At 38.7% G+C, this 144,179-nt stretch overlaps 6 protein-coding genes across 6 annotated transcripts; 2 read left to right on the forward strand and 4 right to left on the reverse strand.

Moving 5' to 3' along the window:
• Positions 1–7,997: 7,997 nt before the first annotated feature.
• On the forward strand, positions 7,998–47,261 carry arhgap44a (Rho GTPase activating protein 44a). The gene is given in 23 exon segments (XM_028454675.1): positions 7,998–8,300; positions 22,921–22,960; positions 24,901–25,020; positions 25,101–25,177; positions 26,492–26,603; positions 26,785–26,861; positions 27,451–27,565; positions 28,537–28,605; positions 28,707–28,788; positions 28,970–29,097; positions 29,186–29,297; positions 30,817–30,898; positions 31,054–31,134; positions 31,725–31,838; positions 31,916–32,007; positions 34,161–34,344; positions 36,603–36,620; positions 36,724–36,912; positions 38,462–38,545; positions 38,547–38,966; positions 43,208–43,353; positions 43,464–43,865; positions 46,095–47,261. Coding segments are annotated over 23 exon segments (2,952 nt in total). The 5' UTR covers positions 7,998–8,247; the 3' UTR covers positions 46,250–47,261.
• A 5,318-nt stretch (positions 47,262–52,579) lies between these two features.
• Positions 52,580–53,558, reverse strand: LOC114468707 (RING finger protein 222). Its single transcript, XM_028455746.1, has one exon. It carries the CDS (start codon positions 53,441–53,443, stop codon positions 52,829–52,831), a length of 615 nt encoding a protein of 204 aa, XP_028311547.1. The 5' UTR covers positions 53,444–53,558; the 3' UTR covers positions 52,580–52,828.
• Positions 53,559–54,664: 1,106 nt separating this feature from the next.
• On the forward strand, positions 54,665–63,723 carry ndel1b (nudE neurodevelopment protein 1-like 1b). Its single transcript, XM_028454868.1, has 9 exons — positions 54,665–54,815; positions 57,392–57,488; positions 59,661–59,814; positions 60,994–61,142; positions 61,233–61,369; positions 61,475–61,642; positions 61,723–61,814; positions 63,118–63,263; positions 63,349–63,723. Exons 2-9 carry the CDS (start codon positions 57,403–57,405, stop codon positions 63,437–63,439), a joined length of 1,023 nt encoding a protein of 340 aa, XP_028310669.1. The 5' UTR covers positions 54,665–54,815; positions 57,392–57,402; the 3' UTR covers positions 63,440–63,723.
• Positions 63,724–64,990: 1,267 nt separating this feature from the next.
• On the reverse strand, positions 64,991–73,758 carry LOC114468154 (acyl-CoA synthetase family member 2, mitochondrial-like). Its single transcript, XM_028454867.1, has 16 exons — positions 73,600–73,758; positions 72,140–72,335; positions 71,038–71,166; positions 68,681–68,734; positions 68,469–68,587; positions 68,178–68,340; positions 67,347–67,442; positions 67,124–67,275; positions 66,954–67,045; positions 66,806–66,882; positions 66,607–66,714; positions 66,368–66,519; positions 66,148–66,289; positions 65,319–65,429; positions 65,168–65,236; positions 64,991–65,086 (listed from the first exon to the last, which is right to left on the reverse strand). The coding sequence occupies exons 1-16, from the start codon at positions 73,728–73,730 to the stop codon at positions 65,036–65,038; spliced, it is 1,842 nt and encodes a 613-aa protein (XP_028310668.1). The 5' UTR covers positions 73,731–73,758; the 3' UTR covers positions 64,991–65,035.
• Positions 73,759–74,439: 681 nt separating this feature from the next.
• Positions 74,440–81,793, reverse strand: LOC114468323 (acyl-CoA synthetase family member 2, mitochondrial-like). Its single transcript, XM_028455153.1, has 16 exons — positions 81,579–81,793; positions 81,067–81,262; positions 80,818–80,946; positions 80,649–80,702; positions 80,363–80,481; positions 80,114–80,276; positions 79,165–79,260; positions 78,937–79,088; positions 76,166–76,254; positions 76,005–76,081; positions 75,795–75,902; positions 75,546–75,697; positions 75,326–75,467; positions 74,882–74,992; positions 74,732–74,800; positions 74,440–74,639 (listed from the first exon to the last, which is right to left on the reverse strand). Exons 1-16 carry the CDS (start codon positions 81,692–81,694, stop codon positions 74,589–74,591), a joined length of 1,824 nt encoding a protein of 607 aa, XP_028310954.1. The 5' UTR covers positions 81,695–81,793; the 3' UTR covers positions 74,440–74,588.
• A 15,573-nt stretch (positions 81,794–97,366) lies between these two features.
• Positions 97,367–105,644, reverse strand: metrnla (meteorin like, glial cell differentiation regulator a). The gene is made up of 4 exons (XM_028456083.1): positions 105,312–105,644; positions 102,285–102,673; positions 98,253–98,312; positions 97,367–98,166 (listed from the first exon to the last, which is right to left on the reverse strand). Exons 1-4 carry the CDS (start codon positions 105,407–105,409, stop codon positions 97,853–97,855), a joined length of 861 nt encoding a protein of 286 aa, XP_028311884.1. The 5' UTR covers positions 105,410–105,644; the 3' UTR covers positions 97,367–97,852.
• Positions 105,645–144,179: the final 38,535 nt, after the last annotated feature.

The raw sequence follows: 144,179 nt of genomic DNA on the forward strand, positions 1-144,179 counted from the left end.
AAGTTGTTATATTGTGATTTTATTTGGTGTCAATGTCATTTATCATTAATGCCCTCTGTTAGAAATAACAATTCGGTATTTTTGATATTTTTTAATACCTATAGGGAGCCATTGCAAAAGAGTAAAAGAGCCACATGAGGCTCCGGAGTCGCAGGTTGCAGACCCCTGCCTTAGTGTGTGATCAAAATAACCCTTGTATACTATATAGTCTTTTAATCTTGGAACTATTGACTGTGTTCACTTTTGTAAAAACCTTATTCAAACAGCTCAAGGTCAATACAAACATGAAGTTGTCCAGCACTTCAACTTACATCCCATTCCGTTGGTTGATCAGTATTCAGTAAAGACTCTCTTATTATCCTGAATATAAATCTCTCCATCTACAGTGACTTCTCCGTTCATGTAGACTTGGCGTATCATCAGGTAGTTTGCCTTTCGTCAAAAATCCTGATCTATCTGAACCCAATCTGTATCTCACATCCACGAAATGCCATGACTGCCTCAAGACCTTGACTTTCAAGAGCTCTTCTTATATGATTTTTTTACGAGTGTGTGTGGGTGTTAGAGTGATCTGCATCTGCCAGGACAGAAAACTACAAGCAAATTTCTGAAGTCTCTACATTAATCACCCTGTGTAAACTCTGCTTTGGTTCACATCTATTTATCTAGTATATCTAATACGTTATCTGCACTGTGATTGGCTTAGCTTTAGAAGATGTCTGGCTCGTGTAGTTTGCACTGATTCCTTTTTAAAATGACCACCTACTTCTGCCAACAGTTTAAAACTTCTTTTTGTTATTAATATTTTTGTGGTTTGTAAAAGTGAAATCTGATTTTTCACATCTTTCTTCATAGATCTCAGGTACGGTTATGAACAGGTGGACGGTTGCACTTTAGAGAAGATCTGTCTGATGTGCTGTGAACACCAACACCTTGATTGCTGACATGATCACACGTGTTGTCTCTTCCATGGCAACACCTCAGAGTAGAGATCAGTACAGGGTGATGAGGTTCAGCGCTTGTATGGAAAACCCGGTGTGTATTTATTATGCATCTTTAACATCTTTGATATCAAGGATGTCAAAAACCAACTCTAGTTCACCCGTGAGCTGCAAGTTAATATGCTTACTCGTCACTCATGAATAAAGGTTAGCTAGTTAACCAGTGCATACAATTGCATGTTACTAGTAAATACTCACTAGTTAACTAGTTGAAGCCATTTTTGCTATGTTTACTATTGAACTTGGAAAAAGTAAGATGCCTACTAGTTAACTTGCAGTAGCACTAGACTAGTTGGGTCTATAAAAATGATTGTGAAAGTGTCATAAGTACAAGAAGACCTAATGTAAATGAAAGTAGAGGGATTCGAACCAAATCCAGCTCCTTGATTGGTTGGAATACTTTCAAAAACCAATGGCAAGCCTGAATTTACTTTCCCCGCCCCCTTATTGGCATATGATGCTTACTAATGGACACTTTTTGCTTCACTAGTGAAGTCTACCCGTGCGCTAGTAAACCAAAATGAGTAAATCAGAATCAGAATCAACTATAATGGCCATGTAATGTATGTTATACACACGAGGAATTTCACTTGGTGACCAGTGCTCTCTCTGACAATGTAAACATTAAATAATAACAATCAACTAGAAAAATATAAACAGTAGTTGAAGAGTAATATGTGCAAAACTAGATAAAATAATAAATAATAATAATAATAATGATAATAATGATAATAATGATAATGATAGGATAATAGTGCAGTGATGAGTAGTGCAGGTGAACATTTAAATTCAATAGTATGCGTTTATTTACATGAACATTCAAGTGACAGTTTGTTCCAGGGTTGTTACATGTTTAGTTCCAGGGTTATTTCACAAAAACAGGTCTGACACTCTTTGACTGTTTAGTGTTGATCAGAGTGACAGCCTGGGGGAAGAAACTGTTTTTTATGGCAGGTTGTTTTTGCTGTACGTCTGCCAGAGGGGAGGAGTTTGAACAGATTGTGTCTAGGGTGTGAGGGGTCAGCAGTGATGTTACCTGTCCATGTCCTGACCCTGGATAGGTATAAGTCTTGGATGGGGGGCAGATCGACACTGATGATCTTTTCTGCAGTCCTGATTAACCGTTGTAGTCTGTGTCTGTCTAGTTTGGTTGCAGATCCAAACCAGACAGTGATGAAGGTGCACAGAACAGACTGAATGATGGAGGTGTGTAGAACATGATCAGTGGCTCCTGGGGCAGTTGAAGCAGGAAGTACATCCTCTGCTGTGCCTTTTTCTGATTGTGTCTATGTGGGGGGTCCACTTTAGATCCTGTGAGATTGTGGATCCCAGGAACCTGAAGGAGTTCACAGTATAGCCACTGTGCTGTTCAGAACGGTGTGTGTGTGGGGGGGGGATTTCTCCTGAAATCCACTGTCATATCCAGTTTTGAGTGGGTTCAGCTCCAGATGGTTCTGACTGCACCAATGTACTTTAAAATTAAGCACTAGTAGAGCTTAATGAAGGTTGACATGTCTGATATCAAATGTATGCTCAAACTGCTTTCTATACACATACATTTTAGTCGCTAGTGAGCGAGTAAACGAGTAGAGCAAATTTAACTCGTCAACTAGTGACATGGTGTGACGACCATACACGTTGCCTAGTAAAACTGTATCGCATGACTAGTTAACTACTGACACAAAATATTTTCCACTAGATAGTATGTGAGCAAAAATACTTAGGCTGTTAGTAAACAAGTTCATTTTTCTAGATAAAACTAGTTCACCACAGAGACACAAACGCCTAAAGCAGTGGACACGGTGGTTCTCACTGGTTGACATTGCATTCACAATAGACCCTAACGTTCTGTTGCTTGTTAACATGTACACACGAAGATGCACTTTCACGATAACACACTGCATTTCCTGAGCAAACATGTTCACTTGTGAATTAGTGCAAATGAATCAGGCAGGGTGAGAATAATATTGTGGGTTTGCACGCTTCGTTTTGGACTAGAGAGCCAATAAGAAGCAGTTAGACAGCATGCTCCTCCCACTAGTTAACTAGTATCCATTTGAAGCCCCACTATTTCACTAGTGCTACTTCAAATGGGTTTACTAGTGAACTCGTAGATATCTTAATCAATGTGGTTTTCAGATCAATCAGTAAGACTAACCATACATTATACACATAAATTATGTAATATATCATAATGGAAAGTCAGTTTATAATAAAACAATTTTATATAATGTATGTCGGTGACACACAAAATGCTCTAATTTATTTGCAAGCAATTGTCTATTTAAGGTGAGGAACTCTACTTGCTTTCTCACAGCACAAATGTGTAAGGGAAATGCAAGAAACATGGCCATTTTTAATTAAAAATATGTCAAAACTGTTTAGATTATGTGTAGATAAATATAGTACACAAATTTCAATATTAGATTTGTTTTCATGTATCAATTTACATGTAATATTATTAATAATGCTATTATTGTTTTAGCGCTAAAGTGCTTAAAAACATCTTTCATCTACTTTTTGGTTGAAGAATGAGATTCTTTCATCAGACTTTGTTTATGTCCAACATTCTATCAGTGTGTTGTCCCTGTGCTTCCTGAGTAGCAGACCTGCATTTAGACTCAAAGGTGTTTGTGAAAACTTTTAAACAGCCCTCATAGTTTAGACCTGTAATACCTTCCCCTTCAGATGGCATAGTTTACATTAGCCCAGTAGTTCATTATGGTCCCAGTCTAGAAAACCCTTTAAAGCAGAGATGGCTTCTATCAGAGCGGTGCCATAAAAATGTGATTGTCTGATCCGAGGGCCATATTATCAATATTTATGTTAACATAAAGGTTTTGTCATTGTAGTCCTTTTGTGTTGGTTTTCTTGATGTTTTTTGAGTTCATTTAGTCCATTTTTTGTTGCCTTTTTGTGTGTTTTTTAGTCATTATGTGTTTTTGCTATATTCATTGTGCTATTGTTGTCTTTTTGTGTGTCCTTGAAGTCCTTTTGTACATGTTGTGGTTGTTTAGTGTGTCTTTGTTTTCATTTTGTCTACTTTTGTTGACATTTTGTGCATTTTGCCGTCGTTTTCTGTGTTTCTGGAGTTTTGTGTGTTATGTTGGGCTTCATATAACTTCCAACTTCATGAATTACAATTTCGTTTTCGGGGGCCACACACAATTAGACCAAGGGCCGCCAGTTGCCTATACGTCAAAACATCCTTCAAAGTCTGGCCCTGGTGCTGGTTTACCTGAAAGGCTGGGAGGAGGAGAACTACACAAACAACACTGAAAGTTGTTAACCTAAAGAAATCCTAATGAATCTCTATTAAATACATTTTTCTAGACTGAAAGGTGGATTTCCTTTTGTTTTTGTGTCACATTCCGTTTGAATATTATTATGTCAGGATTGCAGGTTTTTTCTCACACCTACACTGACTTATCTGTGTAATATGATCCAACTTGTTTGAAGATTAAAAACCAGCATGGAGAATGTCTCAATCTGACCAGTGTGCAATCAGTTCATGGGATGGCTTTTAACCTGACCCTTCCTCACATCCCACCCATGTTTTGTTCAATAATAACATAAATCAGCCTTCCATTTTTGTGACAAGTACCAACCTCCATGCGCGTGCAAAGGTCTCTGAGATCTGTGTTAATGCCTATGCTATGAAGGAACCCTGTGGTCATCAGGCTGCTGTCAGAGCAGAGCCGTCGTATCAGTAGCAGCGCTGGGTCAGCGGGTGAGAGGTTGTGACCTGAAGGAAGGTCTCGTAAGGAGAGCTGTGACCCAATTAGGAGCATCTCTGTCATCCCTATCCGTGAAAGAAACAGCAGGAGCCTGCGTGACGAATGTGTTTTATTCAGAGTTTTAAAAGAGTACTGATATATCCTAGTCAAGTAGAAGTACTGTTTGTTGGTTGAAATTGTACACAAGTACAAGTACAAGTAAGTCATACATAAAATACTCAAGTACAAGTAAAAAGTAGCTCAATTAAATAGTACTCAAAGTAAAAGTAACTTAGTCCTTTCACCCCCATGTTTATTTTTGGTAATAAATCTTGTCACGGTTTTCTTGCATACAGTAAACATCTCATGTATTTACTTAAAAAGGAGGAGACAAGATCAATTGGAACTTAATTTATTTTCCACAAAGGCATAAAAAAAGGTATAAAATAAAAGCTCTGTCAAAATGTACAATTCTTTTTAAAATAAAATAACACCAATAAATTGAATTCAAAATAAATTAAATTCCCAGGCTGCAAGTATAGCTCAATTTATGAACACTAAAACTATTTTATTTTTATTTTTTTATAGTTTTGGCGCCGTGTATTACGTTTAATTTGGTTGGTTGGCTACGTTGTGATACATTTGATTGTTGCCTGGTCTTTGTTTTTGTTTTGTTTTTTGTAGTTTCATAATGTTTGTTGATCATTTTAAAGCAAAAAATAATAATTTACTGAGTAGAAATGTAACAAATTACTTTACTTCTTTTAAATCGTGCTTAAGTACAAGTAAAATGACTCATTTTGAAATATACTCAAATGAAATAAAAGTACCGATAAACACAAATCAATTACAGTAACGTGAGTACTTGTAATCCATTACTTTCACGTCTGATTTTATTTTTCCTCTCATGTCCTCATGACTTGTCTGCTTCAAATATATTTTAAAGACATATGTGAGGTGAGATTTATAAATACCTGATTTAACTTTTGCACTGTTTACAGTTCCAGTTATCTTTTAAAAATCCTTCAGAAAAATCAATTGGTAATTTCTTGGATTGTATAAATTCAGGAAGATTGTTGAATCAGAAACTTTCCATACTTCAGGGGGGTCGAGTGGGAGCTAATGAAAACAAATGATCTGACAAGGTCGAAAGGTTGAGATCAAGGCTGAGGAACCCCCCCGCCTCTCTCAATTTTGGACGTCAGAGATTAATGGTATTAGAAAACAGTCATTTCTCTGTATCATTTCCCCCCTGAGGCCTCTGAACCCTTCAGCTACATCCAGCCCACCTGTTAGCCTATCAGGGCCTTTTGACCCACAGGGCGTTAACTCTGACCGGGGATTTGAACCTTCTCTGTCCTCTTCACGCCACAGAATGGGGGATATTGTGTTTTAATGACTCAGCCCAAAAACTTACTTCAAACATTCCTTGACTTTTAGAGATGATTTACCATCATGTGGGTGTATGATATACAAACCCTTTCCCAAAAATTAGAATATCATGAAAAAGTTGTTAGAACGGAACATTTCACCCCAAATCATGACTGACTCTGGACCTCAAGCAGCTTAGGTTCTGTTCCTCACCCGTCTTCTTCCAAACCCTTGGACCTTGATTCCTGAATGAAAAACACACTTTACGTTTATCAGAAAAGAGGACCATGGACCACTGGCCAACAGTCCAGTCCTTCTTTTCCTCTTTTTTTTCTGCAAAAACTGAAAAGTAAATGGTGATTTTATTTTTCCCCAGTATTCTAATTTTTTGAATTCCTGTTTTCTTGGGTTTTTATAGCTGGAATCCCAAATTATGTAAAAATAAACAAATAAATACTTGAAATCATTTAAATTGTGGACCCTGAATCTATAATCTATGAAAGTTTAACTTTTTGAATGGAATTATGGATATTAAACAACTTTTCCATGATATTCTTATTTTTTAGAAAGGGTCTGTATGTCTGTCCACCAAAAACCAATCAAAGTTCTCATTCATTCCACAAACCGTAGTGTTTCTAAATAGGCAACAGGAATATTTGGTTTCCAAGCAAACAGACCAGGTGTTGTATATACAGTAAAGACACAAATAAAAGCCTTCCTTTAAGATTTTAACTGTAATGTAAGAATTGCAAATTATTGTCAAAGTCTTATTGCTGGAAATGTTGAGCTCAAGCTGGAGTGGGTTGGTTATATTTAAGCGTTTTCTCTTTTTGTTTTTCGAGAAAACACTGCTTCCTTCTGGACAACAGGAGCTCTACAGAGACTGAGATGTAACAGTCAATAATACAAATAATAATTAAAAAAAAAAAAAAAAAAAAATTTCTAAAATGTCATATATATGGACTTTCTGGAAACTCTAGAGTTATTTTAATTTTTAAAGACCCTTAGAGGAGTATTAATGATATAGTAGAAGAAGCGTGTTGAAGTTTGTCAACAATGTTTTATATTTCGTCTCCAACACACTTAAACAGTGTAAAATCATGCAGCATCTAATTGCAAGCTTCTTTTAAAATAAATCATGCTTGAGTGGAGTGGCATCTAAAAAAATAAATAAATAGCAGAGGGAAAACGTAGTATATAGTATTGTTATATTAGTGTTCACCTAATTTACTGTTGCAGCAATGCACTGATTACACATTACCACTAGAGGACAGTATTAACCAGGCAGACTCATAGCATTGAGCAAATAGGGCAAGTAATTCTCCTAAGTTCAACAAGCCATCCATCCATCCATCCATCCATCCATCCATCCAATCATCCTTCAATAATATCAGGCTTTCAATTATAAACAAACCTATGAATTATTGACTCCTGAATAGTCCAACCGTGCATATTTCAAAATCCATTATTTATCCATTATTTATATATATATATATATATATATATATATATATATATATATATATACTCAACTGTAAGTGGCCCTAATGTGGCTTTATGTGACATTTTAACGCAGATCGTGACCCCATTTTGATATAAAAATTGTAACACTGTATTACAAATACAGAGTTGGCAGTTTTAATAACAAGTTGTGCTAGTTCAAATATCTTTATACTACATTTAAAAAAATTATTATTATTATTATTATTATTATTATTATTATTATTATTATTTTATATCAATAACTATACATTTCAGGCGACCCCATTTAAACTCCAGGCGGCCTTAAGGTTGAAAAACACTGTTTTAACGCCTCTGCTCTTTACATGTTTTTTTTAATAGAATAGGGCGAACTACATTTCCCACAGTTCATTGCTGCGCAGCCGCTTCTTGTCCTCGTTGTCGCTCCCTGCCTATCGGTGACTCTCCAGCATCCCTCTGTCTGCAATGAGGCTAATAATGATGCACAGCTTTTAAATCCGCACCGTTTAAAAAATAATATGTAATCCCAGGACAGTTTTTGTGGCGTTTGCAATGAAGAAAGAAGAATATGGAAGGCTGGATTCTGTGTTGCGCCTCTGTGGAAGCCTGGCCGATGTGCGTCGAGAAATAATGCGGAATATTCCTCCTCCATAGGTGTTAATGCTGAAGATACAAACATGAAGAAGCAATTCAATCGGATGCGACAGCTCGCCAACCAAACGGTTGGAAGGTGAGGAGGAAAAATCGTGCGCTTTTCATGTCGTGTCTGTGCAAAGGGAAGAGAATGATTCTGTGTCCCCATAGGGCGCGGATCCTTTCCATTATTATATGATGTATGTATGTATGTATGTATGCATGTGTATTAGTGATGGGATAAAGGTGTTTGACTGCTGCATGTGTGGGGCTGTTCCTTTGCTGATCATCCATTGAGATGAACTACCGCAGAGACACAGCCTCCCTCTCATTCACTGTGTGTGCACTAATGCAGGGACATCCACTTTGATGGCTTTGATGTTACAGCTGTGCTTTGATAAGTCAGATGATGTGGTGATGGAATGATCCTCCTGTCTGTAGCTGAAAGTGATGCTGGTGGGTGTGTGTTGAGACGTGAGACCATCCATGAAAGGGGGGGAAGCGCAATGTTTTCATTATTACGCAGTAATGTCAGCTGTGAGGAGGGGAAGTGCCTCACAGGCGTGGATCGACAACCGAGGCTCCCCAAAGGCACTGATCCGCATCTGGCATTTACAGGCACTCAAGATGTGTTTCATTGTTTCACTTTAATTGGTCTGTTTCTCTTCTGAGGAGATGTTTCATCATCTGAGCTGGGTTTCCCATGCATCTCTCAGGTTGCTGTGTAAGGGATCCCCCCTTCTTCTCTCCTGCGTAGTTGCTTTCTCTCTAAATGCGTGCATACTGTCCCACCTTCAGGAATAATGAGTGACCTTTTACTCTTGGCCAAAAGGGTTTATCAGCTTTCCCTCACTGGCTGTGTGAAGGCAGAGCAGCTTGTCAAGCAGCAGAAGGGCCATAAGGTGTTCTCTACTCAGCACCTGGGGATTAGGAGCAGGAGGTTTGGTCATTACCATCAACATAACAAGGCTGGGACTGCATGGGGGGGGGGGGGTCTCAGGCAATCCTTACAGTCAATATTAGTACTACCATCATCCCTGTGCATTATTACAGTGTGACTCAGTGTGTGTGTGGGCAGTAGGGTTGCAGCAAGCCAATGAAGATAGGGCTGCACTTCTTCACAGTTCACGTGCACATGCAGCAGATATTTGAACTTTTTAGACATGAATTCATTCATTAATTAATGTTAGCGTTAGAGATTTAAAACATGCATGCTAATCACCTGCTGACTTCCTCTGTGACTGTGTGTGTCAGTTCAAACTCACGATGTCTAGGTTTATTTTTAACAGCAGCTTTTGATTTGCAACTTAGTTTCAGTCAAAATTTAGAATAGAATAGAAAAAAAGAGGGAGTTTTGTCTTCCCGCTGTCGCTAAACGCTTGTTCATGTGGATCTTGTCGGGTTCCTTCTTTCTTACTATGGACTCTGTATTTTGTTAAGCACTTTGAGATGACCTTGTTGTAATTTGCGCTATATAAATAAAGTTTGAATAGAATAGAATAGAATCAATTTATTGTCACTGCAAAAGTACAACAACATTGCACATGCCCCTCCCTACAACATCCAAGTACACTTCAAAGATTCAAGCCAAACAGACACAATCATCATAAAAACAACATAAGTTATGGTAAATAATGTCAAAGATTGAGTAGTAGTTTCATCTGATAAATGTCATTAAGATTTAGTCAACTAAGACCATCAGAGTATATGCTTTTCTTGAACATTTACATACCATTGATAAACCTAATATTGTTCATTACAGACAGATTTGATGTGATAAATGCGTTAAGTCCACATGATCACATGAGTTCTGATTGGATTTCGTCCCATGTGACGAAATTATAGATTAGTTTGTGTTAGTTAATGAAAATATCAATATGTTTTTTAATGTGGTCATAGTCTAGTTGTCTCAAAAAAAGTAGTCGACAAAAACTATGCTGACAGTTTTTAGTCGACAGAATTACCACTTTTACTGCATCGAAGCGTTTAGTGACTCTTTAGCTTCCTGTCAAACAGAATGGAATGTATTACATATAAGGGTATCCCGACTGATATTGATAGCTGATATCAGTCCGATATCAGTCCAAAAAAATATAAGTATCAGATTATTTTAGCCAACATCTTTGATGTATTGTGTTTTTACTGGATGTAGTGAAAATGTTGTAATAGGACATCCTTAATCACAGGTTTAAAACTAGCCAAAGAATGACAAGTGTGACCCTGAGGTGACCTTGAGGACAGGCAAACATTGCCATTTGTTGAATTAGTTTTATTTATGGCACTTTAAGTAGAACTTTTTTTTAAACAAGTGATCATTCATCCATCCATCCATCCATCTATCTACATATTGTCTATACCCGTATCTTGTTCAGGGTCACTGGGCACTGGAGCCTGCAGCTGACTCAGGGCTTCACAGCACACATTCACACACATTAAGTCCTATGTTGGAAATTCAAAATCTAATTTAATCTAACATCCATGTTTAGGATTTGGAAGGAATGCCAGAGAAAAAAGTCATCCACATTCAGCAACAGCACAGCGGGCTGATGATTTAACAACTATCCCCAACATTCCCACTCTGAAGATTTTATGTTCACATCGATTGGTTATTTTATTTCTTCTTTCTAAGAAAAGATGGTCATCATGTTTCATTATATTTTGAAAGCACTCAGCTGGCTCCACCACACTTGGACCTTTTATCAGTGAGAGGCTGTTTTTTCTCTTTCATCATGAAGGGTGAAGATCTTTCATCCCACGTTGTGTAGGCAAACAGTGCATTACTGCACTGCAATGTGCTCGTTATGGCTTGACGTGCAACGCTTTGTTGCTCCACGAGTCCTTGTGCCGACATGTCTCTGTGCGTTAGTGTGGGATCAGTGGGCGGATAAATATGTAAATGTGCAGATTAAACATCAGCCAATATTCTCCTGTGCTTGGTTTTGCATCACAACTGAGTTAATTGTCTGTGTTCTGGATATATAATGTGACGCTGATAAAAATGGATTTAAACTTCAGCTGTTGTTTTTTTTTTTTTTTTTTTTTCTATTTCCGTCTGCGTTGCCATGTCAACAGAGTGGGAGTCTTGGATTGAATGAGGGAAGAGATAATACCTTCTGAGTTTCAATATCATCCGACCAGCAGCAAAAAGGGGCGTTTTGGTTTGTAAGCGGGTACACCCCCTTCAATGGCAGAAACACCCCCTTCTTATTCACTTCTAAATTGTAACTTAACATCTGGTCTTCATCAGTATTTCAAAATAAGATTCTGTAATAGGGTTAGGGCCATATTTTTCATTACCTTTATGCTGAAGCAGTAGCTAAGCCAGAAGTCAGGTAGCGGAAATTATGTTTTTTCAAACCCTTTCTGATTGGTTGGTGAAAAGGTACTGGAACTGCCACTAAAGCGGTTTTGTAGCCCATTCGAAATGCCAGACCCTCCTTCTGAGTTTGGATATCCATTGTCATTTTTTCATTCGTTTTGACCAGAGTGTCAGTTTGATTGAAATCAGGACCTCATTTGGTTTCACTCTGCCACCGTCCTAAACCCCAAGAGTTCAGGAAGTTGATGATATCTGTGATACACCCATAGATATCATGGATAATGCAACATATTTTCTTATGCCATTAAGTAATACATCCTCTTAATTCGACTGGCGCCCTGTCCAGGGTGTACCCCCGCCAAGCGCCCTATGAGAGCCGGAGATTGGCACCGGCAGACCCCCGCGACCCTGATAAATGGGAATAAGCGGGTATGAAAATGGATGGATGGATCCTCTTATTTCTGAATCCAAGTACTCCCTTTGTCCGACTACAACATTTTGCTTAAAAAACCATTTAAAAACTATAGAGCACTGTGATAACACACATTTTGATTAATCACAATGTATAAATAAGTGGAAAGAAACAGTATTTAATGCAGTGGTTCTCAACCTTTTTTGGATCATGACCCCATTTTTATATCAAGAATTTCTGGTGACCCCAAGGACGTTTTTTTCTAGAATCAGTTTTTAATCATGTTTGAGTTCAAATTTATTTATTTGTTTATTTTTTTCTGCATTTTGGTTGAACCCGATTCACAAAGTGAAAGTATAGAGATTTTTTAAGATTCTGGTGTGTTGTTTTAATTAAAAAATAATTGAATAATAATTGAAAAATATTCAAAATATGATTTTAATTTTTCGTAAATTTCAGGCGACCCCATTTAAACTCCAGGTGACCCCGTATGGGGACCCGACCCCAAGATTGAAAAACACTGATTTAGTGGCTCCTAAATAGATTTATTTCTAAAGTTTGTATGATTTCCATTCATTTCACGCCTGGGGTGGGACCAAGACTGACACTAATTTTCCACTGTCTCCTTCTCTCAAGTACCCCCTGTAGTACCATGTACCCCCATTTGAGAAACACTGTCCTAAACCAATCCAGGAGATCTTGACTGAAATGGTATGTTTTTCTCCACATTTCATTGTGCGATGCTCCTCTCCTCTTTATGGCATATCCAAGCATGCCTGTGAGGACCAGTGTTTCTGCACTGGAAGTGGTTTTCCTCTATGTAAAGGATAATGAAGGTCTTCTTTCAGAGAGGGGGGGGTTGGTCTTCAGCTTCAGGTGTGCTGTGTCAGCATCTCTCCAAGGCCTCTTCTGCTGCTAGCTGCGGTCTGCCAGTGAAAGAGCTATGTCATGTGATCACAAGCTTGACCAATCCTGTCGCTGGGACACAGGAGTATATTCTGAAAGGTGTCCAACCATGCATAGAGAAATATGTTACTGTACAATGGGAGGGACGACTGCCTCTCGTATATATCTTTGAGTGATGATTTTAGTAATGTATGTTGATTTTATTTTTTCAATTTTAGTAAATTATTGTAGAATTGTGTTTTATTCAAAGGAAGAGTGATCTGCATGTTTGAATGTGTTTTAAATTATGTATGTGTATAAGGGCGTCACACACATGAACTGGAATAGCAAAGTGAAAATATTGCACTGGCTCAGGCGTCTCACACCCAGACTCTGACCTATTTCTTTATTCCCATCTCAAAAGTCCTATCTAGGTCTAGGACAGAGAGATAAAAAAAAAAAATGTGAAAGAATTAATTTAGCATCACATGATTTCTTGGCACAAAAAAAGCAACACCATAGTTTATTCTTGCCGTATATCCTCCAGGGTGGTACAAAGGTGTAGTGGTTATACTCAGAGAAGGTCAATGTAGGTGTGGGTAGGGCTGGGCAATATATCGAGTTTCACCATATATCAAGTTTTCTATTTAGGCGATATAGAAAATGACAATATTGCCTATATCTATATTATTTATTGCTTATTTGGTTTTAAAACACTTGTTTTAGGAGCCGCTGGTGTCACTACTTCTCAGAACAGCATGTAAAGCACAGTCAGATGGATTCTAACCCAGATCTTCCCCTAAACAAGCCACACTACAGAACTCACTCACAAGTGGGGAAAAAGCCAAAAGGGGCACATTTTGTGCAACTGTTTGTTAATAAATGTGCCTGTATGACATTTTGCATCAGCAAATTTATCCCAAAATTGTGTTCCTGGTCAGACTTCATTTGATTTAAAATGATTGAGATTTATATCGTGTATCGCCATTTTGAGAAAAAATATCAAGATATGAGTTTTGGTCCTGCCGTAGGGGTAGCATCCTCTGTATGTTTCGCTTGGATTTGTGACTTGTAGAGTTTGAGGCCTAAATCGCACTAGTTGGGGAAGAATCCAGCTCGTCACATCCCGATGCATCACTCACCTGTGCAATGTTCACTAGTAGCACTAAGTGCTCTTTCTGCCTTGTGTCCTCTGGGTTCACTCACCACTCCGCTATGCAATCATTAGAAAATGGCAGCCATTTGTGGTCACAGATGCTTTCGTTCTCGATCTTCCAGCAATGTCTATCCTCTTCTCCACTGAGACAGCTGGCAAATGCATTTGTAATGAGCTGGCCACACACTGATTTGACGGACTGTTAACGGCTCAAACACACGAAGAAAGCATAATGCACCGTGTTCATTTTTATGCACTGGTGTAAAATGCACACCAACATATTTGAATCAGTCTGTTTGCATCACAAAAACGACATCTTTTCCTATATAAATGACTAATATCTGGCCATTAAACTTAGCTAAATTGTACCAAAATTGGTAAATAATGGGAGAAATATCATGGAACTCTATTATATGCTCCCAAAACATTATTTGTGAAACCTTAAATTACCCTAACCCTTTTGCACGAAACACTGCGCTGCCGTGTGATTGGAGTTGAAGGCTAATGCTTCTGCCACGACCACTAGTTCAGCTAACTGCTTTGAATGCAGTCATAATAATCTGAACTGCTTGTTCATCACAACACATTTAAAACACATTTCAGATAAAGCTCTGCATTTATTATCAATAAAGATAAAGATAACTTACTATTAGTCCCACAAAGGGGAAATTTGAGCGGCAGATCAATAAAAGAGCATAATAAAAATGAAAAATGGAATATATATACACATGGGCTTGTACACAGTACAAAGAGAAAGATCACTAGACAAACTGTTACATGTGCGCAAGATTTTGAACAGGATTTTCTGCAAAATTGGAAATAAATGAGTCTATTTGTCACCCTTTCTAGACAATCAATCACCCGCTTCCCAGTGAAAAATAGCATGTAAATGCTTGATATTGTCCCAAAACATGCAAGTGAGGCATTTCATGTTGGGGCCCAAATTCCAATAAAAAGAAAAAGAAGAAAAAAACTGGTCAGATTGCTTTTTCCGTGTCGGATTGATTTTTCTGTTACAGAATGTGATTTCCATTTATTCTGCATGCGTTCCTTGATTACGGAATATGGGATACCCTACAAAGGGCAGATGACAGATGTAGGAGGCAGTCTATTGCATGCCAATGCTGCATCATCTCCTTGCCTCACATGACGATACTTCATCTCTTTACGGTGGAAGAAAAGGACAAGAATAATGTCATTCACAACCCCTGCATGATTCACCACATGCCTGCGTTAACCTTTTTATATTTCCAAGCTGTGATTATGGCTTCGCAGCTCTGTTTAGTGTTAGTGTCAGAACTGCGTTTAGAAATATTGTATTGTGAGTGTTGCATAACTTTGTAACTTAGAAATCGTGAGCAACTGTTGTTATTCTATTCTAATATTCAGCACTTGAACGCAAAGTGCATATTGGTTTCTTTCTGATACTGCAGACGACATGATTGTATGTGATGATGGGTCTTTGTCACGAGAGCATTTTTGTCACATAAAGAAAGAGAATGGAATATCAGACCGAGGAGCTGTCTCATCCTTTCTATGTCACTGATTTCCTCAAAAGACTAATCTCTTGAAGGGCCTTCCACTATCACCTCACAGGCATCACAACATGCATAGAGAAAAAAACAGCCATAGCGTTATAAATAAAGCCTCATCAGGCTGATTTCCTTAATGAGTCTATCGACCTGGTTTCAATCAGAGTAGCTTTGACTGTTCCTGAGACTTGTGAGGGGAGTCGGGACAGATCATTCCGCATGAGGAAAGGATTGCATGGCCTTGAATGAAATGCTAAAAATCTATTCGATCCAAACTAAAAATGAAAATATTTAGAAAAAGTGTGTGTTTCATTGTGTTCAATGCATCTGATTTGATGTTTTGTACCGATTAGACCCATTTAGCCAACGCTGGCCTTTTTAATTTGATCAAACCAACAAAATACTGAGTTTCAAACTGCAGAAACGATGCTAATTTAAACACGAAATTGTCCCGATTAACAATCTGTCTTCAAGCACAGACAAATGAAACACATGACACTAGAAAACCAAGGTGGTGGGACCAGGGGGCCGCTTTTGGCAATGTTCTGGGAAGTTACTACTGGTTTTGTGATCAGTGTTGGTGACACTGTGTCAACATCTTTACAAAAAAAAGAGTGCGATTGTATTTTTCAGGTGTGAAATGTATAATTCACCTGGGATACCCTTGGTTTAATAGATGTTTTATTTGAGTCTGTTTTAAGTTTAATGTAGCGTAGGAAGAGATTTTTTTTTTGCCATTAGTTTGCATTTTACAGTCAATTTCATATTGAAGACGAAACATCAACATCATAATGCAGGACGTTTTAGGAACAACGATGTTTTTTAGGGCTGATAGAGCAACGATAAGGAACATTTTTCTCTTAGAGCAGCAGTCATGGCTTTCAGCCTACTTCTCTCAGATTGTCCCTAGCCAGCTGTGGCTACAGATGTAGCTTGTGGGTGTGGTGTAGTGGTTTCCGTCTTTGCTTTGAGCTTCTGCTTGGGAAAGAAATAAATAATCCAAGCCATGATTACAAAGAAAATAGCTTTTGAATATAAAATAACTACTTTTATTACCATTTGGTACTTTATGAATGACTTCATGGGCCAGTTGTAGGATGTATTGATTATGTTATAACTTCTACTAAAGTGTCACAAACTATTTTGTAAAATACATATAAGTTGTTGGTTACACTGTACTAACATTTATGTTATTGTTCAGTACAAAAGTGGGTGACTCTTTGTCAACATGCCCACTTCAGAACATTCCGGAATGTCAAAAGGGCAAAAACAGGAAGCTCTAATTAACTAATAGCAAATTCTTCCATTGCTTACCTCCTACTGCCCTTAGAGGAAGGTTTTTGAATGTTTTCACATTTTAGGTCAAGGATACCAATAGTGATCCGATGTCAGCACGAATCATACCTACTTTTTTTTCTTCTTCTTCGTCTTCTTTAATATTAAAATAATAATTACTTATTTTGTAGTGTGGAATGTTTGAAAAGACTTGATCGAGTGAGAGAACAATAGTCAGCAACAGTAGGTATGAGAAAAACTGACCCATTTATTATTAACCATTTGGTTACATACATTTTAACCTCCAACATAATATCCACAGTATTCAATAATTGAATAAAATACATAAAAAAATGAATTGGGGGGAAAAATAATAAAAAAAATCGGCGAATCAGGAAATTTTAATCCGATATCCGATATTCGTTTTCAGGCTAATATCCGACCGATATCCAATATCGATATCGGAGCTGGACACCCCTAGTACTTTAAACATATTCCTACTAACATGGAAACAAATAAATGAATAAATGCCGGTGACAATATTTTTTGGTGGAGGTGATGAAAATCATAAATGTTGTCATGGATAACTGGGTTTCCAGCTACCGCCACTCGCCCACTCTGTTTCTCTCTCTCTTTTTCTCCCTCGTGTGTGCATGCTCCTGTGCATGTGTGTGCTCACCCCTCTCGTAGTTATTTTTTCATACTTGACAGAACTGTGACCTAGTTTGCTGGACACCAACAGTAAGTGGGTTTTTCTGTTATAGTAACCTTGTATCACATCATCCCACGTGCTTTGTTCTTCTGGAGGCAACGTTTGGGCCTCTCGGTGCTTCAGTGAAAAACAAAAAGCACTCACTGTGTGCAAATGTATGTATATATGTTTGTGTGGCTCACATGGCATGACTTCAGGCCATGCAATGGCCCGCTGAGGCCCAGGGCTACCATGCTGCTCTGTTACTCTTCTCTGCTGTTGCAGAACCACTTAGCATCCATCGTTGCTCTTTTAACTTCCAATGTCCACCTTTTTTTTTTCTAGCCTTTCTGCTCTTTGCAAACCAACTCAGCAGCTTTTTGAACTCTCTGAAATCTCAAATTCACTAAAGGTCAGCCACAGCCAACTGTTGGCCTGCTACCAAACACAATATGTTCAAGACCACGGATGTTATTTTATTCAAATATTTTTTGATCACGTAGCCATGGATTATTCATGCTTTCATAAGTCATGCATGTTGCTAGAGGGTTGAGGATGCAGCTGTCTAACATAACATAATCTCAATACATTAATATTTGTTAGGTTTATAAGATAAATCAGCAGCTGAACTGGTCAGCTGGGTATTGGTTTTACATTTTTCCTCCAACTTGATGGTATCTCAATAACAAAGGATGGTAAAGGTTTTATGGAAAATATGCTAGATCACACAGCTATCACATGACATAAGCCCAGATGTCATTGGTGTATTTATTTTATTTTGTTCTGAAGCTGCTGGAGACACAAAAAAAAACATTTATCAGACAAAGACAGTGTAGATGTAATGGTTGAAATTGCCGCTTGATAGTTTGTTTTGATCTCTTGTTTTAATTTCGGAAACTTTTAAAATCGGAAAAGTTTTACACATTGCATTGTGGGATGTGGAGTCCCGTAGACAGATACATAGAAGTGTTTTTACTTCCTTCTTACTGTGATTTCTTGTGTTTACCCCCAAAAACACTGCCATAGCTACTTTCTAAATATGTATTCACGGACTGAAAGACATCAATGGTGGATTACATGGAAAAACCCGAATCTAAGATTCAGTGTCAGAAGTACTTAATTTATCCCAGGGGGAAATTACTTAAAGGTCCCATATCATGCTATTTTTCACCCATCTCCATTTGTTCTAAAAACCCCAAAAACATAGTATTTGAGGTTAATTTTCCCAAACTCGCCTGTTTTCCAGAGTTTTAGCCTCTGAAAAGTCACTTTCTGAGCAACTCTAAACAAACAGGCTGATTTGCGGCCTACTTATGCGTATTCATGAGTGGGCGTGTCTATAGACGGGACACTGACTTCCTCCTCCCCGCACGATGACGTAGGGCCAGAGGACGGCCCGCCTTCCTATCACCCACTCCCTAGCTGAGCTCATGTTGCTTTATATTACGAGACAGAGCGTGGGGGCGGGGTGTTCACCGGTACATACATAGACTGTAGAAAAAACACACATAGCACTGCACGAAAGACGCTGACATGCTCACCTTCGTGGGCGTGTCTGTTTACATGTCAATCACGGCTGAGAGCTTCCTGGAGGCGCGGCTTCTCCAGCTCAGTGCCGCGTCAGATTCGTCATCAAAGTGAGAACGTGTCATCAAATTGGAGCGAGGTGTTTGTGCTCACCCTGCAGTAAGAAAGGAGCAAATCACCCTCTAACTAACGATTGAGGGAATCAATGAAAAAAACACTTTGGGCATGTGTATGAAGCCCATATAGCACTTTTATGATGTTTAAAGCACAGAAAAGTTGATTTAGCTTAACATGGGCCCTTTAAGTCAGGTGATTTCATGGGGAATACAGGGATCAAACTACAACAAAAATGTTGTCAAACAAATCACCTCCTTGTCTGGTAAAGAAATACAAGAAATCCCAGTAAGAATGACGGAAAAAAACACTGCTTTGCATTTGTTCATGGAACTCTATGTCCCACAATGCAATGCGCAAAACTTTTCTGAAAATGTCAATAAGACAGTGTTGGAGATGAAAACAAACTTTTTCATCAATTTCAACCTTTTACATCTTTCATTTTGAGCAATTGATCTTCGGTTTATTGAACTATGAGGCCTTAATATGATTTTTCTGATAGAAAAAAAAATGTCTCCAGCTTTAAAGTGGCTTCTTTAAAACAAATCTTTTCATCCTTTTTCTTGCGTAGACACAAGAAAAATGTGTTTTCGCTCATATTACGACAATAATTTTAAAAAGTATCTAATATGTGGTTAAATACTCCTCCATGGTTGTAGGTGGCAGTAGATGGCACCATAGGTCAGCGTTGTTCTAGAAATTGTCTGCTGATGTGCTGTGTGTCTACATGCGTAACTGTAGTTTACAAATGTGTGGAAAAATCATTTCGTCTGATCACTCGTGAAAATGGGCAATAATTTCATGACTGTCTATTATTTATTTTATTGTTAGTTTTGTCTTTGTATGTATTTTTGCATGTTTTTACTAAATCATCATCATCACATCCTGGTGAAGGCATGCCTTGCTTTGTGGCAGATGGTTGGCTCAAAACTGGCAGCGTCTTTCTCCTCCCTTATGAGCACAAAGCCCACATGGCTGCCAATTCACCCACGTGTTTACTTTCATCCTAGGACTCAATCTGCACAGTGTTTGTTGAGAGGAATATCTCTCCACACCTCCAAAGACTGCCTCAGGCACTCTTTACATCAGATTGTGTACAATAGCCTACAGTTACTAGTTTACCAAGAGTAATCCAGATTAGCTGCTGTTTTATCTGTTCGTAGGCCAATTTTATATGATCCAACTTTCTGCTGCTTTGCCTTTGATGAGATACTTTTGTTTCTTTGATAATTTGCTTGTACTGAGCATATATGATTCCTGATCAGTCCAAATGTTAACTGTCTGAAATGTAAAAATGCAGCGAAGTAATAACATTGTTGACAGATATTTGATGCAATAGAGCTGCTGCAATGCTTGAGGTTATGTGTAACTGTGTATTTAATTTTAGAGCTCTTTAGGGCCCTGTTAATGGTCATTTATTTATTATAAGGGGTAAAGCTGCAGCTATCAAGTTTTAACTAGAAAGTTGTTAAACGCACCACAGTGTTTTACAGACGTTTTTAAACATTACTTGGCTTGTGCAACTTGTGCAAAATCCTAACACTTGCATAAACCATTTTGGTTTTCTTTCTATCAGCAATGTGCTATCGCCCATAATTCAGACAATTCAGCCCAGAAATCCCTGGAATGGCTCTAACTCTCTCCGTCTCTGACTCTAAGGCGTGCATGCACATGTTTCCTGTATTTTTCTTCCTTGTTTTTTTTTTTTCCAAAAGGCTGGCTGTGATTAGATCCAAGGGTATGATTTGACCCAGTTCCCATGACTCCATCCTCTCTCATGTTGGCTCCGTGACCAGGGATGTTGGAAGATGACATCATTAAATCTTGATTTTCTGTAGTTAGTGACAAGGCATGCACATTAATGACTACGCCGCTGTAAAGTATCATACTTTATGAGAACCGTTTCACTTAAGATGGTTATTTTGTGTCTTAGCTAGCTAGTTAGCAAGTTAGCTAGCTAAACACAACCCTGTCTTCCTGTCTGTTTATTTTGGAAGTCGGGCTCACAGCGGTAGTAAATAAACGGGCGCCTTCTTGAAATGGGGAAAACAGCAACTCAGGAGTGATTCATATCCCGGTATGGCATACAACCATCAAAAAACACTACCAGAAGAGGCCAGGGGACGATAAAAGTTATCAGTGCTAGGGATATCTGTGTCCATACAGTCCCAGCCAACACTTGGATGAACAATCCAAAAAATATTGGCCCAATTTCACTTACCCAGATCTTTACAATTACCTGCGCTAAAATCCTCACACGCTATTAATCACAGTGGGCTACGACGGATATAAATACAACATATTGCCATCTAGAATGACAACAAAATCCACCGAGATGCCCCCAAAAATCCTCAGTCCTCATTTCAGATCTTAACTGTTCACTTACGGGTTATAAAATGTAGAGAACACGCGTAGAATGGGAAGTTTTTTGAGAATAGCTTGTACCCTTTTCCACCCTACCAGACTTCAGCATTTTCAACCGTCCTATGAAGGAAAGCCAGCGTTTTATTCATTTTTTTTCTTTTGGAATGATGTAAAAAATGTTATTTTTTACATTGGTCAAACAGCCAAACACACAACAGCTCTTCGGTATGGTGAAATCTTTTCTGTTACAACGGGAGTCAGATAATATTGTTAAATACACACAAATGGATTTGATATGATTACTGCATATCAAATGATCTGTCTTACATTCACAAACAAAATTAGCTTACTTCTTATTGGATCACTTACCAGCTTGTAACGCCTTTCACTCAACAAAAGGAGTTCTGAATGGATTTTGTCACATGTGAACATTATAGCTTTTTGTATGTATTTTTTTTTTTTTTTAAATTAGACAGTCTCGTTATTCTCACTTAAAAAGATGTAGTCAACAAAAGACAAAATTAACACTTTTTTTTAATGGGAAGAAAAAACAAAAAAAAATTAAGCTGAAAGTGATTTATTATGTTTATGTATACTGGCGCCCTGTCCAGGGTGTACCTCCACCCAGCGCCCAATAAGAGCCGGAAATTGGCACCGGCAGACCCCCGCAACCCTGATAAATGGGAATTAGCAGGTTTGAAGATGGATGGATGGATGGATGGATGGATGGATGGATGGATGTTTATGTATGGCTCTAAAAGCAATCTGAACATCCCAAACTACATCTGTGTTTTCTCATCCAGTGGTTTGTCCTTTTCAATGCCTGCGGCTCATTCACCACTTCGGATGAGTAACTTCATCTGCTTCATTGGCAGTGCAGCTCTGTCCCTTCCTTAAGTCTTTGGCCAAGTCCCCATCTGCTGGATTCACTGTAGGATGTGATGCTATGAAGTGGATCTGGCACACTTGATGCAGTGTCTTTAATGTGGTTGTCATGTATTGTCCAAAACTCTGAATCAGACGGACAGCTTCACAAACACGGCCTTTTTCATTTACGCCCATGCATACTTTTTAAAGGGACAAATCTGTGGACGTGTGAACACAACATAGAAGAACAGATAAAACAGAAACATCATCATTCAAAGCAAAGAAGTTTGTCTGAAGTTTTGTAATATTTATTCACATATTTATTTTTTTATGATATTTTTTGTGATGTTCTATGATTTTTGTACAGTATTAACGCATTTCCTTTTGAATAGGAGTACCAATCTTTTTGTTTGTATGAAGACACTCATGGTTGTGCTCACCTAAACAATTCCATTTGCATTGACATCATTTTTTATTTACATATTTTACTTATTTATGTAATTATAAAATGAATGCTGTTTAGTAATAACACTAAAAAAATACTTATAATTGTTTTTTTCGATTGATTTTTACAGAGCAGAAAAAACAGAGGTGTTGAGCGAAGACCTTCTACAGGTGAGAAACTTTTCTGTTTGTATATTTATATATATTTAAAAAAACTAAAGTTTAGATGCCTGTCAATTGGACAGTCGTGTGTTTATTTCTGTTTGAAGAACAGGATTCTCAATTGTCCTCAAAGTAATGAATGTTATTTTATTGTTTTAAATAATATTGTATACAATAATCTTTGTGTATTTGCCCCCGTCCATGAATAAAAACCATTAGCTTGATGGTTAAATTGAGTGTAGGGATTTCTTTCACCAATTTCACCTGGTAATCCAGAGACTTTGTCAATGCTTTGCCTGCTTGCTTCTCCAATCTTAAATAAAAGAGAACTAAACCCCTAAACCACTTTATTCTGCTGAAGACAAATGTATGTGCGTGTGAAGTAGTGCTGTTGATTCATCCTGGTCCAACTCTCAATAATTTAGTGAAAGTATTTCAATTTGGCATATTTTGTTGTAAAATGAGTTACTGCCCTCTATGGGTTGAAACCCGGCTATTACAGTTGATTTTTGTTATTCGCTGAGAACAAGATCATGTGACGTTTTGGGTAGTGTTGTCAAGAGATTAAAAAAAATTATTATGCTCTGTAATTAATTAATCTCATCAATCTATTTTGTAATCGCACCTAAAAATTGCTGAGAAACGCCCCCAACTTGAAATATTTTCATTGAAATCACATTATTGTGGCAGATTTAAAAATTGGTATATAACAAAAGTGTCTTTATAAAGTCATTTATTGTTTTTAATAGACTTGAACAGATATAGGCGTACCATTTACATTCCACTGTATTTGAGACCAGTGCTACCTGTCATATTGATGTGTGCTTTAGTCAATCTCCAAATAATAGAAAATACAAATGAAATAAAACATGATGACTTATTCATTTTGGCTCTAGTCTGAACCCTGTTATCTTGTCGAGTTTTGGCAACACAGCATGCTCGTAGCATGTAGCAATTAGCACTGTTCGAGTGTCTGCACTAGCCGTGCATGCTAGCTGCTACATGTTTAGCATTGAGGTGGTAGCAGATGCTGCAAAGCTCCAGTGTTTGGCAAACTCTTTGCACACAACTGGGCTTGTGTTTTCCATCCAGTGTTTTTATAAGTCAAAATTAACGCAAACAAAGTTGAGAAGCTCTGTAGTCTCAGTGTAGTCTGCCATCTTGTATTGTAGCCTGTGCATCAGTATTATGAGTATACCAGGAACTAATGAAATGTGAAAGCTTCCGTGCTGTTTGGAGCGCTAAAAAAAAAAATCAAACTTAACGGAGTTAATATTTTTTAGCTCGTTACTGTTTTTCTGTAATTAATTAACGCGTTAAAGTGACAGCCCCAGTTTTGGGACCATCTTGCGTCACAAACAAGCACTCTTAGCCCCGCCCCTTTTATAAAAACTAGCACCTGTGGGCTCTATAGTCTGTGGTGAGTAGGTTGGAATGAGAGGAGAGTGAATAGAGAGTAATGAGTAGCTCGTTAGCATAGCATAGCATAGCATAGCATAGCATAGCATAGCTTGTTCATTGGAGATTTTATTGTTTAGACTGGGTGTGTCTTAACTGCTCCAGAAGCCACGCCCATAATCAAGGCACTTTTGGAAATTCACTCCTAGTGGCAGATCAGGAGAAAGCAGTGGTTTAGTTACTATTTAAAGACACCACTGTCCCATGTTGAGCTATATTCAGTAAAATGATCAAAAACAAGCAGACTTTATCTCCAACTGACAAATGGTGTCAACAACATAAAAACACAATAAGGAGCATTTAATTTATAGTTTAGTTCAGGGGGCTGACATTCACTGATATTCACTCCCACATGCTCCACTCACTCCAAGGGGGACTCTACCAGTGACCTTATAGGAAGACTTGTGCCATTAGGATTCAAACCTCAAACCTTTATGCTGTAGGGCCCAGCGTTGCCCAATGATTTATGTCTAATGCACGTCTGTGTTCAGGTGGAGAAGCGGCTGGATCTGGTGAAGCAGGTGACACACAGCACCCACAAAAAGCTGACCGCCTGCCTACAGGGTCACCAGGGAGCCGATGTGGAAAAGAGATCGGTCAAGGCCCCTTCTGTGAGTCACCTCGATTAGAGACAAGTGTGAAGAATGAATGTATCTACTGGTGCTTTCATAATATTGCTTCTCTCTGTTAGAAAAAACTTCCACTTACAATCCTGGCACAATGCATGGAGGAAGGAGCTGCAGTGTTGGGGGACGACTCTCTACTGGGGTAACAAATGACTAACTAGTGCACACATGCCCACACAGAGTGATAGGGTCATCAGGCTATCAGTCTTCTCTGTCCTCATTTTCACATTTCCCTTATGTTTGATTTATTTGTTTATTTCAGGAAAATGCAAACCAATATAGATTCCCCATTTACATCAAATAAAATCACAGTTCAAATGAAACATTTTCATGATTGGAAAGAAGCAGAAAGAAGAATAAAACTCTTATATTTCTGCCCCTGAACTCAATACATAATTGATGACCCCATTAACCTTCCCTTGTCAGTCCACACAATTTTAGACTATTTTCTAATAACCTAAAAATGACAAATCAAGATTTACAAACACCCCACTGGTTAACTTTCTAAAGCATATTGGACAGATTGTTTTTGCCCTATAAATGAAAGTTCATCCCACTGCTGAAAACCAACACTAATTTAGGAGGACATTTGGAATGTCTGGTTTGTGATTGATTCATTTGAACATAAACAAGCATGTTTGGAGCATGTTCATGGAAAAGATTGGCAAGATTTTGTGTTTTCTGAATAAGGGCGCAGATGGCGTTTGGATGGTTGAGTTAGAAATCATTCTTAAAAAAAATTTCTGTATTAAATGTATCTGGTTAAGCTGTGAGGGATGAGAAGTAGCCCAGACAATATTACAGTAAATCAAATATAGATAAATTAGGCTATAATAGTTTTATAAGACAGGGTTGACTAAGTAAGAAATTATTATAATAATATCATAAGATTTCATTATTTTTTTGCACACATAATCAATATGGTTTTTCCAGAACAAGTTCTCGTTGACTATTACACCAAGAAATTTAGTGATAGAGACTCTATGGATTTCCATGTTATTAATTAATATTTTCTTTTTTTTTTAACTTTGTTTTTTATTTGCAATTCATAACAATACATACAGACAACTTATAAATGTAAGAAAAGCAATAAAGAAGAAAGAAAACAAAACAACAAAAACATAGGAGATACAACATATAACAACAGGTTTACAATTTCAGGGGCATTTCCTGAGTGTATTCTCAAGTCATATAGTTAATTGTTGTTGGCATCGCTTCTATGTAGACGGTCCACTTCTGCCAGTTCTTTTCATGGGTACGTCCTTTAAGCTTTAGTTGGTAAGTCAACTTTTCCATCATATCAATGTCCTGGATGATCTCAAACCAGTGCTCTTTCACTGGCAGTTCTACATTGTACCAGTTTCTGGTTATAGCCCTTTTCTTGCCATCAATAACATTTTAATCAGATATTATATTATATTAGTTAATATTTTCACATGTTTGTGTAACCAAACAGGAAGATGCTGAAGCTATGTGGAGAAACAGAGGAGAAGTTGGCTCAGGAGCTCATCCAGTTTGAGTTCCAGATAGAGCGAGATGTGGTGGAGCCCCTTTATGTGCTGGCTGAGGTGAGCTGGCACAGACACTGGATGTGGAAATAACACTCTGCTAAGTAACGCTGGATACACTCTGGCATTGTTAATGTTTCAAGATACATTACAATCCCCGTTGGTTTGTCGGTTACATTAAAATGTTTTCGAGATCGTTCCGCTGGCTGATATGAACTTTAATTGTGATCGTGTTTTCCAGGTTGACATTCCTAACATCCAGAAACAAAGAAAGCACTTAGCTAAGCTGGTCTTGGACATGGACTCAGCACGGACAAGGTAAAGAAACGGGGGTTCCCGCGGATCCTTTAAAAAGTCTTAAAAGGCAATAAATTCATGAATCAAAAAAGAAGGCCTTAGTTGTCATTAAATGTCTTTAATCAATGTTTAAAAATATAACATTGCGTCATCACGACAGAGAAACAAACTACAAAACAGTGACGTGGTTGCAGGAGAAATTTAAATTTAACAAAAAATTGCCTATCCAGTGAAGATTTTTCTTAATAATTTTCTTTTTTGTGTTTGTGTTGTTGTTTCATAGATTTCTGGCTATATTTGTAGTCATCTTGTGTGTTTTCAGTGATTTTATTAGTGTATTTTCCTGTCATTTTGTGTGTTCACTTTGGGGGTCGCCAGGTGCGCGTCTGCATTAGACACCGGAAAAAATGGACCCTAACCTTATGTAATTGATATGGTGTTTTTTTTTTCCCCAGTTGTGTTTACTGTGAAGTTGGTCTTAAATTTAAATCTTAAAAAGTCTTGAATTTAATTTGGCTGAAGCTGTAGGAACCTTGAAGAAAGTTCAAAATAAAGAGACACAAAGCTTATCTCACCTTTTTTGTTTCCTTTTTCCTTTTTCTTTCTATAGATTTCATCAGTCGTCCAAGTCATCTAGTCATCCAAGCACACTGCAGCCCGGCGCCAAGTCCGAGTCCCTAAGAGAGGAGATGGAGGAGACAGCTACACGGATGGAGATTTGTAGAGTGAGCACTGATCTACCCCAGCCATAAATTCCACCTTACCCACCCAGCCTTTTTCACTTATTTTCATTCATAACCAGAGCCCTTACTGTATGTGTACCAGAACAAGTACAATAAAGCTGCAGTTTGTAGAATCGTGAGACAGTCCACGCTCCCCCCATCCCCTCCTGAACAAAACTTACTGGCCTTCTTGCTAATGCGCACAACTGTGGAGCTCTTAGATACCTTTCTCTTAATAGAGACAAATGACAAATGTAGGGACTTTATCTTGTGTTTTTGGAGAGTTTTCTGATGTTTTAGAGACATTAAGGCACATATCACTCGCTGCTGTGAGGACAGTAAGAGGCTCAGAGCCGCTCCTCACACAAGCAGCCGTACTGCAGTGAGCCCAGCTGATCAGAGCAGACAGACACACATCCAGACTGCAAATGAACTGTGTCTGTTCTCCCCACCTTAGATAATATTTATTCTTATGTTTACAAGCGATTTATTACTTCTGCTATCATTTTCTTGGTAAGTGAGGCAAACTGTGCACGGACTGAAAGTGGATCGCATGCAGTCCGCGGCACATATCAGAGGAACCTCCAATATGAATATGTTTGTGCCTTTATTCTGTTGCTTCTCCACCTCGATCTTCCCTTTTCCGTGTTAGGGACTTATATAACATCTACCATGGGATTTTCACTACTCTCAGATGTGAATGCGCATAGACTTTTGAGCAGCCAATAGTAATGCTTAAAACAACTTGTGGATCGCTCTATTGGTAGTAAGATCTCTGATTGGCTAAAGTCCAGCTCCTGTATTTCTAAAGCTCATTTACAGGGTCAGGTGAAGGAGAATAGATTCACTGTCCACTCAGAACATTTTGGATGACAATATGCTCAAAGATGATTATGTATTTTTGACCAAATTACACCCAAAAAAACTTACATACTGCAGCTTTCATCAAGTAGGTTTTCACATTTTGTTTTCAGGACCAGTTGTCGGCAGATATGTATAACTTTGTGGCCAAAGAAATCGACTATGCAAGCTACTTTCAGACAGTGAGTGAAATGATGTTGTTTGACATCTGCATTCTGGAAAAATTGTGTCCATTATACGATGCAAAAGATCGTAATTACTTTTCGTCCTTCATCAACTGTAGCTGATAGAAACCCAGGCTGAGTACCACAGGAAGTCATTAGAGATTCTCCAAAGTATCCTGCCTCAGATTAAAGCTCACCAAGGTGAGTCATACACTGTGTCAGTATCTTCCCATCTTATACAGAAACCTGGGTATTATATGGAAATTCTTGCTGTTTGAATGTTTTTTTTTTTTTTTAACTCTTGGCTGAGCATCCTCATGTGGATTCTGGCGGCCGTGGTGTGTGGGTTTGTTTGTAGCACTGCTGCTGTTTTGTGTTGCAGAGGCGTGGGTAGAGAAACCGTCATTCGGCAAATCTCTAGAGGAACACCTGAATATTAGCGGGAGAGAAATCGCCTTCCCCATTGAAGCCTGTGTCACCATGTTGTTAGAGTGTGGCATGCAAGAGGAGGTAATAGAAGCACACGCATACAGAACATTATATAGGCAAACTAAATCAATGTCAGATACACATGACGCGTTGACTGTGTTCACTGCAGGGCCTCTTCAGAGTGGCTCCATCTGCCTCCAAACTAAAGAAGCTGAAAGCGTCACTGGACTGTGGAGTTCTGGATGTGCAGGAGTACTCATCGGACCCGCACGCCATCGCAGGTGAACTACACCCACGCAGATGCCTTATTTCCATATCAACAACCCCTACGCACTCATTGTTGGCTGCAAGAAAAACAGAAGCCATGTTAAAGGCTGCAGGCATTTTATAACCCTTACATTTGAGCATATAGTCAATGCTTTGAATGCAGAAGACTTTGAATTAGGGCTGGGCAAAAAATCGATTTAATTGATTAATCGAATTTGTAGATAAAAACTGTTTTTATTTGGCAAATTTGAATTTAAAAAGATTTTTTCCCACCGCTATGCTGAGATGCTGAGGGAAGAGTTTATTATTTTTTCATTTGTAATGTTATACAGTTAGTTATAGAAAATATCGTTATCTGATTTCTTAATCTGAAAATTTAAGCTACTCTGTGCTGTTGCACTTTTGCTTAAACCTGGGTTAAAGCTTGAAATTGTTGAATGACAGCCTCATTTACTTTTTATTTTGGGAATGTTCTATGCATTTATCTCTTGAGGACAATGACAGCAATAAAGTTGCACTTTTGACAATATCTCAGTTTTTAATTGCATTGAAAAAAAAAAATTGAATCGAAACTCAAATTTTTCTTTAAAAAATTTGTTGTTTTTTTTTAAGGCAAAATTGCCTTGCCCTACTTGGAATTGATTTAAAAATATTACCATGATTCCCTATGGTAGAGTAAATTAATTGCACAAAATGACTTAAAGAATCACACAGAATGACAGAAAATTACACAAAATTTACACTATCGGTCAAAAGTTACACACACACTCACTTATACTAGTGCATGAAGAATAAATTATAAATTACAACTTTGATTACTAATAATCCAATCTTTAAGCAAATGAACATTACGTCAAAATTACATAAAAAGTGCACACAAAAGACAACAGAAATAACAAATAAACATAAAAAATGCATAAAACGAACAAAACATACTAACTTACAGAAATATACACATAAAGGACAACAGAAGTACTCAAAATGACTCTAAAAACACAAAATAACTCCCCTCACACAAAACAACAAAATACACAGAATGGCAGAAAAGTATACAAAACAAATACTAAAATATGCAAAACAACAAAAATGACAGAAAAACACAAAAAAACAGCAAAAAGGCACTAAAATAGCAAAAATGCACAAAATCAACAAAACATACACCATCACAGGGCCAAAAAAATGTCTCTAAATCTACAGAAAACAATGACAGAAGAAATTATAGAAAAACAAAAACTCTTTGTTCTTTTTTGTGTTAATGCTCAGATTAGTTATTATTCTAGATGTCTTTGGCATTTAATATATAACTGTCTTCATCTTTTTCATCATCATGTTGCCCTCAATGCTTCTGTCCCGAAGGCTTCTTGTTCTTTTCCACACATGAGCACCAAAGTGTGCGTTATATGAGCTAAATTTGGCAACGCCACTGCCTTCAAGGGCCTGCTGAAGGGGGGACGGGATGTCGAGCACAGCCCTGGCAATGAGAAGCTCTACTTTTTCTCACAACTTTTTACATTCACTCTTTCTCACCTCCAGGAGCTCTGAAATCATACCTCCGTGAACTCCCTGAGCCGTTAATGACCACAGAACTTTATGATGAATGGCTTCAGGCTTCTAAGTAAGTGATAGTTCTGCTAATAAAAGCATTTTTCTGCATGACGCGCTTTGGGAACCGTGGACAAACGGAAACATTTACAGCCAAAATGAAAAATGATAACATTAAGAAGTGTAGCAACAGCAAACTCTAATGATTGTCTTAAAATCATCTCCCAGCATTCAAGACATGGACAAGAGACTTCAAGCTTTAATGGCAGCATGTGAAAAACTCCCGTCGGACAACTTGAATAATTTCAGGTCAGTGAATTAATTGCTCTTTAAAAAAAATGCACACAAAGCTCCACTTATTTGAAATTAGAGAAATGCATCATGGGGTTACTCATTGTGCATCTCCCAGTATTAGATTAGGAGGTCAGGTCTTACTGGCCCTGGCCTGTCTGTGTAGAGATTGCATGTTCTCGATGTTATCCCATTTGATAGGGAGTAAACTGATCATTTGTGCCTTTTTTTTCCAACCTACTAAATAACACTTCTGTTGTTAGACCTTTCCTAATTGCAAATTACAACAAATTATTTTCACGATTTCCTGAGAATTTGTTTAACGAGAAACAAAGAATCCAAAGGGTTTTTCCCAGCCAGATTGAGCTGAAGTGGTTGGACGAAAGGAGGAAGACGGGATAAAGGATTTCTTTGTAATACCATATAATAAATAATTCAGTAATCATTAAACACGCCTGTCTGACTCCACCCTGACATCTGTAAACCACACCCTACTCTGATGAGATGCCATTTGTAGCAAAACACAGGATTTGATCTTCATTTGGCTTCCAATCACTTGTATTTCAAAGTACGAACAAAAGACATTCTTTTTTCCTTCACACCCACAGATATTTGATCAAATTTCTAGCAAAGCTTGGTGAGTATCAAGATGCGAACAAGATGACTCCTGGTAACATGGCAATTGTCCTGGGACCTAACCTGCTGTGGACGCACACTGAACCGTATGTATTTTGTTTTAAAGGATTTCTACTAAATATGCCGAACCCATGTTAATTTGTTGTTGTTGTTTTTTTTCTAGAAATATAACAGAGATGATGACCACGTTGTCCCTTCAGATTGTCAGTATCATTGAGCCCATTATCCAGCATGCTGACTGGTTCTTCCCTGGAGGTGAGCTTTCAATGCTATGTATGTATCACTGTAATTGTAAAAAACAGAAAAAACACCAGGGACTAGGGCTTTTTATAGCATTTTTTTCAATCCAGGGCCCTATAGGCCCTATAGTTTTCTTTTCTGTATCTGTTTGTTGTTCATTTTGTATATTTTCTCTATTTGTGTGTCTTTTTGTATTCCTTTTTTGCTTTTTGTGTTTTGTTTGTCATTTTTTGTGTTCATGGAGTTATTTTGCATATTTCTGTTATTATTATTGTTATATTTTTGTATTTTATCTTTTTGTTTTCAAATGTTGTGTGTATTTGGAGTTATTTTGTGAATTTTTGCTTTTTTGTGTGTTTTTCTGTGTTTTTGTGTTTTAATTTGATGGCCAAATATATATATATATATATATATATATATATGAAAATTGATAACATTATATAGTTTTTTTTTTAAATGCAAAAGAAGAATAGGGCCAAACAAAATTAGACTGAGGGTCTGGTGTGGCTGCTAGTTTCCAATGTCTGCCATAAATGTACTCAGCTTTCATTAGTGATTTCAATAAGGTACTTGAAAATAATTACTAATTACTAAAATAACTATAAAATCAAAAGTAAAAAAAAAAAAAATAATTTTTGATGGTAAAATTATGAAACACTAAGTTTACAGTTTACATTTCAATATGTAGTCCTTGGTTGACTGTCATGTGATATTACAAAACAATTCTGTGTTATATAAAAGTTAATATAATTAAAATAACATATGATATTGTATTCTAAGACCCATTCTTTACCTTGTAGAATTAAAGTTTCAACCATTTTAACAGTGACGTTCCGTGACCACTAGGATTGGGTAGGTATGTTGCAAATAGGGACCACTAATGACAATTTCATATGTCTCTGCTGGCAAGTGTTAATCAAACAAAATCAACATCGTAAAACACCATTAAAGAAACAATTATTTAATATAGCCTCCATACTCTTCCAACAAGTTATATCTCATGACACGACAATGCATCCGTTGTTAGTGTTGGAAACACAGACACACGGAGAAGATGACAACAACAACAACTCAGAACAGCCTCAGTGAGGAGCATCCACAAAGTCAATCCTTCCTTTTGTTCCATTCACTGTGAAAAGTATGAAACATTTTCTGACCTTATCTTTGTCTGGTAGCCCAGGTGTTTGTTTTCCATCTTTTAAAAGCTGCTGTTTGTCCTCAAAAGAAAGTTTCTCTATCGTCTCTAGCGCTGTTATCCTGCCTGTAGTGTTATCCCACCCACTAGCTAGAGAACGTATTAGCTGCTGCAGCCACACTGGATCAATTCACTAATGCACTGTGAACTTACGCATGGTTACATCCAAAGGCAGCATAGAGAGCTGCCTTTTTACATAAATGGTTTTCATCTTGGGGAACTGACTGCGCATGCGCAAACATATAAAAACACGCTATGGAAACACAGGCAGAGCAGCAATGTGCTTTTGGGAGGTGGTGTGGCCTCCTCCTGCCTTACAGTGGAGTAAGACTGTGCAGCCGTACCAGGATATAGCGCTATTTAGTCATTTGGTCTATGAAACGCACAAAATGCTGACACTTTCAAACTTAAAGCTACTGTAGGGTATTGGAAATTGAAAAATAAATAATTTATAAATTATATTATAATCAAAACAAATAATGAAAATATCAATTCACCCTTGGGTGGGCACTGCCTACTTTGCCTACACTGACTGCACATCACTGCATTTTAATGACGAAATGATATAATTTCTGCCCGATGTTAAATAAGGTAACTCCTCACACTAATCTTGTGCTATTTTGATGCGATCTGTGAAAAAGATATGTGGAAACAACATCTGCTCCCTCTCATAATGCTGCTGCCTTCAGCTTTCCTTTGAGCAAAGGATAATCAGAGGAAGAGGCTGAAGATAAGGAACAGCCCCAGTAATCACATATTGCTCAAACTCTTTATAGGAGTAGACGGCAAATCTCTTCCTGCACCTGAAACTATAGCAATTAGCTTTCAATTCCCCTATTTTTCTTTCCTCTGTTGGTAATAAGCTAACAAAATTAGGCAAAAAAGTCTATCATTTATTTCTTTAGCCAAATGTTCTGTTTTTCTGGTCGACTATCCATCCCATTTGCTAATGCATCGTCTCATTCTTCCTCAGAGATTGAGTTCAACTTAACAGGTTGCTATGGCAGCCCAATCCACACCAACCACAACTCCAACTACAGCTCCATGCCCTCACCAGACATGGAGCAGTCGGAACGCAAACAGCAGCACGACCAGAGCCGACGCCCACTCAGCGTCGCCACCGACAACATGATGTTGGAGTTTTACAAAAAAGACGGGTATGATGCAATCATCTGCTGCCCACCTCTCACTCTTCCTCCATCTCTCTCTCGCTCCACCCACGCCTCTTCCCAGGCACTGATAGTGACAAGGACACTACTCGCACATTAAATGCATCTAAACATTCTGAAATCACAGGTTTTTACTCTTCATGTTCTACAATATTGAATATGTCCTGGTAAACATTTCATCTGGCAGTAACTGGTACCCAAAAAAAACTCTGTCTGTCTTCATCACGAACTGATCGTTTTTGAATACTCAATTTGAAGCTGAATTGGCGTTAGTGGCATGTTTCTATGGCAACAGATGGAAAGCTGCTGATTTCCTCTTTTTTCTCAGGAAATCTTTCTTCCCTTACTCCTACACACAGCTCATACCTCACAGTCTGGCCAGCAGTCACCTGGCCTGAGTCATCAGCATAAAAATCATTGCCAATGCCTTCTGCAAAATCCGCCCGTTAGGCGTTGAAAAAGAGCTTCAAAATGATTTGTGTCCAATTTAAAGCGATATGCAACCCATCACATGAACGCAGTGGACAATATGATGTTATTCCTAACAAGACCAGGAACATTACACTGGACGGATTGCAACATTGCACTAATAGGGAAATGGAATGGTTAGCGCAGCATTTGATGCCAATATCAGAATCTTAGTACAGATACTCGCAGCTTAAAATGTGTAACCGATAATGGAACCGATGCCTTTTAACCTCATAAAACCAGTTGGAGTTACCTGAATGGTGCACTTCCCTGAGTAATAACCACATCACATTTTGTCAAACATGTCTACTGCCACAAGCGTGCGTTTAAACTCGCAATGCACTTACAATACCGGATAATTGGTCGATATCCGATATGTTGATATTTTGCAACTTATTCTGGCCGCTAACTAATACCGATGGCAATATTTTTTCCCACACACTTAATTGCAGAGAGTTTCTGCATGGGAATTAACAAACAGAATTATTCTGTAGACTCTTTATCATGTTTTTAATGTTTTTATACAAAAAAAAAGATACTCGCAGCCTATCTTACTTAAAACAGTAACCACCTACTTACCTGCTTAATGTTTGTATTTAAGTGGTAAAACAATTCTACCTTGATATTGTAGAGTTCCTCTCACCTTCACTGAGTTACAAGTATACTCCTGCAGTCTGCTTCCCACACATAAGACGGCGGCGCCTAGTCACGTCTCACCATGGGCGAAAAGGCGTCTAAGTATGTGATGTCTATAGGTTGATCAAGGAAGCAATGTCTGTTATTTTATTGTTTAATTATATCAGCGGAATTGCCAATATCAAATTTTAAAGCCAGTGTCGGATTATGTGCCAATAATATTGTTAGATTAAAGTAGGGCTGAACGGTTTTGGAAAATAATCTAATTGTGATTTTTTTTTCCTCAATATTGCGATTGCGATTATGGGAAATCTCGGACTGCTACGCCGAGACGACCCAGCGGCCCACGAAGCAGCGGGTTTTCCAGCCAGCACTCGCCGCCACTGGAGCAGATGGAGGCGGCGCGACAGACGGCAGAAGCGTGGCTGCCACGGAGGACTATTGGCTAGGCTAAAGGCTAAGCCGTGGAGAACCCTGCACGCCGCACACACACACACGGCTCATCTGCTCATCTGACACACTTTTCTGACTCAAAATCACAATAGCCGCTTAAATAGCCATGTGTTTTACTGTAGTGTGCAGTTTTTTGGCTGAAACCTTAAAAATGCCGGTCACGGGGCCAATAAGGATGTAGCTTGTCGGTTCAAAAACGAAAATTATATCGCGAGAATATTGCAAATGTGATTAGTCGTACTTTCTATTGCTGCTTCTGAATTCCCATATAATAGTCATTTAGTTGATTTGTCTTTGTGATTTGGGTTGAGTATCCCTTTAAATTTGTGCACTGAAGCCTCAAAGCCCCAAAAGTCCGTATAGACCGTAACAGTAAATGGCTCTTATCTATTTAGTGTAATAAGCAGCTTGGAAAGATTCATCTACTCTGTCGTTTCTGTTGTTCTCGCCTAACACTAAACAGGTTTAATTAAGAAAAACAAGCCTTTAATTGGCATTTATGAGATAAGTGCACACTACTTGCACGTTGTGACATCCTCTCACCCCCTAAACATTTGTCCCACTCCTCCCTGCCGATGTTAATCTCATCTCCCTGCCATAAACATAGTGCCTAAGTGATTTTAATAGTCCCCCCTTCATTACTTATGGCCTCATCGCCCTTTTGCCTCTCTTTTGCCCTACTAATGCAGCATTAGGAAGATACAAAGGTACTGTATCTTTCCTTTGTCCTTTCCTCACTTCTCCCTCACACTTCACACCTAACTTTAGTTTGCACAAAGTCTGACCCTAAGCATATGCTCGCACCTTCAGCATGGGCGTCCGGGTTATGGACACCTCCTGGGTGTCTCGGAAGGGTTCGTCCACGCTGACACGCAAGACTCCGTCCACACCTCCAGGCATGCAAGGACCAGGCTCTCCGGCCGACACGCTCCTCTCAGAGCAGCCTGGAGAGCTCACCATATCACCGTCCGCCACTCCTCCACTGGTCGAAAGAGTTTGGTAAGTCAGTTCTTCATCACGTGTTCCTCACGCTCTTGGTCATGGTTTCAGTCATTGCTTTCATCACCACCATCACTGACATTCCAAGCTCTGTATGATCAAATCCTTCAGCCGTGTCAACCATTGGTTTCATTGTCCTGCTGTGCATTGTACTTTTTGATGTCACATTCTGTTGTCGTTAATATTACACACTGAATTCAATTTTGAGTTACACTTGTATTCTTAAGTTTATTTAATTACCTCCCCCAATGAGACGATATTTTCACCAGTGTTTATTTATTTGTTTGTCTTTTAGCAGGATTATCTCAAAAACACTTAATTTTGACAACATTTTAACCAAACCTAACGCCTTGGAAGATTTCATTCAGTTTTGGAGGAGATCTGGATCAATATACTGATTCTGAATCAGTTTAAAAAATTTTAAAAAATCCCTATCTCTTATGATTGGCAAAATTTAATGTAATTGACAGATCTTTATGAAATTTGACTCCGCTGTGTATGTCAGGTTTGTTCCTCAATGAGCACACCAAGTTTCATCCAGGTTGAAACCAGTTTGCGCAGTTCTTTGTGGTTTTTCAGAAAAATGGGGGTACCCACACATTTGGACCTACTGTTTTGTAATAAATGGGGATGGAAATGTCCTACAAACATTTAAAGTGTGATTGATCATGGTACCATGATCAGGATCACTGATCCACATAACTGCCAATATTTGCCAAAGAGGATATTTAGCAACGATTTGGCGAAGGTTAAAGCTCTTATATAGAATTTAAACATATTTATTTATGTTTTTATTTCAATTATAATATTTTATTCCAACCTCTAAACTAAAAATTTCTATAACAGCATTCATTGTACATTCATTTTCCATTTTGCACTAAAATTAGTATCAATTTTAAATTTTTTGCCATTTTTTTTTTTTTACATATTCAACATTCACCTTGTGGTCACTCACTCTGCCTGTTTAGCACTATAAAGAAAATATTACAGCTTGTGGTTCTGGCTGGCTTTTTCTCATCTCCTGTGGCTCTTTCAGCCATTGAAAGGGTTTTGTGTCTGTTTCACACTGCCCTGGGCTGACTGCAGGATCTTTGGTGCAATAAGGATGAGGGGCAGAAACTGCTTTTACAGCTATAGCACGGTGCAGATATTCTGTCGTCAGCACAGCTTGATAGTGTGTTAGGCTGCAAACTTGCACTTTGGCTCCAGAGAAAGTTCCTCAGAGCTCCTTGCAGTGTGCAGACACAAGGTGCTCACAGAGGGAGTCCTATATGCACTCTTTTATTTTTCCTTCTTTTTTTATTTATTTGTGGCTATTTCTCTGTGCTTGTCTTGTCACTGAGCTGACTGTGTGCTAAGCTTGGTGCCCACCGCCCACCCTTACAAAGTGTTTTTCTTCTTTTCCTGTATTTTTTAGTGATGGAATAACTCACACACCAACTAACACCCTGATCATCCAGCTTATTCTATCTCGCTCCAGTGCGTGTCCCTGTTCAGTCAGTCACTAGAGCTGTTTCTTTTGTGCTGTCTATTCTCTTAATATCTACAGCTCAGACAACGTCTCGCCCAATCGGCCGGACACCTCTCATGCCCACCCACCCCCGGGGGAGGACCGCCCACCCCCCCCCTTACCGTTCCTCCTCGTGCCACGCAGCCCCCCAGCACTTCTACCCAAAACCTCCTCCTTGCGCTCGCCCTGTGGCACCAGGTCCTGAGTCCCAGCCCCCCTGCTCACCCCCTCTCCGCTGGTCTGGCTTCACTCCTCCCACCCTGCCCCCTTCCTCCTCCTCCTCTTCCTCCTCCTCTCTTGACATCAATTCAAACCCCAAACCCAACTGTCTTCCCTTCCCCAAGCACAGCCCGCCTGGTGACATGTTGCATGCCCCCCTATCAGATGTTAACGCTTCGCCGCTCTACATCAAAACCCCCTTGGTACTAACCCGCCATGACCATAACTTTGGCAACCCCCCTAGCCTCCATTCGTCTGCGCCCCCACCCCCACCGTGGGCTGCCTGTCCTTGTGCCCGAGAGAGAGGAACCCCCAGGCTGACTAGGTAACTACATCACACCTGTAGCCTCCACGGATGGTTCAGAGAGTGGCAGCTGTGTCTCTCTGCTAGCTCGTTGGCTCATTTCTAATCTTTGCTGTTTGTTGTTTGTCTCCCTCCTCTCAAATTGCTCACATCAGATTCTGTCACATTCAGAGTGTCTGGGAGTGCCTGTAATGGAGGTTGCTTAGCAACAAAAGGTGTCACTGGCTTACATAGAGATGGGTTTGATACTGGTACGATGTTGGATGGTTGATGTTATACAGAATCAAGATTTTCTCGAAGATGTTTCACCTTAAATCTGTAAGGCTTCTTCAGCTCTGAACTGAATATACTGTACATACCCTGGCTGACTTATGTCCTTTACCAAATACACAATGATGACATGACTTTCAAAGTCTTTTCACCTCCATAAATACATAAAATTTCTTGTTTTGGGGCAGTTTTTTGACATTCTAAGCTGGTGTAATACATAATAGCTTCCCACAACCTAGGCATTTTCCAGCTCGACCTAAAGTGCTCAGTTTGTATTGACTGGCAGTTCATTAACGCCTAAATGTTTGGTGTCACTGTGATACATGACGATGGTGTGAATCATTACAGAGAGTTTTTGTCATTGTCAGAGCAAACCTGACTCATGATGCGCCGTCTTCATTACGTAATGTGTAATTTGTTTCAGATGGTTTATTATTTAAAGACAAGACAATCAAATAGGTTTGAGGAAGGTTTTGCATATTAAAAAGCATTGATATTGTTTCATTTTAACATCTTTATTAATTCTATTAATCACATCAGTCAAATTCGGGGAAGGTAAACTAAACTATTGTTGTTTTAAAACTATAATATAATGTAAGTTAATGCCCATTACCCAAAAATGTGCATCACTACATCAGGGTGTATATTCATATATTTAGAAAAATAAATAATGAAAAAGCAGTTGGTATCATACCAATAAAAACTGTTCTGCATTTTAATCTAGGTTAATTTTGTTAACTAATATTTCTATTTCAAAAGGTTCTATGCCTATGTGTTTTTTTACCCTGACGGAAACTAGACTAACAATAAAGGCAGGATGTCAAAAGGTATAATGAGTATATATAAATCTAGACATGAATAGTCAGATTGAGTAACAAAATTAAAAATTAAAACACAACCCAAATGAAACTAAAGGGAGAGATAAAGAAGACACATTAGTTTCTTTTTTAAATGTGACAGCATTTTGAATCTTTATATAATTTACATAATGCTTGAAATTCTCCTTCCATCTCCAACTTTATCGCAGACTTTAGAGATGATTTATAATCTTTAACTTTAATTACACATCTCTTATATGTGAACGTTTTTGACAGATGCAACGTTATAGATGCAATATTTAACAGCTTCTGACAGTTTTAAAGACAAGCCCAAATATTTAGATGCCAGCACGCAGTGTTTCCCCATAAAACCCATCTATTTGTGTTTTTTTTATATCATCATTGAAGTGTTGCATTAAAGTTAAATCAAATTAAAGTATCAAACAGCAACAAGCTTCTGATTGCCTGGCTCATATGCATGTGAGGAAAAGCGATTTAAATGTGCATTCTTGTGCTTTCATGAGATAACCAAAAAACTAAAAACCATCTTTTTTTAATCAAGATGATAAAGAATAGCATAAGTATAATGTTCTATCATTTGTGTGCATGTAAGACTATTGCTGTACTCGTCTTCAACACTTTTTACAGTAAAAAACTGAAAATGTTTTAACCTTAGAGAATTTTTTGGAGAAACATATTTATTTTCCTTGTTTACTGGTACCTAATTGTTGAAGGGTATTGCGTTAACGTCCATGATGGTGCCAAAAGACTGCTGGCTTCTTCTAGGTGATGGTGATGATGGTAATAATTGGGGAAAGATTACTGTCAAATGATTTGTGCATGAACACCCAAACATTCGCAAAATCAGGGATGTCATGATCCACACACATTATTTCAATGTGTTTTATAAAAGATATAGAAGTTATAAAATGTTTTGAAAGTAAATCAACTGTCACAATTAAAGTGCATGTACTGTATAGTATTAAAACCATGCCAAACACACAAACACAAAAAATGTTATACACAATCATTAATTCACAAACAAATTCATTGTGGTTTGCAAAAACTACATCTCACTCAGTAATATGAGTGAGATGTCTCACTATGGGATACACGCCCCTGCGTCATCCCTCAGAAGTCCAATCTCTATACGCCAATCCTGATTGGCTGGTGAAACGTATCCATCCACCACAGGTAGTCCCACCTACTATAAGTAGCATCATTCAAAATAAGCACCTCTTCTCACTTCCCAGCAAGAAGGGTTGTCTGGTGGGCCAAGCCCATAGGGCCAGGTGCTTCAGGTGTGGGTGGAAGACCGTCCCCTCCCCCATGACAGCAGGGCCCTGCACAATGGGAGTTGCCAGGGGCAAGCGCACAGCAGCCGATATATCTCTGCCAGCCAGTGCATCGCTTGCCAAAGCGGAGCCACCAGGATCAAGTTGGGGCCGTGCTTCCGCACCCTGGAGAGGAGGGGGGCCACAGGTCGAGGTCAAGCTGGGAGCCCAAGCTGGAACCAGGCCTCACCGTGGCCTCCACGAAGATCCCCATTTCCTTTTCCGTTGCGGTGGAGGTGCCGTGCGGAGGGAGGTAGGAATCCTGCTCAGACAGACTAGTTTGGCGTGCTAGCCGTCTGCGGAGGCTCTTCACTGTGAACACAGCACAGTGATAGCAAGAACCGGTGGCGTCAAGGGCCTGCCAGGAATTTCCAGCCTGAGTAGACCTGGTGTGTGTCCCTGCTTGAAATCTTGAATATGCTAACAGGAGAAACGGCACTTGGTGACCTTGGTGGGGCGGTAAGGGCAGTGTTGTAAACCGAGCCATCAACTGGCTGGATAGCCGTGGTGGACGTCAAGTGCAATGTTGGACCGAGCCATTAACAGGTGTGTTAGCGGTCGGTGCTCGATGGCCGTGGTGAGGCATCTAATGCAGTGCTGAACCAAGCATGGAGGGCAAGGAAGCGCTGGTCGACCAGGTGTGGGCGAGAGCATCCAGCAGCAGCGTCCGTCGACGGAATCCAAAAAAGGGTCAGTTTGTGGACAGTTAGGCAGCTAGAAGAAGGGAGATATCTCCGTGTGAGAAGAGGTGTTTGAATGGCGTAATATCCTCCTCCCACGCTAATTATAGTAGGTGGGACTACCAGCGGCGAATGGATTTGTTTCACCAGCCAATCAGGATTGGCGTAATGAGATTGGGCTTTTGAGGGATGATGCAGGGGCGTGTATCCCATAGTGAGACATCAAAACGAGTATTATGAAAGAAAACTAAAGCATTTTATTTTTTGCAAATAATAAACCTATCAAACAAATACAGCATGTTTTACACATACAGACAAACATGCCTTCAATTACAAATACAGTATGTACTGTATATTCTTTATGTACAAGCTAAAATATTTAAAGTACAAAACAGGGCATTTATTAGAAAGTTTACTGGCATTTGTGTGTGAATCTGCGGGGCTGAAAATTACTGCCAAAAGTAATGTGACAGTTTTTAAGTACTAAAAAATCCTAATTCTCTACTAAAAAATAGTTAGTACCAAAATGTGACAGTTTTCTTTTTTGTAATTACTGTAGCTGTCTCGTGGCTTTTGGCAGTAGTTTTCAGCCCTGCAGATTTAGACACAAGTGCCAGTAAACCTTCTAATAAATGTTCTGTTTTTTACCTAAAGGACTTTTTTTTGTAATTTAAAACATTTTGTGTGCATGTGTAACATGTATTTCTTTGATAGGTATGTTTCTTATTTGCGAGACATAATGCATTTGTTTGTCAATTTATTTATTTTTTGCAAACCACATTAGTTTTGTGAATCGTGAGTTTCAGTAAAACATGTTTTATGTGTTTGTGAGGTTTTGGCATGATTTTAACTCCATGTGCATGCACAGCATTTGCATTACAGATCTTTTCTCAACTCATGACCCTGTGACATAGTTTTGATCTTTTCCGATTTGTGTCCATAAGAAATTCACAAACACAACTATGATTTGCTAGTGTAAATTCGCTAAAATTGTACAATTTATTTTATTTGTGCACAGATTGTAATCTTTTGACAGTAACCTTACAATATCATTATTTATTGGTCATTGACTTTATTGTCTCTGAGATGATGCTCTCTCTCCTCACAGCCATTCTGTGTGTTCTTCCACTCAAACACTAACATCTGCTTCCTCTTTTCAGCTCACTGAAGAGTAAAGAGCTTTCCCCTGTAATTGGACACAAAGCCATCCAGGTGGCAGGCCCGACCGTGCCCCCCAGCTGCAGCCCTCAGAGCAGCAGCCAGTCTCCCCACTCCACAGAGCACAGTCCACATACCCTGCGCAAAGGTCAATTCCTGCCACAGTTTGAACTCATTTGCTTTGCAGGTGAAACTAGTGATGCATTTGTTTCATGTGTTTTGTAATTTAACACGCACACATATTTTTTGTGCTCCTAGGGTCTAAAAAGTTGGCCCCAGTGCCTCCCAAAGTACCATATGCTCAATCTGCTGGAATGTCTGACCAGTCCACAGGCCAGCCGTCACCCGTCAGTCTTTCCCCCACACCTCCCAGTACCCCTTCTCCTTATGGATTGGCCTGTCCTCCAGGACAGTTACCCCCATCATCCCCCGGGCAGACACCTGTGGGAGCACAACACTCCTTGTCATCACCCCCATCCCTAACTGGAACACTCACCAAGTCCAGACCAGCTCCTAAGCCTCGGCAGAGACCCAGTCTGCCTCCTCCTCAGCCCCCCACAGTGCCCCCGGGGCTCAGTGGGTCTGCCATGGCTGGTATTCCACAGCCTCTGGAGCCAGGCCTCCTGGATGGACTGTCTCCTGGGGAAAGCATGTCTACAGGTAAACATCAGTCAATACCATCAACATCCCCATCACCACCACAGACGGGGCTACCGAGGCCCTCTCTCAGACTGGCTGTGGCTCTGTCCAATGGGGACGGAGGACGAGTGTAGGACTCTTTAGGACATAAAAACAGTGGTCCCTCACATATGAATTAATAAAAGTTGCCTTTTAGACACAGATGCCTGAGAATGATACGTTGTTCAACCAAATCCCTTTGTGCTAATTAAATGACCAATGTATTCATTGCTTGTGTTATGTGATGATGTTTCCAGGTAATGTGGAAACATCAGAAAACATAGCCCGTCCTGCTTGTATTGAAGTTGCCATTAGATTCATCATGTGCTCTCTGTTTATCTATGTTGCTCAGACCCCCACTTGGCAGAGGTAGGTCAGAGGGTTACACAGACCACACCAGTCTCAACCTAGCCAGACATACCCAGCTATTCTACCCATAGTGTGATGTTCTGATGATAAGGTGTTCTGTTAATATATACCACTCATTCTGTCACTTTGTTATATTTATCATTTATCGTTCTCTTGTTCCTCCTGCTACTATTGTGTACTTTGCAGCTGTGTGAGGCCAGGGATTCAGTGTGGGCTAAATGTGAGGGGGACTTTTAGGGTAAGCCAGACCGCCCCCCCTCCCCCTCCCCGCCCCATGCACTCCATCTCACTGCCTGGCCTCGTACTGTGGATGCCTCTGGGGTCTCCTGCAGCCTGATTCACACATTCCTCCCTGCAGCTCTAATTAGGACCCTCTTCTTCCTATTGGTTCTTTGCATTATTGTGTCACAACTGTTGTGTAAGTCAAACAATAATGCACGGCTTAAGGACTTACCAGAGTGCACCACAGTGCGCTCTCATTGCAGACGCCATCGCTTAATAAGGTTCATCCCCAAAGCCCCCTACTGGCAGACATTAGTTATAGCGGGGGCTGCAGGTAACCCCTCCCTCTTTCTTTGGCGGGTTCATTGCTTTTTTTAACCTCTGCTTCCTCTTACTACGCAGTCACACCCCGGCTGTGTTCGAAATTGCATACTAACATAGTACTCATACTAAGTCTGAAGTAAAGTCAGTATGTAGTGCGTTCACATTAGATAGTAAGGGAAGATTGAGTATGCGAGAAATACCCGAATGTACACTATATAGGGACAGTTTTTAAGTATTCACGGTGAGCACACTAGTTATACTTAACTGCCCCATGATGCATTGTGAATGGAACATAAAATAATCCTGGGACCAGCTTCAAGCAAAAAGTCACACATCCCCTTTTCAAAATAAAAGCATATCTTCCTGTCTTTTATTAGTTTTTAACGCTTTTGTAAACGGGGCTCTTGTTTTGAAGCTAACCGGAAGTTTTGCAAGTTTTATGGATCATATGACCAGATGTTGATTTTCTACTTGTTCACTTTCTTGCTTGGCGAATCAATGGAGATATTTAGCCTCAGTGTGCTTCAAGTTTTTGTCGTTGTAGGTTTGAAATGCCTCTAGGTAAACTTGGAAGTATGCTTCACTGGGAACGGCAGTAATCCTATTCCTCCTAACCACACTTAATAGTATATAGTAGACAGTACATAATTCATGAGTTTGTAGTGCATAGTATGGAGTATGCCATTTCGAACACAGCCCCCATCTCATTCCTACACAGGTGTAGTAATCAGTCTCTGCTGCATCCTCTATCTACGCAGCATCTTGAAGACATACTTCAGCAAAAACTAGATCCCCTTCCACATGAGATTTCATTGAAGACCACTTGGTGTTTTTGGTGCCATTTCTTCCACAGAGATCCAATCACATCCTGTTGCCTCTGTGTTGGTTTTCCTGGCCAGTGTTGTAAACATGTAACGTGTCATTGTGCAGTCCCGTTGGTATTGAATTTTATCAGACTAAAACATCCTTGTTGTTTAAAAAAAAAACACAAAGGCAGTGACACACAACACAAGTCATAACTTTTTTTTGTTGGTGTGACTAGCAACACGCTGAAAACATCCCTGTGTAGAATGTGAAGCACATGTGATGTAGTGACTGCTTCAGACAGAGCAAACCACACGTGATATGCCGCCTACCACAAGTTTACACTCAAACGATTAATATTATTTCTGCTCTTTTCCATTCTTACACCTCATCATCATCATATGCCCTTTTCTCCTCCTCCTGTCAACCATCGTGGCTGTTTCCTACACTTTGACTTATCATACTCACCTTCCCCACCATGCTCATAATTAGATATCTTCAATTATGAAATCCCCTCCATCAATGTCAATCTGGACAGCCTCATCGATGAGTTCAGCGGTGCCCCCTGCAGGAGGTCCCTGGCAGTGATGGACTCTCCAGAGGGTGATGCTTTTCCTGAGGAGGAGCCCCAGAGCACCACCCTATGACCCCGAGGCATCATTTACCAGCACCCATACTCTAAAAACTATGGCCACCCAGGCCTGGTGAAAACACACCAACAGGCCTCACCAATTCCCACCTGATATCTGAAGAAAAACCCATCTCTCACAACTGCTCGCTAAAAGGATCATGTGACTATAAACACAGATTTGAAACACCGAAATGCCATAAGGGAGGAACAGTTGCCTTTAGAAGAAAAGACTGGATTATAGATTAGAGTATCATCAAAGAATTTGCTGGCTTTGCTTTGTACACCTTTGTTATTTGCTGCAGTGGTTTGTGGATATGTTTGTATTTTAATTTTATTTTTTGCCTTATTAGAACATGCAATCAAATTGCAATACAATATTCAAAATGTACACATTTTTGGGAACTGAAAAGCAGAGTTTGACGTGGTCATGGTAGGAATCCCATTCTCAGGGTGACCCAGAGACAGAGTCAGGGTGCAGTTCAGCAACAGATAGAGCCCGGATCCAACGCAGTTCTGTTGTTAGTGACCCTCACACGTCACCATATTTTATCACATCTTATTACTACTGTAGGTCTTACATTTAGTTTAGTGAGCTCACGTTACCTCACTACAAACCAGCACAGTATAAGAAGAATGTTAATGTAATACAAGTTTTTATACTTGCATCTGTTATTCAACTCAAAGGAAAGCACCAATATGTGTCTGCATGACAAGCCAGTATGATCGAACTGCTTCGGTTATAGGACCTTAGTACGGCAGTGCTTTATTTAGTGTGAGTGTTCTGTTGTTTTTTTCACCCTGAAAGTTTGGGATCTAAAGCCTCCCCTGTGCTGTTACTCTTGGATGTGGATGGATGACAACACTGCCTTTAGGTTCATGTGATTCTTTCTCCTAACTTTGTTTCAAGTGCTTCAGGTTTCAGTGACCTTTGACTCCAGATGTAAATATTTACATTGTACAGAAATTGTTGTATATAACACCAAGAGAAGTATATGTAAAATGCATATGTTGAATACATGAAGGTAATTATATATATATATATATATATATATATATATAAATATATATATATATAAATATATATATATATATATATATATATATATGTGCTGATATTTATGGTGTAGAAAGTGTAATGATTAAAGATTCAGTGTTATTTTTCTTCCTGCACACAATGAACAGGTTTACTGTGGATTCATGCGTTCTCACTTTAACACCAGGTTATGACGATGCTGCAGAAAAGTGACAATTTTGTTTAAAAAGAAATGAGGTGCCATCTTATTTTGCTTTAAATGCTTGAGCTTGAGTGACTGTGTTGTAATTCCTTAAAAAATAATTATTTTTTAAAGATAATCGGAACCACCTGGCAGTTACTTCTTGATTATGGGTGCAACTTCCTGTAAACCAGTGGTTCCCAAACTGGGGGGCGGGGCGAGAACGGCCTTCTTGAACATTGACAAAAATATAAAAAATAATTATTTGCACTAAAAGATCTTTATTATTACTGTTTTAGTATGCGATTGCACAGTTTATGTTATTTGTATGCGTTTTGAAGAATAGTCAGCATTTTTACCTCTTTCAACAAAGGTTTATTTATTTACTTGTTTTGTTAATTTTTTTGTTGCAAATTTTAAAGGAAGGTGCAAGAGAAAAAGTTTGAGAACCACTGAAGTACACAGGCTAATGTATAACATATAATGCAAGTAATGTATTGGCTTTGTTGGGTTGAACAAACAGAGAAGTCTATCACCATGCACACTACAGTGTCATGTACTGTATATACTAAAAATTTCTGCTTTTGCCGTTACATTATTCAAGCAATGTAAAATAGCTTAGCTTTATTTTTCAAAGAGACAAGAAGAATTACTATGAATTTCATTCTTAACTAGCCACTTGCTATCTGCTTCTTCAATCACACAGGTTATTGCTTCCATAAACATGTCTACAGTAGCGTCCCCAGGAATAATGTGAATAGTGTAGCTCGTGGCACCAAATGGATAAAAAGGAAACTTTGGGAAACATCTAAATTTACTTGTGACAATAAATTAAATAATTTGAATATCATCATGTTACTTCTTTTATTTATAAATATTATGTCTGGGATATATTTAAAGTGCAATTATGTTGTTATTTGAAAACCAATAAGTTATTTGCACCTTTAGTCTATTTAATATCTGAGTTGAAACTAATAAGACAAATTCCTAATCAGTCTTTTTTCACAGGTGATCACCTGTTGTCTGCCTCTGTGTGTTCTCAATAGACTTTGTTGCTGAAGACTTTGGTGATGTTGGTTATTTAGTTGTACTAGTTGTATGACAACAGTAGTTCAAGTGTTCTCAAACTCTGGTGTCATTTTGAGACTATGGTTGTGATTGATGTATGCTGGAGGATTTCTTCTTCTCTGGACTCTTACGGATAAGCAGGCGGGGTTATCTCGGAATGTGACTGACCTCATTTCCAAAAGGAAAATTGTGTTTCATCACATTCAACAGGGCAAGTGTGAGTGAGTGAGTGAGTATGAGTGAGAGTTAACCAGGTCCTGACTTACTTTTGTGCCACATAAGCCCAACTGATAGCACGTATTATTTGGTGGACATTCATTTTTTGGTGCAAATATGCTGCTAACATAGAGAGATCTGCACCATTCCTTAAATAGTCATAATTGCATCACATGTTTAATTTCAGTCATTCAAAAAATAAAAATAAAAAATCTGCTGTATATCACATGGAGCAAATTTATCCACTTGAGTCCAACTTATTTTTCCAAACTCACCTCATCGCGCAGAACATTAACCCAAGGGAAAGGGAATTTGTTTACATTGTCTGTGGACAGGTTTAATTGGTCAAAAAAAAAAAAAATGTACAAGAATAAGAGCAATGCATGCGCTTGGATAGTGTTTTGATATTCCATGTTTTGTGTCAATCACTGTTTTTGGGATGGTAAGAAGGGCAGTGAGTGTATACAATGAATGGATGGATTCTACAGAATGTGGATCACATTTGAGGATCCTCTGTGGCTTTTTGAGCAATATGGTGCAGGAGTGAAGGTTTGTGGACATACTGCCTTCGGCTTTCACTTGTGGACAAACAAAAGCTGACTTGTGGAGCCCACCATGATGACCCCCATACCCACCCTTTCCTCCTCTGCTTATAGCATATCAAGTGGAACACAGTGTGTACTGTGAAGCCTATCTGCAATCCTAATCAGAATGTCAGAAACAAATACAAATATATATATTAAACTCTACATTTTTAATACGATTGGTTCTCGGTGTGGGTTTTTGTTTTGCTTTGTTGGTTATTATTACACTCATTTATTTTCAGAATCAGAATTCCTTTATTAATCCCAGGGGGAGATTGCTTTTGTTACAGCCATAAAAAAAAAAAAAAATCACAAATAAAAGAATAAAATGTTTAACAAAGACGAAATAAAGATTAAACGTTAAATAAGTGTATAATTAAAAGTAAAAGACAGTTAAAAATAAGGATCAGATACACACACATTACAGTAGTAAAAAATAAAGTAAGATAGATAATAATATTAATAATACAATATATAAATATGATACAGATATTTACAAAAATAATACAAATATACAAATATGATTTTGTTACCAAAGGAGGAATAATAAGAAATTGCTACTTAGAAACATACGTGTTTCAGCGTTTCTATCAAAGGGTCACCACAGCATCACCATATTTTACATCAACCCCAATTTTAATTTCCTTTTTCACTACATTTAGAAACTGTCTCTGTGATTTTCCTTATTCTTCTTGTCTGGAAGCTCCTCATGCAGTGTCCTTTGAAGCTCTGTACATGTCCATATCTTCTTGATCTGCCATTATCTCCTCACTTTTCCACCTTAACTGATCCTCCAATGTCTTTGCTTTTTATTTTGTCCATTTTGGTTAAAAGATAAAGCCTTTAGCATCTATTTTGTCTCGTTCGCTCGTTCCTTACCATCTTATTGAATTGACCTTTCAGTTCAATGGGTGACATCTTTCTAAGTTAGAAGGCAATGACAGCAAAAGGCAGAGTTAATGAGTATTGGAAGTTCTAACACTCATCAACCTTGCTTTTTGCTGTCATTTCACCCTGTCTGCAGGCGATACTTCATCTTTTTTGTTCACTTTTCACTCCTCCTACTAGGGAAATATAGACTAGGGAGCAAAGTTTAAATGACCATCATGACAGAAGTTACTTTTACTGATAAACAATTTTTGCTAAAGTAACGTAATACTGCATTTGGGCACATTGGATTTCACATCTATTGTATACACATGAATGCTCATATTGGAGATTACCTAAAAAAAACACTGACAATTATTGGGTTTTTTTGTATATTTTTTTAAAGAATAAAACATTACCTAATCTTATGTTTGATGCATTTGATTTCTTACATTTATTCTAAGTTGCTGTTTTTTAAGCCTCCTGTATACAGCGTTGGGCAGCAAGTGATTAAAAACAGCTGAAAAGACAGGAAATAAAACTAATTACAATGCACCAGAAATGTATGTTAAAAAAAATATTAAATTGCTTGAAAAGGACAAGACAGCTGTGCTTCCTAAAATGATTTCTTACCATTTTTGTGTGTGTTCATCAGACTATAGCAGTGGTTCCCAAACTTTTTTGGATTGTGACCCCATTTTTGTATCACATATTTGTGGCAACCCCCAAAGAATCTTTTCTAGAATTCATTTTTGATCATGTTTTGTTATAAAATATAACAGATAATATATATATATATATATAAATTACTTTCATCTATTCAACATATGCATTTTACATATACTTCCCTTGGTGTTATATACAACAATTTATGTACAATGTAAACAAATACAGAGTAGCCAAGATTTGTGTACAAAGTAACAAGATGTGCCAGCTCAAATATTTTAATACTGTTTTTTTTTTTCTTCTATTTGATCTAGATTTATTTTTGAGAAAGTGAAAGTACTGAATAATAATAATTAAAACAATTTAAAAATATATTTAATCACATTAAACACATCCCAGACGACCCCATTTAAATTTCATATATATTGCCTTTTAAAGATGTCACAGTGGACTTTATTACACAAACTGATAAATGAAGACCCTACTTAGCATATGAGGAAGTCTTGTCAGGTGAGCAGCCTGTTGGACAGGCTCAGCAGGATGACTGAGGGATTGCCAAAAAAAAGGAAACTACGAGTATACGGTTATTGATGGGTCATGGTGCTGTTCTTTATGTTCATGAGTTACTGCGTAAGCACCATTGACACCACACGTCACACATATAGGTGTGTTAAAACTATTGTGTCATTTTTGCAGAAGCATCGGCAGGTAGTTTCATGTTTCCCCAAATGAACGATGGGTTTTTCTAACTTTTTGAAACTGCATTCTGAAAGTTATGTTGGTGTGGGATCATTAGGCCAACTCAGTGTTTTCTCTTTCCAAAGCATACATCTGTCATTGTTGCAGTTTTTACACGTGTCTCTTTTTAGAAAAGGTTACTACTCCCAACGCCACAATATTGTCACGTTGCATTACATGTGTACAAGGTGACATTCCTCAAGAAGTGAGAGAAGAGGAGTGTCCGAGCAAAGAGTTTTACTGTCATACAATGTCTCGTTCCACCACGTTCATTATATATTGGGTTTTGTTTTTGACAAAAAATCAAGAGACTGTTTAAAGTGGCAACAAGTACGAATACTTTACCCTCAACACATGAACGTCCAGAGTTTTAAACCAATGTTAGCAGGCGGTTCACAGACAGGAATGTGGTAAAAACAAAGGGCTTTACTTTTAAAGCATGTCTGTTGCTTGGTGATGCATAACAATCACACAGGTATGCAGTGCACGTAAACTCCCTCAATCTATACCAGTGGTTGTCAAAAAAGGTTTTACCCCAAGTACCCCTTTTCTCTTATATCTGAATCCAAGTACCCCCTTTATCTGACGACAACGGTCTGCTTAGAAAACGATTTAAAAACAACTATACAGCACAATGATGGAATGAACGAGTGATTTTAAAGAATCTCATTTTGTAAATAAGTGGAAAAAAACAGTATTTAATGCAGTGGTTCCCAACTTTTTTTGGATTGTGACCCTATTTTGATATGAAGAATGTCTGGTGACCCCCAAGACATTTTGTTTTTCTCCTAGAATTAGTTTTTGATCATGTTTGAGCTACAATTACAATTTCACAAAGTGAAAGTATAGAAATACAGTTGTTTAAGACTGTGTTGTTCAAAAATATATTTAACTTTTTCTGAAATTTCAGGTGACCCCACATGGGGTCCAGAGCCCAAGGTTGAAAAACACTGATTTAGTGGCTCATGAATACATTTATTTCGAAAGTTTTTATCATTTCCGGTAATCTCACGCCTGGGGTGAGACCAAGACTGACGCTTCATTTGTTAATTTCCCACTCTCTTTCTCCCCTGTAGTGCCATGGCGTACCCCTCGGGGTACACGTACCCCCATTTGGAAAAAGCCTGATCCATACAACCACAGAATAGCCCATATAATAAAATCCAAAACAAAACAAAAACAGATATCAGACAGTGGAAAATCAAAGTTCACATATCCGTGGTTATTTGAGGCTTAAAGTGTCTACGCCAGCAGAATCCAGGGTAAGGTCACAGCTATAAGTGCGATGACAGTGAACAGTGAAAGCAGCACCAGTAAACACTGGGCTGTGGTGCAGATCCTGCGTCGTCTGCGCTGAGGGTGAACCACTGTCATCACCAGACTGAACGAATCCCCCTCAGCCATCGGTCTCCCCTCCGAGCTTATGATGAACACTTGCTGTTCGTTGTGATCGGGGCTGATTAACCTCTGTGGCCGGACGCGCTTGGAGATGCTCCAGCAGCAGGAGGAGGAGGAGGAGGAGGAGGACGGGACCCGGGCCGGGCCGCTCCGTGCGTCCTGCACCCGTCGGTGCGTCACGGGCACCTCCAGAATCTGCCTCTGTTCCACATCTGTGTCCCCTGTCAGCGGCACCAGGGACTCCTTGTATCTTCTGATGAACGTCAGATGTCTGCAGATCGGACAGACCAGGGTGTCTTTAATGTTGCCATCGCTGTTAACGCTCACCAGGGTTTTAACCAAGCAGTCGTGGCAGAATCCGTGTCCGCAGCTCAAAGTTCGCTCCGTGCCACAAAAGCTCTCGTAGCAGACAGGACACTCCTCTGCGTCCTGTGCACTGTCCTCCTCATTCACGTCCATGTATTTGGAGAAGTTTCAGCAAAATGTTTCAAAAACAAGCTCCACGAACGGACTTGTTGTGCAAGTCTCTGACTGTGGCTGAGTGACTGACAGCTGTGGGTGGAGGACTGGGTGAGGCTGGTTAAACTGGGTCTGCAACCACATGGATCTCTCTCTCTCTCTCTCTCTCTCTCCATGTGTTATTCTTTAATCTACACTCGCACTGATTTTTACTTATTTAGTGACAACAACAGGTTAGTATGAAAACTATGAAAGCCCATTCTTGCCAGTAAAAAATAAAAATACTAACCAGGAAAATCTAAATATTTAAAAAAACAATCTAAGATTATTATCAATGTTTAACCTTTCCTGTTTATTTATTTATTTACTTACTTACAACAACAAAAAAATGGAGTCTATAGTAAGAGAGAAAGAACCCAGCAAGATCAACATGAACAACAATATTGACGTGGTAATCAAACTGAGAGCCGAGGAACCTCCGGGGGTCCTTGAGTCGTAGCTTGGAGGTCGTGAATTCTAGTTGTATTTATTCATTATTACTTTTTGAACAAAACTGTTCGTCAAGTTGCATCAATACAAAATACTACACATGGTGACCAATGCAACAAACAATTGTTCAATATACAGGATATGACGCACAGCTGTATCACTGTGAAGTGCCATTTGTTCATTGGTAAGTAATACATTAAACACATTTTATGTTATATACAATTAGGACTCTGTAAGTTCATTTCTACTACAAAGATCTTAAATATTTAAGTGTAAACGTTCAAATAATAGATCATTCCTGTGGCATTTTGGGCTACAAATGGTCTACCTATATTGTATTGGTTCGGCATATTAAATAAATTAATGAATAAATAAAGCTACGATTTGCCATGAGTAAACAACACAGCTATGACGCAATCAGATGTATTCATTTGTTTGTTTATTTATTTATTCATCAGTCAATATGAACAAGTTTATTATTTTTAATTTACGTTTTACCTGCTCACTGCACTGCGTTGTCTACTATTCACACTATTGTGGGATCTTTTTCATTTTTGTCACTTACTGGTGGCACTTAAGCGCCATCTAGCGATATATAATACAACTACAGTGGTGGAAATTTTAAATCTAGGCGTGGCGAAATTGCGTCAACAGTTTCAGCGACTGCCCTGCCCACTTCTGACGTACACTGACGTAAGCACGTAGTCACGTTTCACCAGTTACGTAGCTTCCGGGAGACGCGTTGGCAGTTTCCTAAACACGGGTCTGATTCTGTTCCAGTATCCGCCGAGGCCCGGAGAGGGAAGCGAGTGTGTTCTGTTACAGCGGCTAAACACGACTTACAGGAGGCATAGGACACTCTGAAGCTGTTTCACATGAGCAGGTAGGCTGTTTTATTTAAACACTCGGTTTAACACTGTGCTGTGCTGTTTAGCTCGAGCTCTGTGACGTTTGTGGATGACATCTCAATTTCGGCCACAACTGTGACAAATGCCATTTCAGTGTTAGCTCACATTGAGATTAAGTGACATTCCTTCCACTCGTTTTTTTCCCCCGCTTGTGTGTTTAAAATATTCATATATATGTAAAATAAGCTTTAGTTCGGCGTACAAACCAGCTGCCAAGCTATCTAGTATCATACACCAACAGGCAGCCACAGGGTTGTTTAAATGACAGAAAGGTGAAACCTGACCATTCAACTATAATGTATTGCTGCTGTAATATGGTGAAAGTAATCTAATGACCTGATAATTAATCAGTTCAACAGAAGATACAATTTATACAACACAGCATGAAAAGGTTTTGGTTATTTTGTTTTCATTAATGATCAATGACGATCTTTAAATGAGTTCCCTGTCTGTGTTTGTATGTCTCTAATCTCTCACCTCCTTTTTCTACAACCTGATGTAAACATGACTTTATCAAAAGCAAAAATATTAAACTAATAGCCAATAGGGTTGTGTGTATTGCCTGACATCTGGCGATGCGATTCATATCCCGATAAATTGGTCACGATACGTTAAAATATATCCCGATATTAAAATATAAGGCGATTACATGCGAATTATATATATATATAAGTGTGTGTGTGTGTGTGTGTGTGTGTGTGTGTGTGTGATTTAATCTGTAAATTTGTATAGCTTCATGAGAACATTATGTATGAAAGATATTTTATTGGTGTATTTTACACTCAAAACATTGGCTTTAACATGCCATGTGCCAACAACTTAAAATAAAAAATAACATACAATCTGTCTGTGGCTTTTAAACCAACTTTGACTTTAGTGCAACTTAACTGAGGTATATGCCGAGAACAACAAATAAATGCTTTTTAGATTTAATTGAAAAAACACAAGCTTGTCAACACGCCCAGGTTTTAGCGTCTCCTGCAGTGGAAAAGACTTTCCTGGTTAAATAAATATAAAAAAAATAATAATAAAAATCGATATGAATGCATTTAGAATCGATCCGAGAATCACGCGACGTAATATCGTGATATATCGCCTAATCAATTTGTTTTTTTCAACACCGCTAATAGCCAAGGTTGTCATGTATTTGTTTGTTTTATTGAGCCACAGGTCAGTGATGTGATTGGACACTCTACATCAGACAAATAGATCAATGACTCAAGATAACCCCATTCCAACAGTGGCTGGAATTCCTGGTTGTCTGCTTTTCACCTGATATGTATCCACTGTGAAGCAATGTATTTTGTAACCCACTAGGGCTGTGCCAAATTGTTTAGGAATAGGGTTATGGATAGTTACAGTTAGGGTAATAGAGCTAAAATAAATAAAAAAACTTAGTATTTCTTTTTCCCCTCAACATTTCAATCAGATTTTTCAATGTTTGAAGAATTCTATATTCAACAACATTCTTAATATTGTATTAAACCATTTTCTTGAACCACATAGGCATTAATATAAAGTAGCCAAATTACATCTAGAACCTTTATTATTAATACAGGCATTAACCACATTCTAGAGTGGTTTAATGTGTAATGTCCATTCTCGAGCAGTGGACTGACACGTGAGGGTCCTTTACATTTGAATGATGTCATTTTAGAGGAATGTATAAAAGGAAGAACCTTAAATTGTCCCCCTGAGTCTAGACCGCTCTCTTGAAAACAAGCATATCCTCCTGATCCCACCCACCCCAAGCATAATCCAGTATCTATAGACAAACATTTGTTATTGTCAAAATTGCTATTAATGTTTTTCCCACTTATTTGGACAGAAAATGCCTTAAACTGTCACAAAACTAAATCTTTAGTGACTGCCAGTCCTGTCTTCAGGAAATCCTTATAAGCCCTGTAAATTTACAAATGTGTCTGGCAACACAGCAGCAGTCACAGCTGGATTGCTAACATGCACAGCCAAACGTCCACAGAGTCTCTTTCTACATGTGGAAATTCACTGTAACTAACCACCATGTCCTTTACTATAGGAGAAGTGAAATTTGAGAATGAGTTTGTGTTAAAGTTGAACACTTTTTAATGATGTAACAAGAAGAGCAGCTTTGAGCCTTTAATAACTCTTGTAATCTGTGGTAATTAAACGTAATGTGTGCTAATAGTTGCATTAGGTTATAGGCTGAGCTGTGAAAAGGTAAAGTGTTATTGACGTAATGAGAGAGAGACTTTTACTTTCCTCATAACGTTCAGCTTAGTCACAGTCAGAATGACGCTTTTACTTTGTTGGTCAATCGCGACATTGAAAAATAGAATGACGAAAGCAATGATTAGGTGTCTTGGCTGTGTTGATTATTATTATTTTTTTTTTATGGAGACTGTTTTTTATTTATCTTGAAAAGAATGAGCACAATGTTAAATCTTGATTCTGTGATAAGAAGGGAATGTACTGGGCCTGATTGCTGAAAAACAAGTGTTACGTGATCAGTTTTTGAGTGACCACCTGCTTTATTTCTCTTATTTTTTTAATTGAAACGTGTGTTTCCCAGGTTGCCCTGACATGGATACAGAGATGATTCCAAAGTTTTCGTCAAAAGATGAGGAGGTTGATTACTGGAAGTCACAAGCCCTGAAATATAAGAAAAGGTAAGCAATAGTATTTCAGACTGTGGGCTTGATGGATTGTTCATAGACATTTTCTTTCTTATGTGAAAATGATGTTGTCTTCAAATCATTAAACAGCCCGTGTTGGTTCAGAGCATAGAAATAGTTTTTAAGAATGTTAAATTAATTGTTGTTGAAATCTCCATTAGTCTTTTCTAGGGCTGGGCGAATTTGGCAAAAAAAAATTTATTTTTTATTTTTAAAGAAAAATTTGAGCTTCGATTCGATTATTGATTTTTTTTTTTTTGATTTTTTTTTTTCAATGCACCTAAAAATGACTGCAGACATCAGATATATTGTCAAAAGTGCAACTGTATTGCTTTGATTGTCCTCAAGAGTTAAATGCATTGAACAATCCCAAAATAAAAAGTAAATGAGGCTCTGTCATTCAACAATTTCAAGCTTTAATCCAGGTTTAAAGTGCAACAGCAATGGCACAGTAGCTTAAATTTTCTGATTAAAAAATCAGATAACTGCATATTTTCTAACATTACAATTAAAAAAATAAAAAACTCTTCTCTTAGGATCTCAGCACAGTGCGAATAAAAAATGAAACATGCCTGTTGCACACACATAGCCTACTCAAAGGGTAGACACATGTAAACAATGAGGCTGGCTCACATCGCGCTATGGTAACCCACAAGGACGGAATGCGAACAAGTCCGAAAAAACTGGTGGGAAAAAAAAACTAATAATTATTAATTTTTTTTAACTTGAATTTGCAAAATAAATAGCTTTTATCTACAAATTTGATAAATCGATTTTTTTTGCCCAGATCTAGTCTTTTCTCTTTGTGGCTTTGGGGCTCATCACCATTTGGAAACTTTTAAAGCAGTGTGTGTCAAAGGCCTCTGGGTTTCTAAGGAATCCCTCCTGTGGGTACTGAGAGGAAATGCGTCAGCTGCTGGAAAAATAACTTCTAAGCACATTGTCCACAATGGTTTCTTGCATAAGTCTAGAGATTTGCTTTCTATTAAGATGGCCATGTGGTGAAATCCCCTGTCACTTATATCCATAACCAAGCTGTAGGACATTTACACATATTTTTATGTCAACTCAGTGTCATTTTAATCACACTGGTCTCATTAAACAATGAGCAGCAAAGGGCAGAGCCAGCTCAAGTGTAAACAGAAAATACAGGAGCGGGCAGCCTGTGTGACTCTGGTATGTGTGGAACGACCGCGCACAACAACTGATTCATAGAGTTCTGTGCCAGAGAGCCACAGAGAGGTCACTGACTCAGTCAGCTGATGTCACCCCATCAGTGTCACAGTCACTCACTCTGACAACTCTGTAAATGAGATTTAATTTTACTGAAACAGATTAAAAAATAACAATACATTTGTGTTTACATTGCCATTCAATGGATTAGATGAGGCTAGTGTTTGAACACTTCCTTAGTCCTACACCCTCTCCTTCTTCTGTTAGTTCACACACTCAATTATTTTCTCTTTTGACCTTTAACCTTTTCTATAGCTAAAAGCAGCTGTCAGGATGACATTTTTCCCCCTTTGCGTTGCCGGAGCCACCTCGTGTCTTGTTCACATGTCTCAGAGCTGAACTGAGCAGAGTATCTAACATAATAATAATTGAAAAAAAACGGAGCTCTAAGAGTTAAATATACTCCTTGCCTGAAATTCAGTTATCTTGTGGTACCATGATCATTCACACTTTAACTGCTTAGAAGACATTTTTATTTCCATTAATAACGATACAGTAGGTCCACATGTATGGGCATCCCCATTTTATTGAAAAATTGCAATGAAATGTGCAATCCTGATCCGATTTACCTGAAACTCTGTAAAGTAAGTGAGAAACTAACCTGACATAACTGAGTCGAATTTCGTAAGTACAGTACAGTATTAAAATTGGTCAAAATCCATTAAAGTGCTTTCGACGTAATCCTGCTAACAGACAAACTAACAAATACATAAACACCAGTGATAATAGTCACTCCTTGGTAGCAGTAAAAAAATAACTTTTTTTATAAATTTTGAGCCGCTTTCAATGCAGTTTTATTTCAGGCCGTACAGAAATAAGGTTACACATTCAGGTCTTCTCTCAGCTTATCTTAGTTTTTAGTTTCCTAGAACTAACAATGCCTGACATTTATTTGACCATGACTCGTTTGCGTTTCTCTGCGTTATAATCCAGCTGCCATGAGGCACAAGAAGAACTGCAGGAATTCCAGGAAGGGAGCCGGGAGCTGGAAGCGGAGCTGGAGGCGCAGCTCAGTCAGGCCGAACACCGACTCCGAGACTTGCAAACTGAAAATGAGCGACTGAAGAATGAAGTGGTCAACCTCAAAGTAAGGGCACAGAATATGTTTTAACGCACTTTGGCCTTTACTGTCTGCAGGGAAAGGCATAGATAAGAGCCCATTGTGTGTGTGTGTGTGTGTGCGCGCGCGTGTGCGTCTGCACAGTCGACCTTTATAAGGCGTGTTCTAATCCTGCAGCTCTCCTTAAGTGGATGTCAGGAGGATGAAGGTGGATATAGAAATCTACAAGGACAACTATAGTTCTTTATCACCGTCACTATTTCACCATCCTGGACAATCAAGATTGTAAATCACATTATATAATCGACAGTGACAGCACTGCTGTGTGACATGTGATTTTTAGCTGCCAGTGCTAGCGTAACAACACTGTAAATAAACCATGAATAGGGCCTTTGTGGTTTTGATACTCACGGGCTGAAATAAAGGCATGATGTTCCTGTCTTTGTACTGTAAAAGCTCTGAGGGATCAAAAGGCCCTTTCAAAGTAAAATAATTTGGAAAACTGTCATGATTTACCCCTACTGTTCCTTTTATTGTGAATTATTTAACTGTGTACCCTGTTGAAAAGTGTTAATGCAGTGTTTTTCAACCTTGGGGTTTGGATCCTATGTGGAGTGGACTGGAGTTAAAATGGGGGGGGGGTCCCCTGGAATGTCTAGTAATTGGCAAAAAAAACAAACAAAAAAACACTAAAATTCTATTTTATTATTGTTTTTATATATATTTTTTCAAATACACATTCTTTATTCTTTGTCTCAAACTTCACGACAGAATCAACATCAAAACATGGAATACAGATGTCCTAATTATTATACAACAAAAAACAAACAAAAAATAGATTTAACACAAATTGTACATATGTATCCTTCAGTTTGAGAACGGGCAGGATGAAGCAAAAGCTTATCTAGTACACATAAATAAATACATAAATATCCAATAACTGCATCCTATACTTCAACTTTCTTATATAAATCCATTTTAAATAAAATGCAGTATAAAATTTCTGAGGTGGCGCACTTATCATTTTTTGCACTAATCCTTGCTAAAAATTCTAAAAAAAAAAAAGAAAAAAAAAAACATCTCTGGGGTTGCTGTACATTTGAGGGGTCAAAATGGGGTCACGGCCTGACGGGAATCTCTGTGTTTTTAAGATAATCTTGCTTCTGAAACTCTTGATCTGTAACGTACCACGTTCCTCTCTGCTAGGAGAAGCTGGAGCATCAGTACGCCCAAAGTTACAAACAGATCTCTATGTTAGAGGATGACCTGGTGCAAACACGCAGCATCAAGGAGCAGCTAAACAAATATGTCCGAGAGCTGGAGCAGGCAAACGATGACCTGGAAAGAGCCAAAAGGTGAGAAGGATATCTAAGGTACAAAATGACATCTCGTCAAAACCCTCAAACCTCATGTAAAACTATTATTTTTTTTTTTTCAATTTCTAGGGCAACAATAGTGTCCCTTGAAGACTTTGAGGGTCGTTTAAACCAGGCCATTGAGAGAAACGCCTTCTTAGAGAGTGAGCTGGATGAGAAAGAGTCTCTCCTCGTGTCCGTTCAGAGGCTGAAAGATGAAGCACGAGGTAAAGAAGAGTTTTCTGACATACTTTCACAGGCTGAGGTGTATTTGTGCAGGAATTTGGAAAAAACATTCCATGTGTTTTTTTTTTTTTTTTCTGTTTTGGCAGACCTGAGGCAGGAGCTGGCAGTACGTGAGCGGACCACAGATAGAATGTCAGCACCCAGCTCACCCACCCTAGACACTGACAAGACAGACTCAGCAGTGCAGGCCTCCTTATCCCTACCAGCAACACCCATAGGGAAGAGTATGGAGCATGCCTTCATCGGTCCAAAAGGTTCAACCCAGTTCCAACTCAACATTAGCATGTACAGCATTGTTTACATGTTGGTGTAATGTTTCTCTGATATTTTCCAGCACTGACCAATGGCTGTGGAAACTCGTCCCTCACGCCTTCTGCAAGAATCTCAGCTCTCAACATTGTTGGTGACCTCCTGAGAAAAGTGGGGGTATGTTAACAATTACCTCACATTTATTTAAAAACCCAACAAGGCCACAGCCTACCCTCAAATATTTATGCAACTCCATGTGGCTTAAGTCAACAAATGGCCTATGATTGCATTGAAGGGATTCTCCACTGTTTTTACAAATGTGTTTGATTTAAAAATTTATGCCTAACAAAAGCCATTATTTTGCACCATATTTGTTTTTATTAACTTTTAAAAATGGGACTATTTTATTTATTTAGAACTTGTCTTCTGCCATCTTGAAATCACGTCTCACAGCCCAATTTGCCTGTAAAAAAAACCCATTGTTTTCTATGTGAGTGAAGAGTTCAGCCTTCTTTTTTGGTCATTTAGCAGATTTTTCAGTCAAAATGCCAGTTTATGCTGCTTTCGGTTTCTGTAAATAATCAGCTAAAGTTAAAGATGTCGATGTAACTTTTTTGGTTTTTAGAAAGAGGACAGTTCCCACTCTGCGGGTTTGGAATGAAGAAGAGCTCTCCTAAGAGACCTTTACCCTCCTTTAAACAGTGCATGGCTAACGCTCTGGTGGCTGAAGTTAGGTGTAAATTAGGATCAGAAAGGTTTATTTTGCCAAGTACAGTTTTAAAAAACAGCACAGGGAGTTTGACTCGATAGTCGGTGCCTAGAACAAAAAAACAAAACACAAGCCAGCAACAGTAATAATAATAATGATACATATAAAGGATAGATAGAGGATCAGGATAAAGGATAAGTTATTTCTTTTTTACTTTTATCTTTTAGTTTTTACTGAAGATAATAAAAATGTAAATAAACATAGACTGTTGAAGGACTTTTATCCTCAGGGTTTGTGGGTTAGATCTTCTAATAAGGACATTTCAAAGGTTTTAGGCTACATGAAAGATCCCTTTAAGATGGCATGGCAGATGAATGTTGAAAGATTTTTCTCCTTACTGGCTGAAGTGTCATGGATCACATGCACTGCCTTCATGGGCCACCAGAGGGTCTACATTTTCTGAATTACTGATTTAAAGGTTGATCTTTAGCTAATTCATTATCTTTCCTTTATGTCATTGGGCTTAACAGCAAACTTTAATTCCAGATTATGGTGAAGGTAAAAAAAAAGGACCCATCAACCTAAGCTCAATTTTCAAATTAAAACTTATGGTAACATTATACAGGGTTGGTCTGTAACATTTGCTATTCAGTCTGCTTTGTGTGTTTACGTGTAAATGCTTATAGTGAGATTCTCAATCTAACCGTAGAATGATTGAAACATATTCAAATATGGGGCTAAACACAGGTTGTTTTTTTTTCTCCTACAAAGGCTTTAGAGTCCAAACTTGCCGCCTGTAGGAACTTTGCCAAAGACCAAGCAGCGAGAAAAAATTACTCCACAGACAACGGTTCTCTCATCAACAGCAACGCCACCAAGTTCTCCCACACTCTTCACACCACTTACTTCGACAAAACGTAAGGGTTTTCAAATGACACATCAAATGGGATTTTTTATTTTTACACGTGTGGTTTCCTTACTGGTTGTGTGTTCATGTTACAGCACTGTTAACGGATTAGACCCCAGCACCTTGACCGCTACAACAACATCCAGAGCTGTATCTCCACCAGCCATGCTCCCTCTGAGTGTGTGATGTGTCGGATGGAAGTAATCCTCCTAACACTATATCAGAACTTTAAGAAGAAAAAAAAACAAATGTGTGGCTGGTGTGATGAAGGAATCTTTAAAAAGCAAGTATTATTATTTTGAAAGTGTTTTTTTTTTTTTTGTTGGATAATTCTGACCATACAACAAGTTTGCCTCCAGTTTGAGCTCACAGCACACGGTTCTAGTACGTACTTGCATGTGCCTACAGCTGTACTGTTTACTGCTTGTATGAAAGTCACAGGTCATACTGTTTCTGTCTCTTTCACGTGGCACAGCAACTTATTTTTCACCGTAAAGCGTCTATGTTGGACAAGGGTCATTAACCTGACTGCACCTTCAGATTTTTGTTTGTTTGAACCTTTTAAATTCACTCATTTTGCACAACTGAAGAGGTTTTTGTTTTGAATGTGTCATATTTAAAAAAGGGATTTGTTAATACTGAATTATTTATCAGAAAGATTACTTCTAAATGCATGTTTTCCCTTTTGCTTTTTTTTTTTTCCCTGTGTAAGTGCATGTGTGTGATGTGAGGTTGGAGAAGTATGGGGTGGACCTCGCAGTCACATGACTGACCGAAGTGAATGTTGATTGTTTGAAGCCATTGCAGTCGCAGCACAGTCGTTTCCTCACAATGTGCGCTCGTTTTTTCCGCTCAGTCAGCTGCATTTAAACACAATGTGACGCACTGCTGTTTTCAATAGAATAGAAATGACTTGATTCCAAGATGTTCACCCTTAACCTTTTGCTACCGGCGCAGTTTACCTCATCGTGGAAGGTTAGAGGAGAGAATTTGGCTGTATGGAATAACCCGCCCTGTCACACTAACGCACCTAAAAACAAGCAAGGAGTGTCTCCTCTGTTTCGTAAGATGTCTGTTGTATTGTGGCCTTTCTCCGTCCCACATTTGACCTGTTTTATCAGGTGTGTAAAAGCAATTTGATTAGTTTAGTAATTTGATATTGGATTTTCACCTAGTTTTCCCATTTGTGACTGTGTATATTTATAATTATTGACCTCGCACTCAAGGTTCACCAAAAGTTGGTTATTCTTCTGTGGCACCATCAAAGTTTCAGTGTTATTTACCATTAGATTAATCTTTTGGCCACAGAAGGATCTGGTTATTAAAGTGTTTTTCTCACAGTCAATATATATATATATATAAATATATGTCTTGTATATATGGTACCTGCCTACCACATTGTAAATAATGACGTTTGGCATTGAGGTCTTATTTATTTCAGACTGCATGGCATGTGTTCAAATAAGTTTTATTACTGTGCAGTGGTTGAAGCCATTGTATTATGATATCCGATTGTTTGTCAGAATTGTTAAAATAAAGGTTGAGATGATACATTTTGGTGAGTTGTTCCTCTGTTGGAATTAGTTGATCTAATAGCAAATATTGTGAATTACTTGTGCTGCACATGTTTCTGAGTGTGTGCATCAACAATAACCTTTGTTAAAAATGTCTACATCAGCAAAAATGAAGTGGTAATTGACATTCTATGTTGCAAAAGTGTTATTTAAATCATTCCAGTAATGTAAATATGAATGTTTATTGAATTTACTGGAGTCTACATAACTAAAGTCTGAGTTTCTTCTCCATTTCTGCCTGTAGCTCCTTCTTCTTGATCTGAGGCCCAAAAAAAAACAAAAAAGAAGTTACAATTCAACATGTTCTTGTATTTTAGCTTCAATGTGAACAGGTTTTTACCTTTCCAGACGCGGTCAGAGGGTAACTGTCCACAAACATCACGTAGTGCGGGATCTTGAAATGAGAAATCTACAAAAAAGAAGGAAACGGTTCCATCTTCGCTGTGATTCCACAGTGACTGTCACAAAATGCATGTATGGTCTCCTCTCACCTGGCCTTTGCAGAATGATCTTATTTCTTCTGTACTGGAGCTCTGACCTGCCTTCAGTCTGATACAGGCACACACCTGCTCACCCAGCCTCTCATCTTTCACTCCAACCACCTGAGAGGCAGAAGAAGCACTGTGATAACTTTAACACGACTTTAGGACAGACATGGGCAAATGACGGCACGAGGGCCACATTCATCTTTTCAGTCTAATTTTGTGTGGTCTGAAATGCACAGAGTGACCCAAAAGCACACAAATTATCAGAGAAATACACGTAAGGACAAGAAAAAACACCCCTAATGACCCTGAAAACACAAAGTGTGACAAAAATACACAAATAATTGTACAAAATTGCAACAAAAATACCCTTTGTTCTTTTCTGTATTCTTCCTCAGATTATTGTAAATGCTGACATGAATATTGATAATGTGGCCCTCGAACCACAAAATCAAATTTTGTGTGGCCCCCTAAAAAAGCGCACAGAATGACTCCAGAAGCACACAAATTGTCAGAAAAATACACAAAAGGATAACAAATATACACAAAATGATTTCAAAAACACAAATTGAAAGGAAAAATACACAAAACGATAAGAAAAATACACAAAATAACTCAAAAACATAAATTAAAGATGAGAATTGCACAAAATAACAAAAATACACAAAACCCTTTGTTCTTTCCTGTATTCTTGTTCAGATCTGTCATTATTCCAAATGTTGATCATGTGGTCCTCGAATCGGACAAATTACATTTTTGTGACCCCAGCTGTGACAAAAGATGCTCATCTCTTATCCAACACTTTATGACATACACTTGTTCATTATTTTCTCACCTGCACCTCCTGCACTTTTGGATTCTTGTAGAGAAACTGTTCGATCTCTGCTGGATAGATGTTCTCCCCTCCTCTGATGATCATGTCCTTTATGCGTCCTACAATGCGACAGTATCCCTGACTGGTCAGACTGGCTGTGTCACTGTAAAGAAAAGGGCATTTCTGTTGGTAACCCACAATATAACAGCATATCCTGGTATTGTGTTCCAGTCTAGTTTACCCAGTGTGATACCAGCGGTCTTGGGTGATAGCTTCTTTAGTTTTGTCAGGATCGTCCCAGTATCCGTGCATCACACAGTAGCCTCTGATCAGCAGCTCTCCTGAAGCTCCCACAGGCACAGTCTCTCCTGTGGCAGGATCCACCACTTTAGCCTGAAAACACACACACACACACACACACACACCATGTGACAGTGCCACGCTGAGCTGTAGCTTATTCATTTAAAGTGAAGAGCGCACCTCTGTGTGACACATGATACATCCCACTGTATCTGTCTTCAGCTCTTCATTGTCTTGAGGGAATCCCATAAATGTAATGGGGCTGTTTTCAGTGGTCCCATAACCAATCTATTAAAACATAATAATGTACATATTTCATTCTTAATATGTAGAATAATTTTTTAAATTTATTATATTTGATTTATTTTGTTAAACTCACAATTGCGTGTTCTATATTCATCTCAGTTTTCAGTCTTTTGACGATCTCAGGAGCACATGGAGAACCTCCCATGAGTCCTACAACAGAACAAACACATAATAAAACGCCTTATACTATGTAGTGTTAGTTTTGACTTGTAGTCACTAACCAGTTCCAAGTGATGTTAAGTCATACTTGTGTAAGTCCTGCTGACTTAGCATGTCTGTATACATATTGGGCGTGCCATAGATTACATGACATCTATAGGTCAAAGATACAGAGAAAATGTTTTAAACAATATATTGATGCCAACTCAGATCTGTGGTGTGATCATTTTACTTTTCTTGTTGAACTGCCTTCAAGTTGGCAGTGCTGTCGTAGCCTGAGGAAGGGAACACCAGTGTGATGCCATGCACTGCCATGCTTATTCCTCCAAGCACAGAGCCAAAGCAGTGGTACATGGGTACAGGTACACACACACGCACCTGAGGCTGATTATTGAACGAAAAAAGAAAGCTATGACCACTTTGGTTTTTAAATCCAGAGACAAGTATCCACTTACTTTCCAATGATAACCCATTCGGAGACCATAGAAGTGTGCATTATTTACAATATTGTGGTGAGAAAGAGTGGCTCCCTTTGGTGTTCCAGTGGTTCCCTATAACAAGAGAAGAATGATGCATTTTACCCCTTAATCATATCATTAACCCTCCTATTATCCTCAAATATTAATAACACCTTTTACCATTGAGGTCAATCTGACCCCAGGGATATTTACCTCCAGAAAATGATTTTTAGAAAATTGTTTTTGTGTCAGGCACTTTGTTTATTTGTTGAATACATAAATAACCCCTTGATGATGAAATGACTTCCTCTCTAGCGCCACCATCAGGCCAAACTTCATATAAAATTCAAATTCATTTATGTTGAACCCTATTGGTTGAGGTGGTGATATGACCTTTCCTGCAGCGTCACCATCAGGTCAAACTTTCAGTTCTAGAGTTAGTGGATCTTGAAAATCTTTCATCCAAATCTTTTCTAATTTGGGGTGAACATTCATGATTCTCACAGAATAAACCATAATTACTGATGATTGTGATCAATCAATCAACACAGCTAAAACAGCTTGGGGTTAAATTCACCTGAGAGCAAAACCAATGCGTGCAATATGTGTTCAGCACATTGAAAAAATATTATTGTGATAATTTTATGCTTTATCATTTGTTTCTATCAAATTAGGAAAAGTCATGAAATATGAAGCAAAAAATGTAGTCAAGTATTATTTTTTGAATGATAAACACTGGATGGGGTCAAATTGACCCCAAGGTTAATAGGAGGGTTATTATGCATTGTGCATGTGTGCTTTTGAAGATAGTGTAATACTGAAGGTTACTGATGTGAACTGGATGTTGATGGCCTCATCACAGCACAGCTTGCTCTGCAGCTCCTTTAGTTCAAGCTGATGCCGACTGTCTCCTGCTTGCATCACATCCTCCGTGTGCAGCGTCCCTGGCTGTCTGCTGTCAGTCAGGATCACCATACGCAGGTGGGGCAGTCTGCACAGACAAAGGCAATGATGCATTAAATTGCACCCGAAGAAATATGATTATATGATATGAATACAATTAATTGTAGACATGCTTATTTTCTCAATGACAGCAAGGAACTGTTTGGGAAACGCTACCTGGAGCTTTTAATCATCCCAGAAGAAAGAGAACTGATTTCTGGGCAGATTTCTTTCAGTACCTCGTAAAACTTCTGGGTTTTGAAGCTAGTTGGACACACAACTGCTTTACACTGAACCTGCACACAAAACAAAAAGGTTTGACTGTGCCAAAGTATTCCCTTTATTCCTTTTTGTTTTAACACACTGTGCAATAAGTTTTTAGGTCTTACCCTCTGCAGCGCAAACTCCAACTCATTTCTTTGATAGGCAGGGTTCAATGACACCTGAAAAGGACAACAATTAAAGCAGGTATCATTAATATTATTTCCTCTTCTTAAAATTTCATATGGCATAAACACCTAATTATCTTCTGTATTAAATTTTCTTATTGAGTGAATCTTTGATTAGTGCAGCTGTCATTTAACCCCTAGTGTGCGTGTGTGTGTGTGTGTGGCCTTAATACATAATATTGATCAATTGATTTGAATGCTTTTCTACCATGTGATGTGGGGTGCACGTTAATATTTTACCCCACAAGTAAGAGTAAAATTGGCACTGTGACTGAAATAATCTTAAAGAGTAACTAAACCCCATGCCTTGATTATGGGTGGGGCTCCTGGAGCAGCTAAGACACACCCAGTCTATTGATTGATCGGTTGTACTTTATTAATCCCCGAGGGGAAATTCAGTTTCAGTTAAATCCCGACCAAGAAACATGAAAAGACAATCACATATAACATGGGGGGACAGGAACGGGAGAACTGTGGAGCAGCCCGCAGCAGGCGGCGCTCCGTTTCATAGATGAGAAATATGGAACAATGGGTAAGAGGAAGAGGTAAAAAAAAAAAACAAACCCAAACTAGGCCCTCGTCAAGAGGGGCGGAGTTTGGGATCATGAAAAACTCCTCAGCAAACATTGCGACAAAAAGCAACCAACACAACATTCAATTCAATACAACAGCGCGTTAGCACGAGGGGGATGGGTCTTTAGGATGAGTAGTTCGCAGATCAGCCACAGGGTGGCGTTGCCCTTAAGTCCTCGCCTCCTCCTGCCATCTGAAGGGAAGGAGGAGGAGTTAAGGCTGGAGGAAACAGTGAAAAAAAACGGGTTGTGTGTGAAAGTGTGGGGGAGTGATCATCTGAGCGTAGGCCTTTTTTCTGGGACTGCTGCTGTCTCTCACAGTTCTCCAATGCTGATGACATTGAGAGTTTGTTAGCCGAGACGAAGATCCCAGGTGTTCGTGGGAAAGTGAGGGAAAGGTCAGAGCGTCAAATCAACATACTGTCCATGGAAGAGTGTGGAGAGAAAAAAACAGACCTTGACAACAGGCTGTTCATCTCAGGGTTCCGAATGAATGAAGATAAATTGTTTTCAGATGGGCTCGTCACAACATTGACTACCATCCCTATTGTTCCTGGTCATTCACATCCAATAATCCAATAATGTGGCCATTTCCCTTGACACAAACTCTCCACTCCTCCTTAAAAGTTCACCACGGTGGATTTCATTTGAGAGTTCTGAGAGTTTGGCCCCTTCCGTCGATGACTAGCAGCTTTTCAATAATGCTGCCAACGTAACCCGAATTTTGCGGTAAATCAGGAAAATGCCAGTTCCAATCAGCAGAAGACCTGTTATCATAATTCCAATCTGGTGGACGTCTTCCACATCCTCAGGCTCTCACATTGCCCGCCCTCCTTGTTGAGAAATTTGACCAATAGCGTTGAGAGACCAGCTGATCATTTCCATGATTTAGATTGAGGATCGGGATGCAGATAGAGGCTCCTATTAGTACAAGACAAAAACAAGACAAAGAGCAGCAAGCAGGAAAAAAAAGGAGGGAGCGAAGGAAAAAGTGTCCGTCTCCTCTGAGAGCAAGGAGGGAAAAAAATAATATACTATACTATAAAATCTCCAATGAACAATATATGTTACGTTAACTAGCTACTATACCTTTCTAGTCACTCTTCTCTCAATCCAACCTACTCTCACAAATTGTAGAGCCTACATGTGCTAGTTTTTATTAAAAGGGGCGGGGCTAACAATGCTTGTTTGTGAAGCAAGATAGTCCCAAAACGTCACATGATCTTGTTCTCAGCCAAAAGCAAAAATCAATTGTAATAGTCGAGTTTCAACCCATAGGGTGCAGTCACTGACATTTTACAACTAAATATGCCAAATTGAAATACTTGGGCTAAAATGTTGAGAGTTGGACCAGGATCAATCAAACTGGTATTTCTACTGAATACAGGTGAACTTTTATGTAGAGCTGCATTGACTAAAATTTCCCAAATCCATTCGATTCGATTGACAAGAGCCTGATTTGATTTTCGATTCAGTGACAGAGTAACTAAACCCCAAAACCACTTTTTTCTACTGAATACATTTGTTCACCTGTTTTTTCTCCCTGATGTGTCTTTGACTTTTCATGAGCTATGGTAATATAAAACCTGCCACAGCACAGTTACTAAATAACTTTCCAGAAGCGAGGCACGGGTCAATGTGCTTCTTCAGGTGACTTGACCGTGACTATAAGATAACATTATAAATACTGGTATAGTCAATATAAGGTGATACACACTGACTGACCATAATTATTCCAGCCTTGGCTGAGGCAAACTGAAAGAGGATCCAGTCATATATGTTGGGCCCCCAAATTCCAAGTCTATCACCTGGTTTCAAACCCAGGCCCAGGAGCCCTGAAGCAGCTTTGTCAACCTGCAGAGAAAAACAAGCAGATGCTTCACTAAGTGCAGAGCTTCAGTTGTTAACAGCACATATTATTACTAGGGATGTAACGATTCACTCAACTCCCGATACGATTCGATTCACGATACGATTTTCTCACGATTTATTTTACAAAATGGGAATGTTGACAAATGACTGAAAAATATTGCTTTATTTTTTTGGGGAAAATACTATACTATTTTCCTTTTATTTTTCATTGTCAAAAGAATCCCTTGATAAACTATGCAAAATGATGCAATTTAACTAAAAATAAATCTTGAATGAAATAAATAAAGGAATAATACAAATGAAGAAGAAAACTATTAATTTAAATTCTGGTTCTATAGTAAACAATTCAAAACTGCTATAGTTCTTTTTCTTTTTAAAAGTGCAACTGAAAATGTATTTTGTGCCTTAAGAATTGGACTTTAAAAAAAACAAAAAAACAGTCATTTTACTGTATTTACGTCAGATATTTGTTTAGACCAGCAGAGGGCGCTGGTAACCCAGTGGTCGGTTGGCATGCAGTTATTCCACCAGTGAAGAAGAGACGCTATGCTAGCAGACAGAGCTAATAGAAAAACGTGACTTTTACAGATATTCACGTAATATTACAGATATTCTTTCGGTGCTAAAGGAGTAAAGAATCATTTATGAGCATGTTTAACAGTAAATGGCGGCCAGAAAGAAAATAGTAGCAGATTCCGCCCGTCACGTCCGCTTCTGGAAGGATTAATATATAGCGCCCTCTGCTGTTTAAAAGAAGTACTGCGATTCAATTTTCAGAGCATCGATGTGAACCGTGGTACCTATGAATCGATTTTTAACTGCCTTACGATTAATCGTTACATCCCTAATTATTACATTACAAAACAAAGGGTGCAAATGTTTGTTTTGGTTTCTAATTATAAAAAAATGTCCACTTGTTTATTCTGATAAGTTCTTGTTGAAATTTGAGACACACATCTTCCTGAAACTCTGCAAATGTTTTGCGGATCCCCTCCTGGAAAAAGACCACAGCCTCTCGATCAGGCCAGCGTTGGACTGCAGCATCGAGGCTCTGGCCTACAGTCAGAGGCAGCAGAGACACAGTAGAGGTGGCATGAACATAACTGCTGGTCAGAGGGGGCCCATGAGGAGGACCGTCTACATGGAGAGACCTGCGAGAACAAAGGGAGATTTAGGACTTTTGTTTTTATTGATCATATAATATTCCGATTCTCAGAGAAACTGAGATACAAGAATGACATCTATGTGTAATACATCTATGATATGAGTTTCACTTTCTGAAACAATTGACAAAAAATATTGAACCATTTCCATGATATTCAATATTTCTTTTTTTTGTACCTGTACTTTTACAATAATGGACTTGATTTATATAGCGCTTTATCACCACACTAAAGCAGTCTCAAAGCGCTTTACATATCAGCTCATTCACCCATTCACTTTCACATTCACACACCAGTGGGACAGGACTGCCATGCAAGGCGCTAGTCGACCACTGGGAGCAACTTAGGGTTCAGTGTCTTGCCCAAGGACACTTCGACACATAGTCAGGTACTGGGATCGAACCCCCAACCTCTCGATCAGAAGACAACCCTCTACCACCTGAGCCACGGTCGCCCAACAAAGATGGACATTTGTGATTCAATCGTATTGTGTTATGTACAATTCTTTTTTAGTTAAGTTAGAAAAATGCAAGAAATTAGCAGGTAAAGGTTCTTCTTTATTTTCCTCCAACATTCTGAAAGTGCCTGACTGTTTTCTGCATCTGTGGTTCTCTAACTTTTTTGGCTCAAGTACCCCCTTTCTGTTATTTCTGAATCCAAGTACCCCCCTTTGTTTAATTATTCCATTTTGCTCAGAATACTATGAAAAAACTACTATAGAGCATAATGATGGAATGATGAATGAAAACACACATTTTAAAAAGAATCTCACTTTGTAAATAGGTGGAATGAAACAATATTTATTGCCTCCTGAATAGATTTATTTTCAGTTGTTATATATTTATTCTAATTAAGTCATTTCCATCATCATTATGATGATTATCTTTTTTTAACTAAACGTATTTTTAACGAAGTGTGTATAGTTCTGGACCCGGGCCTAAGACAAATCTGACTATTGTTCATGTACAGATCACAAAATTAAGGATATTTCACCCAACTTTGACGTAAAATAAAACATGAGTCGTCCATGATTCATATACCGCTGATCTTAGTACTTCCTAGACTACTTGCATGCATTATATTGAGTACTTTTACTGTGTACTTTTTTAGTAATGTTCTCTCAAAATCCTGTACAGATCAGAAAGACACGTCACGCGAGCAGAAAGTGGTCTTTACTGTGCTCGAAGACAGTTTTTACGCGCTTGGGTTTATGGCACTAATGTGACGTCATACCCCTGGACTTTAAACTTACCGACAACATTGGAGCCCAGCTGTGCTGCATGGTTTCCGTGAGTTTGTTCTAAATCCATTCACACATCTGGGTGAGCGACAGGAGCGCAACAGGGACGAAGACATCAACACTGACATGGACCTCATAGCCATGCAGTCTGACCGTCACAAGACTTCATAAATTCCTCCCACCTCATATATATGTGTGTATCACCCGCCCTTGGTTATACAAGTTGGATTAATATTTAACTTCAACTCGTCCTCATTTCCTCAACAGACTGTTCCCCACTCAGGTGTGCTACATGTTCCTTTTGTCACAATAACACTACTAAAATAAAAAAATAAACACACACACCATGTCACAGTGCTTTACACTGAGCTATAGCTCATCTGCCAAGAAAGTTCTGTATGTGTGTGTGTGTGTGTATTTGCTGATTAAAGGTCCCATGTCATGCTATTTTTCACCCATCTCTATTTGTTCTAAGAACCACAAAAACATAGTATTTCAGGTTTATTTTCCCAAACTCACCCTTTTTCCAGAGTTTTAGCCTCAACTCACTTTCTGAGCAACGGCCCGCCCTCCTCGCCTTTTTAATCACAATCAGATTGTGTGTTCGTAGTGAGCAGCACAGCTCTAACATCTGCATCAATTCTGCATCGCTCTCAGTCACTTATTGCAAGACTTAGGGCTACAATCTGTCAGTACAATGATGTTTTTATACCTTGTGACAATTATATATTGGATGTTACACTAACAGACATTGGCCTACACATCATGATCACAGAGAAGTCTCTTGTTTTTCATTACAAAAAAAAACTCAAGTAGAACCAAAAAACTTTATTTAGGAGTTCAAACAAAGTGGTCAAGAAACACAACATTTATATAGTTTATTTTACTGGTTTTGTGCCATACATAGATACAGTCTGTATTTTGGTATGAATCAGTGAAGGAAGAACGAATGGAATAATAGATTTGTCCTTCATATCCATCAACATGTGTGGTTCACAAAATTAAAGTCCTAACTTCTTCTCCATTGCCGCCTTCAGCTCTTTCTTCTTGATCTAAGAAAAAGTAAATACAATCACACATTGTTACACATTTACACAATTCAACATGTTCTTGTATTTTAGCTTCAATGTGAACAGGTTTTTACCTTTCCAGACGCGGTCAGAGGGTAACTGTCCACAAACATCACGTAGTGCGGGATCTTGAAATGAGAAATCTACAAAAAGAAGGAAACGGTTCCATCCTCGCTGTGATTCCACAGTGACTGTCACAAAATGCATGTATGGTCTCCTCTCACCTGGCCTTTGCAGAATGATCTTATTTCTTCTGTACTGGAGCTCTGACCTGCCTTCAGTCTGATACAGGCACACACCTGCTCACCCAGCCTCTCATCTTTCACTCCAACCACCTGAGAGGCAGAAGAAGCACTGTGATAACTTTAACACGACTTTAGGACAGACATGGGCAAATGACGGCCCAAGAGCCGTATGTATCTTTCAGTCTAATTTTGTACGGCCCCCCAAAAAATGCATAGTGTGACTCCAAAAACACACAAATTATCAGAGAAATACACTCAAAAAGAAACCTCACCCAATGTCTCCAATACCCCAAAACAACATCAAATACACACAAAACATACAGACACTTGTTGCAAGCAACTTGAATAGGTGCATATCGCCACCTATTGTACTGGAGTGTCATCCAACACCTTACGAAATGCACACTTGCATTATTTTCTTACCTGCACCTCCTGCACCTTTGGATTCTTGTAGAGAAACTGCTCGATCTCTGCTGGATAGATGTTCTCCCCTCCTCTGATGATCATGTCCTTTATGCGTCCTTCAATGCGACAGTATCCCTGACTGGTCAGACTGGCTGTGTCACTGTAAAGAAAAAGGCATTTCTGTTGGTAACCCACAATATAACAGCATATCCTGGTATTGTGTTCCAGTCTAGTTTACCCAGTGTGATACCAGCGGTCTTGGGTGATAGCTTCTTTAGTTTTGTCAGGATCGTCCCAGTATCCGTGCATCACACAGTAGCCTCTGATCAGCAGCTCTCCTGAAGCTCCCACAGGCACAGTCTCTCCTGTGGCAGGATCCACCACTGTAGCCTGAAAACACACACACACACACACACACACACACACACACACCATGTGACAGTGCCACGCTGAGCTGTAGCTTATTCATTTAAAGTGAAGAGCGCACCTCTGTGTGACACATGATACATCCCACTGTATCTGTCTTCAGCTCTTCATTGTCTTGAGGGAATCCCATAAATGTAATGGGGCTGTTTTCAGTGGTCCCATAACCAATCTGATGAAGAATTATATTCACGTGTTACATTCTGAAAGCTTTATTTATATATATTATAAGGGTAATAATCTCTTATAGAGGTAAAGAAATATATATACTCACAGTAATTTCTTTCATATTCATCTCTTTTTGTAGCCGTTTGACAATTTCTGGAGGACATGGGGAGCCTGCCATTATCCCTAAAATAACAGAAGAAACAGACATTATTTGAGCAACTAACCAGGTTCAAAATACCAGCTGTTCTTTAACAAAAAGCATCTCACCAGCTTCAATTGAAGATAAATCGTACTTGTTTATGTCTTGGCTTAGCATGTCCGTAAACATGGTGGGAGTGCCATAGACAAAATTGCACCTTGAGTAAAAAATAGAAATAATCAACAACAGGTCAAGTGATCACCAGGGTTGAGGGTCAAATTTAATTGTAATTGCATAGTTGATAATTAATTACAATTATTGCGTCATTATAATTGTAATAGTAAAAATCTGTTGCTGTTGACATCATAATTGAATTGTAATTGCATTCAGATAATTGACTTTGTAACTTTGACATTCTACCCGTACGCAGCGCCCCTATTTGGTCAGTTTAGATCACATGACAGGTCAGTCATTGGCCAGTTTAGGTCACAAGACAGGTCAGTCTGGGAAGTTTAGGTTGCGTGACTAAGACTAAACCTTAGCCTAAACCTAACCCTAACCCTAAAAATTGTTGCAATATTCAGTTATAACCTAACCCTAACCCCTAAGACGCTACGTACTTGTACTTCGGTAATCGTACAAATAAACACTTTCTAATTTTTCTAATTAATGCTAATGCTAATGCTAATAATGTTAGGCTAATGTTAATGCTAACCACAAGCTAATGCTACCACTAACGCTCATTTCAACTTTTTCAACCGATTTCAACTTTTTCAACCCATTTCAACTATTTTCAACTTTTTCAGTCAACCTGTCTCAACTTTTTCAACCCATTTTGACTTTTTTCAATGTTTTTAACTTTTTCCAACCCATTTCAACTTTTTCAACCTATTTCAAAATTTTCAACCTGATTCAACTTTTACAACCTATTTGAACTTTTTCAACCAGATTCAACTTTTTTTTAACTTGTACTTCAGTAATCGTACAAATAAACACTTTCTAATTTTTCTAATTAATGCTAATGCTAACGCTAACCGCAGGCTAATGCTAATGCTAACACTCATTTCAACTTTTTAAACCAATTTCAACTTTTTAAACCAATTTCAACTTTTTAAACCAATTTCAACTTTTTTCAACTTTTTCAACTTTTTCAACCAATTTCAACTTTTCCAACCAATTTCCACTTTATTCAACTTTTACAACTTCCTTCAACTTTTTTCCACTTTTTCAACCAATTTTAACTTTTTTCCACTTTTTCAACCAATTTTAACTTTTTTCAACTTTTTCAACCAATTTTAACTTTTTTCAACTTTTACAACTTCCTTCAACTTTTTCAACCAATTTTAACTTTTTTCAACTTTTTCAACATGTTTCAACTTTTTTCAACTTTTTCAACCAATTTCAACTTCTTTCAACTTTTTCAATACATTTCAACTTTTTTCAACTTTTTTCAACTTTTTCAACTCATTTCAACTTTTTTCAACTTTTTCAACCAATTTCAAGTTTTTTCCAACTTTTTAACACATTTAAACTTTTTTCAACATTTTCAACTCATTTCAACTTTTTTCAACTTTTCCAACCAATTTCAACTTTTTCAACCAAATTGCTAATATTAAAATATTATATTAATTGCTATATTAATATTGCAATATTATGTTATTGTTATTGCTAGGTAAATGCTAATGATAGGTCAGTGCTAATGCTCGGCTAATGTTAATGCTAGGCTAATGTTAATGCTAGATTAATGCTAGGTTAATGCTAGGCTAATGCTAATGCTAAATTTTCAACTTTTTCCAGCTGCTTCAACTTTTTTCAACTTTTTCAACCGATTTTAACTTTTTCAATCCATTTCAACTTTTTAAAAAAAAATTTCAACTTTTTTCAACCTTTTCAACCTTTTCAACCTATTTCAACCTTTTCAACCTATTTCAACTTTTTCAACTCATTTTAACTTTTTTCAACTTTTCAAACCAATTTCAGCTTTTTTCAACTTTTTCAACCAATGTAAACTTTTTTCAATTTTTTCAACCGATTTCTACATTTCTCAGCTTTTTTCAACCAAATTGCTAATATTAAAATATTGCTTGGTTATTGCTATGTGAATGTGATAGGTCAGTGCTAATGCTAATGTTATTGTAAGGCTAAGCCTAATGCTAGGTTAATTCTTATGCTACATGAGGCTAATGCTAGGTTAATGCTAACACTAGGTTTATGCTAACACTAGGTTTATGCTAACACTAGGCTAATGCAATTGCTAGGCTATTGCTAATGCTAGGCTATTGCTAATGCTAGGATATTGCTAACGGCAGGCTAATGCTAACATTGGGCTAACGCTCACGCTAGATTAATGCTATTGCTATATGAATGCTAATACTTGGCTAATGCTGATGTTAAGCTAATGCAGTACAATGAGGGCCAGCATATGCATCCTCACTTGCATTTTCCTCAGGAAATGCAAATATTCAAGTTGAGAATGTAATTGAAATAGACTTCCAGTGGTAAAATAATAATTATAATTTTAATTGTAATTGGGAAAAGTGCTGGTCACCGTAATAATAATTGAGTTGTAATCAAACCTGAATAGTGTAATTGTATTTGAAAAATGTAATTGACTCCAACCCTGGTGATTACCATTTTTAAGTACTGATCATTGATTTCAACTCTTTATTTTTAGTTTAATTTTTAACATTTGTTCTTTTGTCACCCATCCATTTTCAATGCATGATTTACCCATATTTGAAGGGTATTGCACCTTTTTGCTGTCAGATTTTAGCAGAGAAATCATTTTGGCATCCGAGATCTACAAAGTTTTTCCCATGGTTCCATCTAAATATGGAGGCATGAAGATGGATGGAAGGCAAAATCAACATGAATAGCGGGATGCTGATGTGCTACATACTTTTCCATTTGAATGGCCTGCAAGTTGGATGTGCTGTTGTATCCCAAGGAAGGGTAAACCAGTGTGACACCGTGAACAGCCATGCACATCCCTCCCAGAACAGAGCCGAAGCAGTGGTACATGGGTACAGGTAAGCACACACGCACCTGAGGCTGACAAGTGATTAAAGGAGTTATCCTTACTTAACTATTTATTAAAAACAAAAAAAAACAACTAAATAATACTTACTCTCCATCCATAACCAATTCGAAGACCCAGGAAGTATGCATTATTCACAATATTATGGTGAGAAAGAGTAGCTCCTTTTGGTTGACCAGTGGTTCCCTGCAACAAGTCAACAAGTAAAATAAGGTCAAAATACAATCAGTGTTGTACATACATTTTTGGTCTAGTGCACAGAGAAGCCCCAGGTTATTACTTGATGCATTTCTTTAAACACAATTTTCCACAAACCACCTCACAGGATGAACAACACGAAAGGATGCAGTTATAATGTGACGTTATACTTTATTCTAAAGTGAAATTGAAAAGAATCAACACAAATACATGTTTGTTTTATAAGATAAATTCTCACTGAATAGCCAGCTTTCTAATGAAATGACTGAAAACTAGATATACAAATATTTGAGAACCAAATGTAATTTAAGAAAAAAGAGTTTTATAAGCACTTACAACAATTACTATTTTAAGGAAAAGAAAGTTGTGTTTTTCCCACAGAACGTCATCCTCATCACATCTCATATAACTGTCTTCCTCGATTTAAATAATGGTAGAAAATGTCAGCTCTGCATCATTTTGTAGCTTACTTGAAATAAATTATCTGTTAAAAAAAATGAAAATATGTTATGCCATATACTTGTAACACCAAACAAAGGGCTACTTTAAATGTTTAAATGACTCCGTCTTCTCTACTCTGCTCCGGAACTGTCAGTGATCTTAAAATGTGTCCAATCTTTCCTGAATTGTCTTTCTCTCCCTCTTCTGTGAGCTGTGACCTTCTCCTCTCCGAGACACCCAGAGCCATGCGGGGCTGAAAAACCATAACAAATCAGCTCAGAATCAGGAGCAGATTCAGTGCGTATTGCTTTTCTTTTGTGGTGCATATGCACCAATTATGTGCACCCCTGACTAAAATACTTGTGCTACTATAAAAGCTGTAATACTGAATTAAAGTTACTGATGTGAACTGGATGTTGATGGCTTCATCACAGGACAGCTTGCTCTGCAGCTCCTTCAGCTCTCGGTGGTGCCGACTTTCCGCTGCCTGCATCACATCCTCCGTGTGAAGCATCCCCGTCTGTCTGCTGTCAGTCACGATTACCATACGCAGGTGTGGCAGTCTGGACAGACAGACAGACACTGTAAACATGCATTTTGAACTAAATAGAAAGGGTTTGATGTCAAAATGCTAACTGTTGAAAATCACCTTGCGCTTTTGATCATTCCTGTTGTCACAGAATCAATCTCCGGGCAGATTTCCTTCAGCATCTCACAAAACTTCTGTGTTTTGAAGCTTGTTGTACACAGAATGGCATTACACTGGATCTATATTTAAAATAAATAAAATAAAAAAGTAATTGCTGTTGCTTTTGCATCTAAAAAGTATGAATGACTGAACATTAACCAGAGATTAGAGTAGAATTAGAGTAGTATTCTTAAACATGTTTGTGTGTCAGCATATCCAATAGATCCAGATTGGATCAATGTCTTACCTTCTGTAGGGTGAACTCTATTTCGCTCACTTGGTAGGCTGGGTTCAAAGACACCTACAAGAATACCAGTAGAATCAAGTCTTTTTTTTAACAAGGAATTTTAGATTACATACAGCCAAGTTCAGATTTGGTAAAATATTTAACTTTCCAATGTATAGCATCAACTAACCAGTATAATTCCAGCCTTGGCTGAGGCAAACTGGAAGAGGATCCATTCATATACGTTTGGTCCCCAAATTCCAAGTCTATCACCGCGCTTCAGACCCAAAGCCATGAGACCTGCAGCTGCCGTGTCAACCTGCACCAAAAAACAATGTGAGTGTATGATCAAAGAAGGTCATCAGAATTACAGATTAGTGTTTCGTCCCAACTTTCAGAATTAAAACGTTTTTGTGGATCAAACTGCAGGGACACACACATCTTGCTGGAACTGTGCAAAAGTTTTTCGGGTGTCGTCGTGCAGAAAAACCATTGCTTCACGATCAGGCCAGCGTTGGACAGTTGCATCCAGACATTGGCTGACAGTCAGAGGGATCATAGAGATGGTGGAAGTGCCATGGACATAACTGCTGGTCAGGGATGGCCCATGAGGAGGGCCGTCTACATGGAGACACCTGAGGAGGAAAATTAACAGAAGATAAAGGAAAATTGTCCTCTACATTTAGAAAATATGACTCCCTAAAGTAAAATAACTGAGTGAAATCATCACTGATGAGACATTGCAGATGGTTAGCTCACACAGAACACAACGCTCAGGCAAAATCAATGAGAGCCATTACAACATTTTAAGAACTTCTGTTTTACTTCTTTAATCAAGCATACAATACATTCTGTACATTCTAAATATTTTTTTTTTATAAAAATCAGAAAACAGTGCAGGAACCTTAGAAGTTACCATCTGACCTCTGAACCCAAAGAATTGTAACTTACCGAACACATGGGTGAAAAGCAGCGCTGCAAGCGTTCCACGACTTGTGTTTGAATCTGTTCTCTACACATCTGAGCATCCAAGCACTGGACGGCAGCCGAGAGAAAGAGATCTGCATTGTCACCGGTCGTAGAAAGTCAATACTAAATATGCCAGATTGGGAAACACTGGGTCCTGCCTGAGTAACCTGTTACATGGCTATCTTTAGAAAATGCCTGTTTAATATTTAACTAAAGCTTGTCCTCATTGGCCAGAAGATAAGAGACTATTAGACACATGGTTGGTCACATGTCAAATGTCATAGAAGTGATGAATGGTTTGTGAGTGATCTAAACAGTGTGGCTGATGTGTTTGTTAGGTTTTTCTGCATTAGTGTTTTTCACCTCAATATAGCTGTAGGCATGATTAGCTGCAGCCATAGAACACAGATAATACGTTCAATGTGCATCAGGTTTTTTATATTTCTACCAATGAGATTCCTAGAAAACCTGTCTCATATTAACAATGGTTATTTTATTTGCAGTGCTGTGCAGACAACCTCTGCCATGGTTATGAATTTGTTCTATAAAGGTGTGCAAACATTGCCCTGGCTCAGACAAAATTATATTTGCTTGATACTTATTAACTTTGGCACTAAGGCTACATCACATGCAGGTTGTGAAGCTTTTGTTTCATGTTTGTTTTTCTAACTCCACAACTTGCCAAGACATACGGTACAAGTGCAATTTAATTCATTCATTACACAAGTGGAGTGTTATCAACACGGTGATTTAAGCAAAAACTTTCAGATGTGACTTCTGCTTTTCTAGAAAAAAAGTTACAGAAGCCCAACAAACAAGAAACCCCCAACACACCCTGAGTAATGCGACAGTTTCACCAACCAGGACAGAAAAAAGTCATCAGTATGCACAAATAACACATGTTCTGTCGATGAAACACTTTTAAAACACTTTGAAATGACATTGACCTGCTAAATTGTCAAGAGTCTAAATAATGTAAAAACGGTTACAAAATTATAAAACACATTTGCGGTGTTTCCCTAGAAAAGTAGCATATTCAGTTTTAATCTCAGAATTCTGACTTTAAAGTCAGAACTCCAAAAAAAAAATTCACACGTGGCCCTAATCTTCTTCCGTATCTTCCGTACTTTTCAGTTCCATTGTAAACTCGGACAGATCGACAGGACATAGGGTGTCCTTCAGTTGCTGAGTCAGCACTCCCCTATTTGCTGCCGTAAAACACCACAGGTGTGAATGATTAAATAACGATCCATAAGCTCGACAGCTGTGAAAAAGAGATGTTATTGGTAAAAACCAATCTCGATAAAACCAAGCTCTGTTTTTGTTGGTGGTGAAGTTCTTTTTTCACACTCAACTATACGTAGCTTAGCCATATTAAAAAAAGCAGACAGATTTAATGTAATCAATGCGTAAGACCACATGATCACGTGATTTCTGATTGATTTTGTGACGAATGTATAAATTAATTTTTATTAGTGATGAAAATGTAAATACATATTTTTTAATATTATTCCCGCAAGTTAGTCTTCTTTTTTAAAATATATGTTAAGGTTTTGTTTATTCAGACAAGTTTTTTTCAGAATTTTCTTCTTTTCCGAACATGTTTTGACTGTCAACTGCCAGTCTTCCTCAGAGATGATTGAAACATTAATATAACATAACAATCCATAAAAACAAATGGCAAAACTAAAGTCCATCAGTTATTGCATTAAGGTGAACAAATCCAATCATTGTTTTGGTCTTTTTCCAATAGCACACTATCTACTAGTTTACTATGTCACTAGTTAATCAGATTACAAGCACACTATCTACTAGTTTACTATGTCACTAGTTAATCAGATTACAAGCACACTATCTACTAGTTTACTATCTCACTAGTTAATCAGATTACAAGCACACTATCTACTAGTTTACTATCTCACTAGTTAATCAGATTACAAGCACACTATCTACTAGTTTACTATCTCACTAGTTAATCAGATTACAAGCACACTATCTACTAGTTTACTATGTCACTAGTTAATCAGATTACAAGCACACTATCTACTAGTTTACTATGTCACTAGTTAATCAGATTACAAGCACACTATCTACTAGTTTACTATCTCACTAGTTAATCAGATTACAAGCACACTATCTACTAGTTTACTATGTCACTAGTTAATCAGATTACAAGCACACTATATACTAGTTTACTATCTCACTAGTTAATCAGATTACAAGCACACTATCTACTAGTTTACTATCTCACTAGTTAATCAGATTACAAGCACACTATCTACTAGTTTACTATCTCACTAGTTAATCAGATCACAAGCACACTATCTACTAGTTTACTATCTCACTAGTTAATCAGATCACAAGCACACTATCTACTAGTTTACTATCTCACTAGTTAATCAGATCACAAGCACACTATCTACTAGTTTACTATGTCACTGGTTAATCAGATCACAAGCACACTATCTACTAGTTTACTATGTCACTAGTTAATCAGATTACAAGCACACTACTAGTTTACTATCTCACTAGTTAATCAGATCACAAGCACACTATCTACTAGTTTACTATGTCACTAGTTAATCAGATCACAAGCACACTATCTACTAGTTTACTATGTCACTAGTTAATCAGATTACAAGCACACTATCTACTAGTTTACTATGTCACTAGTTAATCAGATTACAAGCACACTATCTACTAGTTTACTATGTCACTAGTTAATCAGATTACAAGCACACTATCTACTAGTTTACTATCTCACTAGTTAATCAGATTACAAGCACACTATCTACTAGTTTACTATGTCACTAGTTAATCAGATCACAAGCACACTATCTACTAGTTTACTATCTCACTAGTTAATCAGATCACAAGCACACTATCTACTAGTTTACTATCTCACTAGTTAATCAGATCACAAGCACACTATCTACTAGTTTACTATCTCACTAGTTAATCAGATCACAAGCACACTATCTACTAGTTTACTATGTCACTAGTTAATCAGATCACAAGCACACTATCTACTAGTTTACTATGTCACTAGTTAATCAGATCACAAGCACACTATCTACTAGTTTACTATGTCACTAGTTAATCAGATTACAAGCACACTATCTACTAGTTTACCATGTCACTAGTTAATCAGATTACAAGCACACTATCTACTAGTTTACTATGTCACTAGTTAATCAGATTACAAGCACACTATCTACTAGTTTACTATGTCACTAGTTAATCAGATTACAAGCACAGTATCTACTAGTTTACTATGTCACTAGTTAATCAGATCACAAGCACACTATCTACTAGTTTACTATGTCACTAGTTAATCAGATCACAAGCACACTATCTACTAGTTTACTATCTCACTAGTTAATCAGATCACAAGCACACTATCTACTAGTTTACTATGTCACTAGTTAATCAGATTACAAGCACACTATCTACTAGTTTACTATGGCACTAGTTAATCAGATTACAAGCACACTATCTACTAGTTTACTATGTCACTAGTTAATCAGATTACAAGCACACTATCTACTAGTTTACTATGTCACTAGTTAATCAGATTACAAGCACACTATCTACTAGTTTACTATGTCACTAGTTAATCAGATTACAAGCACAGTATCTACTAGTTTACTATGTCACTAGTTAATCAGATTACAAGCACAGTATCTACTAGTTTACTATGTCACTAGTTAATCAGATTACAAGCACACTATCTACTAGTTTACTATCTCACTAGTTAATCAGATTACAAGCACACTATCTACTAGTTTACTATGTCACTAGTTAATCAGATTACAAGCACACTATCTACTAGTTTACTATGTCACTAGTTAATCAGATTACAAGCACACTATCTACTAGTTTACTATGTCACTAGTTAATCAGATTACAAGCACACTATCTACTAGTTTACTATCTCACTAGTCAATCAGAATTAATGTGCACCTCCATCATCCTGATGGAACTGTGGAAAGATGAAGTCCACTGTGTAAAGGAGGAGGAGCAGGACTCTGAGAAGAACCTGGAAATCTTGAAGTAGCATTGATGTTTGTTCAGGAAACTTTAAACTAAAGAGTTTGGTGACAAGTTTCTCAGCATTAGACATTAAGGATTGTGTGGTGGATCTACTGAGATCTTTGAAGCTTTCCTCCTGAGCTGCTTGGACCCTGAGCTGAACATCTGAAAGATGCACAAAGTGCATCACCAGGAAGAAGACGCTGGGAATTTTTCAGCACAGACTTTAGTGTGAGCGAACACCTCACGTGTTCAGTACTTCACCTGTAGAGTGAAAGGAGTGGGGTTCAAGTCCATGATGATGTAATGATGATGATGAAGGTGTATAAGGTGTACAAGGAATTAAACTTGGTAGTTGGTGCGAAGAACAAAAAAACAAACCAGAAACAATAATAATTATTATAATAATAAATATAATATACATATATATATATATAAAACTTTAACCCCAGTTACATGATGCTTGAATTAGAAAACAATGTTTAAAACAAAATATATAAATATACTGAAATATCTCACAGAGCTGAGCCTTGTGTTCACTACTCTATACAATAGATCTCACAGCACTAGTAGACATAACAGTAGTGTTAGTGTTGTAGTTACATCTACCAACCAGGAGGTGATGCTGTTGTTCTACTGTGTATGTTAAACAATCAGTTTCCTACTTTTTTTTTTTAGTTTATCCTCTGCAACAATAAACTCAACACACATTTTATTCTTGTGATTGATTTCATCACACTAATGAAAAACATAATGTTAGAAGGGTTAGGGTACATAAGCTGTCACACTGTGCTTCAGTTAACATGACCAAACTATACACAGTTTTTATAAAAATAAAAAAAATAAAATATGACCCAAGAAGGGTTTATATACTGTATATATATATATATAGAATTACTTGGATCACTATTGCAACAACACATCATCAGTATATAATTATGTTTATACTGATCATTTTTCAAATACTATAAATACATACCATACGTGACAGGAGCTTTATATATTCATCAAGGTTTGGCTAGTCCTCTGACACTAAACGGTTCTCCAGGATGCTGCAAACCTCCTTTAATACACGGTGTGTTTATTCATGTTTTCCTCTGTTCATTAATATGTTTTCTGTTTATGTTCAGGCTCTTAAATCATAAATAATGGACCAACCAGGTCTCAAAAACAATGGTTCCCCACAAAGATCCTTCGCAGACTGTGAGTTTTACGGCTGGGTTATTTATTTAAAAAAAATATATATAAAAATAATTTTCTAATTTACCGTAACAAGCTACCATGAGTCAAGCTATAGACTTTAGCATTTGTGATTACAATGGAATTTATACGATTGAGCTTCTTCTACATCACCTTTTATAGTCGTGCAGCCACCCAAAGTGTCCACAGTTACAGCCATTTATCAACATGTACATCACATCCTCAGAACAAAGTCAGTTTGTCCAGTCTGGGGTTTTTTCTTTTTTTTCTCCAGCATGAATCTACATTTCACCACAGATGGGAACATGAGTCTCTCTTTGGGATCCTGGGACAGAATTTGAACAACAAGCCTGATTTCTGTGCTCTCTCTGCAAACTAGAGCTATTACTGTACTTAACCAGCTCTGAAGTGACTTGAAGAGGAATCGACCCCAGACACAACATTATCACTGCACAAAAATCATATCATCAATGATTTTTTTGTATACAATAGCAGGTTTTCTGAATCATTTTGATTCTTAAACCAAACGTACACAGGATCCTAACCTGAATTTGGTGCTATACCCACATAAAGTATAAATCTATATTTTCAGGAGGCTGAAAAGGATTTTCCATCCTCAGAAAAAGTGACTTTTTTTAAAGAACAATACAGCTCAACAGAATAGAGCTAATACATATTATAACACAATAATGACCAGAAACTCATATATAGATCTTACATATCTATCCATCTATTTTCTGACCCGCTTTGCTCAATTTTTTAGGGTTGCTGGGGTCTGCTGGTGCCTATCTCCAGCTCTCATAGCATCTTACATGACATAACAAAATAAAAACAAAGCAGTCCGTGTCATACAGTAGCAGTCGCTGGTATTTTCCCAGCCAAAAAAGTGGAAAGAAGTGTCTTGTATGGATTTTCCTTTATTTTATTGGCATGTGTTTAAGGGGTGATTTAGAGAAACACGTGAAAGGAACTGACAGTTTAGTTAGAATAGAATAGAATAGAATAGAATAGAATAGATCTTTATTATTCCCCAGAGGGGAAATTCACATTTGCAGCAACACAGTATAAGAGCAGGGAGTAAGAACATATAAATACTAACATAGGATAATAGTGTAAAAAATGTAAAAATAGTGTATGTAATTAGAAAAATAACAACAACAATAGCAGAAGCAAGGAAAGAAAGAAAACAACAAATGTGCAAATGACAATTGAAGAATTGGGTTTATTATTATTATTATTATTATTATTATTATTATTATTATAAATTACAAAACAATTAGGGCTTCAATAACAAATACCAGATATTCAACATGCTGTTTGAATCATCGTTTCAAGTAAGGTGACTAACAGAAGTAGGTGTGGAGGCGTTGGAATCATGAGACTCTTTGACTGCTTTGCATATTTTGGAAGACTTTGAAGAAAATGTCCCAGTCAGCACCGTCTGCCTGCTTCACTGCCCTCTCTCTGATTCTCCATATAGACATGATGCACATTCCTCAGCAGAGCAGCAATAATCCCCTGAGAATCCACACATTATGTCATGCCACTGCACAATTGTTTCCTCAGTCTTCATGTGTGTAATGTGGAGCATTCGGACTATGGCCTCTCAGAAAACTGGCTTTTTTTCTTCTTCTTCTTTTTACAACATTTTGCAGAAGTGGCTGAGGAGTTTGATGGAGAAACACAACGTTTGAAGATGCACAGAAAAAAATAAAATCATATATTTAATATATTCCTCATGTTCTGCTTTATTTAATAAAACTAGAGTTAGCTTAATACTTGTAACTGACTTCATTCATCGCTCATTTCCTGGTTTATTGATGAGGGTTTCATGTGACTCGTGCCATCACAGGTTGGACCCTTGGACGGAGGTCAGTGGTGGCCACCTGTGCGTCCCCTCAGTGGGGGTCCATGCCTGTGTACAAGTGCGTGACCTCCACCAGCTCTACTTTCCCTCGCCTCAGCCATTCTTTTCCCAGCTGACCATTCAGCTGTTCTCCACACTTGTCCAGTTGATGTTCAATGCTTAACAGCCAGTAATGGTTTTAATGGATCCCCACTGGTCCAGTTTGGATCACAGCTGACATTTCAACTGACAGTTTTGCGGCTGTAGGATTTAAGACTATTTAACCACGTGGAGCCTGAATCCAGAGTCTAAAAGTGAGATTACATGTGGATTTTAAAAAAATCAAATGAAAAAAATAGCTTGAGAATCCCTAACACTGTGGGGTATTGGTTTGGATCCCAGAGTGAACCAGGTACCTTTTTATGTGGAGTTTGCATGTTCTCCCACAAACTTGCTGTGAATTTGTCAGGCGCCCATCGTCAAAAAGAAAAAAACAGGCATGTAAATGTAGTGTTATACATAGTCGCATCAGCTTATAGTAAAAATTATGAACCATTACTCGCCATTTGAGGCCCTCGGCCTACTTTTGTGCGGCCCTCAGAGTTAACACAGAGAATTACAGGAAAGCACACAAAGCAACAACAAAATGGCTCCAAAATACATAGAAAATAAATTTCAAAAAATACACAAAAGAGAAGCGAAGATACTCAAAAAGCCTCCGAAAATGCAAAAGACGACGTCAAGTATACGGTACACAAAAAAATATACAAAACAACAGCAAAATTACAAAATAACAACAACAAAATAACTCATAACACACAAAACAATAAATGTATGAGAAATATGCAAAATGACAATATAAATACACGGAAATGACAACAAACATACCATAAACATACTAAATTTTACAACAAAAATGCACAAAAATGTGCTCAAACGCTCATTTTTCTAGATGCTGGCATGAATGTTAATGATGTGGCCCTTATGGATCAGACAATCACACTTTTGTGGCCGTAAGTGTTATAAAGTGGCCCATCTCTGTTGCTTTGCTGTTGCGTATTTGGTGTTCAATGACAAATAAAACAAAAAAACCCAAAAAAGAGGCTGTTTTTGTTAGAAATGTTCTTTATGTCAATACAGAAGGTTATGAGGGTGAGACTTTATTTCAGTACTTAATATATAACTTTAACAAAACTACAGTAGATGCACATTGGCTAATCTGTGCTAGTAAATATAAACGAGGCCGTGTGACATGAAAAAGCTCATATTTGACTTTTTTTTTTAGCTTTCACGAAAACTAAAAAACAGTGTTTGCATATCAAGCAGCGTTTATATCAAACACTGCTTTTCACAAACCACCTCAAAGAAGAATCCATCCATCATTCCTTGCACCAAAGCGGACAGCTCACATCCGCTCCTGTTCAAAAATCTAAGTGTTCCTTTCCTGCCTATCAGTCACACAACCTATTATGCTTCTCATTTAGGCATCCATCAAACGTCATAGGCTGAATTACACAATCTATCACGCTCTGCACCAATGTCTGATGATCATTGTCACGCCACAACATCCAGAGATGGGTGCTTCCTCTGGAGGCTGAAGGGCATGGCCTCGTCTACTCCAGACTCATATGCTGGAATTTAGAGGGGAGCCATTTTTTTCTTCCCTCTCGCACAAAGGCCACAACCTAGGTCAAGGGTCAAACAGGGCGGACCCGTTTCCAAGGAGGAGTCGAGCGGCAATGCAAAGCCACTGCTGCTTATTAGACTGTGCAAACAGCAGCTCTGCATCACTGACTATGAGTCTGACAGCCCTGAGAGCAAAGGAGCCTGTGCTGATCGCATTGTTACGATCAGACCACTCGCAAATGTGGATGAATGACAGCTTGTATAGAACGCAGAACAACCATCACATTCAAACCCAAGATTAATTCGAGATAGTTGTCGTGACAGGACGGGCTTTTGTTATTGAGATTTTTGGAGGAAATCTCCAACACTCTCTCAGTCTGCTATTGTATCATCACCAAAATAAAGGTCAGACTTCATCCATAAATCTGCACTATGTGTTTGTTTTCCTGAAAAAAAAACATTATTTGTGAGAAAACCTTCTTCTGCAATCCTGGGTCTCCTTTAGGGATTCCTCAACTTTTATTTTTCAAACCACCGTCCGTGGTCATGACTTGGTGACATCATGAAAAAAGTTGTCCCCCAGTAGACCATCCTTGCCGTTGCCATGGTGCTGCTGGTAATGGGACTGTGGCTGCCAGTAAATATAGGTTAATGGGGGAGGGGAAATAAAAGTGCCATTTGCAGCATGTTTGCTGGACGTCCTCTGAACCAACTTCTCCTTGGACTGGTGAGCGTAGAGGATCCTTACAGGAGGATCCCCTAAAGACATTGAGCTTATTTGTGCACATACTGATGCTGCCATGGGGAACAATCTGAGCAGACAGCAATCAAACATGCATACTTAATGGGAAAGGGAAGAAGTGAAATACCTGAGATTAAATTTATGAATAATAAAAATGGGAGGTAAGGTGTTTAGGAACAACGTGTAGTACCAACTGTTTTCTTGCTTCTGGTATAAACTGTATATTCCCCCACATAATCCCAGGACAGATTAAAACACCATCAGATGAAACCACTTGTGCTGCTGCAGTGTCTGATTTACTTCATGCACATAATTCCCCTGAACTTCTTTGATACTTGATATTAAGACATGCAGACCCATGCTGTGACCCTGTGCTATTACGTTTTACTTGAGACACCCAACACCCTGGTCCTTAATCCTGCCGTGCGGCACAGTTGTGGGAGAGGTGGGGTTAAGGAGGCGGCTTGGAAGGCATTTCACGACTGGGAACCTCATGACCCACAATGGAATAATGGGCATTCTGGGAGGCTCTTTATTGCCTTGTTGACCCCCAGTTTCTGATGTGTTTATCTCTATCTGTCAAGTGTAGACATTACATGGTAAGTAGACGTCACATCACTGATTCAAGTTAAATAAAAAAAAAAGAAACTGTTTGAAATTATAGTTTATATTACTTAAAAGGGGAAAAAAATAGAAATCAAGGTAGTTTTAGTAATAACGGGATGGAGATCACCAAAGATATCTCAGTCTGCTTCATTTGGATTTTCTTCTTTTTCATCATCTTTTTTTACAATCTCTTATTTAGATAGATAGATAGATAGATAGATAGATAGATAGATAGATAGATAGATAGATAGATAGATAGATAGATAGATAGATGATAGATAGATAGATAGATAGATAGATAGATAGATAGATAGATAGATAGATAGATAGATAGATAGATAGATAGATAGATAGATGATAGATAGATAGATAGATAGATAGATGATAGATAGATAGATAGATAGATAGATAGATAGATGATAGATAGATAGATAGATAGATAGATAGATAGACAGATAGATAGATAGATAGATAGATAGATAGATAGATAGATAGATAGACAGATAGATAGATAGATAGATAGATAGATAGATAGATAGATAGATAGATAGATAGACAGATAGATAGATAGATAGATAGATAGATAGATACTGTAGATAGATAGATAGATAGATAGATAGATAGATAGATAGATAGATAGATAGATAGATAGATAGATGATAGATAGATAGATAGATAGATAGATGATAGATAGATAGATAGATAGATAGATAGATAGATAGATAGATAGATAGATAGATAGATGATAGATAGATAGATAGATAGATAGATAGATAGATAGATAGATAGATAGATAGATAGATAGATAGATAGATAGATAGATAGATAGATAGATAGATAGATAATTTATTGTCGTTGTACAGATGCCATTCTTGGTAAATAAAGCTAAAAGTTCTTAAAATACATTCCCAACTTTCACTCATAATTACATAATTATTATGTCAAAATGTTGCCATGTGACTAACAACTAGTACACTTGAAATGATCCAATGTCAAAAATGTCTCTTACAATAGATAGTTTAATATACTTCCAAAAAAAGGATAAAAATACGGGAAAATCCTCTTACATCAGCCCCAATCGAGCGTATCTGTCTTTTCATCTGCAGGACACATAGTCATTGCCTAAATGTCTCAATAGCTTCTAGAACTTGTAATCTAATATTGTTAAAAAACAACAAGTTCATATCTTAAATCTGGGCTGTGTATATCTGTGATAGTTTGTCGACTAAAAATTTTGGTTAGTTTTTATCCACTACATTTTTTTTAAAGTGACAAAAAAAAATACATGTGAATTAAAAGTATATAAAAAAATATATTGTTATTTTTTGTCAACTGATACAAACTAAACTATTATTTCATCATATGGAACCAATTCCAATCAGAAAGAGATCATGTGGTCTTACACATTGACAACATCACAACTGTCTGTGTGTATTTACAAACATTTATACCATCTTATATCAGGTTGATGGTAAATTAACCTTTAAGAAGAAAAAAATGCATTAAGTCTTGGGATTAATATTGTAGTAAAATATTTAGTTGACTAAATGTTGATTTTATTTATTTGAGTGAAACTAAACTATACCTGAAATAATCTTGATGACAACATTTTGACTAAAACTAAGTCAAAATTTGCTTTAAATTTTAACACTGGTGTAAAATGTTCTAGTTTGATGTTTTTAAAAAAAGAAACGTGCTCATTCACAGATAGAAATGTCTTTTAAAGAATGTCAGGTTTATGACATAATATGGTTTTAATTTCAGATTGGAATGAATTGTAAGGCTTTGTTTTTGCGTTCTACTTGCAGAATGGAACTTTCTGCACTTTAAATAGGACAAATTGGTCTGATTTATGTCAATGTTTATCTAAATTTGTGTATTCACTAGAATTGAAAAGGTCATCCTCAGAATAAGTATATAAGTATGCCCTGAGTTAAAAAAAAAAAAAAAAGATGGTTATTTTAGTTTTTCCTTTCCACGTATTGTTATTGTGAGCCCAGTATTGTCTCATCTTGTCATCTTTGCAAATCATCCCACCCCTATAATAAAAATGTATCCTCTGCATTTAACCCATCCCTGAGGAGCAGTGGGCAGCCACGGTGCAGCACCCGGGGAGCAGTTGGGTTAAAGTCATTGCTCATGGGCACATAGTGATGACCCAGAGTAGATTTAAACCTGGAAATCAAGTTTACGGGACTTGCCTACATGCTTAATGGTTAAACTCATGAAGTCAACGCAGTAGGAAATACATGATAAATCCTAAGATTAAAAATAATCAAATTAGAGCTATCTTTATTAAATTTCAAAAGTAGATCAACAAACAAAGAATGGAAAGCCCCTCAAATACAACATGAAACTGAGTATGTGCCATGTAGGATTAGGTGGAAAATCTGTGTGTGTGTGTGTGTGTGTGTGTGTGTGTGTGTGTCAGCGTGGGTGGCGACTATTTGGCTGCTGGGGCGTGTGTTTATGTGGGCCAGGGTTAGTGCCACGCGCACAGTGTGTGTGTCATACACACTGACACACATACTGGGAAATCACAGAGACCCTATTGATTCTGGCTAATCAAGGCTGTAGTGTGTGTGCGTGTGTGTTTGTCTGCGAGTGTGCGTGTGTGTGTTGGGGGTAGTTGCACACGCCTGAGTGTGAAGTCAACACATTCCCCACATTCCAGCACTTCCCAAAGAGACATAAAATATTAGCCACTGTGGAGGCCTCTCTTCATGCCAGGGTTCTGCTGCTGGTCCCCTGCTCCACTCTCCTTTTCACTGTTGAGTGACTTTCCAATAAGGCAGATGTTTAGATCTCTATGTCTAATATAACTCATTCTTGTTAGATAATCAGTGCAGTGACGCTGGGGGTAAAAAAAAATTAAAAATCTGCTCATATCTACTGGGAATACAATCAAATCTGACCTCAGCCCTTACATTTTCAAGGAGCGCCTGAATGCAAAACAAATTGACAGACCCAAGGTTATATTAGGACCAAGAAAACTATTGAAAAAAAAAATGCAACACCAAAGTTGCAACTTGGCCAGATGAAGGTAGAACAGATAAAAAAGTCAGGAACTTTATTTGTTTCTGAGTGTTATTAAAGCAAGTTATTTTGGGAAAGTGTCTATTTGTACAGTTGCTGTACGACAACTCCCGGTGCTATTGGTAAGGTTACCGAAGTACACGTATGTAGAGTTTTAGGGTTAGGGCTAGGTGTAGAGTTAGCTTTAGTGATAGCTTTTGGGTTAGGGTTAGGTTATAACCCAATATTGCGACAATTTTTTAGGGTTATGGTTAGAGTTAGGGTAAGGTTTTAGGGTAAGATTTAGTCTTAGTCACGCAACCTAAACTGACCAAATAGAATGGATAGAATGTCGGTATATCAATACAGCAACCGTACGGATAGCCACTGCCATATTTTGGGTGTGAGCTACCGAGATGGTTCTGGAGGAACTTGATTGGTCTGTGGATGATTGACACATTAGAATAAGAATTTTCAGTAACACTTTATTAAGCTGTCATTAAGTGTCGTTCGCTAAATTATGACATATTTTGCTAAATTATGACACCTTTGGAGTTATGTTGGCATTTTTTGGGTTAGGTGGAGGGATCTAGTATGAGTTGGGTAGGGTTAGGTGTTAGGGTCACAAAGGACACTTAATGACAGCTTTCATGACAGCTTATTCACGCTAATGACAGGTGTCATGTCATAATAATGACAGCATAATGTTAGCAATTTATGTATAAAACTTTAAGTAAAGTGTTACGGTATTTTCTTATGAAGAGTGCTATTTTTGCTCACTGCTAAATGAAGATACAGATCTGGACTCAGATTGCTTATGTATTCAGACTAAATGAAGCGCTACTCTATACAAAAACATGTCAAACTAAAAGCCTGGGCAGAATAATCTCTTACAGAGTAAATATTACAAGGGGAAAGGGAAAATAAATTGCATTACAAAACTAGAGAAGTTAGAGAGAACAAAACCCAAATGCCAAATATGGTCTTTACCATATTTGCCATATTTGCATGTACCATGCTGATTCACATTTGAATGGCTTGGAAGAAATGTATAATGTATCCCCATTAAAAACAATACATTAGCTCCAAATGTATGGGCACCCTCATTTCTTCAAAAAATCAAGATGAAATGCGTAATTCGGATCAGATCCAGTTGATTTTTAAAACTTAATCAGTTTATTGGTATGGATCTCCTCCAAAATTGAAGATCTATCTTTGGTAAAGATTTTGTCAAAATCCAAAAAACATGCAATCCTGTTAACAAACTACAAAACAAATACAGTTTTGAAATGATGATGGAGTACTGTACACGACAAATGAACAATTCTACAAACTCCAGGTGTGCAGTCACGTGTGTACTCTAAGCTTCTTGTCAGACACATCATTTGGGGACTTGTTGGGAGGTAGATTCCCTTCAAGGTGCTTCACCTCTCATCAGAGAGGCTTTTCTAGTTCAAGGTCTAGTCGCTCCAGCAACGACCTGACTGTGAGAACAATCTCAAGCAGAGAGGAGGTGAACAGAACAGCTGGAACCAACACTCAGTAGCCTCTCAATGCTCATTGATGCTCCTTTTCCTCCTACTCTTCCACCTACGAGGCCTCTGGTCTTAAAGCCAGAGCAAAAAGGTTCACAGTAAAACCTCGTTACTATAGAAACTCTGTTTGCCTTTCCCAGTGAGCACTTCTAGGACCTCTGGCTTTCAGCTGGAATCCAGACAGTCAATTCAAGTCGCAGTGCTGTCTGGAAAAGCAATTGTCCATGTGGGGCAGCTTGTTGAAAGACATTGGAGGTGCATTTTCATTGAAAAGAAAAGACAGACAAACAGGGTTTTGACCGTTAAGGTAATGACATATTTGTGAGTCTAGGGTTCAGGCTGTGATAAAATGCACCTAAGATAAAGCTTATAAAATGAATAATGTCTCATAATGAGAGTAGGGTGATTAAAACCGAAAACTTTTTAAATGAGACATCTGAGCAAAAGCGCTAAAGCCAATTAACATTAATGTTTGGAGACTTTACGCTGCTTGCCCAGTCTCAGGGCTGCATTCAGCGGTGCTGCACTTACACCAAGCTAAAACAAAGAGGCCTTTCACATTGACCTTGACACACGGCCACTGCATCACCACAGGAACCAGCACAGAGGAATCTGCTCAATATCAATCTCTGTGAGTCAGCCTCTGGTAGACGGCTTCAGCTCAAGGCTGAGGTGAGGATGTAAATCATTCACATCATGTGACTGTTTATAGGCTTTAAGTGTTAGATTTGTTCAAAATGATTATGTGGGACCTTGGAGATTATTTGGTCAGGGTTAATGCCTGACTTAAATGTAACAGTATTTGTGAGTCGGTGTGCGTTCGTACCAAACATCCATGATGATGAAAGCAGGTACAAAAGCAGCATATACTGTATGTGTAAAAGCCAATGTGGTATAGAACAATATTTCTTTATCATAATTTGTAAAATACCCAAAACTTCTGTTGAACTTTAAAATGCCAAATTTTGGAAGAAAATTTTATGTTGTAAAATATTTAATTCCTTCAGATACTTAGTGGCTAACATGGTTTTGTGTATGTTTAGTTTTTTAGTTCCCAAGCCTTTGACATGACTTTTTTAATGTATGAAAATAAAGGTAATAAATTAAGTAATTCAAATATTTGATGAAACAATGTCTGCTTTAATTAAAAAAAATAAATCCCACAATCAAACAAGATAATAAAACTTTTATTCTCAAGGCAAAGAAGTATTTTTTTTGGTTCTTTTTCTCAACAATTGTACAACCTGAAAAGACTTTCAGGCTTTAAATTGCAAATCATTTTCTAAACAAAATAAGAGCCTTTCACTTTTTACATTTTTTTTTCATAGGAAAATTAATTCAGGACTGTACATCGTGCTTGTTTTTTTCATTTTCAAACGAAGCACTGCGGAGCATCAAAATGTACCATGTTCATTCACATTTTATACACATCAAAAACAAAGGAGGTGTGCTACATTTAAACCTTGCAGGTCCTGCTGTGCGAGAAAGGTCGTCCAAGGACATTTGAACCGTTTCACCTTCTTCTCCAAAGAGTCAAAAATGGCAAGATAAGACTGAGAAAGTCCATCAGTCTTCACAACATGAACGGGTGGTTCAGCCCTTCTCCTCCGTCACTATGGACTGCGTTCATTCAGACGTGAGCAGGTGAAGCTGCTCAGTCAGTGTCTACGTGGCAGGGGTTTGTCCCCTGCTTTTGTGCTTCCTGATACAACCGTAGAAAGTCCTTGAAGCGCGGCACGCAGCCCATCCAGGCTTCTCCGAACCGGATTGTCCCGGTGAACATGAAGTCCCCTTCCCCCGCTCTGGCCCTGCACTGAAGGGGCATGTTGATGTTTCCAGTCCAGCCTCGTACCCTCACGCCCCCGGACACAAACACCCGGGTTTTCTGCCTGTGGAGTCGGCTGATCTCCACAGAAACAGACGAGTGCTCCTCTTTCTCTTCCACCTTTTTGATGCTGCCTCGTGCCACTGGAAGAAAGATAGTGAGATTTAGAGTCAGAATTAATAGAATCAAGCTTTCATCTCACAGTAGGAGAGCTCAAAAGCTTTCTTACCAAAGTCACTGGTGCAGACTGCGAGCAGCGTCTCAGCATCAGTGCAGGGCTGGCAGCGAGCTGGGAGAAAACACAGAAGAAGAACAGTTGAGTTGAGAGCAGGGCAATGTGGAATTTCTTACACCACTTGAAGTACAGATTAAAATCAAGTTGACAATTCCACAAGTTTCCACTCAAGTACTTCATTACACAAACACACAACTATGACTATGGCTGTGAGAGCCACGTCTGAGGCCATGACGCGCAAACTCTACCGGGACCACAGCAACTTCCCTTCCAACTGAAAGTCATCCATTTACAAAGAGCAGATCATGTTCCAGCTGTAATGAGCTCAGAGTTTTACAGTAAAGTGCACTGGGTGAGCAGCTGACATTACAAGCACATGATGCTGATGAGTACCGTAAATGTGTATGAATGTGCACTGGCCATACCAGCCTGTCATTGCACAATCTTGTTAGCTAAACAGGTCTGGGCCTGGTTAGTAGTTGGATGGGAGAATTCCAGGTGCCACAGTGGGATGACAGTCACTCCAGTGGTATCTGTCATTGTGTCCTTGGGCAAGGCACTTCACCCACATTGCCTAGTATGAATGTAGTGTGTGAGTGAGTGTTGGTGGTGGTCAGAGGGGCCGATGGTGCACTATGGCATCCTCGCTTCTGTCAGTCTGCCGCTGTGGCTACAATAGTAGCTTACCACCATGAAGTGTGGAGTGAAAAAATAATGCCTTAATTCTGTAAAGCGCTTTGAGTTTCAATGATAAATCACTATATAAAATGTAATGTGTTATTGATATTATTATTAAAATGACAAAGAAACTGATTCTAATTAAAATTGTTTTGTTGCATCCACGTTAATGAAAATAATAAAACTAGGCAACAATATGGTAATAATGTTTAAGTAACTTAATAGCTACAATTTATCTGATTGGATTTGGTTTAAAGCTGCTGGAGATTAAACAATTTTGTCAGATAAAGACAGTGTAGGCCTCATAGATCAATAAATCAAATATCAAGATGTAAAAGTATGAAATGGTTTATTATTATTATTGACATTGTTCGTGTGTTTGTCACCAAAAACTCCCACAAATGTCTGGCGTTTTCACCGACTAATCCTGGTAAGATGAAGTAAAAACACTTCTATGCATCCGTGATTGAAAGGTTTGTCTCCAGCAGGTTCTTCTGACAAAGAGAAAAACATGTAGAAGAAATCATAATTCTATATAATATTTTATGTTGTGTGGACAATTTTTTAAGCATCCTTCATTAGAGTAAATGTAGTTCAACTAACAAACAAAAAAATTATGTAAAGTTAAAGTGATACAATCAAAGGCTAAACTTCCTGTTATGCGTGTCCATGATAAACAGAGAGCAGATGAACAGCTCACTCAGAGCTTCAACAAGAACCAAACCATCAAAATGATTTCCCAACACCATCATAAGAAAAAACTACTCCTGAGGAGTCTGATAATCTGTGTGATGCCATGAGAGAGAAAGCTCTTCTAACCACAGGGTGAAGATTTTGGTGCAAAAAAAAAGATTTTCAATGTTTTAAATGGAGAAAGCCTCTAATGAGGATTTAAGAGTCCTCCCCAGGCAACATTTCACCTTTGACTGGGGGCTGCAGAGGAGCCTGCGCACCTCCATGCTGTTTTATAGCAGGAGAAAGGGCTCTAAATGAGAGCAGTCAAGCCAATGATTAGTTGACTCAGGTGGTCGTGAGGCCAGAAGGCCTTTATTGGCCCTAAACCTGCTGTGGTTTTGCTTAGTGGCACACAGGCACTGCTGTGGAGGGGAGGAGGCAGGCTGGGGGGGTTCAGTCAGCACTGTCGGGTGGAGGCGTGAGCAGCAAAATGTTATAACTGAGGACTGATGCACCACAATGGAAACCACCAGATGTGCATGTAACTTCAAACTGGACAAACAGAGTAGAAACTGTTGACAATTGTTCTCCTAAAGTGTGTCAAACTGGTTAGAGAACAGTTGTGTACGCTGTCAGTGTTACTTACTACTAGCAGGCCAAGCTGAAGATAAAGGCCTGAGTGCATTGTAAGGTCAGATAGTGAAGGCACTGCTACATCAGCAGGGGGATCAAGGGTCAAACCGCCACAAGCCTGGATGGCTTAAGAACAGCTGGAGAGCCGGGACACTTCACAGGGGCCGACCTCGCCCTGAGCCCTCAGCCCTGAGCCCAGGACGAGCTGACTTTGAAGTGAGCCTGAGCGCTGCCACAGCTTTGGGCCGGAGCTCTAAGCCCTGCGCCTCCAAAACGTTTCTGCTTCTTTTTCTCCCCCTGTAAGTCGAACTGAGCGGGGGTTTGCATGTCAAACATGAAACAGAACCGCAGGAATGGCCAAACGCAGAGTCAGCATCTCTCTTTGGCCCGTGCACACGCAGCGCCCGTCTGATCAGAACCACTTCACAGAAGGAGGGAGGGACGCTTTCTGGTGTCCCTGCAACATCTGGGCCCAAATGCATTCCTCTGTAATGGGGCACGACTTGCTAATACCACTTAAGAGAGAGGAAAACCACTTCAAACACAGCGGAAGAGAGGAGGGAAGATGTATAAATGAAAGAGGAATGAAAAATGAAAATACCCCCAAAAAACTGTCAAAGAAAGGGGAAAAAAAATCAAGAGATGGAGGGCAAAAAAAAGAGAATAAATTAAAAGGGAGGTCAAGGGAGTGACAGCAAGAAAAAGAAAGGGGTGGGGGTGAAGAGAATTAGCGTGTATGCTCCTAAAGGTTCCTCCCAACATCTGGTTGAAGCTATTTTCCAGTTTTGATGGTTAGCAACTCAATCCCAGCACAGCGGGTCACAGAGAGGAGGAATGACGGCACCGAAAAAAAAAAAAATAGAGGATGAAAAAGAGCAAAGCTGCAATCAATCCGCCAGCACAGTCCTCAGATGACACGAGTCCTCTGTCTAAGTGAATCATCCCAGTGCTTTCTCAGGCCAAATTACAGCCCAGATTATACTGCAGGGCTCTACCCCATGCACTCCAGTGCTCAAAACAACTCCACGCTCGCGCCTCGACAGTTAACCCTCTGCTTCTCTGCTGACCACGATACAGGATGGGGGGAGGGGGGTGCTGTGAAAACAGATGTGGGCCTGATACTGCTCGTATTGTGCTTTAGGTGGAGAAAAACCCTGTTGCACAGTGGGAAAATGTGCAGGTTTGGCAGGTACGCAGCGTGAAAATATAGGGCTGTTTTTCAGCGGAGGCCCTGTTTGGATGTGCCCCCTCACAAAGCAGCCCCCACTAAAGAGAGACACGCTCAGAAAAGAATATTTAGAGACTCCTATAACGACCAGGAAAGAGTTACTAAGACTTCACCTCCACAAATATGAGCAATTAGAAGTTTTCGATTTGGAAACAGGAAAAATTGGGCATAAAATGTGCCAACAGTAGCTGTATTTCCATTACAGTTTTTTTTGCAAAATAAAAGCGGTATTTCAACATTTCTGACAGTACAATAGCGCTTTGAACATGTTTCAATTGAAGGTTGTTTTGGAGCCTCGTAACTCCTGTGAACTATCCTGAGAGACTTTGCTGCAGGAAGATGGACGCTCAAAACCTCTTTATAGCACTCTGCATTCCTTTGTTGTTTGCTGTCTAACATTGGCAGTGATACTTGTAAAGTGTAATGCTAAGAAACGTCTGTGTCCACTACTGTTTGCAAGTACAGCGCCATGTTTTCTTGAAGAGAAGTGGTCATGTGACCAGGTATGTCACGTTCTGTGACGTGTAATAGCGGAAAAAGGGTTTCCTCCATAGTGCTTTTGTGACACATTTCAATATTGAAACGTCTAAAATACCTCTTCATGAAAGCGTAAAAACTTTTTTTACCAATATCTGAGTGTTTTTTTTCCAAAATTCGGGTGTTTACATTACCAGTTTTTAATTGTGCCATTTAGATTTTGCGCATTTCCAAGGCTAATTAAAAACATCCTTTAGCTTTGCAGTATTTCCTTCTATGCTATTTACTGTGTTATAAACAAACTTAAAGCAGATAACAATGATAGATCTTCTTACCACCAGCTAAGTGAGCTCCTGCTCCAAACTTGTTGCTGACCAGCTCGTACTGGAACGCCGTAATTCTCCGACTGATGTCCGTGCGAGGGATGGCTTCGATGAACAGCGCTCCCTCCTGGATGTTAAAGCAGTAGACCTTTCCCTGAGCCTGGTCCTGTTCACGCAGCAGCAGCCGCAGCCTGCCGTTGCGGTCCAGGTAGATGTTGGAGCCGCTGGAATTTGGAGATGGTTTAACGCAGACGGAGAGCTGAGCGGCGGCGGGGGAGATGATGTTGGGTCGGAGGTTGACAATGATGGCACCCGTTGGGTACAGCCATTCCAGAGAACCCTGGGAGCAGCGCAGGTACACCTGCTCAACATCCCTTGTGTGTCCTTCATGGGTTAGACCACTGGAGGAGAAAAAAAAAAAAAAAAGTCTTTACCTTTAATGAACATCTCAAATGCTTTAAAGTTTTTCAAACTCAGCAATGAACTTTCTAGGGGTGTCCTTTTTCCAAGGCTTTTCTAACATTCCACATTAGAAAAGAAGTCATAAAATTGAGTATGATTTGGGCTGATATCGGAATCGGTCAATATACGCAAGTGACGGAAGTAGGACTGGGCGATATGGAGCAAAACTTTTTTTTCTCTAAATGACGACATAAGATATAAAACTTGATATTTTTAACTCAATAAAGTCTGACCAGAAAGACAATTATTGGTTAAATTTGCTGATGCAAAATGCCACATAGGCCCATTTATTAACAAACTGCTACACAATATGTGCCACTTTTGCCTTTTTCTCCTGTAAGGGACAGCATGTGTGAGTGAGTCCTGTAGTGTAGCTTGTTTAGGGGAAGGTCTGGGTTAGAACGCACTCAGTAATCCATCTAACTGAGCTTTTAATGCTGTTCTGAGAATTAGTGAAAGCAGCAACTCCCAAAATGAGTATTTTAATACAAAATAAGTGAAAAAATGTGATATTTAATATTGTGATTTTTTTTTTTTTTAATATCGCCAAAATAGAAAACTTGATATATCTTGAATCACAATATATTGCCCAGGCCTAGAGGAAAGTGACAAAGTTGGATCGGGACACCTGTAGTTTGTAGTACCATAAAAAACTTGACTTGGTTTAATAATCCTTCTTTCCATGAACAGCTAAAGTAAATAGTTGCAATTGAATCACTTCTAATCATTAATAACCTGCATTAACTGACGTGTGTGACCTCGGGCCGACTGTAGGGACATCGGTCCACTTCCCCTTTAAAGCATTAAGGCCATGCGCAAGACCGACTGCATGACCAGTCACGAGCTGCAGCAGCTCCACCAAGCTCAGCTCCAACACACACTCCTTCATAGCACCACATTGTTCCACCCCGAGGTTTGGCAGAACGCACCACTGGCAGGCTGCCCTTGGGAAGAGTTTGGAGACAGGAATGGATGAATGGAGAGCCACGGGGGCTTCTGGGCAGACTACAGCAGCAACAGTAGCTGGGCTGCTGCATGCAAGTGCAAATGCAGGTCACGCGCTGAAACTCCCTTTTGCTTTTTAAGCCACCAAAGACACTGGAAGAGACTGGTCCACCGGACAACACTTTGGACTGTGGCGCCAGCATGAACAACCGACTCCGTGCAGAACTTAATGCCTGGTCAGGGTTTGAGAACTCCTGGCTGTCAGTCACTCTGTGGCAAAGCCAGAGGCAGGAAGCCATCAGCAGTCAGTCCACCGTGGTGCACATGCCAAGCCAGTGGTTAGAGTGCGGAGGAGAAACGCCCAGTTTCCTGAATAATCAGATGCTGCTGAAATGTAAATCCTAAATCTAAAGCAATCCCAGGCACATGTTGAGCATATGCAGTAGAAGCTCTCTAACCAGGCTCTCCTCAGCACGCCTCTAATTAAGTCCTTTTCCGACTTCATCACTTCTGCATGCAATTATGAGAGATTAGCCAAGAGGCTCACTAATGAACAACAGATCATCGCTGCGGAGCCCAAAGTCCCCCTCAACCACAGCATTAGAGGCACAGCTCTCCAGTGCAAAACAGGTCAAAACAGGTCTTAGAGTGAAAGAAGTCGATTGGTGGATTTGGGTGTAAACACTAAACAGTGCCTCAAACAGCAAAGATAAAACCCTAAATGTTCCTATTGTTTTATGAAGAGAAGTCTGTTGTTGCTATTTTTCACAGATATTTTGCATACGTTGAGATTTTGTTGTTTAGTGTTTCAGTTTGTTAGCAGTATATAGTGACATAGTGATAAAGGTTATTAATGAGCTAATTATCAGTGTATTAGTAGTAAATTCATAGTAGTTTTCAATACTGGAAGCTTTCCTTCTTTGTTAAGCCTGAGGATTTATTATTATTATTATTTTACTGTTGTGCCTTCAAGTAACTATTTTTTATTTATCAAAAAACAAATATGACTACATATATATATATATATAATATAGAATATTTATGCTGTTTGTTTAGCTGCAACGAGATTTCGTTGCATTGTCTAATCAGTACAATGACAATAAAGCTCATTGTACTGATTATATATATATATATATATAAACAATAATTAATCATCAAGTTGACACCATATTGATAAAGTCAGTGCACCTGAAAGTGTGGAGCTGCAACAGACTTTTAAAACCAGAGCTAGCACTTAGTGCACTTGTTTTAATGGACTAAATGTAGTCAACACAGTTTAATAAAAAAAAAAACTTGAAAGTTTAAAAATGTGTGTACATTTATAGGAAAGCACAGTGCTCACTAGTGTAATCATTTAAACATAACATTGTGTAGCAAGCAGGTTTTAAATTTTATTTTATATTTAATGCACTTAATAGACTATGCTTACCTATAAGCAAAAACTAATAATTTCTTTGCATTTGTCACAACTGATCATGGAAATCAAAACCTTAAAAAAAATTAAAAAAAAAAAAAAAGAATCAACCACAATGGTTGATTTTCAGGATTTGATTTCCATGCTCATCACGTCTCCTGCAGCAGCCCAGTCTACCCTGTTTTCAGACCAGTGGAAGCAGATGCTCCGATGCTCACCTGCCCTTCCAGCTGCACTGGTCGCTGGAGTACTGGCACACGGAGGTCCGACAGAGCAGGACGAGGACCAGAGCCGAGGCCAGCGTCGGGCTCAGCATGTTTCCCTCGCCTCACTCTCGAGTCAACCTGAGAGCGTCTCTACAGCTACATGGCGGGTCCATGTGCCCGGGTCCTGGTTCCTGTGCTCCCCGGGGTTCCTCTGTTACCAGTCGGAGGCTTTAGTGGAAATAAAAAGCACTTTTTAAAATTCCCAGGCTGAGTGAGTGCTCCGTGGCGTCCGCTTTCTGTCCGTGTGCAGTGTGTACCACCAGCAGCAGCCGCAGCGTCTCAGCAGCGTTCACTGCTGACGTCACACTCAACCACAGCTGCGCTTTATGACGGTGCGTTTAAGGTCTCAGAACAGGCTCGGATTTAGGAAAACTACTGTATATTAGAACCAATTATAGAATCGAATAGAATAGAATAGAATAGAATAGAATAGAATTTATTGCCATATGTACCAGTTCAAAAGAACAGGTACAATGGACTTATTGTGCATGTCCCTGAGTCAGATGGAAAAATTGACAAACAACAAATCAGCCAAGACAATATAACAGTAGAAGGTAGTTACAGTAGGTACTAGGAAGGGTAGGTTAACCCAGAGATTCCCAAAACAGGGATAACAATGAAGGTCATTTATAACATTATTCATTATTTTTATTCTTTTTACTCTTGTATTCTCGCTGCTTATTCAATTGTTTTTGTTGTGGCTAGTGCAACGTAATTTCGTTCAAATGCATCCCTGATGTTGTGTGAATGACATCTATCTATCTATCTATCTATCTATCTATCTATCTATCTATCTATCTATCTATCATCTAACTATCTATCATCTATCTATCTATCTATCTATCTATCTACAGTATCTATCTATCTATCTATCTATCTATCTATCTATCTATCTATCTATCTATCTATCTATCTACAGTATCTATCTATCGATCTACAGTATCTATCTATCTATCTATCTATCTATCTATCTATCTATCTATCTATCTATCACAATAGTATTCAATCATCAATCACTTTCTAAGACAAAAAACATGAATAACCAAAAATAATAGCCAAGTCTACTAAAAAAAAAACAAATTGCTGAAATTGCAAGTTACAAAAGAGGGTTCCAATAAACTTATTGACATATCACAGCATCACAACAAGAGCAGAGATTGCAAACCTCCACCAAGCACCAAATACCCTGGCTCAGGAAAATGTGGTCTAAATATACCTGATTTTTACTATCAATACAAGAGAAAAGTTTATTTACAAACCACTGAAAATTGGTGTTTTAGTGGAGTAAGATTTAGAAGACCAATGCAATGCATATTATATGGCTTTATGTCCATTAAAGTTAACTCTAGTGTGCATAAAGACAATATGTTTTACAACAAAACCCGAAATCATTGAAAGAAAAGTTCCCATGTAGAAAATCAAAGAAAATGTGACCAAAATATGTCATTGTGTCTGTATGCCTATTATTTTGTTGACGCTGAAAAATCTGGACTGTACCTGAAGGCGACATAGAACCTTCACAGAAATCACAACTGATTGCTTAACTTGTTTGGTCGGAAATGTTTGAAGTTCCCTTTGAGCTAACGTCAATATCAACAGCACTAATTGATATAAATGAAAGAAGAAGAAAAAAGCAATGCACTTTACCTCTGGGTATATTTACATACACTCTGGTTATGACCTTTTAAAGTTCCAACTATGTGTTTTTGGACAATGGAATAAAGAAAAAAAACAAGCTCAGGGAGATCATGCATTAAACTTTCTTTAAACTGGCTGTAATTCACCTAAATGTGTCATTTGAAGACAAGTCATGATTACAGAACCTGTCTTGACAACCAACTTGTTTTCTTAACTATAAAATATAGAAGAAAATCTATTCAAAGCATTAAGCTGAAGTTAATTTGTGTAATTATGCTATTGTGCTGTACTTAATAATTATGCTTCCTAAATTGAGAGCGTGCAATGTGAGCTGCAGAGACATGCGTGAACGTAAGGTCCGTTACTGCAGAATGCATCTGTAAACATCCACCATTCATTTCTCCTACTGTGGATCTTGGGTAAGAATTGATTTCGCGCTTGATGTTTTGAGTGTGGATGGTGTTGAGCGTGTGAGAAAAACTTGTCTGACCAGGAAAACTTGAGCCGTTTGTAACTGCTTATTTTCCTTTTTCGGTTTCTGGGATTTGGGAAATGATTGCCCCTGTCATGTGTTATTGACCCAGGCATGCAGGGTACATGTACAGGCTTGGATACTCTGCCAGCCAAAGCCCCACACAGTTTACACAGAAAACCCTACAACCTCTAAGCTTTCATTCAGACATTGAGCAACTGTTTTTAGTTTCAATTGTGTAATCTGAATCAGTGAGAATTCACTTTTTGTGTCCTCCCTCCACGTAATGCAAGCAGAGCGCTACTCGATGACGGACAGAACCACGAGACGTGTCCCAGCAAGATGTATAACTACAGCACCTGCACCACATTACACAATATACTCACGTTAGCGTTTATGTATGGGTAACGGAAAGAATTCAAAGCTGTTCAAAATAGAAAATATAGACCAGTGGTTCCCAAACTTTTCACAGTCATGCACCCATTCAGACAACTTAACCCTACTCCTGCTCACTTAAAAGAAAATAATAATATGATGTCCAGTGTTTGGAATAACGGCATTAGAAATATCGGCGTTTTTTTTTTTGTGTTGGTAACGGGGTAATCTAACTAATTACACCGTTACAACACCGGTAACGTTACTGAACGTTAAATGCGGTGCGTTACATTCATTGGTTGAATAAACCAAAAGCACCCCTGGCTTCATACGCAGCTGTAGTGAGAAGGTGGGTTAAAAACGAGGTGAGCGATTATGACCGGCTAAAGCGGCGTCATGTTTCATGGTAGCCAATCAGAGCCAGTGTTTTTACACATGTGTCAGCACACGCGCCACACACACAATCACTACAGATTTGATGAAGCAGCAGAGATGGCGAGCGTGGAGCAGTCTGATGAAAAGTTGGAATTTTTAAGTTGGCGATACAAACACTACTTTAAATGAATTGTGGTTAAAGGCAAGAATGTGCACATGAAGTGTAGATTATATCCAGGAGTGAAGACTGTGTGGACATCCGTTGTAAGCAACTCGAATTTAATGAAGCACCTCACAACAACACACGCATCTAAAAAATCTGAATTCTTTGACACTTTTTTTTTAACAGCAACGCAAATATTTACTTTCCTTGGTAATGAGTTACTTTTATTATAGAGTAATACAGTTACTAACTCAGTTACTTTTTGGATCAAGTAGTGAGTAACTATAACTAATTACTTTTTTAAAGTAACGTTCCCAACACCGGTAATGTCATATACAATGTAGCCCTACAGTGAATTTAACCTATCCTGTTGAGGAATAATACATAATAATAATAATAACTTCCTGAAGAAAATGCAAGTGAGGATGCAGGTCCTGGCCCGCATCGCACTGCACTAGCTTATCATTTTCATTAGCATTAGCATTAGCATAGCCATAACCTAGCAATAGCATTAACCTAGCATCAACATTAACATTAGCATAGCAATAACATTAACCTCGCATTAGCCTAGCATTAAAATTGACCTACTATTAGCTTTAACATACCATTATCATTAGCCTAGCAATAACATTAGCAATAACCGAGCAACAGCAATGACCTAGCAATAGCATTAACCTAGCATTAACATTAACATAGCAATAGCTTTAGCTTAGCATTAGCCGAGCATTAACATTGACCTAGCATTAACTTTAACATAGCATTAGCCTAGAAATAGCATTAGCCGAGCATTAACATTGACCTAGCATTAACTTTAACGTAGCATTAGCCTAGCAATAACAATAACTTAGCATTAGCATTCACCTAGCATTAGCTTAGCATTAACATTAAGCTAGTATTAACATTAACTGCTCTCTTTATGTTCTAGTTTTCAATGTTTTCATTCACGTACCCCTATGACAATTTACCCCACTTTGGGAACCTATAGGATATAGACGAAGTCAAGGTTCTGTCATTATTTCCAAGATTATCCAAACCTTAAACATTCAAATATTCAAAAGAGTTTTTCACAGTCAGGTTTAATACATGTTTAATCTCTGCAATGGAACTTTTTTTTTGTTATTTCAACCAAGCTGTCATTAAAGGATTAACAGCGTTGCATGAAAACAACCAATGAGGCCATCTGGTTAAACTAAAACTGTAGCCTCATCTTGTTATTGCAGTTGTCTGTTCACTTGCTGCCACTGTTTGTTATTTCTCGCTCTCATCAGGCTTGAAGGAAGCAGGTTCAGCTCTCACTCCTCACCTGTCAGAGGTCTGTCATAGCTGTTTGGTATTGGGGGAGGAACAAATCCATGACACGCCGCCAGAGGCGGAAAAACAGACTATTAATCACAGGTTGCACTGTGTTGGTTTCTAGTGCGAAGCTTGTGAGTAGGTAAGTGGAATATAGGGAGTGTGAAAAAGTATGAAGAAAAAAAAATCCAACATTCTCAGTGACGATGGAGAAACGAGTATCCAGGTGAAAAATAGATCATAAAGTCAATTTATCTGTTGACACGACGTGATTTGTTTTCAAATCACCTTCAAATCCTGACTCTTTTTTTCTGCCTCAGTTTCTTATTTTGGTTTGAGTTTTTTTTCAGTGAGCAAACTGATTGTCGGAGGTGGAAGTAATGGATTACAAGTACTCACATTACTGTAAATGAGTTGCTTTCATGGGTTTTTTAGTATATTTCTAAATCACTCATTTTACTTGTACTTAAAGTCAGTGTAAAGCTAATTTAGCCATTTATTACACATATTTCACATTAAATTATGGCTGGGCAAAAAATCTATTTAATCGATTTATCAAATTTGGAGCTAAAGTCGATATTTTCCCAATTCAAGTTTGTTGTTTTGTTTTCTTTCTCCACCAAAGTTTTTCGGACTTTTTCGCGTTATGTCCTTGTGGGTGACCATAGTCAGAGATGTCTAAATTGCAGTGAGGAACACAAGTCGGAGGACTGGATTGAAAGTGTGCAGCTCAAATTTAGCAACTGTGGAGGGGAGCACCGAGTTAAGGACAGAAAATGTGAAATAAGGAAGAAAGCAGAGGAAGTGGAGAAAGTAAAAATGTGTAATGACATCAGCAATGCTGAAGCAGTGAATAAAGTACAGAAGAAAAAAGAAGAAAGGGAGGTAATGGGAAACATTGTAACAGAAGCAAAACAAGGGAAAAAACTAACAATGGTGATCAATCAGAGAAAGGAGGATATCAGTGGAACATTACTTTGGATAAGTCAGTCTTATTTATTGCAAATGTGATCAATTGCACCGACCAGGCCAAACAGTTATTTACTTTAGTTATTTTTCTTTCTTTCTTTCCGAGTAAGTTGGTCCTCTTAAATCCTAAAGCTTGAAGTTGTTGAATGACAGAGCCTCATTTACTTTTTATTTTGGGATTGTTTTATGCATTTTAACTCTTGAGGACAATCACTTTTGACAATATATCTGATGTATGCAGTCATTTTTAAGTGCTTTGAAAGAGCAGTTCTGACTCTACCTGTGAGCGATGCACATATTCGGACTCGGACGGAGCAGATCTTTCCACTGACACGTCGTTTGGCCCGATCCGAGCACTTTTGGAAAACCAATGGGAGAAGCACTATCAACGCTGGAGCAGCTTTCACACTGCTCTTTCCCACAGTACACATAGGTGGCGCTCTTCCCGCGCACGTGCGTGGTTCCAGCGCCTCTAACTAATACGTCTCCATTGTCTCAGAGCAGAGAGAAGTGCTTGTTTTTCCATGATTTTGAGACCTAACTTTATATTACTTAGCAATTTTTTTTCATCTTTCAAATGGCTCAGTGGTCAATGACATGTGTTTCTGTGGTGTGACAAACTCATAAGACACACATTTCTACACCCAACTATTAATGATTAAATTATTATTTTTTGTTTTAAAATGATCAACGCACATTGTGAAATTACAAAAAATGAAATGGCCTGACAACAATCAAATGCATCACACCATGGCCAACCAATCAGATTAAACGTAATGCACCACACCAAAACAGCATTGAATTGAGGGTATTTTTTTAGTTCTAGAGTTTATACATGTAGCTATGCATAGAGCCTTAGAATGTTTTGAATTGAATTAATTGGTGTTGTACATTTTGACAAACCTTTTATTTTATACAGATGCATTTGTGGAAAATAAATTAGGTTCCGGTTGTGTAAGATTTGGTCTCTTCTTTTTTAAGTTTATACATGAGATGTTTACTGTACAGCTGTGTATCATCAGCATAAGTGGTGGCCTAGTGGTTACAGAAGTGGGCTTGTAACTGGAGGGTTGCAGGTTCAAATCCACTGTGGGCCATCACTGTGGGACCTTGAGCAAGTCCCCTAGACCTAATTGCTTCCAGGACTCTCTTGAAAAAGAGATTCACTCTGTGACCCCAAGAGGGACCATATACAGATGAAATAAAACAGGACCTAAAATTGATCCCTGAGGCACACCATACTTCTACGTGAGTAGGATATATCAGTACTATTTACACCTCTGCTGATTGTTAAAAACAAAAACAGCTGTCCACGTGAAACTTCCTGCCCAGAGAACCAATTTGATGGATTAACAGCTGCTGTCTTGTGGTCAGAGAGCTTTAGTTCCTACCCGTTTCTTTTCAGCTGACTATCTACGGTAGATAAACTAAACTGCAGCCACACAAGCATGTCCCATATCTATTGGTATGTACAAACTGATTGCAAGGTACCGATACCATCGAGAGGCCGTCTGCCTGTCATCATCCCGCTCTGGCTTTACTCCAGACTGTCAGAAATGCAGCTGAGCTCCAACCTGTGTCACATTCCTCACAGTAAACAGGAACCAAATCATTTCAAAGTGCCACCTGAAGACTGACGACGTGTTTCTGTCTTTTACAACACCGTGCATGCCAATGCAGTGAATAATAACAACGTGTTCATCTCAGGGACAAAAAAATGGCAGCCTCTGCGTGTCAATCACCAACTTTGACTGCATGTGAGTTGCTGCTGCTGCTGATTGTAAAATGTGTGCATCCTGTCAGAGAGAAAAAATGTGAGAGGAAAGTGGTGTATTTGAAATATGCAGCAACTGGAGCACTGCGTTGAAGATTCCTGAGGTTTTCGCAGGCCAGTAAATAGAAAAGCTGTCTTCTTCAGTCTCCCCCGTGATGGTGATGTATTGCTTTTGTGTGTGCGCTGAAGTAAGGGAGAGAAATACACCAAAGAGAAGACAGATGAGAGGCCAAAGTGGTGAAACATCATAGATTTCTGAGCTTATACTGTTGCAGCAGACCATGTGAGGGGTGGTGGAGGAGATTAGATGCAGTTAAGGTCTCAGCACTGTGACATTGTCATGATCATGCTGAATTAGCCATTGATGCCTCCACGTTTTTCTCATCACTTGGCTATCAGCAAATTCATAATATTCCTCTTTCAGCAGCTCACAAAATATGTGGGTCACAGCTCATATAGCAGGTGGGTACAACTATTGAAAGTAAATTTAATATTTAGAATTCACAGCTACAGCTACGTCAGATATTTAAGAACCTCATAGTTTATGAAATAACAATGTAATCATCTTGTTGGACCGAGGGTTGCATAGAAAAAAAGGAAACAAAGAACTGTCCGAAAGACATTTGTTGAAATAGTGGAATTTAAAACCACTTTGCATTTAAGTACATACAGTACAAATACATGATAATAAATTTTGTCAAATGACAAATTAATACAATATAACGATCAGTGATATAATAAAGATTTTTTTTATCAGATAAATTCATAGCATAGTCCTCTTGGATATTTAAATCGAATTAAAACTGAACATTTTGCTAAACAAAAAAAGATGTAGAAGTTTAAATTGCCACTTGAAAGTTTGTTTTCATCTCCACTGTGAACACTTGTCAGAAAAGTTTGACGCGTTGCATTGTGGGATGTGGAGTCCCGTAGACAGACGCACAGAAGTATTTTCACTTCATTCTTTCCATTATTTTTTGTGTTTGCTTCTTAAGTCACATCCCACATTTGTAATGTTTTCACGGACTGAAAGTTGCGGCTAAACAAAGGTGGATGTTAATTTTGGGGCTTAAACAGAAAGATCTGAATCTGAAATTATCACGTAGTGAGGTGATATCATGTTGAATACTGGAAACAAACTAGAACAAGAAATCACAGCAAGATTGACAAAAACACTTCACATTTGTCTAAGGGACTCTACATCCCACAATGCAATGCACAAAACTTTCCAATAATGTCAATAAACGGAGTGGTGACAGTGGAGATGAAAACTTTCGAGCAGCAGTTTCAACTTTTTACATCTCTTTTTGTGTTTTTCGCAATTTATCTTGAATTTATTGATCCATGAGGCCTATGTCTTTTTTGGTTAAAAATGTCTGTCTCCAGCAGCTTTATGTATCAAGAGTAACTGGAATAATGGTTCCAATGTTTTGTCTCTTTAATATGAAGGTGCTTGGGTCGAGTGTGAAAGGAAATACTTACCAATGAAAAAACAACAACCCCACAAACAAATGAAAATCGAACAGAATTTCTAGCAGGACCAGTCTCAGAGCTGGTGCTTTAATCAGCTACTGAGGAAAGGAAAGAAAAAAGAGATGAATAAATAACACTAAGATATGAGCTGGTCTAGGAACAAGAGTTCAAGAGGAAAAACAGAATATAAAGGAGGAACACAGACTGCAAGAGAGATGAAAACTGTTAACATTGGAATTTAAAAGCATTCAGACTGAAGAGGCAAAGGCCTAAACCTCTAACCTAAACACATAGAAAGAACAAGTTCCTGGGTCAAAGTCGGTTGTGCTTTATTGGGTGCTATCCGTCTAAAGAGACATTTACTTCCTCCTTCCAGTCTATGCTGGGTGATCTGGTTCTCATGGCTTCCTTCAGCCCACCTTCCTCCCTCCTCTATGACAGGAGGGATTCCTTTATTGCTTACACTCTTTCTTTGATTTGCCCGATCGGATTGGGAGGGTGCACACAAAAAGCTTCATCCATTTGTCTCGCTGATGCCGGATGACAGCCATGATAGACCCAAAGACCGCAGAGGCAGGAGGGATAAAGCAGGAGCTCAGTTTTTTTTTTTAAACATGATTTTCTAAATTCTTTATCTCACACTGAAAGTTCAGCTTTCATATGTCCGTTCACACACACACACACGCACGCACACACACGCACACACACACACACGCGCACACACTCAAATAAAACATATATGTCAGAAACTCCTCTATTCAGGAACATAATAAAACGTAAAACAATCAAAGCATTGATATCATGTTGACAAATGTCATTATTAAAACAAATAAAACACTGACCACAATAAGAACTGTTGGATGAAAACCAACCAATGTTGATTATCAATTTCACCACTTAATACTATATAGCCTAATGATTTCCCTCAATCATGTGGAAAAGTAGTAGTAGTAGTTTCTTGGAGTATGACAAGAACACATATTGGCTAAGTTCGAAATTGCATACTAACGTACTACTCATACTAAGTCTGAGTTCCAAACGAGTATGTAGTACGTGCACATTAGATAGTATGAAAGTATTCAGTACATGAGAAATACCTGGATGTATACTATATCGGGACATTTTTTAAGTATGCACGGTGGGCACACTAGTCATACTCAACCGCCCCATGATGCATTGCGAGCGGAATGTAAAATTGTCCTGGGACCGACTTCCAGCTAAAAGTCAAACATCCCCTTTTCAAAAGAAAAGCATCTTTTCTTGTCTTCCATTAGTTTTTAAACAGAGTATGCCATTTTGAACACAGCCAATTACTAGGTGTAAGCTAGCAAGGCCACGAAGCTATTTAACTCCTGTATAGGCAAACTGAAATTACAGTCATAGGAAGATACATATCAATGCATTCAAGCAAGTACGAAGGCATTCAAAATGAATTATAAAACTTGATTACTATTTCTTATGAGAAATGTCTTTGGAGTCGTATCACCTTTCAGCTTACAAATACTGGTAATAATATCCCTAAATATGTGGAAATCCCCACTTTGTAGATTTTGCAAATCATGTTGTCGTCACATCAAGACTACTCTTTGTATGTCCGTTCCAATAGAGTGATTGGTGAAATAGAATTTTAATTTGATGTTTTAGTTCTTAGTTACATATGATTCAGTTCCTTGAACGTTATGACGTTATTGCTAAGAAGACCATGTTACAGTGGATGGATTTTGAGTTTGCAATTACCAGGAGACATTAAATGGAATTCAATAATGGCGGTCAGCGCAGCATTCAGATTCCACTATCAGCCTTCTTTTTTACAGATTTTTTTTGTTTCCGGTGTCTTGAAGCTGATGATGGCAGTTCCTGATCTGTGGTTCACGGCTCAACTGGTCTGAGACACTCTGATGTTCTATCACTCTATCCTGTTCTGTTGGTCATTCTGTCCACTAACCCCAACCAGTCAAAGCAGACGGCTGCCACCTCTGAAGCTGGTTCTGCTGGAGATTTCTTCCTGTTAAAGGGGAGTTGTTTCTTCCCACTGTCGCGAAAAGCTTGTTCATGTGGATTTTGTTGGGTTTTTTCCTTTCTTATCACAAATTTTATATTTTTGATAGCGCTATGAGATAACTTTTGTCGTAATTTGCGCTATATAAATAAAGTCGAATTGAATTTAATCCCCACAAGAGTCTACTCTACGATTAGAACAATCTGATGTCTATAACCTCATAAAACCAGTTAGAGTTACGTGAATGGAGGACTTCCTTGAGTAATCAGTGGGTCCCAGTTTGTTACACATAACGGTCTTCACAAGTGTGTGTAATGTGCTTTTTTTTTATTTTTTTTTTTTGGATATGCAGCTTCTAAAATCACCTACTGGTAAATGTTACATTATAATAGTCTTTCAGTTGAGCTGTCCTTGTTATTTGAGTTGAGTATCCCTTTAAACCAGACTGAAATTATTTTTCTTTCATTGTTGTCTGACATATTGGTGGTGGTGGTGGTGGTGGTACATTTGTTCCAAAATTGTCAAGAAAAAGTCAGTTTTCACAAAAGGCTAAAATGATCTTTTTTTTAAGACATTCATGTGTACATAATAAGAGTAGATTTGTTTTATTTTTTAAAGCTAAGACATGTGGCTTTGGTTGGCATTGTGTAAGGCCGTAGGTTTAATGTCTGGGTATAAAATGGTTGCGCGGCCTAAAATAACTACATTATTCTACATCTGTTCTACCGCTAAGACGCTGATTAAAAAGGCAATCATCTTTCTTTTCTCATCAACAAGCTTGAGAGCTTACGAAGAAGGAGCTCAAGTTAAAAGACTCAGGAGGAATACAAACAGAGTATTGTGTTTACCCACATGTGGAGTTTTACTCTAACACATGATGTGCCTGAGGAAACAGCGTCATCCGACGGTTTAAAATTAAGCTTTGTACAAAATTAAGCTCAATTTCTCTTTCTGGAAATTCTAATCTAGTTTGGCAAATCCTTGATGCAGGATATAGGAGCATCTTCAGGGTTTGAAGGTTAGCGTTCTAGCATCTGATCAAAGGTGGATTTTAGACACACACAATCTCAGCTTTGTTGTGGTTCAGCTCATGCTTTGTTTACAGGTAACAGCTGTGGTCACAGAACATGACGTACGAGAGGAAGGTAAAGGGAACGTGAACGCAAACTGACAGCTCGCAATGATGTTTTTAATGATCCCAATGTTAACAGTGAAAAAGTAGTCACAGATTGCTTTTCTTTGCATCACCACTTGGTAAATATATATTATTTCCTGTATAAAATGTGTAGAACTGGTTGTAAGAAGAAGACAATCGCATTTTTTTTTTCATACAAAACAATATAGAAACATTATATAAATGAAATCTAAGGTCAACCGTGTATACCTACAGTATTTATTTATACTGAATCTTTCTAAATTGTAACTACATCCAGCAGTAGGAGCACAGATTGAATAGTGTAAATGTTCTTGAGCAACTACAGTTGAAAATGATACAATGAAAACTACTGAAACCAAAGCCTTATGTTTACTCTCATGTGACCCGTTACTGAAAAGAAAAACACATTCGTGCACATTTGGACATTCGTTTCCGATAAACATAACCTGATAATAACAGCACAATTCATTCTACCTCTGTTGCTGTGTATTCATTACAAGGCTTCAGTCAGGTCTGAATGTTTGGCCACCCAAGCCACTTATGAACTAGGTGAATTTTCTGAGACATTGTAAAATGAATAAAATAGATTTCTTTAAAGACGGATTTCTGAGACAACAAGTCCCTCTTGTTTTGTGGTGACAAATCAGGAAAACAACTCAGACGTGCACTGACACGAAGCGCGGCAAAAACACAGAACTCCAATAACCTGTTTGGTTTGTGTGTTTGTCTAAGTTTGTGAGTGAGGTGCCAACCGAGCCTGTGGCGAAGTAAAGAGTTGATTTCAATAAGGAGGTGCCCAGAGCACTGCAAAATGGCAATTGTTGTAAGTTATCCATAAGAAATAGGCAACACATCAATATACACTTGGTTGGTGCGAAATCATATTATTAATGTTAGAAATTGGAAACGGTTAGAAAAAACCTCTGTTTATCCCAGTGTTTTTCAACCTTGGGGTCAGGAGCCCCTGGTGGGGTCACCTGAAATGTCTAGTAATTGATTTGAAAAAAAAGAAAAAAAAGAAAAGAAATTACTGATTAGAAATAAACTTTTTCAATATATCATATACTTTTTCCAAATAAAAACAACACACAATCTTAAACAACTGCATTCTATACTTTGACTTTGTCAAATATAAATCTAGTTAGCCTCCGTGGTGCATTTAAACCACAGCAACATGTCTCGCAACCCAGCCCCACTCCAGCTCCTCCTCTTCTGTTTAATTAAACAGTGTCTTCTGTTGCCATCTATCGTCTGTGATTCGGTTCCAGGGGGTCATGCTGACCGCTCTCTCTGCTTATGTAGCTCATGGAAGAGCGAGGGGGAGCTCCCTTTGCTTCGGGCTTTTCACGCAGCTGCTGGATGGGCAGAGAGGTCCCAGAACAGAGCCTTACCACCAAATCTAAATTGCATGCTAAATAAAACAATTTGATTAAATATCTGAGCTGGCACAACTTGCCATTAATCCTGGCTGCTCTGCATTTTTTAATACAGTATAAAGAACATGATTAAAAGGAAATTCTATCTTTAGTCACCAGGAAATTCTTGATATCAAAATGGGATCATGATACAAAAAAGGTTGAGAACTACTGGCCTATCCCGTCAGTGTGAAATCACTGCAAGGTCTCCTTCACACCTGCTTTATTTTATTAGAGTGTGTGCAGGTGGCCATATTACAGAAGACTAATAATGTCTGCCTGAAGGTGCTGAATGAGTGGACCAAAAGGCAGATCAGCTGCAGGATCAGCTGAGGGATCATGAGAGATAAGCACACAGGCTGTGCTTTGTGATCTTATTATTTAGCTTTGGTCGTAGCCCGCACTCCACTCCGCTTTTTTCCCGCGCAGCAAAGCTCCAATAAGTAGCTCAGTGTCTGACGGAGGCACAAACATACACCTTGGGCTCTGGAGGCCTGAATCAGCAAGTTGTCCGGCCGGTTTGCATGTCTGGCATCCACACAGCGACAATACACAATGACATTGCCTCACATTTTACTTGAGGTCGGCACACTCCGCACACACTCCCTGTGGTCACATGATCCGCTCTACAAACATCTATCAGCAGGACAGAAGCTGGAATTCTAAAACTTTAACTTTGAGAACAGATTTATTATAGGAGTCACTAACAATAACTCAAATGTAAGTTTGAGGTTTAGTTTTTTATATTTTTACCTGAAAGATCCCCTAAAGAGACCAGAATAAAGAATTCTCTTTCTTGTGGTTCTCAATCGATACTTTCTTTAAGTCAGGGATAGTCTTCTTTAATTAAGGCGTTTTATGCTTAAAAAGTATTTTTCACAGCATGCATGATAAGGATGGCTCGATCGTCACTTCGCTGAACATGTTTGTGTCACAGTGCGAGCACACACCTGTTGCAACACTAGGAGATCTGTCATGATGAGACATGCACGTATGCAGGTGATTCAGGTGAATAAGGGAGAGGCAGGTGACACAGCCAGAAGCATCAACGCACGCACACACACACACACACACGCGCGCACACATGCACACACGCACACACACACAGGAGGTTACATCACAGTTAAGAGCATTAGCATCAGATGGATTTATCATTTCAGGTCTTGATTTCAGTTAAGTGGCAAATCATGTCGTGACACAAACATGAACTTCAAGGACTCGTTCAAGCACAAGTTTGTTGGAACCACTTTTTTTTCTTTTCCTTTGGTGGAGCAAGTAGCAAACTTTACTCCTCTGTTACACTATATCTATCCCTATTGATCACAAGTAAAAAGGTTTTTGATGTGCACTGATCTGCCTGTTCTCGATTTAACTTTAGCATTAGCTTGATTGCTAGCTTCAAATCCTACATACTCAATGGGTGTTGGTGGTTTCTGAAAGAAAGTGACTATTTGTACGGTTGCCATACGGACAACCCCCGGTGCTATTGGTACGGTTACCGAAGTCCACGTACGTAGCGTCTTAGGGTTAGGGTTAGGTTTTGGGTAAAGGTTAGGTTATAACCCAATGTCACAACAATTTTTAGGGTTAGGGTTTGGGTTAGAGTTAAGGTGAGGTTTAGTCTTAGTCACGGGACCTAAACTGACCAATGACTGACCTATCACACGACCTAACCTGGCCAAATAGGGGTGCTGCATACGGATAGAATGTCAGTACATTGATAAGGCAACAGTACGGATAGCCACTGCCTTTCTTAAATGGAAAATTAGGTTTATACGTAACGTTTTGTTTGCAGCCTCGTCACAACTTATTTTCCGCATTACACAAATTACAAATTGCAATCCCTTGCTCTCTTTTTTGTGTAATACTGTCGAACTGTCGACGTGCTGAGTTTGACTGTGCTCCAGGTGACTGTTGTTGTTAAACCGTGTAGCAGATGCATGCGCTTTTGTTTAAGACCAAGAAAGCCTTCCGTTAAATTCCTAGCATAGAACTTTAGTCAAGGTGAATAGACTTGCTTAAAGAAGTTGAACCTTTCAACCAAGAGGCTTCTTAAATTCAGGAGCTAAAAACACAAGCCCCGGATAGAGACGTTGACTTGGGTGTCTAACTGTGTGGAGTATGGTTCTCCTCTCCATGTGCTGCTTGCTAAATGTACGGCAAGTTTGGTTTGGTTTTAATTTTGTAAAGAAACAGCTGTAACACTGACCAAATCCCAACCCTTTACTACAAAAATAAACATAATCTCCGGTTTTCATTTTTTTTCTGTTTATCAAATGCAAACACCTTAACCTAACCATAACCCTAAAACTAAACTTGACACTAGTAGTAATATAATGTTTGTTGTAAAATAGCAGCGCTATTCATGTTCATGAACTCTTTCATAATTTGGGGGAACGTGAACTGAACGTATTGTTTTTCTGCCCATCAATGTTATTCTGTTTGTGAACAGCGCTCCTTCTCAGTTTAACTGTTAAAGAAAGTGCCAGATTTCCATTGAGTCTTCCAGTCTCAAAATCACAGTCGAAGCCTATTGGCTGGGCGAACTATATGAATGACCACCAGCAGTAGACCATAGTAAAAGACTAGTTTGGTATTTTTTTGCATTTCAAAAAAATCATACACAAACATAGATTTCTCAGAAACTCCAGATATCAGCTTTAATATTATGGGGGGGGCACCAAATCTGGCAACACCAGCCACCACAGAGTCGCACCGCCGCATATGTCATCAAATGGAGACACCGAATTGTGTCTCTACGATTAATACGACATCTCTGTATGATCACTTAAAAGACTTTGTTAACAGTATACTGCAGTTTATTATAATCTCCTTGACAGTTTCACTATTTCAAGTTGTAAATTGTTTTGAGAACCTGCCTGGTATATTTTGCCACTATTGCTCTCTTTATGTTCTTTTTCAGTATGAACTGAAATGGAATTTGATGTCAATGTTTTCCAGGTTTAGAATATTATTAAAATGGAAACACATTTGCACCTTGATGACTGACAAGTTTTTCCTCCTGTTTTTGAGAATATACTAGCAGTAGCTGCTACTACTGTGGACTGAACAATGGGAATGAAATGCCAGTATTCCGAGGCTAAAAGCTTACAGCAACATATTAAAAAAATAATTTATATTTTTGAACTATGAACTGAACTAGTTTTATTTTTGGTGTTTTATTGCTCAGAAATCAGTGCACTGGTTGTGTTTGTGTTGTTGCCACGCCCAAATATATTTGAAAAATATTGGAAAAAGAAACAAATCCAGATCTGCCTAATACAGGTATGGTTGATGTGGGGAAAGTACAGTATTCATAAAAACAAAAAAAATCCCATTGCTTAAGTGCAGCAGTGGTGTTTAGTTTCCTTTGATGTTGAATAAAACCCACTTTCTCATGTGCCCAGATTATAAGCAAACCTAAGTGACTTTGAGGCCTATCCATTCCAAACATATGATCAGAAATCCCAGGATCTGTCTCCTAACAAAGACGACAATTCAGCGGTGGGCTCTCTCCACACCTCGGCCCACTCTCAAACTGCCAAACCTCAGATCCACCAGCAGCCCAGGAGTTACACACCGCACAATAGGCTCTTTGTGCAAGCCGGAATCACTCTGTAATTGTTACAATCTTCCCTTTCAGGTGAAAGACACACCTACTTTACTCCTTTTAACGTAGTGAGGGGTTTGTGGCTTTCTGAGATTTTGCATTAATCAGATACAAAACACAGAAACGTGGGTGGCTCGCTGACTTCAGGCCGTGCAGAAGTGTTTGATGTTTGCCTCGGTGAGCTTGAGTCCAGATCACATGATCTGCAGTGCTAGAGTGACAGATTTAATAACATCCTGATATTTCCATGAGGTGAAGCAGTGGTGTGTGGTGAAAATCTGCTACACTGCTAAGTTTTAATTAATCCCTGCTGTCAGTCCGATCATCATCTTGGTCTCTGTGCTTTATAAAAAGGCAAACAAATCTGACTTTTGTTTTATGTTGTTTTCTATGCAGCGCCGATTGTAAAGTTGCAGGTGCTAAAATAAACAGCAACTTTTTCCAACATTTAGCAACAAACAATGTTTAAAAAAAAAACTTATGTGAATTTTTTTCCGTTACTTTTGACCAGATTTACAGCAATATTTATGAAATTTACATTTCTCGTAAATGTGTCAGTGTTAAATCTAAATGTGAAAACTAAATCTAAATGTTAAATATTAAATCTAAATACATTTAAATCTAAAGGTTAAATCTAAATCTAAATGTTAATGTTAGTAACTTTTTGCAACATTTAGCAACAAACCACGTTTAAAAATGTGTGATTTTTTTTTTTTTGTTGTTTTTTTTTACTTTTGACCAGATTTACAGCAATATTTGTGTAATTTGTGATATAATCAATCAATCAATCAATGTTAAATCTAAATATTAAATCTAAATCTAAATGTTAAATATTAAATCTATATACATTTAAATCTAAAGGTTAAATCTAAATCTAAATGATAAATATTGGATCTAAATGTTAAATATTAAATCTAAAGGTTAGATCTAAATCTAAAATGTTAAATATAAATATAGATGTTCAATCTGAATGTTAAATGTAAAAATGTAACATTTAGATTTAGATTCAATATTTAACATTTAGATTTCATATTTAGATTTAACATTGATTGATTGATTATATCACAAATTTCACAAATTTTGCTGTAAATCTGGTCAAAAGTAAAAAAAAAAAAAAAAAAAATCACATATGTTTTTTAAACGTGGTTTGTTGCTAAATGTTGCAAAACGTTACTGTTTATTCTAGCATGCGCAACTTTACAATCGGCGCCCCATAGTTTTCTGATGTACTGTATTTATCTATATTTGCACAAACTCACTTTCTCCTGTTTTATTTGATCTTTTTGGTCCACTTTGTCCTTTAGGCTAACTAATGATAGGGAAGTGCTCTTATATACCCTCGCTATAAGCCCGACCCTTCCAGAGGACATTAATCACAACTATGGACCTGCAGCTGGAACATGCTCCACAGCAGGAAACGCAGAGACCGTGGGTGGGTCCAGCTGGACTGTTTCCAGCTCTGAGCTGCTTCTAATGTAAGACAGCAAAGGAGCTTCCCTTACTTTCTTCCATATAGGAAACATCTGGAATCATCTGTGGGTGGAATGAAAGTGTGCGCACGTGCGTGTCGGAGTCTTTCAGGAGGATTTTCTGAATGTCTAGAAATTAACCTTGCTCTCCAGAAAAGAAACAAAGGAAATTCATTGGTGGGCTGCCAGTAGATGTTTAAGTCCTGACATCACCAACACCCACCCATTTACAGTAACTACCTGTTTATCTCTGCCTCGCTGCTCACACCAGGACACTTCTCTCCATAATAGTCAACAGGACACTCTTAATGAAGAATACACACATTGTGCTCACTTTACCTACTTTCTATAGGTTTTAACTTGTGGAGAAAAAAAACAACCTTAGTGCAAACAAGTATAGAAATTCAACTGCAGAGGATATTGTATCCGTGTAAGCAGGTGAGCAGACAAAGCGGTGGTGGAGCTGCATGTTTCTCCATGCCCGAGCCAACACATCAGACCTCGGCGTGCTGACAGATGCAAACAGATGAAGGGTCAAGAGTCACACCTGCAAATTAAACTCACACATCAATACTGAGGGTGCCCTCATGGCACCGTAACATCAGCTGTTGCCTGTCGGTAACTTTAAACTTAAAGAAAAAACAAACTCTTACAGCAGCTTGTAATGTTGATTAACAATAACTAAATAACTGTACTAAAGCTTACAGAAATTTACTTCCTTTTTTATCAAACAAAGACACAAGGTCACATAGATAAATTGAAGATTTAGAAGAAAAAAAGACAATAACCCATAGAAGGATGTATAAAAGTGTTCTTTCCTATTGTGATTTATTGTGTTTCACAATGATTCACTGGAGACCATTTATGTTCTAGTTTATTCCCGGCATTCCTTGTGATAGCAAAAAGAATTAAGGCGGAGGAGGAGAATTCAATATAAAGAACGACTCGAGTTTCGCTTCACAAATTAGGAATGAAAACAAGAATGAAAACAAATGTATCCATCAAACTGTTTTTATTACTATAATTTCTCACCTCCTGCAACTTAAAGAACTAGAGCGTAAAGTTGGTCAAATTAAGCAAATGATTTGTGATGTTCTACATGACATATGATACAACACCCAATACATGTGCTGTAATATGGGAGATACGCTTTAACATGTAGCGACACACTACTCACAAGTTAGACACTGGTAGGATAGAGTGTAAATGGATTAAAAGCATTTAAAACATTGGTCTTCGAAGGCCAGACTTGATTTGATGACCCACCTCTAGAATATAGAATTTACAAGACTACTAAATAGAGGTGTGAGTTTATCTTTATGTATAGACGACTGAGAGTGACAGCTTTTTGTTTAGGTTCATCTATTTTATTTTTGGGTACAGAAAAGTGTTGGGGGAAGTGTATTTTGCATTGTTGTGTGATGTGTGTAGTATACGTGTACACAGATATGTGCAGTGCTGTAATGTTTTGAAGTTGGTAAGATGTTGGAACATGTAAGATCTCCTTTTGTTTAAAAAAAAAAATTGAAAATTATATTAAAAAAAATACATTTCAAAGTCCAACAACGTAGATTATGGCATTAAAAGCCTCTAACAACTTAACTCCATCTCCGCTGAATGTCTACTCTTACGTGCTCCGGTGGCCAACAGATGCCAATTTTGTCGCGGGGAAGGCGAGCGAGTAGATTAGCACAACAACCGCTCAATCCAGACAAGGACGCACTGAGCACGGTGTTTGCCCGTTCGCTGTTTCAGTCCGCTTGTTTTCTCGGTGCATCACTACAAACAACAGACTTTTGAGTTTACGGAGCACCCGCGGTGTCCCCCATGTTGTAAACAAAGCGCTGAGCTGCTACGGGAAGCAGGAGGGTCAAATGTCATTGGCTGCTAAAACTTTTTTTATTTGATTTTATTTTGTGAATCTTTGGATTTTATATTGCTGTTTTTATCATTTCCTAATCACTGTGTTTTTGGCACTTAAAATATTTGTGTATTATGTACAATGTATTAAGAATTTTATTTTTTCAAATGAATTTGGGAAAACATAAATGAAAACTGGGGGGGCAATGTCGTCCATCTTTTAAATCTTTTTTCCAAACAAATAATTACCAATTTATTGACCATTATGGATTTATCTAATTAAAATAAATGCATGTCCAGCAGCTTGTAAAAATAGACAAGTTCCCTATTTGAACAAAGTCTTTCTACAGCATTTACATTTGGAACATTGTGTGTTATTCTGCCCTGATGTGCAGTGATGGCTGTTTGGACTGTGGAGAGGATGTACAGGAATGGCTGAAAGGACATCGGGGGATGTGATCTTGGGTGTTGTAGAAAGGAAGTTTTGCCTCCTGTGTGGCGACACCTGACCTCCATCATCCTCTCCCGCTGCAGCTCAATTCATCAAAAAGCTTCGAGTGATGCAAACACATAGATGGACAAAAGAATAGCTGCTACATTTCATGCAGAAGTATAACCTCTGTTTGCTGACTGATGACTGTGCAGCTAAATGGTTCTAGTGTGAGGCTCATCCTCTTCTTACTTGTTGTGTAATTCTTTATTAGCTGGATCCCTTAGATCCTGTGCTTGTGTTTTGTCAGTTCTGCGTGACTACACTGGCCGCTAACACAACAAGGTGTCATCCTGAGGGCGCACCGTGGCCCCTGCTGATCACACTCCGCTGGGTTGAGTTTATACAGCGTCTCATCTCTGTTAACGCACACTGACATGGCTCTTTGATGTCAGGAGGAGCAGCGTGGACCTGGGACGGGCCCAACAAAAGCCATCTGAGCCTTGGCTGATGTGTCCAAGCACGCCTGCAGCCCCTCGACAATGAACTCAGCCAGCGGGGGCCCCCTTTTTGCAACTCCTGTGTGAACGTAAGAATGGCCCCGCATGTTGTCCCTGCTAAACCTGACATGTACAAGATCTGAGGAGAGAAGGAGAGGTGGCTGTTGTGCTGGTAACAGAAGTCCTGTCCATTGAAGTTTAAAAACTCTGATTGGAAACTTTAGATCTGAGTGTTAAACTTAAAGCTGATATCTGGAGTTTCTGAGAAATCTATGTATGATTCTTTTGAAATGTGAAAAAATAACTAACTAATCTTTTACTATGGTCTACTGCCGGTGGTCATTCATATACATCAATGTATTTTAGTTCCTCCTTCGTCCTATAGACCCCTATACAAATGGAAACGAGCGTCGTGATTGCCCAGCCAATAGACTTCAACTTCCTGTAGCGAAGTCTGTCAATCAAAGTAAATCAATCAATCAATCAATCTTTATTTGTATAGCGTCAAATCATAACCAATGGTATCTCAAGACACTTTACAGTAGAGCAGTCTTAAGGACGGACTCTTCATTTTATGGATACACACATATGCATATATACGTATATACACATACATATGTATCCCACACCCAACATGAATTCATCATGGCGGCAAGGAAAACCTTCTGTTAAGCAGCAGGAACCTTGTGTGGATCCCATTCCTATGATGAACAGCCATCCACGTTATGCTGTGTTGGGTGTGTGCAGAGGAAAGGGTGGAGACAGAGTTGTTGAGTCTCTGTAACTCCACACTGAGGATCCCACGGACCTGCAAGACAAAAGCCAGAAGGAGTACAGGAGCAAACACACAAGGGAAGAAGCAGACATAGAGGGAGTGTTTGAAAGAGGAATGGGACCCTCTCCGGTCCCTCTCTAACCTAAATGACCTCTCTCTTAACGCCCTCTCCAACCTCTCTCCAACCGAGCATGCCAGACCCCCCCCCGGCAGTCTATGCCTATTGCATCTTAATTATGAGCTATGAGCTGGTTCCTAACTAAAAGCTTTACCAAAGAGGAATGTTTTGAGCCTAACCTTAAAGGTAGAGAGGGTGTCTGCCCCCCGAACCGTGGTTGGTAGATGGTTCCAGAGAAGTGGGGCCTGATAACTGAAAGCTCTTCCTCCTATACTACTTTTAGAGACAAATGGAACAACGAGTAGTCCAGCATTTTGAGAGCGTAGTGTTCTGGGGGGATTGTATGGCACTACAAGCTCCTTGAGATAGACTGGTGCCTGTCCATTTAGGGCTTTATAAGTGAGAAGAAGAATCTTGAATTCTATTCTATATTTTATGGGAAGCCAATGCAGAGAGGCTAATACAGGAGTAATGTGATCTCTTCTCCTAGTTTTAGTCAGTACACGTGCTGCAGCATTTTGAACCAGCTGTGCAGGTTAAATGCAGAACTGTGCACAGAAACAAGGCCGCGCGTCACAACAGCAAACAGGTAAATATGATTTTGGCTCTTACCTGACCCATAGACCTATATCAATGCAACCTGATGGGACCTTGTTGTGTTCCGCGATGCGCTTGCAGAAAAGTAGAGGCGTGGCTTCTGGTAGATTGCAGAGGCAGTGAGGGGAAGTGAAGCTGTTTAGGGCGGGACATCGAGACTTTTCACAGAGACTCCGGATATCAGCTTTAAGGCACAGGGGTCAAACACGGGTCTTCAGAGTTTTCTTCATGGACTTTTGAAATATTTCTGCACAGACGATTTCAGTGAATTTTTTTCATTCTGCATATTTGTTAATAAATGATTTGCAACTTGATTATTTAAGAATGGTTTGTGCATGTTTACCTTCAGTCTCAAGAGCAAATAATTTCATTGTTGGAGGCCGAACAATAATATAAAGTCATTAGGGTCTTTAATGCTGTGTAGCTTCTTCTATTAATAAAACTTAATTGTACACCTGTGGGCTTTATCTAGGAAACAGTATTGAGGCAAAATTGACTCCAAAAATGCTTTTGAGGATTTAGATTTTTAAACCTTGAGATGCAGGAACTGTTTGTTACCTTGAATTCTGGTTTGTGCCGTGTGAGAGTTCCCTGGGTTTGTTATCACTGATAGCATACAGTATACGCTCAGCAAGTTCAAACTGCTCCAACTCTGCTGTCTTAATCCGACCTCAAGGCTTTCAGAGTCAGGTTTTACTTCTGCAGAGTGAAGAAAGGATTGGCTCTGTCATTCAAAATGACATGAACTGCTTTCTGTTGAGCACATTTCAATGCCCAACATATTGTTTTTAAATATTTGAGTAAAAATTAATAGTATTAAATGTTGGTTTGTTTAGTAAGAAAGTCCATGTTTCTAATTGATTACGGGACACATATTTTGTCACATTTATTGTTTTTCAATATGAAAATGCTTTTTATTGTCATGATTTTAATGATTACGCATTTGTTTTCATTTAGTCTTTATCTTTATTTTTTTATTTAATACAGTAGAGTTGGTAATTCAAGGGTTACATTGTCAAAGTTCATGTCAACATTTAGAATAATGACTGATCTGAGCAGGATCGGTCAAGAAAGGACAAGGCTTTATGTTATGTTTTTGTTGTGATTTTGTATGTTTTTATACATACATTTCTATATATTTTCTTGTTTTTATTTTGTGTTTTTGAAGTCTGTGTGTTTGTTTCCCTAAATGTTTATTGTTTTGTGCAGTTTGGTTATCATTTTGTATATTTTACTCTCATTTTGTGTGTTTTTGTCGTCAATTTTTCTCTCATGTTTTGTTGTCATTTTGTGTGATTCTTTTCCTATATTTTTGTTGTCACTTTGTATATTTTACTCCTGTTTTGTAGTTTTTTTTATGTTGTTTAGTGTGTTTTCAAAGTCATTCTGTGTATTGTTGTTGTCCTGTCGTGTTTTATTGTCATTTTGTGTGTTTTTTGAGTCATTTTGTGCATTTACTTTAGGGGGCAATCAAAATAATGCCAAGGGCCAGTGTTACAGTGTTGTGTGAATGTGCAATGATTTAAAAAAAGTGCCTTTATTTTTTGTTTATCTATATTATCTTGTATGGGCGCCTTTAAAAAGTAAAGGAGTATTTTTTTCAAATCAATCACTGAGGACACTAAACCTGTTTTTTTGTTGCCAGATTGTGATCAAACAATGTAAACAAAGCATGAACCCTGGCCTCGTGTGTATTTCCCCACGTTGACATTTTAATTTGACAGCGAAGCTCAACACCTTTTCCACCTGTGCCCGAACACTTCCTTGTTGATCGTCACTTTTTGTAGAAGTTTGGTGTAGAAAATGTAAACCGGGCATTACCTCAGCACGGAGCAACGCAGCGTATCCCATCCACTACATCTGGTTCACTTTAGCTTCAGCATCAACAAGGGCTTCCACCACCACTGTGCTGCTGCACACTTTCTCTCTCTCTTTCACACACAAACATATGCACATATAACTCCAAGAGGACGATGAGCATGGCAGATTCCATGCGAAAGCTCTTCAACTGATGTATATTTCATGAGACGTTGGGTGCTGTGTTATTCATGATGGTCCACTTTGCTGTTTTGTGTAGGTCAGCAGGACAAAAGATTCACAAAGTACTGGTTGGAAGATTAGAAGACAAAAGTCCATAAAAGGCCATAACCGCGCTGTATTCACAGGAGGAGTCCATTCATAATTGCATTATGTGATTTTTTCTGTGGAAGAATTCATGTTAATCGTTTCATGGAATTTCCCAACATAAAAATGAATTGGGTTTGAAGGGAAAGAAGCACAAAAGAGAGTTAAGAGAGAGCTATAAACACCAGGAGTAGCTGTGCTCACTGAGATTCTGGAACAAGATGAAACTTCAAACTGAGAAAAGAAGTCAAATTTCCCCCAGCAGCCACGCTGTCCTGGATAATCAGCTTCAACATCAAAACTCAAATGCTGAAAACCTCCTGCAGCTGCTGCATAGCCTCAAAAAACATATTCACCCCAACATTGACCCACCCCACCTATAAACCTGCTCCTACTACTACAGTATCCATGGCTTGAACAAGGTTGCTTTTGTTCCCCAGGTAGAGTGGGAAGTGAACGCGAGTGCTGTCGTTCCACGCTGTAAATCAACTGAAACAGACAGGGTCTGAGGTTTGGGTTGTACTTTAGGACAGCTACACTTCCTAAGTATCGGCCCCAGGAGCAGCGTCCTGGAGGCTCACAGCTGCTTTCTGCAGAGCTGAGCACAAGCAGCTTAGCAGGGAGCACACGTAAAATGTCAGAGGTCCTCATACAAACGCAGAAAACAGCTCTCTGCTGAACTCCATCACAGAACCACACAGTCATGTATCGCATATAATCCTCTGGATGAGTGAATGAAGGAAAATAGCAAATAAATCAAGTATTTTGAGTTATGGGTTTCCGTTAAATGTTCAGTATAACCTCTTTCAAAGAATAAATGTCCTTCAAAATGTTCTAAAACTGTAGGCTCGTAATATAAGAGCTGTGGAACTCAAAGCTTTTAGAAGCTTTACAGCAGGGGTGTCAAACTCATTTTAGTTCAGGGGCCAAATACGGACCAGTTTGACCATAAGTGGGCCACATATTTTAAAAAGAGCAAACTCAACATTAATGTGCCCTGGTTTGGACTTCCACTTATAAATGATACAAAAATGATAAAGTATGTGAGTATATCATTTTCTGCAGGAACTTGGCTTAAATTTCCCTGATTTTGGGAATTTGGGGAAATTTTGTGGAATAATTTAAGGAAAACTTTGCAGATTTTTTAAAAATCAACATTTTCAGATTAAAGCAGAACTAAGTCACTTTTTCACCTTAATAAATCCTTCTCGTAGTCCCTCTGAAGGTAATACAAGTGTTTATGGGGTGATTGGGGGGTCTTTCAGCCCCCCTGCTGTCTCTGGCCAGAAAACCATGCTTGCAACTTTCCTTTCCTCCGGACCGGTACCAGTCTCGCAGCTCTGTTCTCGTTTTTTCACAACAACACATACTGCTTTACGACAGCCCAATACACACCAAAGGTGCGTTCACACCGAATGCGACTGTAGCAACTGCAGTCGTTCAATCGCCCGTGATGAGTCGCTTGAACACAGTGGTGCTTTTTGGTCACTTCATCGCTCCAGTGATGTCATTACCAGGGAACAATTGTGTGTGTGTGTGTGTATGTGTGTGTGTGTCTGTAGCAGGGCAACAGGAGACAACTGGCTGATCACTTCACTTATCATAAACAGCGCCGCTTTTACGGTATAAATGGTCAACTTACTGAGTACTCAGAATGTAGGCTTATTCAAGAAGGTAACCGCTTCAATTTTGCCGCAGTATGTTTAGGAGGCCTACCGCTGCCCATCTCACTGTAGCGGGAGGGAGGAGCTGCTGCCTCAAGGGGTGCGGAGTGTTTACGACAGTGACATATCCAAAAAAAACCTTTAGGGGGAGCGATAAGCGCAAGTTACTTAGTTCTGCTTTAAAAATGACTGTTGGCATGTGATTTAAGCAGTAGAAATTTGAGCTCTGCAAATATTGTGGATTTTAATAGAATTTTTGTTTCATGTTTTTTTTAATCATTTTTACTTTCTCGATTGAGCTGAATTTGATGCTCTAAAAAAGCCGGATTTGGCCCCCGGGCCTTGAGTTTCAGACTTGGTTTACAGGCTTTGATAGATCACAATCATAGACTTTAGCTCTTCTGCACACTAGGTGGTGTTTTGATCATATTGGGTAAGTGAACAGTTTAGAAACTCCTGATCATGTATAAAAGGAAAGATAAAGTCAGTCAATTGGGAATTCATCAGCTAAGGAAATAGAAAGAAACAGGAACACACAAACAAAAATAAAAAAAAATTCACAAATTTTTTTTTATTGGAGGAATGATTAAAATTCTAACACCTTTGAAAAAGAGTGAGCATCAAATATCTTCTACCCCCTAACAAGATGAAGTTCAGTTTCCTCGACCTGGTACAAGAGCACATTTTCATTTAAGGTGAGCATTGATATTTACGTGGTCTTTGCTTCGTCATTACCAGCAAACACTCAAAAACAAAGTGTTAGTTTACTTCATACTTGGGAGAGTGAAGGAATTGAATAATTGAATTTTACCCTTCTGCTTGTATTGATTTCTAACAGAACAAAGTTCCTAGCACATGTTCTAAATTAGATGTGGAGCACAAACATTCGGAGTGACAATTGGATAGATACAAAATGTTAAATCAGGAGACGAAGTGAGCCAATCAATTTATCCATGTGAGATTCTATCTCCACAGCATCTCTTTGTGATCACATCCCGCAGTTACTGAGCTTTAAGTTAGACCTTGATGAGGTGGAAGGTGGAAGATATAGACATAGAACGACACAGAGAAGAAGGTGAAGAAAGGAATGACAGTTAAGTGGAAAAATGAAGAGCAAGTAGAGAGTTATAGAGGAGAGTTGGAGGACATTCCTGAGCCAGCTGTGGGTTGGAGGGGGAATTCTTTTTGAATGGCTGACTAATAAAGCAAGACGGTCTATTTCAGTATTCCAAAAACCTACTGGCACATCACATTGCAATGAGGCCGAAAAAGAGCTTTTGGCAGGAGGAAGCTGATGAGAGAAGCAGCACAAGACAGCAGGACAGGCTTGAAACCGCAGCAGTCCAGCGCTCAATATTCCGCTAGTTTTTCCTTTTTCCAGCACTGTCCTCCAAAACGGAGACAGATCAGAGCCACAGCAGCAGTAACCATCTCAGGCTGTGACAGCAGGTGGTTAGCGGGGTTTAATAAACACTGGTTTTACTGTTGAAGGTCCAAAAAGAAGGTGTGCAGAATATTTTGCAGATGTTCTACAGTGGAGCTGAGGAGCTACAGCTTTGTTTATGACTCATCAAATCAACCATCTCTGAAAATGGCTCACTGTGACTTGGTGATCAACAAAACAACATCTAAAGTTCAACACTGTTGCTCTTTTACAAAATACTGGCACTACTCAGCTGCTGCGACATGAGATAGCTCTGCGCAAGAAGAGGTTTTTGAATGGCGCTGTATTCTCCGCCCACTCTACTTATAATAGGTGAGACTACCTGTCGCGGATGAATACATTTCACCAGCCAATCAGGATTGGCGTAATGAGATAGGGCATCTGAGATACGCGGAAGCATAGATCCCATCGAAACAAATGTTATGAAAGAGAAAAACTTTCACACTTCAGCCTAGCTTCAACCCCTCATACACCCAAGAGTTACAGCTTTAGTGAATGCAACCTTACACTGTTAATTTGCACAAATCTGCAATGTTATTAAATATGTGTTTAAAAGTCAAGTGAAAACCTTTTTATTAATTTTTTTTTCAAAGACTTTGTTGGGGAAAAAAAAAATCAATGACACAAAATTAAAACATTTTTGTGCATTGTTTTAGCAACAAGATTTCCTCATATTTGACATGCTATTTAGGCCTGCATGAACCTTTTTTTTGTATGTGCTGCATGTCACGAAATGTTGTCGTGCTGCCTGGTAGCAATGGAAAACCACACCAGGCACAACCTTTATCCTTATCAAACCATAACCCTCAATACGGTGTTGAAATTAGATGCAATCGCACAAAATACTTCCGATCGAAACATATTGAGTTTGAAAGTGGTGTTGTGCAGTGCAAAAGAAATGTGGACGTTTGTATTCGTGACAGTGTCATGTTTCCCAGTTAGATCATTGGGACATGCCGATGTAAAAGTCACAAAGGTTGATTGGCTGCCAGTTTAATGCAGAACTCGTCAGGTGGCATAAAAACTAGGCAACAACTGCATTTCTTAGCCTGTGCCAACAGGAGAATAAATAACCACCATTGCACAACGACCCACAGATCATTACAAGCACAAATGTTTAATATCAACTGGCTTTGAAACTGAGGGCCCTGCAGTGCACAGGATAAAGCAAATGAGCAAACGATGCAAAGACTATGTCAAAGGTTGCACAAAACAAAAATTACTAAAGAGAAACCCTGCCAGGACTGAAATTAGTATTATGGAATCAAGTCCAGAGGAGATTAAGGTCTTTTATATATTTATCTAAGATCTTTGACAGTAGTTTGAGCTGGAGAGTGAACAGTATTAGCTTCTTTTTTTTTCTGAAGCCATCACTGAATTAGTGATCACCAACTATAAAACATTCTCAGAAACAGCTGTCAAGATGTCAGTCAGCACACCTAAAATACATCGTTTCTTCACTTGATGAATGGCAGAAGCACTGCAAGGTTTTAAAGGACCACACAGAAAAGCAGATGTTTGTCTGTTTATCTTTGCTGATGTCTTTAATGTTCAGGCAGCTGTTCTTCCAATAACATGCAGAGACTTGCTCTTTTTCTGACGTTGTCCGTCAATGAGAGAGATGTTTACCTGACAGAGAGATAAAGCATGACATGCGACAGTCCCACAGAATCAAGCAGGGATTCGTGTTCAACCGAGGAGGACAGTCACTACAACACTGTGTGTGTCATGCAGCAAAATGTTTGGGGATTTCCTGCTCCAATGTCACCATCCAGGGACAGAACGGTCCCCATGTGCATCAGAGGGTCACCACATCACAGCAACCATCCAACCGTAGAGTTTGTAATCATCTCAAGGGCCTCAAATCATGCCCATGCGCCTGCACAGTCTCTTTCCTTCCTTTGCATGCCCTTCAACCGCAGAGATGACAGGACAAGCAGGAAGTGGAAAGAGTATTTCATAGAGGGAATCCCACATCCTGCAATTTTATCTTCCTTGAGTTTCAGGAACCTCAGGGAGAAATACATCTACTACGAGAACGTAAAAGATGAATAACTGGGTCAATAAACTTGGAAACGACTCCTTTTAATGTCACTGTTTTGATTGATATTATGGAATTATAACGTAGTCCTACTTAAGGGATCAGTTTGTATGTTTTGCAACATCTGCATGTTATTGTAAGTGTGCTTGAGCCTCTGTTGTTGCAGGATTAACTTGAAGAGGAGAAACACTGGTGCTGCTTTAGCATTAGATGTCCTGATAACTGTGCACACGTCATTTGCTAAAAGCACTTGCTAATGCTAAATCACTCGTTCTGAATGGCAGGTCCTGGCCCACCACTGTAACCACATCCACTGTCTTTTCTTCTTCTTCCCAATCTCGCTTAAATAGCAACTTCATTGTTATTGTTGGTTCCATTGAGGAATGACCTACGACTTTGACAGTATCAGGGTTTTTACAGAAATTAAAGTTGTGCAGCAGTTTGTCTTCATCTGCTTGAGAACATTAGTGTGGATAGTAAATGTGCCTCATGGAAACAGCCTTAGGGAGCAGCCAAGGAGCTCAGCCCTCTCTGCTCCACATCCCACATCACTGATGGAAATCATTAAGTATATTGGAGTGTAATTCCACCCCCTCGGTCGGACTCCTAAAATAGAGGGATACAGGAAAGCGGCTGGCACATGAATTCCCCTGATTGGACACAGGCAAGCAACAGCCTCTAGCTTGGCTGATGTTGGCCCAAAGCCACACCAGCAGCCCAGTCCCGACTCCCGAGACACGGAAACACAGCCAGGACTCTGCGTATCTTTGACTCTTCTGCAAGTCATTGACTTTGAAAACACTGCTGGTAGTTAACTATAAAGCTGTGACGATTTAGCTCCCATATATTTGATGTCTTCATTCATAGCTGTGAGTGACTGGCAGCACTGTGTGATATTCATGTTAATAACCCACACCCGTCTGGCACAGGACGACGTGCTGTGGCGATTGTGTTCGCTGAAGGCTGGTAGGAAATGAGGCGTGAATTGGTGAAACTAACAAAGGAAACAGAGGTTAGGCTCAGTGTGTTTACTCTATTTCATCATTACACCCTGTAATTTACACCACTGCAGAAAAACGAGAGGATCACTACAGCCAAATGAGAAAAGGGAGAGTAGGACAACAAAAAAATATAGGCCGACATCATTCACAGATCCAATCATAAGGTTCACCAGATGTTTGGGTCACATCATCAATGTTCAAACTCTATTCTTACCCATATCTTACAAGAATATATTGACCTGCTTAAGTGAGGGTTTGGTTTTGAAGCTAAATCGTATCGTTTGGTGCACGAAATTAACCACAAAAGTTATTTTTACGTTGCTCGATCCTTTTCCTCAAGTTTGTGAAAATTTAGATGTTTTAAAGCTCTCCAAAATGAATGTGTCGCACTATTTGTCCTGCTTTTATAACAGACACGAGATCCATCTCTAAATAGAATAAAGCAATAATTGAAACACATAGACTAAAGCAGACATATAGCTTCTAAAGCCCACATCACATGGTCAGCAAATTGAACTGTGGAAAAAGCCGTCAACACCATATACAAAGCACCATATCATCTGATTTGAGAGCAGGACCGGCCCAGGGCTAAGCAGGGTTAGCGGTTGCTTAGGGGCCCAAATCCACCAGAGGCCTCCAATAGCATGTAACTTGTGTACACGTTGTCTTAAAATAAACAGTATGAGTATGTTGAGAAAAAAGGGAGGCATAGGCTCTCCAGCTCTCCAAAACATTCCAGTTTTTATTCTCCAAATTCGATTACCATTGGTACCCGACTAAAATTGATGAAAAACCAAACAAGGATAAAAATACTCAAGTACAAGTAAAAAGTAGCTCGATTAAATAATACTCAAAGTAAATCTTGCCACGATTCCCTTGCATACAGTAAACATCTCATGTATAAACTTAAAAAGGAAGGCAAAGTTTAGATTTTATACTGTTGCCTTTCTTGACATATTTGCATATGTGCAACATTTTGCGTATATGCAAAAATGCCAGAAATATGTGACCAGATAAGCAGCAACTTCTTCTTCTGGAGATTCTCTGAGAAAATAAATGGTATTCGTTACTTTGCAACGATTGGGTGTAGAAATGTAATGAATTACTTTACTTCTAAGTACAAGTAAAATTACTGATTTAGAAATATACTTAAAAAAGCAAAAGTACCAAAAAAAAGCAACTCAATCACAGTAACGCGAGTACTTGTACTTGTAATCCATTACTTCCACCTCTGATAAGTTTAGGCTGCTCCGTACTCTAGATGCTCAACATTATGTCCAATATACCTCTATTTCATTGTCCTTTGATTACATGTATTGTCTCAATCACCTGAGAAGTGTATTGAATTTTATTGACAGTGAGATACAATTGTCAGACAATGAGGAGCAGCCGCTAGCACCTAAAGACAAGGAACCATTTCCATTCACCACATCTGGTTCAACCTCAACGTTGAGGCAGATCAGTAATCTGATCAGCTTGTTTGATGGCACAGTTAACTATCCTGTTTCAGGGTATAAAAATAACAACAACAAAAAAATGAATAAGTCCTTCTGCATCTTCACTAAACATCATGGATGCCTTGCCTTGTGTTTTTCTACAGTCACATTTGGACATACTTGCACTTCAGCAAAAAATAATTAATGTGACTATTACTTATGTCAGAATAGTTTAGGGCCGTTTCTGTTTGAGGGTCCTTTGATGATCTGTAGGCTCTGCACTCGTGAAGTGTTGGTCCAGTACGTGACCCAAGTTCATGACCAGCTACAGTTTGTGCCGTCAGATACAATCAGTGCTGCAGCCTCATCACATGCTCTGACAGCAAACAAGTGACTGCTTATGAACCTTTTACACTGTGAATTGCTAATAATTGAATTTGCCTGAAACGATTGGCGTTATGTGTGACTGATGTGCACGCTGATATGGAGGATGTGCAAGTTAAATAAAAGGCAGTAGATGGGTATCCGTATGGTTGCTGTATCAATATACCGACATTCTCTCCTTACGCACCGCCCCTCATTGACCAGTTTAGGTCACATGATAGGTCAGTCATTGGCCAGTTTAGGTCACATGAATAAGCGTAAACCTAACCGTAACCCTAACCCTAAGACGCTACGTACGTGTACTTCAGTAAACGTACCATTAGCACCAATTGCGCTGTTGTCCTTCCTCCATAGTACTCTGTGTAACAACAACACAGTTCCGTTGGAGAATCTGGGTTCAGGATTGTCCTGTTCAACACCACGCCAGCCATCGTGGGCTGAGGTTGTTGTTCGTGGACAGGAGAGAAACACGGAAAATGGCGACCCTCCTCCGCTTATTCTCCATAATCGCTTTGAAGCCCTTTCATAAAAAAATGAAGACAAACTCAGTCCAATTAAGCCGACAGAAAATGATGCCAGGAAAACGCCTCCACCACCGCCTGGATCAAATTCCCACTGGTCCAAATCCTCCTCTACAGCTTGTTGGAAACTTCTCAGAGCAGCAGTAAAGAGACACTCTACCTACTGTACACGTACAATCATTGCTCCACTCTGTCTATCGCTGTGAACCGCCTCAACGCTAGCTGTTCTTGGGGGATCCCCTGCCATCAGCTACCCAGTACAACACAAAGTCTCGTTTGTAGTGGTAGCATTTCAGACCATGGCAGACACCACAAGACGTTGGATGTTAACCTAACCACTGGGAATGAAGCCCAAAACCATGTGGTGTTTTGGTATCATGTTTTTCTGCAGTCTGTGTCTTCTCCTCGCCCTTCTGTCTCTTTTCTGTTTCAGGTGTCTTGATGCTGGAGCTGGCAGTTCCTGATCGGTGGTTCTCGGCTCAGCTGATCTGGGACGCACTGATGGTCTATCTCCCTATCCTGTTCTGTTCCTCCTTCTGTCGACTAATCCCAACCAGTCGAAGCAGATAGCTGCCACCTTTGAACCTGGTTTTGCTGGAGATTTCTTCCCGTTAAAAGGGAGTTTTTTCTTCCCATTGTTGCTAAATGCTTGCTCATGTGGATCTTGTTGGGTTCTTTCTTTCTAAGTATGAACTTGATATTTTGTTACGCGCATTGAAATGACTGTTGTAAATTGCGCTACATGAATAAAGTTCAATTGAAATGAACTCACAAAACGACAACAAAAACTTCCGGGATTAAATCAGTGTGCTGTCCTACAAAGCTCGCTAACATCTTACAAAGCTAAATCAACATGGTAACTTAGGTTGGGCGACTAACCTGGTCGGGAGCATCTTTTGTTCTGGCTAGGATCTTAGCACGTGCTAAAGCCCCGCCTCCTGAACAATCAGTTAAGCCTCTGTCTCCATATGCGCGGATGGGTGAAGTCATTCGTTTGTTCAAGTGTGCGCTGTAATAAAGTTTAACTGATAAGAGCACTGTCCGTTTATCATCGATTGGATCAATATCATAAATAATTGCACGCTTTTACGCATTAACAGTGTCAGCAGCTTCCTGTCTGTGTTCTTTCAGTCCTGCCTTTTCTGTAACAACAGGGTTGTTTTTGGTCTGAATTATGGATTTTAATTATTTATCATTTTAAACTTAAGCTGAACACCTAACCTGGTCGGGACAGGTTATGCATGGATTAGATTTGAGCGAGTATAAAAGCTCTGCCTCCTAACCAATCCCTCCTGGTGCGTGCTGCACTAACACTGTTGCTCTTCGCTGTCATCATGGTTTTGAATTCAATATATTTGTTCAAGATCATAAGCTGTTCCTCCATTGTAGTAATTGGTCAGACGCTGCAATCTCCACCGCTTTCATGGGAGCGCGCACATAGCAGGCTGAAATCACTTAGCTTAAATTAGCGTGTTGTTATTGACCTTCGTAGGACAGCTTCTCTCTGACGGAATGTTTGGTTAGGTGAAGCCCGCTAATGGAGATAAATCCAGGATATAATTATCTAGCTTTGTAGCATACCCCCCATAAACACGTGCACTAAGAGAGAAAAATACAAAACGACAACAAAAACACCAAATGAGAGAAAATGACAAAATATTACTACAAAATACAAAAAAATAACAGAGAAACATACAAAACGACATAAGAAACAACCAAACGACACCAAAAACACACACAGAGAGAAAATAATTGAAATAATACCAACAGCACACAAAAAACGATGACAAATACACACAAAATAAGAGAAAACATACTAGATAATAAAAAATAACAGGCAAACAACAAAAAAACACACAAAACGATGATAGAAATGATATTAATAGATAGAACATGAACTGAAAATACAAGAAAATACAAGGTAATCGAAAATTATAGACTATAGAAATAAATCTATTCAGGAGGCACTAAATACTGTTTCATTCCACGTATTTACAAATAAAGATTCTTTAAAATGTGTCATTACTCATTCATTCCATCATTATGCACTATAGTTGTTTTTTTTTTTTAGTATTCTGAGCAAAATGTGGTTGTCGGACAAAGGGGATACTTACATTCAAAAGAATGTGAGAAATGCATTTACGTGCGTGAGAGTGCACACCCAGGATATGATTTGGTTTCAATCCAACTCTCAAGATGACAACAGTCAACTAAAGTAATTCACCCTTCCTGTCTGCAGAGCGCTGAACACTGTATGAGCATTCCAGGGAACATTTGTTAATCTGACAAAATACATGTAGTAGGTTGTTTTTTTTCCGACTCTCAGAACTCTCGGAACGGGCTGCATTATGAATTCTAAATTGTGAGCTCAGCTCAGGCATGAGTAAGAGGAGTGGAGGCCACGGGCAGAGATCATGAGATGATGATGATGAGGAGGAGAACAAGAGATATGACTCCTTCTCAGGTTCTGACCTTTGGCTGCCCCCCCAGTGCTGGTGTGCTTTGGCACAGATTGAGAACAGATTGACTGACAGAGCCTAGCACACAGCCTTGAGGTGCAATCTTTATCAGCTGTTGATTCCTCACATGATCTTTAGGACATGCTGATATTAGACAACTGAGACAGGAACCATGGAGCCGGAAAGCTTGTCCACTATCATTACAACCAGCTAGCTGCTTTAAATCCAGCAGAACTGAATAGTTGAGTGTGTAGCTGTTTGTGTGCTGCGTTGCTCTCTATCACAGAACAAGAAATCCTAAGGCCTGAAAGATTAACACTAAGCAAAAGTAACAGAAACACACACACAAAAAACAAACAAAACACCAGCGAATCATCACGGCTCCAGGGACGTTCACACGCATGGACTACAAGACCACCCCTGAGAGCTGACCTGTGCACGGCCTCCACCGCTCAGTGCTGGCGTGTGTCCAGAACAAACAAGGCCTTTCCACAGGGAACAGCAGAGGCCTGAGGCCGTGCTGCTGAACAGGCGCCGAGGGGGCGGCAGGCTGCCAGTGGTCAGTCCCAAGCTTCTGGGAACCGTTCACACAGCAGCCATGTGGGGACGGGAGGCCGGACAGAGCAGACGGCACGCACTCCTACGCCTGAGCAGCTGAAAGAACCGTCACGACTAAGCTCATTTTGGCAAAAGTCCAAACAAGAAGCAAGTCACTCCACTGACGTTTGAGCCGTGTCCATGTCGTCATTGTCCAAGCACACGGTCAAACTCATGTACGCCATGTTGGAAATACCCAAGGTTCACTGGAGGTCAGAAGGAGGATAGTGACACGTCTTTAGACACTTGAAACTTGGCATACTTAAAGGTCCAGTATTATGCTATTTTTCACAGAACCCCAACAACATAGTATTTAAGGTTTATTTTCCCCAAACTCACCTGTTTTCCTGTTTTAGCCCTCAATTTCATGACTCTTCAAAAAAACAGCTATTTTTGGGCCTTCGTGAATATGCATGAGTGGGTGTGTCTGTAGACGCAGACTTCATGCCTCACTCTAGGAGAGAGTGATCATCATAGTGATTTTCTTGTGCTATCCACACACTGCAAATTACAGTAAAACTCATTGGCTATTGAAGCAGCTATTGTGATTGAGAGTTTGACACAAATGCTGCTTCAAGGTGTGTGTGTGTGTGTGTGTGTGTGTGTGTGTGTGTGTGTGTGTGTGTGTGTGGCAGCAGCAGGAGAGTCAGTCAGCTGTTTCAAACACCCCCCAAATGAGGCTAAAGGAATATACAGTATATCACTGTAGCAAAACCATTATAAAGTGAATTTTTCATAATACTGCCCCCTTTAATATTTATCAAATCAACAAACATCAAATTGCTCAATTTGTACATGGTTCATTAAATAAAACACTCCCACCATTTTTTTAAAGAATCATTTTACAGCCAATAATCAAATACATAATTATCCTTCCCGAACAGCTCTCAAATTCACCCTCCAGGCTGAAGGTCAGCTGGAATACGCCTACGTACACAGTGACCTAGCAGGATAAGCCGGTACAGAGGATAGCTACATATATAAGACCCTATCTATCATCTTTCCTATCATACATTTAACAGAGCTACTGTAGCCTTTATCTAAAGCCTCCACAATTCTGAGTGACGTCATTATGAAGCCGTGACCTTCTATCGAGCGAGCAGTGGGACGCTCTGAGCCTCTTGATATTACTTTAACCCAAACAGAAATTCTGCTTTTTCCGGATGCAAGAGTAACAGAAGAGTATCTGTTCAAGGTTGGGTGGGCATGACTCAAATAGACACAACATGTGTCTGCTGTGAAGAAGTCAAAGATGTTGAATGAACGTGGAATCTGGGAACTGATAGAGGCCTGAGGGACGGATGAGGAGGAGTGTTTATCTAACAAGGGCAGAGAAGGAGAAGAATGGTGATGACGGTTATTATTAAATCTGAACAAAATCAAAATGGCCTATCTCAGCTTTGCTAAAATTCAACAACAAAGAGTTGAATAGATACTGTACATTTCCATCCAAAGCCTAAGCATTTGTCCACTCCTAATATTAAAAAAAAAAAAAAAAAAAAAACATCTGTAGTTAGGAAAAGTATTAAGGCCACATTTCCAAACTTATACAGCTGCCTTTGTGTTTAAATGGGTATAATTCCCAGTTCCAAAGCAGCGAGCACATGTCTGGTGCGTGGCTGATTATGGCTCTTTGGAAGCCTATAAAATGTGTGGTTTCCTGAATGGAGACGGCATCAGCTGCCTCATTTATAATCATAGCATTTCGTCTGCTTCGATGGATCATATAATTATCGTATCACTGCTATTTCTATCTGTCGTGTAATTTTCAGTTTTAGTCATTTCTATCTAAACTTTTGCTTTGGCTCCTTTCTGATGGGACGGCCAAGTTCAGTGGATTTGGTGGTATAAAATGTAGACTCTGTAGGAAGTCCTACTAAGTAAAAAAGACGTGTTCACTCTTAAAATGTTGGATCCACATCTGGAGCAGCCTTAACCAGAAAATACTAACTTCAATTTACATTTTTTGTGTCCTTTTTTTTATCTGTATTCTTGACCTTGAGTCAAAGCAAACACAGTTGAAACAGCTGCTCAATAGCACTTCTGCTCCGTAAATGTAGGACAATTAGGGCCTTTGCTCTGCTAATAATGCGTACTATAACAGGCAGGGGGAGGGTCATTGCACAGGAAGTCTCAGCAGAAGTCACACCTGGTAATAATAAACTTACACTACCAGAGCAGGAACTCAAGGATAACAGAAGATACAGTAGCTGTGATGAATGCACCAAGAGCCATTAGAGCTCTGACAATAGCAATAAACAAGGTTGTAATACATTAGAAATAAGGATTATCATAATGATGATATTACTGTTGGTAAATACAAGTTGTATCAAAAAAAGCCACAGTTAAAAGCACTAATGTAATAATAGAAACAAGAATATAAAAATGTGGGGTTTTTTTTAGCTGCTTCTTAAACCTTTTAATGTTGCATGACTTTGTTGGAGCAAATGTTGTTATTTTTTATTAAATTATTTCTATAGCATTTTTTTTCATTATTTTTTATTTTCTATTGAATTTTCTAAATATTATATACAACCAAATTTCACTGCAATGACACAATTTTTCATTACAAAAGTCTTTCCATTTCCATCGGTCTTCTGCCTTCCTCTCTCTTCCACATCGCCCCGCAGCAGCATACATAATATTTTTAATATTTAGCAAAACTTTGAACAAAACTATTTCAAAATC

The sequence above is a fragment of the Gouania willdenowi genome, chromosome 8 (assembly GCF_900634775.1).
Source record: "Gouania willdenowi chromosome 8, fGouWil2.1, whole genome shotgun sequence".
Lineage (NCBI taxonomy): Eukaryota > Metazoa > Chordata > Actinopteri > Blenniiformes > Gobiesocidae > Gouania > Gouania willdenowi.

What these genes read in the sequence shown, in the direction of transcription:
- LOC114468707 (XM_028455746.1), bottom strand. Translation starts at nt 53,443, where the DNA reads ATGGACGTGAATGAGGAGGACAGTGCACAGGACGCAGAGGAGTGTCCT.
- ndel1b (XM_028454868.1), top strand. Translation starts at nt 57,403, where the DNA reads ATGGATACAGAGATGATTCCAAAGTTTTCGTCAAAAGATGAGGAGGTT. An exon ending in ATGAAGTGGTCAACCTCAAA is followed by an intron (nt 59,815 to 60,993) that starts GTAAGGGCACAG and finishes CCTCTCTGCTAG; the next exon opens with GAGAAGCTGGAGCATCAGTA. An exon ending in GCTGAAAGATGAAGCACGAG is followed by an intron (nt 61,370 to 61,474) that starts GTAAAGAAGAGT and finishes CTGTTTTGGCAG; the next exon opens with ACCTGAGGCAGGAGCTGGCA.
- LOC114468154 (XM_028454867.1), bottom strand. Translation starts at nt 73,730, where the DNA reads ATGGCTATGAGGTCCATGTCAGTGTTGATGTCTTCGTCCCTGTTGCGC. An exon ending in GCTGGGCTCCAATGTTGTCG is followed by an intron (nt 72,336 to 73,599) that starts GTAAGTTTAAAG and finishes TTGTTCTCGCAG; the next exon opens with GTCTCTCCATGTAGACGGTC. An exon ending in GACCGCTGGTATCACACTGG is followed by an intron (nt 66,290 to 66,367) that starts GTAAACTAGACT and finishes TTTTCTTTACAG; the next exon opens with TGACACAGCCAGTCTGACCA.
- LOC114468323 (XM_028455153.1), bottom strand. Translation starts at nt 81,694, where the DNA reads ATGCAGATCTCTTTCTCTCGGCTGCCGTCCAGTGCTTGGATGCTCAGA. An exon ending in GAATTGGTTATGGATGGAGA is followed by an intron (nt 79,089 to 79,164) that starts GTAAGTATTATT and finishes ATCACTTGTCAG; the next exon opens with CCTCAGGTGCGTGTGTGCTT. An exon ending in CAGGCCATTCAAATGGAAAA is followed by an intron (nt 76,255 to 78,936) that starts GTATGTAGCACA and finishes TTTTTACTCAAG; the next exon opens with GTGCAATTTTGTCTATGGCA.
- metrnla (XM_028456083.1), bottom strand. Translation starts at nt 105,409, where the DNA reads ATGCTGAGCCCGACGCTGGCCTCGGCTCTGGTCCTCGTCCTGCTCTGT. An exon ending in CAGTGCAGCTGGAAGGGCAG is followed by an intron (nt 102,674 to 105,311) that starts GTGAGCATCGGA and finishes TTTCTCCTCCAG; the next exon opens with TGGTCTAACCCATGAAGGAC. An exon ending in AGGAGCTCACTTAGCTGGTG is followed by an intron (nt 98,313 to 102,284) that starts GTAAGAAGATCT and finishes GTTTTCTCCCAG; the next exon opens with CTCGCTGCCAGCCCTGCACT.